Source organism: Rhinoraja longicauda, chromosome 25, assembly GCF_053455715.1.
Source record: "Rhinoraja longicauda isolate Sanriku21f chromosome 25, sRhiLon1.1, whole genome shotgun sequence".
Taxonomy (NCBI): domain Eukaryota; kingdom Metazoa; phylum Chordata; class Chondrichthyes; order Rajiformes; family Arhynchobatidae; genus Rhinoraja; species Rhinoraja longicauda.
In genome coordinates, this window is record NC_135977.1 from 28,188,942 (window position 1) to 28,333,120 (window position 144,179).

At 42.5% G+C, this 144,179-nt stretch overlaps 1 protein-coding gene across 3 annotated transcripts; it reads right to left on the minus strand.

The window, feature by feature from the left end:
- Positions 1-28,816: 28,816 nt before the first annotated feature.
- LOC144605721 (T-box transcription factor TBX5-like) lies at positions 28,817-82,592 on the minus strand. 3 transcript variants are annotated; one of them, XM_078421230.1, is made up of 9 exons: positions 82,489-82,592; positions 43,604-43,769; positions 43,181-43,275; positions 41,636-41,755; positions 41,013-41,160; positions 38,734-38,886; positions 34,812-34,903; positions 33,480-33,703; positions 28,817-29,623 (listed from the first exon to the last, which is right to left on the minus strand). In XM_078421230.1, the coding sequence occupies exons 2-9, from the start codon at positions 43,751-43,753 to the stop codon at positions 29,037-29,039; spliced, it is 1,569 nt and encodes a 522-aa protein (XP_078277356.1). In that variant the 5' UTR covers positions 43,754-43,769; positions 82,489-82,592; the 3' UTR covers positions 28,817-29,036. The 3 variants fall into 3 exon arrangements, with proteins under 3 accessions (XP_078277356.1, XP_078277357.1, XP_078277358.1); XM_078421231.1 differs by lacking the exon at positions 82,489-82,592 and adding an exon at positions 46,228-46,277; XM_078421232.1 differs by lacking the exon at positions 82,489-82,592 and having other exon boundaries at positions 28,817-29,620; positions 43,604-44,066.
- Positions 82,593-144,179: the final 61,587 nt, after the last annotated feature.

Genomic DNA, 144,179 nt, shown 5'->3' on the forward strand with positions numbered 1-144,179 from the left:
GACATAATAGTTCACGTTGTAAAAACAGCCATTTCCTTTGTTTCAGTTTTCTCATGTTGCTCTCATGTAATGCCCTAAATACTTCCCCTCCATTCAGAAATTTCTTTCATCTGGTCCTCACAGATTAGTGCTTGTTTGAGTTTATCCATCAGCTCCACAGGGTGGCCATGTATTTTGGTGGACCTTTTTGTGTGTGCTGATAGTTTGGCACTTCTATCTTAGAGTCAAACAGCACGGAACCAGGGTATTCCAAATTGCTTTTAAATGTTGTGATGGTACTTGTCTCAACTACATTCTCTGGAAGCTCGTTATATACACCCACCGTCCTTTGTGTGAAAATGTTGCCCCTTCCTATTAAATCTATCTCCACTCAACTTAATCCTATGTCTCTTGGTTCTTGATTCCCCTCACCTGGGTGAAAAACTCTGTGCATTTTCCGTATCTATTACCCTCAAGATCTTTGTCAGCTTCGATTAGTAACTGAAGAGATTTAATTTTGTGAATACCTACACAATGATCGGTAGGGCTCTGGGGAGTGTTGTAGAGCAGAGTGATTTTGGAGTGCAGGTACATAGTTTCTTCAAGGTGGAGTCGCAGGTAGATAGGGTGATCAAAAAGGCTTTTGGCACATTGACCTTCATCTGCCAGAGTATTGAGTATAGACGTTGGAAGGTCATGTTGCAGTTACAGTATTTAAAACGTTGGTGAGGCCGCATTTAGAGTAATGTGTTCGGTTCTGAGCACCATGTTATGGGAAAGATGTTATCAAGCTGGAAAGGGTACAGAGAAGATCTACGAGAATTTTGCCAGGACATGTGTGTCTGAGCTATAGGGAGAGGTTGAGTAGGCTGGAACTCTATTCGTAGGAGCGCAGGAGGATGAGGGGTGGCCTTATAGAGGTGTACAAAATCATGAAGGGAATAGATCGGGTAGATGCACAGAGTCTCTTGCCCAGAGTAGGGGAATCGAGGACCAGAGGACATAGATTTAAGTTGAAGGGAAAAGATTTAATAGGAATCTGATGGGTAACTTTTTCACACAGAGGGTGGTGGGTGTTTGGAATGAGCTGCCGGAGGAGGTAGTTGAGGCAATACTATCTCAACATTTAAGAAACAATTGGACAGGTACACGGATAGGACAGGTTTGGAGGGATATGGGCCAAATGCTAGCAGGTGGGACTGGTGTAGCTGGGACATGTTGGCTGGTCTGGGCAAGTTGGGCCGAAGGGCCTGTTTCCACACTGTTTGACTATGAATCGATGACTATGGCCTTTGATCTTACTAATTCTCTAAGCAATTCTTGAAAGATAGTTAGTGATTATTATTTAGGCAGAAGAGACTCCAGATACTGATTTAGAGAAAATGACACAAAAGAGCTGAAGTAACTCAGCGGGTCAGGCAGCATCTCTCGAGGACGTGAATAGGCAAAGTTATGGGTCGGGTCTCTTCTTGAGACTGATTGTAGTAGAGGGGGGAAAGGTGGAAGAGAAGTGGGGGCGGACAAAGCCAGGCAAGTGTTCGGTAGATATTTGTGATGGGGGTTAGAATCACAGAGTCATAGAGTGATACAGTGTGGAAACAGGCCCTTCCACCCAACTTGCCCACACCGGCCAACATGTCCCAACTACACTAGTTCCACCTGCCTGTGTTTGGTCCATATCTCTCCAAACCTGTCCTGTCCATGTACCTATCTAACTGCTACTTAAACATTGGGATGGACCCAGCCTCAACTACCTCCTCTGGCAGCTTGTTCCATTCGCCCACCACCCTTGGTGTGAAAAAGTTACCCTTCAGATTCCTATTAAATCTTTTCCCCTTCACCTTAAGAGAGGAGAGTGAAAAAGGAGAGGAGGGTGGTGTTTGTTGGCACTGTTTTCTCTGCCTTGGGTACAATCAATTTTTGGCCCCTCACTCTGGTCAAACTTTCACCAACTTTACATTTTGTTCTCCTTTATCCAATTCCTTATAAACGTGACTCTTTCAAGCAGACAGGACTAGTTTTGCAATACTTTACATCTGGCCTGATACAAATGTCTGCCCATTTTACACTCGTGTAACTGCCTTCAATTATTTCATCTTTCCATTTCAGCATTGCAACTTTGCAGCATCAATCATGCTTTTAATTCTTCCAACATATCTTGGGTTTGTCCTCGTCATTATAGTCGGGTCTGTTTTCAAAGCTTCCGAAAATAATGCCAATCTTTGTTGTGTTGCATTATGTATTCCATATGCCTCAGTCTCCGTAAATCATTACCAGAATAGGTTTACGGCCTGACAGAACGCTCTGTCAATGGTTTCTCGCCAAGCATACCAGAGATCTAACTCATTATCTAGCAGTCAATGGCAGTTCAATTGCCCTTGGCAAAGCAAATGTTTGCTAATCAACACCATCATTGGGCGGTTTGTCTACTCAATGTCATTCCTGCTTGGCACCAATGCTACATAATTCCATTTTTCTAATTGTTTGAATGAAGCTACAAGCTATGACTTCTTCCTTTCTGCTGTTGTTTTAAGTTGCCACTAAACTTGCCTTTTGTTGCTTGTAACAACCTTGCACCTCCAGGCTGTTAAAATATGATCATTCTTTTGGCAACCGAAACACTCGACTGTTCCACACTGACAAGATTGATAGCCCAAGTAATGAAACAAATTGACTAAACTGGTCTATCCAATATGGTTTACCAAACTGCAATCGGTTCTTTAATAAAATAAAGTCCAGCTGGTTGGTTCCTCGTATCAAAAAGGTAAGATTTGTTTATTGCCATTTATTGCGAACGGCTTCTAACTATAATTATCATCCAATCTCTGCACAATAACATTTACAAAGACATATTTCGCCTTACAATACGTGAGAAGATTTAACAGTGCGCCGTCGGTTTTGGCTCAATCTTTGTGAAAGCATTTTTTTTTTTAATGTTGCATATTGCATCATTTCAGCTCTCTTGTTCTTCAGCCTCCATGCTATTGTTTGCTTTGAAGACATGCCCATCCACTCAATATAGAAAATGAATGTTGCCTGACCAGCTAAGTTACTCCAGCATTTTGTGTCCATCTTTGGTATAAACGAGCATTTGTAGTTCCTTTTTATTACACAGAAAATGAATGGTCTCGAGTTTGGTCTGCAATGCTAAGGCCATTTCATCTCGTTCTTACTCAACTGTAACTCAGCTAACCTCGGCGTATTTGATGCCAATGCTACTATTTCTTGCCATTGTGATGTGCTAAGCTTCACACTCCTGTCAATACATGGGGCAGCACGGTGGCGCAGTGGGTAGAGCTGCTTCCTCACAGTGCCAGAGAATCAGGTTCGATCCTGGCCTGAGGTGCTGTCTGTGTGGAGTCTGCACGTTCTCTTCGCGACCGCGAGGGTTTCTTCGCACATTCCTAAGACACACGTATCGTGTAGATTAATTGGTCCCTGTAAATTGCCCTGGTCTGTGGAAGAAACTAAGGGGGGGGGGGGGGGGGGGTAACATTGAAGAGAGGAGGGAAAGAATAAAAAATGCGATTAATGTAGGATTGGTGAAAATGGGTGGTTGGGCCGAAGGGCCTGTTTCCGTGCTGTATCTCTCAATGTGGCGGGATTAGGCAAACAAGATTCTGGGTCAGTGATTGCAGGATAACATGGTATAAAAACTTTGTTTTGTTGCTACAGGTTCATCTAGAATTTGACGAGCTGAAGCAATCAATGACCATTCTCTTCATCAATTTGCAATGCTTTCACTAATATATTAAGACTTTCAAGATAAACACTCAAATGGGTATTGATTTATTTTCAAGTCAGCACCCTTAATCCGTTTTGCATATTGAAACTTTATGATGGCAAACTGCGTTTCTGTGGGGCAATGTTACACCAAAAATACAATGCCAACAGTTTAAAGAGAGAAGACACTTTCTTTATGTGTTTGCCCGAGTGGTGGGGATGGAAAGAGGAATGGAGAAAGATAGCCCTGCTGAGGCAGTCCGTCCAGTATCTTTAAAGTGTGGCTAATAATTTCCCCCTAAACAAAGAAAACAACAAAGAAATTAATTTTAACTGTAAAGTAAACCTCATTGGTGAGAAAACAGAATCCACAGTACACTATGGAATAGTCCAAAACCAAAAAGCTGGAAATACCACATTGTGTAATATAAGCTTGAATTCCATTCAGTTTTCCAATTCATTCCAACTCTCCCCTCTATCTTTGTCCTCCTACACTGTTTCAATGAAACCCATTGCAAGTTCAAAAAACAACACTTTATCTTCTGACTGGGTGCATTGTAGTCTTTAGACAATATTGAGTTCAGGTAGTAAGAAATTCCAGCCATCGTAGCTTACATTTCCTATATTCATAGTTTTCTCTTTCCTTCTATTTTCTACTAGTAATACTAGCGCAACTCATTTGTCTTCTCCTATTTGCAACTCCCTGCTGATGCTCACAAACGCATTCACCATCCTCTTACTCAGGGTTCCATCATCCCTTATGTCATTTTATCTTCTCTGTCTTCAATCCTAACTCAAACTCTACTTTCCTTACCTCCTCCCCATCTCCGCCTTTCTTTGCATCTTCGTTAACTTCTGGAATTTCCCAGTTGTGAAGAAAGATTGGCAGGCTGAAATGTCCACTCTGTTTCTCCCTCCATGGTTACTGCTCGATTTCTGACAACTTCAAACTCATGAAGAAAATTGAAGCAAGTCACCTGATGGATGTTATTATTGATATGTTTTTTCACCAAGCACCTCTGACCACTCAGTTGGCATCAAAGTGCTTCTCAGTTTACACTATGGTCTTATACCCTGATGTGTGACAGTTTATTTATCACAGGATGTGAAACAACTCTTCAATTCTGTCTCACGCCTTCTGCTTTTATCTCTGGCCTTTGTACCAACCATCTGCCTATCAAATCCCCCCTTGTCTGTGTCTATCTATTGCCCGCCATGCATTGTCCTACCTCGACCCTCCACCAGCTTTCTTCTCTCCCCTACAATCAGGGTTGAAGAAGGGTCTTGACCCAAAACGTCACCTACCCATGTTCTAAAGTGCTGCTACCTGACCTGCTGAGTTACTCCAGCATTTTGTGTCCATTTGTGTATTAACCAGCATCTGCAGCTCCTTATTTCTACTACCTGATAGTTATTAACAATGTATTCCCGATCTCCCAACCTACCTCATTGCAACCCTTGCACTTTTTCTATATCTACTTTCTCTGTAGATGTAACATTCAATTCTGCACTCTGTTTCCTTTCTCTTTCTGCACTACCAGTTGTACTTATGTGTGGTGTGATTGTAATCATGTATGGATGATTTTCCCGAATAGCATGCAAAATAAGGTTTTTCACAGTGGCAAAAATAAACCAATACCAATACCAAATGGTAAATATACAAATGCACATAGATCAGCCATGATTGAATGTGGAGTACACTTGATGGGCTGAATGGCTTAATTCTATCTCTTATGATCTTATGATCTTATGTTGTGACACGTGAAAGTTGGCATGTTCCAGGGGCTCTGCAGATAACATTTGAAGAGCAGTCACTTTTATCATTCTTGGCAGTTCAAAAGCCAATGTGCACAAAGCAAAAGTGAACAACATATTTTTTTTATTAATTTGTTTTTCAGATCTGGCTCCCACTGTTAATTCCAATATTTATTGTCAAATCTTAATTGCTATTGAATCAGTGGTGGTGAGTGAGTGTCTTGTTTGTAATGAAAAGACTCCCACATTGCTATTGGGAAGTTGGGCCAAAGGGCCTGTTTCCATGCTGTATGTCTCTAAGAAAATTTTAGAGCTTAGACTAGTGACTAATGAGAGAACAATGATGTTTTCCAAGCCAGAATGCTGTGTGACTTGGAGAGGAATGTGCAGATGATGGTATTCCCAAGTACCTGGAGCCCTGTCTTGGTCATAGTAACTTTTAGTTGAGTTTAGTTGAGTTTAGTTGAGTTTAGTTTAGTTTAGTTTAGTTTAGTTTAGTTTAGTTTAGTTTAGTTTAGTTTAGTTTAGTTTAGTTTAGTTTAGCTTAGTTTAGCTTAGAGATATAACATGGAAACAAGCCCTTCAGACCACCGAGTCTGCCCGGTCCAACAATCCCTGTACACTAACACTATCCTATACATTAGGGACAATTTATATATTTTTACCAAAGACAATTAACCTACAAACTGTACGTCTTTGGAGTGGGAGGAAACCGGAGCTCCTGGAGAAAACCCATACGGTCACGGGACGAACATACAAACTCCACACAGATAGCACCCGTGATCAGGATTGAACCTAGGTCTCTGGTTGGGCAGCAACTCTACCACTGTGCCACCGTGCCACCCTAACTGAAGTGCATTATGTGGGTGGTGCAGACTACTGGTGATGAGGGAATCAATTGTTGGGGCAGCAGATGGATTATGTGTCAAGGGGGTTACTTTGTCCTGAATAGAGTGGAGTTCTGCAGTGTTGTTGGAGCCTCGCCACTCCAGCCAGGTGGGGAATATCCCATCATGCTGCAGATGCTGCATGGCATGCAGGTGGCAGAATAACCCTGGGGTATGGGGAGCTTAGTCATTCCCCACAGGGATCTCAGCCTTGCCCTGGTCTTTCAGTTGTGCCATACTTGTTGAGCTTCTAGTCAAAATTGTCTACAAGTATGTGGATAGCAGCAGACTTGGCAAGGAAAATACTATTGAACTCCAGAGTAGGGTTGTTGGACCTCACTTTAGTTTAGTTTAGAGTTACAGCGCGGAAGCAGGTCATTCGGCCCATCGAGTCTGCACCGACCAGCGATCCTCGCACACTAATGCTATCCTACACGCACTAGGGACAATTTATAATTTGGCTGTGACAATTAACCTACAAACCTGTACGTCTTTGGAGTGTGGGAGGAAACCGGAGATCCCGGAGAAAACCCACACAGTTCACGGGGAGAACGTACAACCTCCGTACAGACAGAACCTTAGTCAGGATCAAACCTGGGTCTCTGGCGCTGTAAGGCAGCAACTCTACCACTGCGCCACCGTGCACCATTCACTTAATGGAAAACGTCCATAACTTGCACTTCCGTGGTGTGAATATTACTTGTCTCTTCTCGGCACAAGCCTGGTTGCTGCCTGGGTCTTTCTACATGCGAGCAGCGACGGTTTTGTTGGTGAAACTGAATGTTGACCATTCAATAGGAACAGGTAGTTGGTGAGCAAGTGCCACGGCAGCATTGTAAACAGTACGTTTGATCATTTTGCTGATGGATCAATTGTACTGACTGGGCAGCCATTGGCAAGATTGGATTTTCTCTTTTTTTAAATAATGCAGCATACCTGAGCAGTTTCCACATTGTTGGGTAACTGCCAGAGCAGAACCCTCCTGGTGCCGTTAAGCAAATGTGCATTTAATTCTGCAATACATTTTTTAAATTTAGTTTTTAGTTTTTAGAGATACAGGTTGGAAACTGACCCTTCGGCCCACCGAGTCTGTGCTGGCTAACCATCACCCCGTACACTAGTTCTATCGCACACACCAGGGACAATTTACCGATGCCAATTAACCTACAAACCTGTACATCATTGGCATGTGGGAAGAAACCGGAGCACCCGGAGAAAACCCACATGGTCACTGGGAGAACTCACAAACTCCATACAGACAGCATCCGTAGCCGGGATCGAACTCAGGACTCTACTGTAAGGCAGCAGCTCTTCCTTTGCACCAATGTGCCGCCCCTAATTACTCAGTACTACACTGAGAAGTTGGCTGGGACTCAAACCCTTTCGCATTTCCAATTCTTTCAGGGCTTTTTTAATTATCTTCTTCTTTCGTATGTCAACTACAACAATCAAAAGTGGCAATTGGTGCGTCAGAGTACCGTAGTTGACGCATTGTTGCAAATTTTGCCAGTTCCGTAGAACTACCCAGGGTGGACGATGAGGACGTAAAACAGCTCCCACCCCTTTTTAATAATATATGGATTAAATCAAATTTCCTGAAGTCTGCATTTGGTGATGAACAGTCCTCAGGAGGAAACCAAGGTCATCAACTCATCATTTCTGGTTAAGCACCATTAGGTCTGCTTCATCCCTGTCTATACCAGTCACAGGCTGGACTCTACTATCATGTAGCCTCTTCTCACTTTACCTCTTTAATTGTCAACCAACTTTTGTGGTTAGATGTGCCAGGACTGCAGACCTTTGAGCAGATTCATCAGTTATGAAATTGCTTCTCTTTGGCCACTGTGTGCTGTTTTTGCTGCCTGCTGAACACATGTAGTCTTGTGTGCCAGCTTCACCTGCTTGACACTTCATGTTTGGGCATGTCTGGGATGCTCCCAGTAATTCATGCACCCCTCCATGAATCAGTGTTCGTTTCTGAGCTTGATAGCAATGGCAGGTTATAAGTTATACGTTATGGATTGTAGTGGTATGCGTTTCTGCTCCTCCTCATAGCCTACAGTTCCTTACAGTTGCCCAGTTTGTGAGTTACCAGATCTGTAATTAAGTTCATCCCAGTGAGCACCATTCTAGTGCCACCACAACACCAAGGAGGGTATGGAGTCAGGACGATACCCAACAAGTTCTGTGTGGTTAGACACAAAAAGCTGGAGTAACTCAGCGGGTCAGACAGAATCTCTGCAGAAAAGGAATAGGTGACGTTTCGGTTTCAGACTGAGTCCTTTTTCCAGAGATGCTGTCTGACCCGCTCAGTTACTCCAGCTTTTTGTTTCTATCTTCAGTTTAAACCGGCATCTGCAGTTGCTTCCGATACAGCCACTGTGTGGTGATCACTTCCACGCTATCATGTGTCACTGTTGGCTTGGTATGGAGGAGGTTTATCCCTCATGTTGGTTTTCTCTTTACCCGATGCAGCCCCAAACTGGCAGTATGCCCTTCACTTTTCAGATACTTGGACAGTGGTGATGTTCCCAAGCCACTCTCAAGCATGGACAAGAAGCTTCCCCCACAGTAACTTTGCTGCCCTTGCGACTTTCATTGCAACATATTGGAACTTACCATGATCAACATAGAGGCATACTGGTTCATCAGTGAAGGGGGGCTTACAGCTGGTAATCAGAGAAAGATGTCCTTCTCCTTGTTTAACCTGACACCAAGGGACTTCACAATGTCTGGATCATTGGTGAACACTCCCAGGACTGCATGCTTCCTCCTGGAGTAACTCAGCGGGTCAGGCAGCATCTCTGGAGGCGGACATTTCAGCTCAGGTCCCTTCTTCACCAACCAGTCTGACCGAAAACGTCACCCATCCTTTTCCTGCTGAGATGCTGCCTGACCTGTTGAGATACTCCAGCACCTTGTGTCTGTCTTTGGTATAAACCAGCATCAGTAGTTCCTTGTTTCTATTGCTTCCTCCTGCAGGTCACAGTATCACGCCGACTGATGAACAGGTCCTGCCAATGGAACAGTACACGCCCAGAGCTTGTGATAGAGCAAGCTGGCACATTTGTGTAGAAGCAAGGATTAAGTGAGGCTAGCTGAGGGAGGCACAGAGGCACAGCTAGTAGAGCTGCTGCCTTACAGCACCAGAGACATGGGTGCTGACTGTGTGGACTCTCCCTGTAGCTCACACCCTCTAGTCCTGGCAACATCCTCGTAATTCTTTTCTGAACCCTTTCAAGCTTGACAATATCTTTCCTATAACATGATGCCCAGAACTTGCAGCTGCTCGGCACAGACTCAATGGGCTGAAGGGCCTGTTTTCACACTGTCTCTAAACTAAACCTGTGCATGCCCTATCTCTGAGCATTTGCTATTCCGACGTATAATTGGCACCAAGTTAATGACTAAAATTCACGCTTCAAAGAATGACTGTAATATTCTTCCATCGGTCACAATGCCTTTCAATAAGCCCTGTATGGGTTGTGTTGTGCATTTTGTAACACAGTTCAGTGAGAGTGTGATGTAATTCTAATGCCCCTTACTTTACACAGCAAAACTGTTTAGTCTACAACCACTCTTATGCATATGTCAACTTATTTTTTATTATAATTTATATCTCAAGGAAAAAGGAAATCACTTGAATGTTGGGAATTAAGTCGCAAAGTTCACCTATCGGCTGCCTACATTGTCCATTGACTGCATTCAATCTTGGCAATCTCTGTCGAACTTCTACAAAAGTTTGTAGGTTATTCACAAAATTGTAATTCTGTCTTCGATCAGCATCACTACAGCGAGCAGTAAAAGTATGAGCCTGGAAATTACTTTCTGTGATATTATTGCACAAATGTTCATCTGGCTGGCACAGTGTTCTTCCATCTGCTTTTTGGCCTGGGAAGCAAACTGCTCTCCAACTTTGAGACTTGCACAAAAGAATTTGTGTAATGTTATTCCATTTCTTTCCTGCCAGGCTGCGGTGTACATAATGTTTGACATTTAATCGAGTGCAAAGAACGCGCTATATTCTAACTGAAAGCAGTAATCTTCCGCAGAATATAGTTATAATATTTCCCTCAATAATTCTCAAATCAAAGACTTGCACTTAAGAGGTTAAATGTTAATGGCTCTAATCTAATTTTGATTTCAAAGTCTCATTTGTGAGGTATAATGTCAGCCTTGCTGCGAGAAACTACTCTGACAGTTTCTGTTTTTACTGGAAAAGTCCACTCTGAAAACTCAATCAGCAAGGTTTCTGAAAGCTTTCTGTCTGAGATCAAAGCAACATTTTCTGGTGAAGATCCGTGAGACTGGGAGCATTTGAGACAGTACTGCTAAGGAAGCTGATCGTGTATCAAAGGCACAGACAGAGATCATCTGCAGGATTTAAACCATCACCTAACGTCTTGCACTTTGCCAACCAACATTGCTTGTTTACTGGATGGCTGAAACACATCGTCACGAGGGACAATGTCAATTTCTCACATGCACAGTTAACCATTATTCCGCAGGGCGTTCAACATGCAGAATTGTGCGCAGGTGTAACTTGGAACAGGTGTAATTTAGAACTGAGATGAGGAAAACCTTTTCAGTCAGAGAGTTGTGAATCTGTGGAATTCTCTGCCTCAGAAGGCAGTGGAGGCCAATTCTCTGAATGCATTCAAGAGAGAGCTGGATAGAGCTCTTAAGGATAGCGGAGTCAGGGGGTATGGGGAGAAGGCAGGAACGGGGTACTGATTGAGAATGATCAGCCATGATCACATTGAATGGTGGTGCTGGCTCGAAGGGCCGAATGGCCTCCTCCTGCACCTATTGTCTATTGTCTATTGGCAATGTTCTGCATACCAGCATTGTCAAATAAACAATGTAATTATATGCACTTGAATCTGCCTTGCATAATATTCACCCAGCATTGTTTACTTTAGTTGAGAGATACAGCATGGAAACAGGCCCTTCGGCCCACCGAGTCCACACTGACCAGCGATCCCCGCACATTAACACTACCCTACCCACCCGAGGGGCAATTTACACTTATACCAAGCCAATTTACCTACAAACCTGTACATCTTTAGAGTGTGGGAGGAAACCGAAGATCTCAGAGAAAACCCAAGCGGTCATGGGGAGAACGTACAAACTCCGCACAGACAAGCACCCGTAGTCGGGATCGAACCCGGGTCTCTGGCGCCACAAGTGCTGTAAGGCAACATCTCTACCGCTGTGCCACCGTGACGCCCAATGTAATACAATAGTTACTGCACCTTGTGAATAATCACTCCTGTTTAGACATGAGGGAAACATAATTTAAAAGACCTATCAAAATACACTCAGGTTAGGTTGAACCGTATGAGAGATTTATGATGCAGCAGAGATTCAGAATAAGCACCCACTTAACTAAATTCTGTTGCAACTAAAATGCTGTAATGAATAACATTCCAAAACATGCACACTCAATGGCAGAAAAATCATTTCCTTGTGTTCAGTATTTACGGGAAGCCTGTGATTTGTGGGATTTCACTATTACCATGGAAACTTCTTGCACAGTTGTACACTTGGACAAGATGAAGTATGGGTACAAGGGAGAGTGTTTCTCCATTTTTTCATTTACTTAAAGGCATTAAAATCTGATTAACCAATCTCTGTAATCAAGAGTAGTGCCTCAGTGCGCAGTCTGCTGAAGTAACGAGGAAAAGTGCTGGAACCAACAGTAGCACACAGCCAATAATAACTCCAAGCCACAATTATTTTTCCACCTGTTTTCATTCAAATTGCCTAGTAAAATTCAGACACCTGTTTTGCCAACTTACCAGAGCGTAATTAAGAGACTGCAGGGGTAATTTAGATATTGGACAAGAAAATAAAAAGCCGCTTTTGATTTAACCCGTTGAATGCAAACAAAAAAACAATATCCAGAGAGATACACAAAGCACATTGCATCTGTTTTCCACAGCAGCTCAAAATTAACATTGCTACCACTGGTCTTCAGATCGCAGATTCGTTCCGATTATGTGGACCTCTTCTTCACATGATATACCTTACGGTTTTGTTCAATGATTAATGAATACAACTTTGATTCAATAAATGTGGGATTTTGTTGGGGGAAACAGAGTATTTCCGAGCTTTCATGCTTCAATGAGAGTTGCAGAAGTACAGTCAAAGGGATGGCTGGACACACTCATTGAGACCAGCTGCAAAGGTGATGCTCCGTGTAGCACCAGTTCAAACAAAGTAATTGCTTTGCAAACAGCAAATACGAAACCATATAAATTTTAAATAAAATGCAGGGACCTTTATTTAATGAGCTTGTAACAGTTGGAGACAATTTCACTTGTTACCTTATTATTAAGCCTCCAAATACTTTAATCACACACACTTGATTAGATAGATTTGCTACGTTTTACAAATCAACTAATTTCCTATACTGTTTAAATGCTCATACAATAAAGGTAGTTTGAAAAGTGATTTTCTCATAGTTTTCCTTTATATTTGAAGTATTTATTTCTATTTATATTTCAGTCATATTAGCTCATGCACCAAGTAACTAACTATTTCCTTGTTCAGTTTAGAGAAACTGCATGGAAAATGGCCCTTTGCCCAACTGAATCCATACTGACCACAGGTCACTCGTTCACACTAGTTCTTTGTTATCCCACTTTTGCACACATGAGTGGCAATTTTACACAAGCCAATTAAACTATAAACCCGCATGACTTTGGCATGTGGGATAAAACTGGAGCATCCAGAGGAAGACGATACAGTCATAGGGAGAACATGCAAACTCCACACGGAGAGCGTCTAAGGACAGGTTTAAACCTGGATCTCTGGTGCTGGTAGGCAGCAGCTCTACGAGATGCACCACTGTCCCGCTGAATTAAAGCGAGGTTTAATAAAAATCACGAAAAAAGCTGAATCACTATCTGCTAGCAATGAAATCAGCCAAAATGTTCCACAGCTGATTGCCAGGCATTAGCTGGTGAACCCCAAGAATTTGTCCATGTCTAAGACCTTCGGAATCAGTGTGATATACATTTATCAGCTGTGACGCAGATGGAAGTTGAACAGAAATTAAGTTTCGCAAAAGGAATAGGCTATATTTTGTTTTCAAACCTTGTTCAATCCTGGGCGGCACAATGATGCAATGGTAGAGTTGCTGCCTTATGGTGCCCTATACCCAGGTTCAATCCTGACTATGGGTGCGAGCTGTAAGGAGTTTGTACTTTCTCTCCGTGACCTGCTTGAGTTTTCTCCGGGTGCTCCGGTTTCCTCCCACACTCCAAAGATGCACAGGTTTGTAGGTTAATTGGCTGGGTAAAATTGTAAAATTTCCCCCTGTGTGTGTCGGGTAGTATTAATGTGCGGGGATCGCTGCTCGGCACCCATTCGGTGGGCCGAAGGGCCTGTTTCCACGCTGTATCTCTAAACTAAACTAAACTAAGAATTAACACCATAGATAATGAAGATAAGTAGTGTATATTTGAGCCCTGACAGAAATCATTTTAAAGTTCTGCAGTCTTTAAAGTAAAGTGACAGATCTGATTAAGCATTCACAGGGTATTATATTTACATTGGCTGCCATTGCATTACTCTATAATTAGCAATGGACACTGTAGGGTTCCTCAGATGACAAGCTCTACAAACGTGCCTGATTATATCTTCCTTTAAAAGATATTAGCTTTTAGGGATATAGGTAATGCCAACATTTATTTGGCCTTGAGAAGGTGGTGTTGAGCCACATTTTTGAACCACTGCATGTATTGAGCGCACTCCCAAAATGCTGCTGGCTAGGGGGTTTTGGGACTTGGATCGGTGATGGTGAAGGAATGGCATCGTCCAAGTCAGGAAGGTTAGTGACTGAAAGGGAACTTGTCATTCCTGGTGGTGGAGGCCATGGAATGGGAGGTTCTGTTGGAGTAGTCATTGTGAATAACTGCAGCCCATGCGTAGAAGATGCACACTGCACCGCCACCGTTCACCAGGGACCTTGGCACTGCCCGGACGACATCTATCGGTGATGTCAAAGACTTGTTATGATTGACTTCCAACGTTCACCTGCATTTTTCTTTGTATGAGGTATGACTTCAACCATTAGAGTACCTTCCCCTTGATGCCCATTGACTTCAGTTTTAGTAGGGCTCCCGAAGCCACTCTTAGTCAAACGTTGTATTGATGCCAAGAGCAGGTATTCGTACCTTGCCTCAGCAATTCAACTGTTTTGTCCATGTTGGAGACAAGGCCATCTTGAGTTATGGTGACGAGTGGTGAAACTGAAAGTGATTGGATTAATCCTGTCTTTATTAAACATACAATACCTCTTTGGTGACCCTCGGACTACCCTTGATCGGACTTTGCTGGCTTTGCCTTGCCCTAAACATTATTCCCTTATCGTGTATCTGTACATTGTAAATGGATCAATTATAATCATGCATTGTCTTTCTGCTGACTGGTTAGCCTGCAACAAAAGCTTTTAACTGTACCTCGGTGACACATGACAATAAACTAAACTGAACTGAAAGTGAAACAGAACACTTTGGGAAGCTTGTCATATTGTCCAAGAAGGAACAGCAGATGCTCGTTTGAACCAAAGATAGACACAAGAAGCTGGAGTAATTCAGTGGGTCAGCAGCATCTCTGGAGAGAAGGAAGAGGTAACATGTTGGGTTTTCATTTTGTCAGGTGAAGGGCAATGTTGCAGCAGTTGTGGAATAGTAGTACAGATAATTCTGAAGCACAAGCCTTAACTACTACAGCCAGGATGTTGCCAGCTCCCAGCGGCGTTGCAACATCTAATGTTCTCAGTTGGTTATTTCTTTGAAAGGAAGTGAAATGAAGACTCTGCTCTGTGATGATGGGGATCTCATGGGCGATGCCAAAATGAATCACCCAAGCACTTCCGACATCACAACAAGTACTAGTCCGTTTCCCGCAGACATAATGATCAAAGGGATCATCTGTGGATGATTTTCAAAAGACAGAAGGCAAATCGTTCTCATCTTTTCCTTGGTGGCCATCTGATCCAATAGATTGCTCACGACACAAAAGATGTAAAAAGGCTTCAGGAGGAAAGCAGAATAAAGGGGCAATAAGTACAACGCGGAAAAATCCAAGTGAATCCATTTGGTAGAAATAAAACAGATATGCTGAGTTTTTTTTCAATGTGGCAAGATTGGAAATGATGAAGGTGTCTGGGTGGCCTTGCGTTTCCAGATGTAGAAGAACGTTTGAAATATCATTGATATTTGTTCTGGGTTTCATTTCTTATTACACTCTTTTCCGATCTATTCTCGCCTTCTATAGCCTTGTAGGTCATAGCCAGGGGCGGCACAGTGGCGCAGGGGCGCAGCAGTAGATTTGCTGCCTTACAGCGCCAGGGACTGAGGTTTGATCCTGACTATTGGTACTGTCTATACGGAGTTTGTACGTTCTCCCATGACCTGCATGGGTGCTCCTGTTTCCTCCCACACTCCAAAGACATACAGGTTGCTAGGTTAATTGGCTTTGATAAAGATTGTAAATTGTCCCTGGTGTGTAGGATAGTGATGGTGTGCAGGGATGGCTGATCAGCACGGGCCCGGTGGGCCGAAGGGCCTGCTTCCACACTGTATCTCTAAACTAAACTAAACTAAACTAAACTAAACTAGTCGGTAGAGTTGCTGCTTTACAGCGAATGCAGCGCCGGAGACTCAGGTTCGATCCTGACTACGGGTGCTGTACTGTAAGGAGTTTGTACGTTCTCCCCGTGACCTGCGTGGGTTTTCTCTGAGATCTTCGGTTTCCTCCCACACTCCAAAGACGTACAGGTATGTAGGTTAATTGACTGGGTAAATGTAAAAATTGTTCCTAAAATTGTCCCTAGTGTGTGTAGGATAGTGTTAATGTGCGGGGATCGCTGGGCGGCGCGGACTTGGTGGGCCGAAAAGGCCTGTTTCCGCGCTGTATCTGAAATATGAAAATATAAAAAATAAACTAAACTAAACTAAACTAAACTAAAGTGTTCAGGTGCACATCTAGGCACCTTTAAAATGAGCCAAAGATTTCTGCCTCTGCTACCCTTTGATGTGGTGACATCAAACCTTGGCCACCCAGCAGATCAAACAAAATCCCTAACCTCCTCTCTAAATTGATAAATTGGTTAACTATTTATCTATATTAGATTTTTGTTCATGCAATGCAAATCCATTTAATTTTGCACCACTGGATATGGTTACTTCCAAGTTTTGTTTTCTTAGGACAAATTTACTAGTTTATTTTTTATATAATTATTCTTGATCTGCGGATAAAGTTCGTGAGCACTTTCTTCTCCAACTATGTTGAATTTCTGACTTCACAAAATCCCAACAACTATTTGGTTTAGTGGTTAGACGTTTCATTTATCTAAGTTCTATTATCTTTTGTTGTGCCCCATTTCATGCTATTTGGTTTCAGTATTTCCTGTATTATAATAAGAATTACACTGAGAAGTTAGATACATTTAGGAAGTATTTCATTGGGAGTCGTGCATGCTGGAATACCTTGAGATTAGGAAAGGTGTTGTAGAAGTGCAAGTTCCTCGTATTAAAATTAAAACAAGTGTATCACATTTAAGTTTTAGTGTTAACTATAAAAAAACATTAATTGCATCGAAGAACATGCTGTTGCATATAACGGTTGGCTTATAATGTTTCAATAATAGAAAAGTAATGAAAAGTGAATGGAGCCAAAGATAGCAAGAATATTTTGAAACAAAGTGTGTTTTATTCAGTTCCTGCATGTTTTACATTCTGGCAGGGTCAGATGGACTGGGAATGAAGAAGTCCATCGCAAAGTAAATACATTGGCTTGATTTTGTGAGGCAATGTTGGCAGATCTGCCATGAACTACTGATCATTTCACCTCATAGTTGCCTCCAAGGTCTGGATTTGCCAGGTCAGAAACAATTATGGTACAGACTCAACTCCATGCCAGTTTCATGTGCATGCATACAAAACGCAGCATTTGTAAACTTGCTGCCAGCTCTTCTCAACCCTTTGCCCAACTTGGACTCTCTCCAGAGTCTGAAGGCAAAACACTTTACTGAATATACAGTATGCTGAAGAAGACATCAATAACTGTGCCAGAGTGAAATTGTGGCAAGATAAGTATTATGATATTTATTCATGTTTTTGAATTGATAGACCCCAGTAGCACATTTTAAGAGTTTTTGTTCATATTTTTCTTTACAACTTTTTAGGTTTATTTTTTCTCTAACTGAGTTTTAATCATTTTAACACATTTTTGAATATTCCTGCATATTAGGGTCATTTGTGATGTACAAAATGTATGCACCATTGAGTGTAGAGGTTGGGAGGTCACGTTACATTTGTAAGATGTTGGTGAGGCCACATTTAGAGCATTGTGTTCAGTTTTGGTCACTAGGATATAGGAAAGATGTTGTCAAGCTTGAAAGGGCTGAGAGAGGATTTACCAGGATGTTGCCAGGACTCGAGGGACTGAGCTATAGGGAGAGGCTGAGCAGGCTAGGGCTTTATTCCTTGGAGAGCAGAAGGATGAGGGGTAACCTTGTAGAGGTGTATAAAATCTTGGGAGGAATAGATCAAGTAAACACACAGAGTCTTTCGCCCAGAGTTGGGAAATCAAGAAACGGAGGACATTGGTTTAAGGTGAAGGGGAAATGATTTAATAGGAATCTGAGGGGTAACATTTTTACACAAATGGTGGTGGGTGTATGTAAATTAGCTGCCAGGGGAGATAGTTGAGGCAGGTATTATCGCAAAGTTTAAGAAACACTTAGGTACATGGATAGTATTTATTCACAAAATGCTGGAGTAACTCAGCAGGTCAGGCAGCATCTCAGGAGAGAAGGAGTGGGTGACGTTTCGGGTCGAGACCCTTCTTCAGACTGATGTCAGGGGGGTGGGACAAAGGAAGGATATAGGTGGAGACAGGAAGACAGAGGGAGATCTGGGAAGGGGGAGGGGAAGAGAGGGACAGAGGAACTATCTAAAGTTGGAGAAGTCAATGTTCATACCGCTGGGCTGCAAGCTGCCCAGGTGAAATATGAGGTGCTGTTCTTCCAATTTCCGGTGGGCCTCACTATGGCACTGGAGGAGGCCCATGACACAAAAAGATCAGACTAGGAGTGGGAGGGGGAGTTGAAGTGGTCAGCCACTGGGAGATCAGGTTGGTTAAGGTGGACTGAGCGAAGGTGTTGAGCGAAGGTTTAGTGGGATAATGGCCAAAAGCAGGCAGGTGGCACTAGTGTAGATGGGGCATGTGTGTCTGTATGACTAGGACTCTGAATCTAAATATTTTTATGAACTAAGTCAGAGACATAGGTGTTACAGGTTTCCCCAAATGTTTCATCAATGTGCCATTAAAGCATCTGCCAGCATCTTGCACTCCATTCCTAAATAACTGTGTTTTGTGCATACAGTATGATTCCCACACAGCTATATTGTAATGCGGCAATTCTGAGCCAAGAAATTAATTTCAAGTTAGGAAAAAGTAAGTAGTTGTCCCAAACATTTAAAAACATCTCAAATAAATGTGCAAAAGTGATGAATTCATAATTTTAAAAAAACAGGTGTTTACAAAGTCATAGAATGAACAATCCTAGCAATCATATCCAACACAACACAATAGTTCTGTTATTTAGCACAGTTCACTGTAAACAAGTAGAAACAAGTAAACTGCACATGTTGGTTTACAAAAATAAAAGACACAAAGACCTGGAGTAACTCAACAGGTCAGGCAGAATCTCTGAAGAACATAGATAGGTGACGTTTCTGGTTGGGACTGAAGTGTCTGCAGAAGGGTCCTGACCTGACAGGTCACCTACCCATGTTCTCCAGAGATGCGCCCTGACCCGCCTAGTTACTCCAGCATTTTGTGTCTTACAAGGTTTGTTTTTAAATACAAGATTACTGCAAGCATGAAATGGTAAACCTTATCAATTTAGATCTAATTAATACCACTGGACTTAATTAGTATAATGGATTAGCAGATATACATAAAATTATCCATTGATGGTCAATATTCAGTTATATCCTCTTCATCAGCAATGTATCTGAAACACTATTTGGTTTCTATTCTATAAAATTATGAAACAGGAAGGGTCGCAGTTGTAAATAATAGATTTTTAATCTGTGCTTAAATCAAACTAGTCCTTCAAAGAATGAAATATGGAAGGCATTCTTTGTCTGATCATGCCGCCCAAAGTGCTAATGTTGAACCCTTCTACATATCTCTGCTAACCGGTTACTCTTCAGGTCAACAAGAGCATTTTGAAAAAAGCATATCTGATTAGAATCAATTGTCCACTAGGGGTTGCAACCCTATTGAATATGCAGCTGAACTAATTTGTTCCTTTCACTTCTTGGGTGCTTTGCTTCCTGCACAGATTTGGCTAATCACTTTTTATCTTCTGACATTCAATATCTCATCAACTCTGGAGTTAAAGATTTCTTTCCGTTCACCAAAGAGGCCCCCATTTGGAATGCAATAAAATATTTAGTTGGGCCAACAAAGAAGCAGACATTGTCTTTTAATTGGCCAAATACATAATAGCCCAGATATAATTTATGTTCGTATTAGCGGCCTTTCCAAGATTCTACTGTCATTAAAATTCCTTTTAAATTCTTTTGTTCTTTTTGCGGGTTCTGTTGGCTCATGTCATGAAAAACAATATACCCAAATAGGGTCATAAATCCAGGTCCTTTTAATGTTAAAGTGGGTCACCAAAGTCACAGAATCGCAGGGCTGTACAGAACAGAAGGAGGTCCTTTGCCCCAACTCCTCCATCTCGACCATAATGCCTATCCATGCTAATCCCATTAGCCTGCATTAGTCCCATATCCCACCACTTCTTCCCCATCCAAGTACCTGTCAAAATGGCTTTTAACGGCTTTAAAATGTCTCAGTTTGACTTGGAACCCTGCCTGTCTTGGAAAAATACCTCGTTTCTACTGCTCTTCTCCCCTGTTGGTCCTGGATCAGGCCAGGAATTTAGCCTGAGGGCAGATTGTGAAAAACACATTACTGTATTGCACCAAAGCAATAAGGCAGCTAAGAGGAACATTTATTTTTCTCTTGGGATTGTGTGATTTTAGTTTGAGTGTGATTATTGTTGGTCTCAGATTCTGATATTGTGATATTTGTTTTTAAGGAACACTTCACTCCTCGTGTTTAAGGTATTGGAGGTGCAGAGCGATGTTGCAGATAGTGTTGCAGTTTCAACAACCCTACTTCAAACCCTTACCTTCAGTGTTGTGTAGGAAGGAACTGCAGATGCCGGTTTACACCGAAGATAGACACAAAATACTGGTGCAACTCAACAGGACAGGCAGCATCTCTGGAGAGGAATGGGTGACGTTCCGGGTCGAGACCCTTCTTCAGCCCATCAGTGTTGTTTCTCTAGAATACACACATTCTGCTTGTGATCATGAGGACTTCTTCCAGGTACTCCCATTTCCTCCTACATCAGAAAGATAGGCTAGTTGGCAAATTAATTGGCTGCTCTAAACTACCCCCGATATAGTTGGGTGGCAGGAGAGAATGTTGTTAGGCTGATGAGGGAGTGAGGATTGCAAGGAATCTTCTTACAGGGGTAGCGAGAAGATTACTCTGATACCTGGCATTTACTTATTTGGTTGAATTGCCTTCTTCCATGCTTCCTTGTAAGAATTCATAAATACAATATGAACGAAATCTTAAAAAGCATTAAACAACGCCAAGCTAATAAAAGAAGGGAACTTGCAAATGATTTCAGAATATTGCCTTTCTTGTTATTCTTGGTAGTGGTGAACATACTGTGGACATACTGTGTAGGAATGATCTGCAGATGCTGATTTATACCGAAGATAGACACAAAATGCTGGAGGAACTCAGCGGGTCAGGCAGCATCTCCGGAGAAAAGGAATAGGTGACATTCCAGGTAAGAACCCTTCCTCAGACTGAAAGATAGGGAAGGCCAGAACAAAACAGGGCCGGCAACAGGTGAGCTCAAGAAGGGTGGAGTCCATAATGGCACAATGTTGGCTGGGGAGGATGTGCTAATGACAGGGATGCGAGGATGCGGACCATGGAACTAGTAGGACAACTAGGGTGGGGGAAGGGGCAGTGGGGAAAGTAATGCAGAGGTATCTTGAAATTAGAGAGATCAATGTCATGCAGCTTCTCAAGCGAAATATGAGGTGCTGTTCCTCCAAATTGTATGTGTCCTCACTCTGACCGTGGAGGAGGGCCAGGACAGAGAGGTCAGTGTGGGAATGGGAAGGGGAGTTAAACTGTTTGTCAACCAGGAGGTACTACTTGGTGACATACTTCTTGTCAAAGTATTTCTGATGATTTATCATCTCGATTCCTTTGGTTCATCTATAATGCCATCGCAATGTTAAGAGGTGATGCCTAATTTGGTGGTGGTGTCAATTAAACAAATTATTTTATCGTGGGCTTGCTTGAGTTGCAGGTTTATTGTTTGTCTGCAGTGAATGCGAGAGCCAATCTGTATGAAATTGCCCTTCAATTCCCATGCAGTTGGAATTCTCTGCCTCAGAAGGCAGTGGAGGCCAATTCTCTGAACGCATTCAAGAGAGAGCTGGATAGAGCTCTTAAGGATAGCGGAGTCAGGGGGTATGGGGAGAAGGCAGGAACGGGGTACTGATTGAGAATGATCAGCCATGATCGCATTGAATGGCAGTGCTGGCTCGAAGGGCTGAATGGCCTCCTCCTGCACCTATTGTCTATTGTCTATTGTCTATTGTCTAAATTGCCCTTCAATTCCCATGCAGTTGGAATTCTCTGCCTCAGAAGGCAGTGGAGGCCAATTCTCTGATTGAGAGTGATCAGCCATGATCACATTGAATGGCAGTGCTGGCTCGAAGGGCCGAATGGCCTCCTCCTGCACCTATTGTCTATTGAAACATGACTTGTCACCATGTGTATAATACACCATGTTCTGGAGCTATCTCTGGATGAGTTTAGCAGATTCTTCTTTCAATTAGGTACTCTGAAAAGCTAAAAAAACAAGCTCAGGAATCTACAATCCAAAAATCACTGACACGGATAATGGTAAATAAAAGAGAAAATGCAGAAAATACACAACAGTTCAAACAACTTTTGTGGAGAAAGAATTGACTTTTCAGGCCAATACCTTTTTGTGGCAGGTCATAAATCTGATATGCTAACTCAACTCCACAGATGCTGCCTCAGTTGCTGAGTGTTTGCAGCATTTACTGAGTGATCCCAAGGAACACCATGTGTAGGAAAATAACTGCAGATGCTGGTACAAATCGAAGGTATCACAAAATGCTGCCTGACCTGCTGAGTTACTCCGGCATTTTGTGATACCTTCAAGGAACGCCATCTTATCTACGATAGACACAAAATACCGAACAGCGGGACTGCAGCATCTCTGGAGGGTAGGAATGAAGAGATGCTGCCTGTCCCGCTGAGTTACTCCAGCATTTTGTGTCTATCTTTGGTGTAAGCCATCATCCACAGTTCCTTCCTACGCGTCTCAGCTAATACTTTGAGTCTTCAAACTTTCAGATGCTTAGTATAGTTTAGTTACAGCGTGGAAACAGGGTCCCATGGCCCACCGAGTCCATGCCGACCAGCGATCATCCGTACAGTAGTTCTATCCTACACACTAGCGACAATTTACAGAAGCCAATTAACCTATAAACCTCCACGTCTTTGGAGTGTGAGAGAAAACCGGAGCACCCGGAGAAAACCCACGCAGTCACAGGGAGAATGTACAAACTCCATTACGACAGCACCTGTAGTCAGGATCGAACCCAGGACTCTGGCGCTGCAAGGCAGCAACTCTACCACTGCGCCCCTGTGCCACTGCTGAATGTTTGTAGAAATCTTTGTTTTTTTAGTATTTCCTGTAGTCAAGAAATGGCCCTTTTGTATAAAGAGCAATATTGTCGAATAGAAAGGTACAAGTGTGTGAAAGGAAACATTATTTCAATCGTGTGCCTTATTTTATGGACATTTTCTGTAAAATCATGGGATACAGGTAAATGTGATTTGCATTTGCTGAGTTACATAAAAGACATTTAGCATTGGCTAAACGTTAAAGGTAATAAAAGATAATAAAATCAAAACACTTGAATACTCTTCATTTAGTCTTACGGTTCCTGAACATTCATGATCCAACAACTGAATAAAGGGTCACCTATTCCTTTTCTCCAGAGATGCTGTCTGACCTGCTGAGCTACTCCAGCTTTTTGCATCTATAACGGGTCACAGAGTTTTTCTCTGTTTTCAAGATCAGATATGGAAAAGCTTGCAAAATATTCACTTCCATTTGTAACTTCTCAGTAAATGAAGGGTCCATGTCTGCCTATATTTGGACCTAGAATACATGCAGGTGTGGGCTGATAGGTTGAAAGAATATTTGTACCACAGAGTTTCCAGACAGTGATCATCTCCAGAGTCTAACCACCTGCACTTAATATTCAATACAGTTCATGCCACTGACATACAACACCCACCACCCCACCCACCCCCCTGCCCAACTGACACCACACGCCTCCTCTGCCAATCCCTCTATCAATATCTTGAAAGATATCATTGATCAGAAAGTGCACACTAGCCACATAACTATTAGGTTAGAGGCTGGAAATTCTATCGCAATTGTCTCATCTCCTCAGATTACCTGCAAGGCATGTCTGTGTTTTTATATTCTCCACACGTCTGGATGAATTAAAATCCAGTAGCAGTAAACAAAACAGGACTAAGCAGCCTGCTTCATTGGCATCTGTATTTTTTGTAAAGCCATGATAAACGTTTTGTTAAGATGTATATAGTTTATTAGTGAATATGGAGTTAGGTATTGTCCAATAGCATAAGTGTGTACAAGCAGTTTAGATACTACTTTGGCACTGGCTGGCATTCTTGGTCGAGCATTTATCCTGGTGTTATAGGACAAGTACTTTGTGTTTTAACAGTAATAATCATTTCTAATCATTTCTCCTCTCTCAGAGCATTGCAACTGCAATGCATGCAGTCCGCAAAACATACTGCTTTTATTTAACTAGGGTACTCCGACAGTGCACCCAAAAGTCTGCCAACAAGAAGGACAAGAACAGTAAGCACACAGAAATATCACCAAGTGCAGGTTCCCCTCAAAGTAGCATGCCCTCCTAACCTGCACGTAAATCACCTTTCCGCGAAATCATCTGAATCCTGCAACTTCCTATCCAACACCATTGCAAGGGAAGTCCACCAGACGGACTGCAGCAACTCAAGAAGATGGTTCAGCAGCATCTCCTCAGACCCTGTTGGCTTTGCCAGTGATGCCCACTGCCCAGCAAATGAATGGAGAACCTGGCTCAAAGTCAAAATCATGGGCTCAGCAATAGAGTATGTAACCGGGTTAAAGTACATGACAGGGAGTATGTTACTCGTTTTTATTTACTGTCCAACAAAGCAATTAGCTATGTCAAGAGTCAAGAGTGTTTTATTGTCATATGTCCCAGATAGAATTTCTGAATTCCCCAATTACCTGTAATTAGTTAGTTACCCTATATTTTATTTATATTTGGTTTGGGATTCAGCATAACTACAGAAAAAGCACAGTGCGAAGAAATGTGCCCATTTATATCATTTGAATCGCAATGCACTGATGTGAACATTCTTGGTCCTCACTGTGGAGTTTTTTCAAAAGAATATATAGTTGTTTTTCTTACAACAAACTCACATTTCCAAGAGTAAATTCATCACAGTTTCATATTTCAAAAATGTCCAAAATGTTGTACCCTTTAAAGGTTCAAGTGACTAACTGCTCCCTGGCTTGCAACAATATTTGTATAAAATTCCAGAAGAACTCTTTGGTAAACTGTACCTATCACGTCTGTGTTCTTTATGTCTAATGTACATTAGTCCATGTATGTACATTTTGCTATGGGCTTTATTAGAACTTACTGGAAACACACACCCTATAGAGTCACTCTGTTAGATTTTTTAAACACAGGAGAAGTCAATAATCTTTCACTTGAGCCTCTGCATACAAGTGAAATCAACCTTATTGCTCACAAGTAGCAGAGCACTCCTTGCCAGATGGCAAGGAGCTGTGAAGAATAAACCTTGTCGTTTTCTTGTCATTCAATACGTGTGAAATCCATGAGCAATCAATTCTTTGCCAAAGACTTACTGAAGTAAAAGGATGCAGAGCTTAACTTTTTCCATTTTAGGTAAAGCAGAGAGGTCGTTCAAGGTGGTCGACATAGGAGCACAGGGACTTACTGAGTGAAATTGGAAGCCAAAACCATTTTTAAATAGAGTCTTTTAAACACACTTTGCAGGAACAGGAAAACACAGTTTACACATAGAATCATAGAGTCATACAACATGGAAGCAGGCCCTGTGGCTCAACTCATCCATGTCGACCAAAATGCCTCATCTCAGCAAGTCCTATTTACCTGCAAATGGTCCATATCCCTCTAAACCTTTCCTATCCATATATCTGTCCGTGTCTTAAATGCTGTTATAGTATCTCCTTTGGTATCCCGTTCCATATACCCACCACCCTCTGTGTGAAAAGACGCCGTAGGTTCCTATTAAATCTTGCCCCTTTCATTTTAAACATGTCCTCTGGTTTTTGATTCCCTACCCATGGGAAAAGACTGCACATTCACCTTATCTATTACCCTCATGATTTTATACACCTGTATAAAATCACCTCTCATCCTCCTGCGCTCCAAGGAACATGTTTTGTCTTTAGTTTTGTGCAATTACTACATTTTGTAAATCAGTCATAACCTATATTTTTATTGTTGATTGATTGCCAAGGCTCAAAGATTCAAATGCTGGAAAATTCAAATCCACTTTTTTGAGCACAACTTGTACCCTTGAGGCAAAAGATTGTGGTTGGCACAATTAAATGATTAAATTGCTCCTTTCGTACAAGCCCAGAGTGCTTTACCAACATTATATAAAAATAACATGAACCACAGTTTTGCTTGCAGTTTCAAACTTTGCCAACAATTAGAAATGAATCCTTTACTGCACGGTTCTTTCTATAATTTAGGAAGAATTATCACCTTTAATTAAAGTGGAAATTACACATAAAAGTAAATTAACTGTAAAATAATAAGTTCTTAAGAATTAACTATTTTGATCGAAACTGGATGATGTAATATCATACAATGGCAATTTAAATGTAAAAATAAAATTCCTTCAGTTTAGTGTGCACAAAAGATGATTCTGTCGTTGAAAAAACACACAAAGTGCTGGAGTAACTCAGCGGACCAGACAGCATCTCTAGAGGGCATGAGTAGATGATGTTTCAGTTAGGGACTCTTCTTCAGAACTTTTGACCCACTCAAACTTTTGACCCACAAAGTTACTCCAGCACTTTGTGTTTTCTTTGTAAACCAGCATCTGCAGTTTCCTGTGTCTCTGACTTCATCATACCTGACCCAGATGTCACATACATATTATTTGAGTCACTGATTGTTTTTAAAGGACCACTGTTATAATTTATAAGAAAGCTTATTTATTTACTGCATGATATTTCCCATGGCCATGTTTACCATTGCAAAATACAGTTCAAAACTAATTACAACCTAAAGGGTAAAATCTGTGTAAGTGCCCTTCACGGAGAACAATTGCATTACACAAGCCAACACACTAGCCAATGCCACACATTGAATACATTAATATAAATACATAATGTTCAGTATTGAATTATGTTTAGTGCATTGCAGCAGAGTTGCAATGCTAATGATTGCTTAAAACAAAAATGTAAGGACCATGAATAGAGAGGTATTTTTAATGTAAAATATCGCCTTTTAACTGCAAAACATTTAGTTATTATTGAGTGTGCTGCAATCTGAACCCACAAACACAAAGGCAGATGGTCAAACCTGTGTGTGTTAACTGCCTTTAATGTAATGGAAGTGATCTTACTATATTTTCTTTACATGTTTGCAGTCGTGTGCTTCAGTCTTTACAATATGTTACAGGCGTGAGTATTTGACTACCATTCTATGGCAAATCCCTATTTTCTTGGATAGAGATTCATAACATGATGCCAGAGAAAAAGGTAAGTTACTCAGAGATAGTATTTGAAGTTATTTCATTTCAGTATATACATTGTGTTTTATTTACAATGAAGCATTATTGACTCATCTCTTTTATACACCAAAGAACTTTTAAGCACATTTCTTCAAACAACTTTTTTCTAACAATATATCATTCTTAATACTCCAAAACAAGCACTTTTAGGATTGTCCAACAATAAATACTATTGACCAGAAAGATACTAATAATTATTGCAAGCAAGTTCTGCACTTTTTTCATGTTGAATAAAGAGCTACTTATTGCTTGATACATAATTTAAGAATATTATTCTTTGCCTTATGATGTAAACACCTGTATTGCTCAAAACTGGGGACAATTAGAAGTTGATGTTGACTATCACAAGATCAAAATATAATACATATATAGCTGTAAATGGGTATCTGTATAAAATATTTACTATAAGTGAAACAAAGAATACCTATGTTCTCTGAATTATTTACATCCACTATTTTTTTCATGTACATATGTTGAATTGTCCCATTGTTATATATCTGGAAATAGTGCATTTTCCCCTATATTTTCCAATTTTTTCAATGAATCAAAGCAATTCACACTAAATTGCTTCTGAAGAAGGTATAGACTGAACCATAAAGTGTCTACTTGCCATCATTCAAGTTTTGGAAACTTCAATGAACATTTTATTGAACTTAGGAATTGACTTGTACTCTTGGTCATCATCCTACGAATGGGACAGATGAGATTTCTGAGGTGGAGGGTTAGGGAACAATATAAATTCTGGGGATATTTCTCAATATTCATAAAATCCATTTTTGTGAAACAAGTTTTGTGTTTAGTAATGGCCCTGATTTTACCTTGAATAAAAATGTACTTCAGTGAATGGTAATCATGTGTTATTCCTTGCTTATGCTTTCAGCTACTCAGTAACTACTTATTTTACAATGCCAACCAATGTGATTTCCCTTTCTCTCCCTCTCCTTCCACGCAAGCAATATCTGTTTAGGTTGTCTCCATTAGTATTTATTTTGGAAATATTAAAGCTAATTCTGGGCTACAATGTTTCACTTGCTACCTAAAAGGTGTATTTTATTAATCAATAGACCTGACTTGCTTGTTTCATTCCACTGCAAACTCTTCTAGTAATATTTTGAAATAATGATGCAAACAAAATTATAATTGCCTGGAGCAACAGAAATAAGGATCTCCTCCTTCCAATGACTCATGTAAGCATGTAGGTGTCCCATATTGCTCATGACACCCCACCATATTTCCTCATCTGTACCATATGAGATCATGGCAGCAATTAGTTCAAGGGGACTCTTTCTAGGATTTGTACAATGTCGCTAATGATTCTTCCATTTGATAATTACACAACTTTTTGACAAATTTTACAAATGAAACATTAACTATACATTGCAGAGAAACATCCACCAGATGGAACCCTTCACTTTTGTTTTTGGTGAATGACTTATTTAAATATCATTCAAATAAATAGAGTAGGAAGAAGGGAGGGGAAGAATGTCTCAATGATATGTCATTGTATAAAATGTCCTTTGAAAATTACAGCCATTTATGATTGATTTTCCAAAGAAAAGTATTGCTAGAAAACTGTGTTCAGTTTCATCAAATGCAAACATTCAGGTATGTCAGATCAATTAAGGGATCTTTGAATTAGCTGTTTTCAGTCCATTCTGGCACCATGCCAACTCCATGAACTGAGTGGTACTGATGTGGTGAAAGGGTTCTTGACATGCCATGTGGATACAAGTAGTCAGAAGGTTGAAGATTGTTTGCAGACTGAATGGCAGCTTGAGGAGCACACGGCCTGACTATGGGCTGGTGAGAAACTGAGGTCTGATGCTGAAACATGTGGGTATCCCCTATCTGTGGAGACCTGTGGTTGGCGACGCCACTGATGCGAGGCATTAATGGGCTCGATGTGAAATGCGCTGAGAAGTGTTGGTAGGGTATTCGGTCCATGGGCTGCATGGCAGTCACTGTGCAGCTGCTGTACGAAGGAACAGTGGCCCAAGTGTTACAACTTATCTCGTCAAGGCTGGAGCCAGGGTCCGTTCCCGATGTAGACCCAGCATACATGCACGCCTGCCGTTGTGCTGAGTCAGTCCGATAAGACGGAGCAAGATTTTGCTGTTGGGAGTAACTTGGGGACCTATAGAAAGGGTCATCTTCTTGAGGTGGGCTTTCCATATATGACTTCTTGAATGGATGCTCGGTTGAGTTGCAGTCTTCTTCTACTGCTTATGGAAATAAATCAGAATGGAATCAAACTTCAGTTAATGAGCAATCTATGTATGAAAAAGTACAGATATCATTTAATTATTAAAGACTTTGCTTTTGTCAGTAAATTTTATGAAAATGATCTTATAAACAGCATAGTCCTTCTGCAGTTGTACAGGGCCCTAGTGAGACCGCACCTGGAGTGCTGTGTGCAGTTTTGGTCTCCAAATTTGAGGAAGGATATTCTTGCTATTGAGGGCGTGCAGCGTAGGTTTACTAGGTTAATTCCCGGAATGGCGGGACTGCCGTATGTTGAAAGACTGGATCGACTAGGCTTGCATACACTGGAATTTAGAAGGATGAGAGGAGATCTTATCGAAACATATAAGATTATTAAGGGGTTGGACACGTTAGAGGCAGGAAACATGTTCCCAATGTTGGGGGAGTCCAGAGCAAGGGCCCACAGTTTAAGAATAAGGGGTAGGCCATTTAGAACTGAGATGAGGAAAAACCTTTTCAGTAAGAGAGTTGTAAATCTGTGGAATTCTCTGCCTCAGAAGGCAGTGGAGGCCAATTCTCTGAATGCATTCAAGAGAGAGCTAGATAGAGCTCTTAAGGATAGCGGAGTCAGGGGGTATGGGGAGAAAGCAGGAACGGGGTACTGATTGAGAATGATCAGCCATGATCACATTGAATGGCCGAATGGCCTCCTCCTGCACCTATTGTCTATTGTCTATTGTCTATAGTCGTAATGTTGAAGATAGACACAATATGCTGGAGTAACTCAACGAGTCAGGCAGCATCTCGGGAGAGAAGGAATGAGTGACGTAACATGTCTGAAGAAGGGTCTCGACCGGAGACGTCACCCATTCCTTCTCTCCCGAGATGCTACCTGACCTGCTGAGTTACCGGCATTTTGTGTCAACTTTCATATCACAGGGTTGTAACCTGCCCAAACGAAATATGAGAATGCACCATTGTAGATTGCTGTGTGGCCAGCTCTGATTTGTTCTGTACCTTTTCATACCTCTAGTTTCCCCCTCCCCTGAGTCTCTGTCTGAAGAAGGGTCTTGAGCCGAATCGTCACCTATTTTATTTCTCCATGGATGCTGCCTGACCCGCTGAGCTACTCCAGTACACTGTGAAACGTCACCTATCCGTGCTCTCCAGAGATGCTGCCTGACCCACTGAGTTACTCCAGCATTTTGTGTCTGTCTTCGGTGTATACCAGCATCTGAAGTTCCTTCCTACACACATAGTACACTGTGTACATATAGCATTACGACTAAGTGTCTTATATCTCTGGGCCACTTCAAATCAGTATGCTCAAGTTTCATTTCACAGGCGTGAATGCAATGTCTTGGCTCACATTCCATGTCAGAGCAAAGAGAGGAAGCAATCCCAGAGGTGCCATACTTTGGGAAGAAACACTGAACTGAAGCATTTTGCCCTTGCTGATGAATATTATAGAGTCTGTGACAGTACCTAAAGAACAACAATGGAGTTCTTCCCCAACATCATGGCAAACATTTAAGCCTTAATCAATGTTACCAAATGCATTAACTATCTGGTCACACCCACATGTTGGTCTATAATAGTGGGAAGGAACTGCAGATGCTGGTTTACACCAAAGATAGTCACAAAATGCTGGAGTAACTCAGCAGATCAGGCTCAAGTCTCGATCCGAAACCTCACGCATTCCTTCTATCCGGAGATGCTGCCTGTTGTTGGTATATGTTACCCAGGTTACAGTGGTTACCATACTTCATTAGCTGCAATGAGTTTGAGAATGTAATGAAGTTATAAATAATCCAGTTCTATGCAAATCTTTTATGGATTGAAAGATAGTGTGAAACAGGTACTTCAGCCCACACCCACATTTGATCCCCCGTTGACACGAGTTCTATGTTGTCCCACTTTCGCATGCACTCCCTACACACTTGGGGCAATTACAGAGGCCAATTGACATACCAACCCACATGTCTTTAGGATATAGGAGGAAACCATAACACCTGGAGGAAACCTTTGCGGTCACAGGAAGAACATGCAAACTCCACACCGACTCCACACCTGAAGGCAGGATTGGGCCAATGTCTCTGGTGTTGATGAGGCAGCAGCTCTACCTGCTGCACCACTGTGCTACCCTTCATCTTGGAAGACACAAAATGCTGGAGTAACTCAGCGGGGCAGGCAGCATCTGTGCAGAGAAGGAATGGATGACATTTTGGGTGAAGAACATATGTCTCCCTTTCCCCTGACTTTCAGTCTGCAGAAGGGTCCTGACCTGAAACGTCACCCATTCCTTCTCTCCAGATATGCTACCTGTCCCGCTGAGTTACTCCAGCATCATTGTGGTTATCTTCAGTGTAAACCAGCATCTGCATTTCCTTCTTACACATACCTTCAACTTGGTAGTCTGGGGCTATCAAGCCAATCCCATGTCTTTCACTTCTCGCATGCTCGAAAAGGTTCAGAAAAGATTTACGAGGATGTTGCCAGGACTAGAGGGTGTTACCTATAGGGAGAGGTTGAGTAGGGTGGGTCTCTATTCCAAGGAGCATAGGAGGATGTGGGGAGATCTTATAGAGGTATACAAAATCATGAGAGGAATAGATCGGGTGGATGCACAGTCTTTTACACAGAATAGGGGAATTGAGGACCAGAGGACATAGTTTCAAGGAGAAGGGGAAAAGATTTAATAGGAATCTGAGGATTCACTTTTTCACACAGAGGGTGGCGGGTGTATGGAACAAGGTAGTTGAGGCTGGGACTATCCCATCATTTAAGAAACAGTTGGACAGGTTTAGACACGTTATGGACCAAGCACAGGCAAGTGGAACTACGGTAGCTGGGACATTGTTGGCCAGTGTGGGCGAGTTGGGCCGAAGGGCCAGTTTCCACATTGTATCACTCTATGACTTTATGACTCTAAATCACAACGTGTGAACATATCAGTGGTGAAATAACAATTCCCACTTCCTTACTTCAATGGGTTTATACGCCAAGGAAATATTCTTGCACCCTTTACATCTGCGTTGTCAAAGGATCTGTGTTAATCAGCCTTGGGCGGTATATTTTGCGAAAGGGTTGCCTGCAGAAGATATATCTCCACAAAAGCTATCTCTTGCCTTCAGCTTCCATCCGGCATAGTATTGCTACAATGCACTTAGGAAGAACCCGTGGTGACCAGCCCAGCCTGTGCGAGGTTGAGATGGGATTTGCAAGGTCACATGTTCCCTTCACATCACAGCATTCCATCTCGCCACTGTAGCTCCAAGAGTTGTTTATTTTTTGACACTCAAGCAGAACAGATAACTAGTTATTTAGAGAAGCCACCCACAGGATAGTCAGTTCAGATTTCTCAGTGGGAACACTTGAGGCGCATTGCTACTTGTCAGTTTATTTTCTGCATCTGTTCATCCTCGATAGTCCGACGCTTACCGGAAAAGAGTTTCAGTTTCAGTTTAGTTTATTGTCACGTGTAGCGAGGTACAGTGAAAAGCTTTTGTTGCGCGCTAACCGGTCAGCAGAAAGACAATGCGTGATTGCAATCGAGCCATTTGCAGTGCACCGACACTTGATAAGGGAATAACGTTGAGTGCAAGGTAAAGCCAGCAAAATCCAATCAAGGGTAATGCGAGGGTCACCAAAGAGGTAGATTCACCAAAGAAGGGGAAAACATTACATTTCCCATTCTAACGTGCGCTACCTATAAACCTTTTTCGCCGTACAACATTTCAAGCTGATATACTCCAGCATTTTGTGAATAAAAACCTTCGATTTGTACCAGCATCTGCAGTTATCTTCTTATAATATCTGACAGGTTGTGTGTTGGGTGCACAATGAAACGCGCCGCGGCCACGCAACATGCCTTACCTTTCCTTTTGCTGCAGTGATAAAGCGGACTCTGTTCCTGGGACAGTGTGTACGGGTTGGGAGTGAGCAGCTCCTGCGATGTACTCGACACGCCGTTCTCACATTGGTACTGAGAATTCAGGTTGTTAGACACGGGCAACACTCGCACCTCCCCGCTGAACTGACTCGCAGCGGACCCCACACGTTGTCTCACTGTGCTCCGGGGAACCACCGGGTATTCTTTACTGTGGGCATATTGCAAAAGAAAACACGTTAATGTCCAAGATAGACACAACATGCCGCAGTAACTCAGCGGAACAGACAGCATCTCCAGATAGAAGGAATGGGTGACGTTTCGGGTCGAGACCTTTCTTCAGACCAAAGCGGGAAGATGCCATCAACACTACTCTAATCCACAACCAGTCTGAAGAAGGGTCTCGACCCGAAACGTCACCCATTCCTTCTCTCCTGAGATGCTGCCTGACCCGCTGAGTTACTCCAGCTTTTTGTGTCTATCTACCCTACTAATACTACGTCGTGGTTGCGGTTCTACCTCTTGATGAAAACTACATTCAGTCTGGTGCCTTGAAGAGTTACATTTCACATACCATTTTCAACATTTTTTGCATTGTTTGAAAATGATAACTAAACCTTTATTTTTAAATTATGTTTGATTCCCTCGTCGCTGCCTTTCGATCTGTCATTTCTAATTACATCGGGCCGAACGTCCAATGCAATTGTAAGTGTAATAGCCTTAGGAAAACCTTGTCTTCTTGTCTGGGGCCAACAAAGCTTACTTCATGGCTTTGTTTCAAGGTATGCATTCGTTGGCTAGTAATGATTTATTGTTTTGGCCAGGGTCATTCGACGCCTGATCTCAACCTTTTTAATAAAAATATTCTTGGACCAGGTCAGCGCTTGGAAAGTCTGACCCAACAGAGTGCTGTCTTAAGTCCAAATCTGACCCCTTTTGAAATGGTCTGCAACAACGATATCTTGTGATAGTCTCGCGTTCTACCAGGTCTCCGTGCGAAGCCGGGTTTTGATGAATTGATTGCATGGATGCAGGCCCTTCGGCCCGCCGAGTCCAGGCCGGCCATTGATCACGCGATCACTCTAGTTTTATGTTATCCCACTTTCGCATCCATTCAATACATTCTAGCAGATCGAGGGGGGGGGGGCAATAAATGTAAGAGGTATTTCATTAAATGACCGCCGAGAGTAGACCAGTGGAATACAAAAATGCAACGTGTTTTATGTATCATCCCGGACAGCTTGCATTCTGTCAATATCACTATCAATATCAATATCACAGTCTATCACATACAATGCAGGGTTGTGCAAGCAAATTACCTTTGCATTCGTGACATTCTGTGCAACTCCATATCATCGCTCCCGCGAAATCCCTTTGCAAAAGGATTGTTTTCTATTTTGAGTTGGGTAATCTAAATTGGAAATCAAAATCTGCTTTAAATTCCTTACAAAATGTTAACATAAAATAACTTAAAACAGCATCCCCTGTGAACATAATGACAATTGAAAGGGAAAAAAAGGCTTGACGTTAAGATGGACTTTAAGTGCATATCTGACCCATTATTTTTTTCAAAGATAGACACAAAGTGCTGGAGTAACTCAACGGGTCAGGTAGCATTTCTGGAGAGAAAAGATGGTTGACGTTTCGGGTCGGGAACCTTCTTCAGACTCTCGAGAGTAAAAGGATGGATGAAGAAGGGTCCCGACCCGAATCGCCACTCATCCTTTTTTTCTCCAAAGATGCTGCCTGACCCGGTGAGTTACTCCAGCCATTGGTGTCTATATTTGGTATAAACTAGCATCTGCAGTTCTTTGTCTGATCACCTTAATGTTTTCTTATTTCACCGTGTGATTTTTTCGTCTTTAAAGAAAGTAACTGTTTTCACTTCCGAACATTTTAAATCACATTAGAGGCTCAAGTGACTGAGGATGCAAGAAAATGCGAAGTGCTGGAGGAACTCAAAAGGTCAGGCAGCATCTGTGGAGGGAATGGACGGGCGACGTTTTGGGTCGGTACATTTATTCAGACTGACGGTATTTTTAAAGATATTGTAGGTCTGAAACGGGATGTAACACATGTCGGTGTAATTTGTAGCAATGTTCTGCAACGTTAATCTGGCACTGAATTGTGTAAAACTAAGCGTGTGACATAAACCTTTGCGTCTGCTTGCGAGGTAGCTGGTCATGCTGATTTGGAAGTTTCATTATCGCCTAGAAATCCAATGGGCACAAAAAAAACAGTGGTCGAAAAGGGAATCTCAAAGCCTTTGAATTGGATTTGGATGCTGAATAATTGCTAACCCGGTTCAAAGAGGCGGTATAAAAGTGCCCATGCTGTCCAGGAAACTTCCTGGGGACTTCATATGTCTCAAGTAATTTACTGTTGTTTTCCAAACACACGTGTTCGCCGCTGCTTTGTCTGAATTGATCGGACGTTTGGTATGTTGACCACTATAGCTGAGATCCGCCAAGCTATCAAGAGCCGACTCCGGCCACGTCCGTTCCAGGTATTGATGGTGTAACAGTAGCCCTTGCTAGCATTTAATGAATTAGCCAGGTCGGATTGAAAATGAAGACACATAGAACCTAGTTTGTGTAGGAAAGAACTGCAGATGCTGGTTTACACCGAAGATAGACACAACATGCTGGAGTAACTCAGCGGGACAGGCAGCATCTCTCGACCCGAAACGTCACCCATTCCTTCTATCCAGAGATGCTGCCTGTCCCACTGAGTTTATTATAGTTTAGTTTACAGTTACTCCAGCATTTTGTGTCTATCTTCGGTAGAATCTAGTTTTTATGATTTCTGTAACAAATTGAGAAGACCCATACGATTAAAGTTAATACCTTCGTGTATAATCATCCCACTGCTAGGAAAAATGTACGGCCAATATTTTGCACAACTAAATATCCTGCAGTGTATATTTTGGACAAGTTTAAAGGGCCAATTCTAACACGAAAACGTTCGGTATTTTCAGTGAGCAACTTGTGTTGGCGATTTTGAAAAGTCCTTTTCCAAAGTTCGTTGCTTTTAAGGTGAGAAAATATTGTCCCGCGCGGATCCCGCCAACGGCTCAACGAGGTGCAATTAGTTGACAAGTGATACTCAACAGCGTAACTTTGGGAGCTGGCGTTATAATCAATTGGGTTTTCGTAAAGCGTTATAATCAATTGGGTTTTCGTCAGGGCGCCGTGGCATTATAGACATTCAAGGCGATACACCAACGAGGCACAATATATCAGATGGGGAAACATGCGGGCGTTACTTTAAGTAATATGAGCTGAACAACTAACTTTCATTTTTATAAAATATCTTTGAGTTATTTGAGTTTAAAATATTCATAATTCTGTTATTTTATAAAGTATCTTATTGATTGAAAATAGCCAACTTCGATTTCATGTGTCAAATACTGCACGCATGGATTTCTTGCTTTCAGAGTTAGACATTAGACAAGTATTTAATAGTATTTATCTAATAACACGTCATTATTTTATATTTTTATAACAGCTTTTTAAAAAATATTTTCGATGAACATACGATTAATCTCAGCATGAAAATATTAGTGAGTTATTTTGTGCGTGCTGTGTTTCATTTGTATTGCAAGCTCGAGGCAGTATTTTTGTGTCTCAAAGTGATGTGGAATACAATCATTCAGCAGAGAGAGAGAGAAGTTGGGGAACGATAATGACGCGTTACAAACTCATTGATGATTAAATATTATTTTCGCAACAAATCACAGGTTACCTTACAAAAAGCCTCAAAGGCACACGGCAGAACCAAAACGGCTTTATACTTAACATTTATTCACAAAATGCTGAGTTACTCCAGCATTTTGTGAATAAATCGATTTGTACCAGCATCTGCAGTTATTTTCTTATATATTTATACTTAACATGCCTATTTTAATAAAATGGATATCAGAATTCAATTGTGCTAAGCGCAAAACCTTGGGGAGTAAATGTCCCTATGTGCATTTCTAATTAATTGTCCGGCCGTATACTTGTAAAGAGTTTTAAATTATTTGCTTCTCGGCCAAATAATTTATCCTGTTACTAACTTTCAACCTGTCCCGTTTTGAATTAATTTGATATTTGTTCCCAAGAAGCTTTCTCTTTCTAAGAAGCAGGCATTGATGGGCACGGCTCGTTTACACGAAAGTTCCCTTGCTGTTAAAATTGGTAAAATCCTCGAATCCCAAGGATCACATTTCATAGGTGATTTTTTTTTAAAAGGACGTCTGATTGAAATATTTTACAATCTCGTGAAGAATATTAATATCTTAAGTTCAAACCCCAATCTAATGCCTCAAAGCCTTGGGCTTGGTAGAATTTCAAGGGAAACACAATCTTTTTTTCATTAAAAGTGATAAATGTCAGGTCCGTGTTGCAATTGGTGAACTGCAGGTGAGGCTCTTGCTTTGATTGTGGTTGGAAAGTTAAATGAATTCCAATTCCAAGCCTCGACCTTTTACTGGAATAAACGGTGCTAGAGAACGTGTTTGCCCGTCAATTGTTTAACCCGACGGCGAGGCATTTGAACAGAACTATAAAATATGCTGTTTTCCCCTCCTCAGGTCGTTCAATGACGCCCGCCAGAATGATTGTTGATCTTTGAAACTTTAATCCTCAACTAATTCCCCAAATGGCGTTATTTCACTAAAGGCGGAAATTAAAAATTAGTCTAAAGTTTTCATTTGTGGTGAGTTATTAAAGTATCCTCGGATAGTGCAACCCACACTCAAAATCCCTGGCGGAAAAAAAAATAAGCGACCTTAATCGCAAACGGTAAACCTCTGGAATAAAGGCAGAAATATTCAAATTATACCGCGACCCATCAGCATCTAAGAATAAAATGAAGACAGTTTGGGGCGTGTAACTGTACACACATCTTCCCAATCTTAACTATTTTATGTTCTTAGAATCTGAGCAACTACATCAATTTCCGTGTAATATAAATAAACAACATTTAAATCTGTAATGTGTGTCCATGAAATTAATAATTAAAGTATAGAACTAAAGTGGCGCGTTCGTTCGCAATGTACCGCAGTCAAAACATCCCCTTATCGATTGCCACCTGTCTATGTTTTGCTCAATTTCACGCCGGGCCGGTGATCGATAAAACCACAAGACTGAATGCTGCTTCTCTTTACAAACAATATGTTGGAAGTGATATTTGGGGTTACATGGGTGTGAGTGGGCGAATGGATTCGAGGTAGTTCGAACTCACTCAGTACGTTCTTACCTTGTGGTTTTGATACGATGTCACCGCTATAAAGGCAGTTTCAACGAAAACATGGGTACAGAAAGCTGTGTTTTTCGACCCAAATCCGTTATTTTCGTCGGCCTTTACAATATGCAACCTGGGCTGGTATTTGTGCATCGAATTTAGAATAATCTAACAAAGGAAAACATGGAAAGTAAATATTCGGATCAAAATCAAGGATTTAGATTTAGCTTTTTTTTTATCAGCTTTGTGTTGGGTATTTGCATAAACGAGAACGAGAGAAGGATGTGTGTGGGGTTCCTCCTTGTGTAGGAAGGAACTGCAGATCGAAGGTATTTATTCACAAAGTGCTGGAGTAACTCAGCAGGTCGGGCAGCATCTCGGGTGAGAAGGAATGGGTGACGTTTCAGACTGATGTCTGAAGAAGGGTCTCGACCCGAAACGTCACCCATTCCTTCTCTCCCGAGATGCTGCCCGACCTGCTGAGTTACTCTAGTACTTTGTGAATAAATACCTTCGATTTGTACCAGCATCTGCAGTTATTTTCTTAAGGAACTGCAGATGCCGGTTTAAACCGAAGACAGGCACAGAAAGTTGGAGTAAGTCAGCGGGTCAGGCAGCATCTCTGGAGAGAAGGAATGGGTAGTCGAGACCCTTCCTCAGACCTTTTTTTGGTTTAAAATGCTCGGGGAAAGATCGTCACACAGATCGTCTTTTTCAATCCCCCCGCTTCTGTAATTTTCCTCAACCAAATGGCAATTTGCCGGCGACGACGGGGCCAGTTCTCATTCCGGGGGGTTTCGCCCAGAGTGGCGGTGATTTTTTTATTTTGGAAAGCACCCAACTACCTAAGGCCCCTTCCACTAGCAGCCAACCTCTTGTGAGGACACACTGCCTTTCTTTTTTTTCCCCCTCTAAAATGCGATTTAAAACGTTACAAGCATCCGGTAAAGCCAAAGTGACTTTTCGAAGGACTCATTGTGCAATTACTCCAAGATCGCCAAGATTGTTGGTAGGGAGGGGGTAGGATTGGGAGCGGTTCTGGCGACAGTAAGACGCTTCTTGTCCCGCAATGGCAAACCCTCCAAGTCATCTCTTCTTGCAGTCTCTCTCATCCCCCAGGCTTAGTTAAATTGTGTTGACAGTCCCGTAAGCCCTAGACATCACTGGTGAACGATCTAATGATTTTTAATTTCATTACATCCCGTTTAATTGAGAGGCTACCAGTACTGGTTACATCCAGCAATTTGTTCAATGAATTTCTCATTGTTGCCTCTCAATCCGTTTGTTTAGAGAGATTTTTGCAATCGCCGCCTTTTCACAGTAGGGAAGGCTGTCTTCATCGGCCTTCCATCTATTGCCCGGCAGTCTCCAAGGCTACCGTTACCTAACGAAGTGCTTAATGTCCGGAAAACAGAGCTCTCTGTTCTGCTGGACGAATGTGTAAGGAAATTCAGCGCCACTGTTAAAGTTGACATTTCCAATTTGTGTTTTGGTTCTGTTTTTCTAACGTCGATTCTTATCTCGCAGATACTACAGGCGGGGGAGATGTGTTCGATGTCAGTACTTTTACACATCAACTGGAATAACTGAACTCATTAAAAAAAATAGCTAAAGGATTTCACTGGCGCCCCCGAACTTAAAGGAGGATGTTTGGTCCACTCTTTATAATACAACGATATTTCGCATCGAATGGATTGGAAAGTTAGGCCGGGCAATGGAAGGGAAATGAACACGTGTGCTTTTCTCATAATACTGGTATTGTTTATGTTAAGGCAGGCCTCTCCGTGTCCCATCGTGCATCGCAGCAGAATGAGGCAATTTGTGTTCAAGGCCATTAATTTCAGGTAGAGTGAAAGGTTCCATTCTCAACCGGTGCTTGCAAATTATTGCATTCCTGATGCGCCGCTTTTTATCAAAAAACCCCAACATAATTTGGCCCAATTCCGCAGTTGAAATAGCAACCTTGTTAATGTTCACTTCTTAGATGTACAGCAACGCGAGAAAACCAACAATAATTATTCATGTTAAGCCGAATGTTCTACTCAGTCCCACCACTCTACAATTTCCCCGTTAACCCTTCGCCGACCATCGAGCCGGTTACGTTTCTTTGCATTCCTCGCCAGGGTCAATGGCTAAAAGCTTCAACTTTCGAGACACCCGCGTGTCGAACAGTCAGCCCAACGTTAATTGGTCCTCTTCTGTTAAGATTGGGCAGGTTTCGATGATCATTGGAGTTCAGGTACTTTTGATGGAAGGAGGTGGAATGCAAATAATAAAAATAGCGAAGCACTTACATGTCCGAAGGGGTCCAGGTGGTTATTGGTAAGTTTGAGTTTTTGGAAGGAGACCAACTGCCTCATCCAATGTGCCCCAGTGGCAGGTGAATCTGGGTGAACGTACAGCCTCCCCGGCATCGCAGGTTCCGCCTTGCCCGTCACAGACCTTGGGAAAATAAAGCGTGGAAAATGTTCAGGGTAATCGAAGCTAAACTCCTACATCAGTCCAGTCTAGACACGGAACACACAAAGAGCATTTGCCAACGATAAAACAGGTGTCGCCCTCAATGAATATTTTATACACGTTGAAACCAAACTCTGAATCTACATCACAGAATCGCTGCTAGGAAGTGAAATGCTCCAAATAACAGGGGGAAATTTCCATTTTAGAAAAAAAAGGCCGCGCGTTTGTCTGAAGTAAACCTTATAACCCCACTTAGGGAGTCGCTCATTTCTCCACACACGGCCTTCTTTATACACAATATACATGTCAGTTTCCACTCGTGTTACAGCAAGTGGCGCTTATAAAAAGACTCATCATTGTCGTCTTCCCACAACACCATTACCACAACATTCCGAAATCTACTTTTTAAAAAATCTGGTAAGTGTGACCGAGCAGACAAATACTACACAGCACTTGCCATTTATTGTCGGCGAACTTATAACGGTGATCGTCTGCCGGTACGATGTCCATTAGAAGGATGTATTTTGTCTTCGGATTTAACCCGGTCACCTTCACTTTGTAACTAGGAAACATGCGCCTGAATTAAAACGAGAAGCGTTTTTTTAATGCAGGGGCGATAGATACATTGCGTAAAACACTCTCCATAGAAAATATGAATTCCCACCACTGTAAACAATGATACGTGCCGCTGGAGACCTCGCCTGGTGTTTACTGATACATGACTTTGTTTTGTACAAGCAAACGGATGGAAAAAAGGTTGATTGTTCAACCTGCACAAACAAACACGATGTGTAATTCATGTACACAGTAGACACGAGTTATAAAAGCCGCGGGTAAACAGGCAGCATTAATGCAGCAAAGTAATGTACACAACATGGCTTCGATCGTGGCCTAATTTGTACCCCGCGTACAAAGCCTGATGTCCCATCGCTTTGTATCAAAGTGGCTGTTAGTTTGTGAATGCGAAATGTGTTTACAGAATACTTTGGCAATATAATCTAAAGGTGGCTTCATTCATTAAGACATTGCATTTTAAAAAAGGAGGGGGGTGGGGGAGAGAGTAAAAAGCTTTTAACTGGAAACGCTATATTTATTGTCTCGCCATATTACCGAATAACAGCTTGACTATATGCAGATCTTTATAAATATTTATTACTTGTTCAGCGTAAGTGGGGTGAAATTGAAAGCCCACGAGGAAACATATTGTCTGCATGCAAATAAAACAAATCTTGACGGGGCAGAATAATAAGAAATCATTGTTTTAATCCGAAATTAAGATGCTATGTCCTTTGCCTTAGCTCTTTCAAGGGATCGCAATTTTAATGTCCTGAATTTCTGCCTCATCCCACAAGTTTGTGAATTATTTAGAATCTTATTGCAATTATCATTTAACAAAATAAAATAAACAAAAGATGTTGGGGTGGGGGGGGGGGGGGTTAAATGAATGAAATGCGAATGTAGCGGGGAACAGATGTAATTAGTATAATTTATTAATTCGCGTCTGTATGTTAAATAAAGTACCTTACCGCTTCAGCTTATAAAAGCTCCAGCAGTTTAGCTAAACATTCGAACTATAGTTGCTACAAATAATTCGAGGACAAAGTTTAAAATCTGTGCATTCATGGAAGCTTTCAGATATGTATTCTATAAACTCAGTCTTTTTTTGAATATCACTTCAAGGCTGACTGGATTTGCGGTCCGCAGTCACTTTAAATATTTCTTATTAAAAATTGATTAATCTGAGCCTGTTTAACGCTGAGCACTGGAGTTATTAACTATCTATTATATTCGACTCTTTAGAAACACTTAAGAATTTCCCTTTGAGACAGATTTTGTGTAACAGTGAATGTTCTGCCATTGCGAACTTTGGTTGATCAGAAAGCATATTCACAACTGCATTTAAGTATCAGTCGAGCTATGAGCACGAACACAATAAATTGTAATGGTAAGAACAACGGCCATTAAGGCAGCATTTCGTTTGGGTTAATTAGCACTCCCTTACCTTCCTGCTTTCGTAATGATCATCTCTGTCCCGACTTCGTGAAATTTTAACCATAACTCCCGTTCATGTAAATAAACTTTAATTCCCTCCATACCCTAGAAGTGGGAAATATAATTAATAAATACCCATGCCTAGAATTACATTATCAAGCAAAATAAATACAATCTAACTAATCAATGCAATGGCTCCCCGTTATAATTTCCCCCCTCAGTTACAAAATCGGTACTTAATCAGTACCTCGGTCTTAAAGTACGTAACGAGGAACGAGATTGACCAATCAAGCATCTGCGGGCACTAGCGCCGAGAAAGGTGTCAGAGATACATTTACAGACATTTACATGTACCACCCAGTTGTTACCGGTGTTAAGCAATAAGATGCACTTATTGTGCTGCGCTGTTAGTGCAGGGGTGTCTGAGACCAACCTGTTGACTGTATGTAGCTTGCTGTGGGGAATGGGGTTTGTTGGCCGCACCGAGCAAGCTGTCCTGCTTATTTTCAGAAGAATGTTCATTCGGCTCGGGGTCGCTGCGTGTTGTGGCCGGCAGCCCGAAGCCTTCTTCAGTCTCCGCCATGTTCCGCCGCACGATTCTTGCGAGAGAGGCAGGGAAACCCAAGCATTGAGACTTAATTGTAAGCAACGCAAAACGACCATCACACGGCACAGTCCCTTCTTGACAAATATGCAGTCAAAAACATAGCAAACAGTGAATGGGTTAAGGGAACAAAGGGGGAATCGAAACTCTCTCAAAAATAACGATGTTACCAGACCGAGATGCCGCACTGTTACATAATGCAGGCCTTTTATATGAAGTTATAGGAAAGTAGGGATAAAACCATAATGCCAATCTTAGCTGACTCCAAATGACAAATGAGGTATTCACGAAATTCGTCTGGACTTCTGGAAAGAGTAATAAAGATAAGGTTCCAGGCTGTTTTTGGGCAACTGTTTGATTGGAGTCTAAGCAGCAATTACAATCCCTCCACTTTGTAGACCAGCGTTTCTGCATTTGACCCAACTTCTTCCGTTGGTTTCATGGCCCTGTGAAAGTGTCGGCAGCCTTCGACATCAGCCCGAGGTTTCACCGTGTTATTACGATGGCTACTGTTTAATTGATGCCGGTGAACGCTTTTAATCACTCGCCGTACACTCCGAGTTAGTAAACGGTGGGGCATGTGATCGTGTTGATAATGAGTAAATCTCTGAAGCGTGTGACTGAAAATTAAATATTCAGCATTTGATCATAGCTTTCCAAATGGGCAGAGTTCTAACATTTGAAAGGCCAAACCCTTCCCACCTCCCCGCCTCCAAAACCTGTCACCAGAGCGCCCCGCATTTTAGTTAAACTATCTTAGGGTGTTATTTCATCTCTGATGTGGCGCAAATGTTTTGAGTCGGTTACTGAATTACCGAAATACTACAAGCTACATTCATTTGACAGTCCAGTTAACTTAATCGTTTCCCATCTTCTCTCTCTCTCTGCTTAATGATTATATTCCTCATCACTTTGAGACACAAAATACCGACCCGAGTTTGCAATACAAATGAAATACAAAGCACGCACAAAATAATTCACTAAGGTTTTCATCATCTGGATATAAAACCATGATGAAAAATAAAAATCACAATTTGAATAGCGTTTAGTAGGTCTATATCGTCTCCAATTAAACTAGGCCTCTGCTTATAATGCGCAAACGATTAGCGACGAAGGGGATTATAATGTAAAAATAATTTAGGTCGCACTTATCCCAGTTGTGCGTCTACTAATGGGTTCATGATATTTATGTGCATTAAAATTATAGTTGCCGGCTCGTTGCCCTGTTTAATATTTTATTGATCAATTGTTTACACAAAGGACATTGTCTAAACCAGATTTAACTGAGAAGATCTTATGCAACTTTAATTGTTCTTATTATTGAGATGCTAAATTGCCATACCCTCTTATTTTTAACTACATATCTGTGTTTTACTTTCATTTAGAAATCATATCTTTCACGGGTCTTTTGACCGCACATTTGATGACCCGTGCGTTTTATTATTGCTCTGCGTTACGGTTATGAATAATTCACACAATCGTGAAACATAGCGTGTGTACCTAGCGTAATCGGCAGAATTAACTTAAAAAATGTATCTAGATGAAGATAAGGCATAATTTCAGGACGTTATTAATGGATCATACGATTGAATGAGAATGCATTGGGTATTTAGGAGCAAGTCCCGTGTGTTGTAAATAGATTTGCCTTTTCGGGACGGCGGATGGGAATTACTCTGTGTACCTTGCTGGCTATTTTACAACAATCTTATTCGGACAGTGAATATAAGAAGCCTGCTCCGTATAAGATGAACAGCACTGGCACATTGCACTTTCTGCCAAGTTCAACTAATGTGGATGTTTTATAATGTGACAATATCTACACGAACATGTCATCATGAACATGCTTCCTAGCTTGAGTTCCGGCAAAAAGAGTAACTGATTTCGGGAATATCTATCGCTTGCAGAGTTTCCCAATCGAGAGGAAAGCGACAAGAACGTGCTTCCGGCAATATTAGGCGGTTTTACCAAATAAAATCGCCAGAAATATTAAATCCTCCGCAAACTGCGAGGAACCACTTTTTCGATGTTAAACTCTTCCATTTCTATTATGATTGGTAATATTAAAATTTGACGTATAAACTGAAGAGTATCGGAGGGTCAGAAGAAAGCGATGTGTCTGTACAGATAGGCCTCGACACTGTGCTTGAATATGTAAACATACACTCATAGTCGACAGTGTCCATCGTTGGTTAGAAATACATTTTTTGACATTTCACTAATTACTAGACGCCCAGCTCCGTGCATTTCCTAAAGACTTGCCCACAGTAATCTGGACCAATCCGAAATGCTTCCTTTTGTTTCAATTTCCGTGCAGGCCCCGTTATTCAGTGATAAGATACTTGAAAGAAATCGCGATCGCTGCTCACATATAGACAATGCACACAACATGCACGTAAACTGAAAGGAAGAACACAAAGAATGAAACTTCACCCGAGGGAGAAATGGCAATGTACCTTCACGTCTATCCACAATGGAAGAGGATTGATACAATCCTTCTCAATCGCTGTCTTCCCTGGTTAGACACAGAACACATCCCAGGCTGAACAATCCAGAGATCGCCAGGGGTATTGCACTTTTCCAAATACTTCCAGGTTGCCGGGCGCGCAAAGAGTGATTTTGAGGGTGGAAAAAACAAGGCCTTGTCGTAGGATCTGTGGTAGCTATGCACAAGAAACTTGGCGTGCAGAGTACGAGTGGGAAAGCAGTTCACCCATTAGGTGGATTTGGTGGGCGCTGTGTGTGTAATATAGGAAATGCGTCCACATCCAGTGGAGCGCGCTGACTGGAGTGACGTGGGGAACCTTCCGTGCGCTCGAAGTGCTGAACGTCTGTCCAACCAGCGCTGATCCACACACAGCGACTCATCACAGACCCCCCAGCATCCTGGCAGCTCAAACGCAGCACAAAGACACGATGAAACTTGAGCACCTCACCATCCATCTTGGTCCTTTTTTAACCAAAAGCCCCCCCCCCCCCCTCACTTTCTCTCTCTCTCTCTCTCTCTCTCTCTCTCTCTCTCTCTCTCTCTCTCTCTCTCTCTCTCTCTCTCTCTCTCTCTCTCTCTCTCTCTCTCTCTCTCTCTCTCTCTCTCTCTCACACACACACACACACACACACACACACCAACTGACACACATACACACATACACACACACACACACACACACAACCAAGAAGCCTTTCTCCACTGACAGGACCTAGAGATTTCACCGGGCGAAAACAAAATTCCACTGAGTGCTGTGAAATGCAAATCCGATTCCCCTTTTAGGCTGTAGATAACTCCGGAGCTCGCCATGACGTTATCCAGATGGGAGAAGCAGGATTCAAGAAAGTCACAAGCCTGTCTGAAGAAGCAAGTATTGAGATACAGGATTGCATTTTTTCTCTTTGTATTTATCAGCGGAGGGGGAAGAATAGTAAATTATCTTTGTATTTTATCAGAATTGAGCAAATTGAGGCTTAAGACCTAGATTCAGACTGCATTAACGGTACTGTGTAAATTAGTGCCTGCGACAATAAATTCAAATACGTCGAGTGAAACCAGCAACATTTAAGGATTTAAATTCGCAATACTTATTTCAACTTATTTCAATAGATATATATATATATATATATATATATATATATATATATATATATATATATATATATATATATCATTCGAACGTCGTTGAATGGGTCATGTTTGCGATACACGATGCTCTCGCCTTCCAAATCAACCAGTGTCGGAACTGTATTATCGATAAGGAAAGGGTCTGATATCAGCGTTCTCGTGTCTCTTAATAATCCTGTACGCAACACCAACATACATTTTACATTTCAATCAAATACACATCCAGTTGTGGCGACCTGAGTTACATACTGTTTAATAAACTTTCTGCTAACGCACTTCGTATTGGTTTGCAAGATGCACTGACAAGCACAGCTTTCGCTTCTAGATCTGAACTTTCCACAGAGGAAACTAATATAAAACAGTATCCCTCTGTCATTACAGCACACGTTACACCGTCAGTAATGTCGAGTAGTCACGACTGCGAAACTCACTGAAGGCAAAGGTGTAATATATTTCTTCATATCCAATAAAACCGAATTCGCCCTTTATTTTGAATTTGGCAGTGCTCTGGCCCAAATCGCCATTATTTCTACTGTGTAAATCTCGATGCATGTAGTCTAAACCTCAGACATTAGACTTAATGGTGAGATGCGGCTAATGTCTCCAATTCCCTTCCCCAATACCTTGACATCGTTATTTGAACTGACTTTTTGGGATCTTAATGCTATAGAATGAATATGTTCAATGTTAAGGCGATGGCAAGTATTACTTTAGATGATGGAATTAATTTCGTTCAGATATTGAATGTTTGTATATTGTTTAGGCACTGTGCGCTTCGGCGGCATTGCCGGGATATTTGGTGAAGGATACAAATGAAATGTTATTTTAATCTCTCCATCTGATTATTGTGTCTTTACAAACTAATACAGATAGCTCGTTGCCACATGCAGATTTAAAAACAGTGACAATGGATCTGCAAGTTCTATAGAACAAACGATGGTAAAGCCCACGTTACGCACATTGAATAATACATTCCACCCATCTCCAATGTAATACATCATCACATCAGAAGTTTTGTAACTAAGATATGTTTTACCTACCGACGATATTTATTTCCGCGACCAATGGACAAAACCACAGCTCCCCGTTATGTTGGGACCATGCTTGCAGGCTTTTGTTTCCTGTCTTTTTTTAAAAAGTTTGATTCGGCACCAGGAACACTTCGGCCCAGTGTCAGCACACTTTCGTATTCAGCCACTCCAGCGACTTGACCGAATTTAATATTAGAGATTTTACTAGTCATACGCCAATAGATAAAGAATGCCGCGAGAACATCAGCCATTCACCTATAGAAGTCGCTAACGTCACCAATACGCAAATGGGCTTTTTGTGTCGGATGACTGAAACTCCGATGGAGTCTTAACCTGAATCAGGATCATTCTCGGCAAGTGCGTTGCAATTTGCGTAGAACGGACGATGCTCGATGTAGGGTTTAAAATCCAGCAAGGCAAATACGTTGAATGTCTTTTCTTTATCGGTTTGCAATGATTAGATGTTGGAGTCGGTTTAACGTTCGTTCATGCGCCACAGTCCTCTGTTCCGAGTTTAATTCGCCACTCGGTTGACGGAATTGCATTATTAACTCAAATCTTGTCAAATGAATGTACAGGCACTTCGGTGACAAGGACTGCGCTATATATAGTCATTGATAACTTGCTGATTCACAGTATCAGAAGATAGCGCTTGGGAAGCAATTATTACCGTTGTTCATTTTAAAATCTTCCCCACTAACGCACCTAACAGAAACTGGGGATAAAATCGTTAGTGGCCTCCATTTCTTAATTGCAAAAAAAACCCCAAAATGCTAAGACTTTCTTCCGATGACGTTCTGCAGCTGGCACATGCAACGCCAATTAAATAAGTGTGAAGGTTACTTTGAGCCGAGCGGAGTTGAGGGTTGTTAAGAATACCAGTGGCCTAAGGGTTTTGTATTTAGGAAACGATATTGGCAGTCATGATTGACAAGCACTTGCGGTGAGTGAAGTCCGAGCGATCTCCAATGTTTATTAGAAGCTATTTATAACGTGCACTAACATATATATGTTTATTTCCTATTTAAACAAACATCATGTTTGGGATGCAAATTTTAACATAGAATGCATTTTAGCTGTAATGGTTAAACCTCTCACTTGCTTAATGTATGAGGGGAGGGAATGGCCGCGTTCGCCGTTCGGAATGAAACAATAATAGGCCTCTGCAGTAGAATAATACCTTTTGTGGCTCAAACAACATGAAAACAATTGCATTCCCGCTATGTAACCAAATAATGCTTGCCGCATGCATGGTTCATTTGATCACATATGTCAGATAAATGCTATGGTCTCTTAAAGTGTGAAAGATTAAACTAAGTTAAATCCGTAGTTACAAGACTTTGCACTGCAAAACGTCACTGCAACCATTTTTTTTACCACATGAAATTATTTACTTCAGTTTTTCTAAACAGGCGGGGTCCTGGGTTACTACTCCGTTGTTTTGACTGCAAACAGCATCATGGGAATCTGTCTGGTTATTACATACAACAACGGGCAGGCTCCCAATTCAATTTAATACGTGCCGAGGCCCAATTTCAGTTCTAAGTCTGCACTGCTCCGATTGTCTTCGTAGAAGTTCCACAGATGGAGAAAGTCGATATAGAAATAGATACTTACATAGATTCCTTATATACTCGGAAGGCTTTTACCACATCTTTCCCTCAACTCTAAAATAATTATTTGACTTTGCTTTGAAACAGCATTCGTTATAAAAACCTTGCCTCGAAGCTGGATACAATATAGAATGGATTAGAATGGAATTCCATGTAATATACCATGAATCGGCCCGGATAAATAATTACACATCCCATTTAGCACAATGGTCTCAAGATACTTATCCATTATTGTATATTTCAGTAGTTTTATCCTTTAAGGGCTTCGCCGCGATGAATAATGCCGAGCTACCAATTGCACATTTGCACATTGACTCTGGGACCATTTGTCTCAATGATATGGGTCAATATGAGGTGGAGTTGAGATCTGAAAAAGATCACTCACGTGATTATTTTTTAATGCCTGCAGAATCTCCTTACATGTACGGTTTAAAAAATAATAATTTTACAGTAATCCAATTATCAAAAGAGGAACTGAATTCAGCGAGTGTTGGATTTGATTTTTAGCATTATTTTGTTTTCAGGAGGTCGTCATTGTTTAAATTTCGAATTTTCCAAATAAAGCGCAATTCAAAACTCTTTAAATTGGCAACCGTAAATGAGACAATATTTTACTTTATTAGTCGTAGCAATTAGTTATCTAAAACATTAACCGATTTGATTCATATATTGGCGGTTGTTGGGATTTAACAAACGTTTCATTAAACCAGTCTTGTCATCCAGATCCTTAATTTGAATCCCTGCCTACACATAACAAACAGGGCACTGCATTTAACTTTCCACATGCGTTAAACATGTAAGAGGTTGGCGTACAAATGCTTATGCAAGCTTGAAGCTCTGTTTATTTTAAATAAGATGAATTTATCTTTAGAATAAATGGTGCATTCTATGCCGTCAGCTCAAATCTATAACGTGATGTGTTAGCAATCAAACATTAAAATGATACCATAAATTAAGTTGTTTTCAAGTTAAGGTCCTTCTTACTATAAAATTCGAGAGTAAAGTTTTAATGTGTACTGAAATGTTATCCACTTATTTTGCCGGGTTTTCAATACATTTATTGCCGTTCTTAAATATTAAATGTTAAATATTACACATGGTAGCCATGACCGAATTTGGCACACGTAAAATGTGCACATTTGGAATGGCATGAGTATGGGGATGTGTAATTAATTGAAATACATTAAAAAAAATACGGAAACGTCATACTGACTTTGTTAATTCGATGGAAGTAATCTATATTGCTAGTAAACAGGTGTAAATTAGACAACCCTAACAACGCAAAGTTTTGGGGGTGGGGGGGGGGGGGGAAGGGTGGGGAGAAGCCATCTCCAAATTGGAAAGCGAGAATCGAACCAGAAACCCATGAGTTCCAATCACAGTGCCAACCTGGAATCGCCCACATCAACAACTCTAACAAAAAAACTTGACTCAACCTGTAAGGTGTTCAGATTCAGGTCCCGAAGCCTCCCTTCCAAAGACTCGGCTTGTACTCGCTGGAATTTAGAAGATTGAGGGGGTATCTTATAGAAACGTACAAAATTCTTAAGGGGTTGGACAGGCTAGATGCAGGAAGATTGTTTCCGATGTTGGGGAAGTCCAGAACAAGGGGTCACAGTTTAAGGATAAGGGGGAAGTCTTTTAGGACCGAGATGAGAAAGTTTTTTTTCACACAGAGTGGTGAATCTGTGGAATTCTCTGCCACAGAAGGTAGTTGAGGCCAGTTCATTGGCTATATTTAAGAGGGAGTTAGATGTGGCCCTTGTGGCTAAAGGGATCAGGGGGTATGGAGAGAAGGCGGGTACGGGATACTGAGTTGGATGATCAGCCATGATCATATTGAATGGCGGTGCAGGCTCGAAGGGCCGAATGGCCTACTCCTGCACCTATTTTCTATGTTTCTATCAACGGGGACCATGCCACTTGCAACTTCAGCCACGTTGAAGAAGTTCCAGATGAAACCAAATGCTTCACCGGCACCCAATTCACCATAATTCCATCAAGATGAATGGACGCTGCCCGATCTGTGCACCACCTACAAATTCTTGTTCAAACCTCGGTGACAGTGCCTTAAAACCCAACCATCCCCAACGTTTAGAAGGACAAGGCCAACTACCACATGGGAACACCGCCATCTCCAATTTTCTTTCCATGATGTACATCACCCCTATGGAAGAAATATACAGTATTGCATTCCTCAATTCTTGGGCCAAAATACTTTGGCGTCCCAGCTAACACAATCGCCACTTGCAGGACATTTACCCATTCGCAAAAGATGCTCAGCCCTACCTTCTCAGAAGCGACTAGGATGAGCATCAAATGTGGCCATGAAGGAAATCAAAGGAGCAGCTAAGAAATAATGTGCTTACGTTACTTCGATTTTGAGTACATTAGTACAAAAAGGGGAAATGTAACTTTTGGACACATTTTGGGGGCGGGGGGTTGCAGAACGATAAATATGCAAAAGTTTAAGTTAATTTATGAATGGGTTTCTAACAATTAACAGCATAATATTATTGTCCGAGAATTAGAAGACAAACTTCATTAATTTGGCAGGAGTTACTGATAATAATCCCCATACTTCAGAATTCTGTTACTATTAACTCGTCTCCAGGGGATAACTTTGCCCAACGAGGGTAATTTAGAGAAAACGAAAAATATCATAAAGTCAATATAACAATTAAGCAGAAAAATAACACCCGTGTTTTCTACATTAAAGAGAAGGTTTCCAATTAAAATGAGTGGATGTGGAAAACACTGCACGACCAAAGAATGCAAACAAACACTGTTTAATACTACAGACCACCGAATAAAGTCTGGAAGTTCATTTCCTTCAGTAAATTATGGAACGTTTCAAATTAGGAATGATCTAGGATTATTAGTCCCTCAAGATCTGACGAACAGTCAATATATTCGAATTCCCGAAAATCACTGCAATTTTAGAAAGTGCGATCGTGTGCGTTTTTCTATACATAGGAAACCACCAATGGAAGCTACAAACATCCTGATGGAACCGTACTCGGTTTTTATAGATCACTTGTACAGCGAATATACATGTGTAACCCCGGCCAGGTTAATCAGTTTCCTATCAATCAAAAGTTTACGAGTTAACAGGAAATGCTGCAAAGATGAAAAGTACTGCAAAACTGCTGAAGACATCAGCCGAAGGAGCATGTCGTTTAGCCTGGGCGATCTCTGTTCTCTCTCAGTAGAGGATTAAAGGCATGTATCTTTAACGCGGCCTGTTGTTGGCGCCAAGTGGTGTGTTATTAATCATGACTTTTAGCTCCATTTTACGGAAAGCCTGTGCGGCTACATCTCTTCACCGCCGAGTTAAGATGGAGAAGTAAAAACATTTTTTAGCTGTTCTGTCCATATTTGTATTTTAACGAAATCATGTCGCTAATGTCAGGGGTGCTTCTAATAATCAGGCTATTGCTAGTCTACGGATCAAACTGACGGAGCGATTACACCGGTTACTGAATGCAAGTCCTCTCCGGCGAGGTTAATCTGTTCGCGCAGAAGACAAATATATCACGCAGTTTCAGATCTAAATTCAATAGAGGCCTCGAATATATTGCCGCATTCTTTGGAGGAATGAGAAAGGATGCGCTCCATGACTCAACATAACCTGTTAAACCTCATTTCAGTTTAAAGATGATCAAACGCAACTTGCATCTTGAGGTTTAACTGATTTTCAGCAAGGAATGTTTGCAATGGATTCTCTCCCCAATACAGAAAGTTTATCACAATGATACAAAATACCAATACATAAGTGTAAAGGGTTAGTTTAGTTTGCTAACATCGTTATCATAATGCCTGAAATATTCGCAGCGTTGTGTACGCTCCAGTGGTTTTTAGCTGGCCTTTCATTTCGAATCTGACTCAGTTGTATTCACATTAATAGCATTATTTCAAAAAAGGGCTAATTTTTAGTTTGTTCTCTCCCTCCAAAACTACAGATGGAAATAGTCATACCTGTCCATACCTAAACATTTTAGCAGGTAAAAGCCATACTGTATTAAATAATAATATGCCATTTATGTGTTACTTTAAGACCGACCTACTTTAAAGTTCACTTGAACGCAATCAGTTTCCTTTAATTAGTGCCTTTAAATTCTAACCTTGTTAAACCACTAGTAAATTGTGTGTCGTTTGAATTTCTTTGTCCCGTCTCGGCCTTGAACGAAATATGTTCTTTAGGATATGATGCGCAAACATTTGCTAAGTTTGCGACAGTTTGTCGACTTTATGCGCACGTCTTTTAAAGCTGAAGAATCAATAATCAACACACATTTTCACTTCGAAGGAACGTGTTCTGACGGTGTGTCGTTTGTGCGTTATTGCATTCAATTAGTGCCGGGTATGGTCAAAATACACAGGCAAACAATGCGCACATTTAGAAGCACAATCATGGATATGAATCCATAAGACCCCACCGACACCACTATGCACAAGTGGGAAATGCGTGTTCTTTTTTATAACGCACATTTTAAACCATCTGCAACCAAGTTTTTTTTCTGAGGGGGTGATACAATTTATCATTTAATAGACAGTTTTCCTTGAGCTTCAAAAATGCAAATGTAAGTTGCGGATACGAAAATAAAATAAATGTATTTAGAATCGAATGGAAATTATAACAACCATGACATTTCTACTAAATCGGAATAGTTTTGAGCGATGTTTGAAATATATTTTATCATACTTTTCAAAATCTTATTACATGCTCGATTATAGTTCAGATTTAGAAGTTGTATCCGCGTTTTAGGCTTTATCCTGCATGGTAATGCTCTAAAAAGTCGAAAAAATGCCACTTACGTTTTTAAAGGAAATTATATATCCTTTATTCGTTGTAAGTGCTAACATTGATAGCTACCAACATTACAACAGCATTAAAATCAGCCAACGTGATAATAGTACTTTAAGCCTTCGCCTATCGCATTTCCTTCCTCTCCCAAGGGCACCTTTCCTCCTACGCATGTCAATTCAACAATCTGGCGATTCAACCATATTCTAACAATTATTAATGGTCGGACACCTAAGTTAACGCAACGAGGGCCCTTCTCCTGAAAAATTTAGTAAACCAGCGGTGCCACAGTAACATGATGAATTCGTCTGATGGGGCCTCGTGTGACAATTGATTATCGTGTTTGCCATGTTATAATAGTGGCTACATTTCAAAACAAAATATTGTATTGATTATAGTAGCGATCTGGGACTTCCTGGGGACTGTTAAAGGAAGTCCCTTTTCCTCGGGATTTATATTCTAACGAGACACCGTCACTTTCTGAGAACGGTTATTAGACTTGGCGATTTTACCAATGAAACGGATGCGCTGCCTCCACGCCATTCTTTGCCAATATTTGTTTCAAGGAGATTAATTTCACTCCGTCTGAGACATTCAACTGATTCAAAGATTTTTTTTTTTAAAACACCAAATTTCGTGTAGTTTGAGAGACTTGATGAATGACAAAACAAGGCAGCTCAGCAAGGACCATTTGCATATTCTATCACTACATTTGATAATCTATTTTACCCTGCACAAGTTATCCGTTTGGCGACAGCGGATGTAGACAATCTGGAGCTGTCTAAATATTTGCTTATATTTATATAGGGTGGAACTGTAAGCTTTAACGATTTCATAAATACCGGGAAAATAACTCAATGACGAATTCATACCCATCCCATACACAGTTGAATCTTTACTCTTGTACACACAATGGGATCGCGACCTTCGAGAGTTTAAATGGTGCTGGTGGATGCTCTAGTTTAACATTGCTTCGGTTTGAAAAACCATCCTTTTACTTCCGTTTCAGCGTCATGGCCAATAATTGAGCATGTTTGGTTTTCATTCCAGGAGTGCTACCACTTAGTTTTAGAAATGATCGAAACAAGGTTTTTTTTAAATCATGTGTATTGAATTTGGTCCCCATTACATGGATAACGGTGAACACGACATGTGTGCGGGAGAATGGAATGCACTGAAGCCATATTAAATGTTAGCTTCACGTCAGTGTACTACAATCTCTCTAGTTTCCATTTACATACATTAATAATGTGATAACGTTGTGAAGGATTCCAACATTAAATAATCCGGGATCGTATTTTAAAAAAAAAAATCTTAATTGAGTAACAAGTTTACAGCCAGGTTAATCATTACGTATCGGATGTTAAGACCAGCGCCTGAAGCCGTCTTGTTTCGAAACCAGAGGTATGAACCCAGAATTTTCTCCCACAAATGTAATGATCCAGTAAGTTCACAATGCTTTTGGGGTCTACGTTTACTGAGATAAACGACACTTTATCATAAACTAAAAAAGAAAGGTATTCCTATCGTTTTCATGTTTGAAATTGAGGCACAATCTTTCGTTTCATTCCAGAAGTGCTAACACCTAGTTTTCACTACATAAATAAATTATCAGTTAATTCGCTGGGTTTTTGCGTATAGGAGCTACAACTCGACTTGCTTTGAATTTCAGTGGTAAGTTCTGAATTGCCTCCAAACCGACAGTTTGCAAAATTCGAGGGATAAGCGCTAACCAGCCATTAGGAGTGACTGTTTTTATAACATCACGGAGAGAAACGCCCTATTAGCCAAACTAAAATATTCACAGTTATTCAGAAATATTTACGTTCTACCAGAGTTAGCAGATTGAAAATCTAAATTGGAAAATTTACAATAATGGGAAGGATAAAATTTGGCGAGTACAACAGTAAAAGTTCTATCGAGGTGTCTGAAAAAAAAAATCACCTCTCTTGTTTTTACTATTCCATGCTTCACAAGAAGTAAAACGAAGTCAACGGTCGATGTTGTGTAGATGTGTCAAGTTCGTAACAAGGCTCAAACTTGGAAACTTTAAACAAATGGTTATTAAGATATTGTTTTGTTTTAATAAATCAACTTTCTGCCCGACCTACCCATTTACTATGAACTTCGCCGCGATCAGTACATCGCAAAGAAAATAGAACTTACCTTTTGGAAAGGGTAAGTGGAAAGTTAGTCGACGGTGAGAATTAAAATCGCCGCATGAGTAACAGCGGAGGCAGAGAATGAAGTGGAGATAACCGATATCATTTGTGAACAACTCAGTTTTGTTCTTGTTCCTCAGATGCCAAGTGTGGAATGTAATCCCCCCCGCCCCTTCTCATTCACCCATGCCCAGCACATGCGCACCCCTCCTCACCGGCAAGCGGAATATTCGAGCGCACAACCTAGTTAGCCGAGTCAAATGCACACATTCATGTAAATATTCATAAGATATCCGGCAGGAGAGACTGAGCGATAGGTACGTTAGCAATGATTTCAGACCTGAACTTGACTGGGTTTGAATAATGGAACAATTCTGATGTATCCACTATTAATCGTACAGAAACAGATTACTTAGACATACCTGGTTAAACATGTTATTTACACCACTGCATCTTCCACTCAGTCAATCAACCCACTAAATAAAGGTTAATTCCGTTTCGTGCTCGTTGCTGGATAGCGCATTGGGGTCACAGGATCAGCTGGAGTTGACACTAAAGTGGGTGGAATATTAGATAGCCAAGATGATTATCAAAATTGAACAGTTGGGCAAGTGGGCTAAAGAATGGTGAACGGAGATTAATGCAGATATGTGCAAGGGGTTGTATTTTGGGAAGTGAAACCAGGGCAGCACCAACATCGTGGATGACAGGGCCCTGGTGACTGTTATAGAGCAGGGGGGTCCAGGAGTGTAGGTGCATTCGTCCTTGAAAGTGGAGTCAGGGTGTTCAGTACGTTGGCCTTCATCAGTCAGGGTATTATCGAAGTTGGGATGTTATGTTGCAGTGTGTAGGAAGGAACTGCGGGTTTAAACCGAATTTAGACACAAAATGCTGGAGCAAATCAGCGGGATAGGCAGCATCTCTGGAAAGAAGGAATGGGTGACATTTTGGGTCGAGACCCTTCTTGTACAAGACATTGGTAAAGTATTTCAAGTATTGTGTTCATTTTGATCACTACTGTTGGAAGGGTGTTGTTAAACTGGGCAGCCTAGGAGGTTGTACCTTGGAACATAGGAGGATGAGGGGTGATCTTATACATCTGTATAAGATCATGGAGAACGAAGGGGGGGATCTCATAGAAACTTACCATATAATGAAAGGCCTGGATAGAGTAGATGGGCAGAGAATGTTTCCACTAGTGGGAGAGTTCAGGACCAGAGACAATAGCCTCTGAAATAAAGGACATATCTTTAGAAAGATTAGGAGGAATTTCTTTAGCCAGAGGGTGGTGAATCTGTTGAATTTGTTGCTACAGATAGCTGTGGAGGTCATCCTTGGGTATTTTTAATGGAGAGATTGACAGGTACTTGATTAGTAAATGTTTTAATGGTTAGCAGGAGAAGGCAGGAGAATGGGGTTGAGAGAGAATGATGGAGGAGACTTGATAGGCTGAATGGCTCAATGTTGCTCCTCTGACTTATGAACTTGTGAATACACAGTTTTTTCACCCAGACTAGGGGAATCAAAAACCTGAGGATACAGGTTTAGGGTGACAGGGGAAAGATGCAAGGGAACCTGAGGGGCAACTTTTTCACACAGAAGGTGGTTGGTATATGGAATGTGCTGCCAGCTGACCTAGTTATGGAAGGTACCATCACAACATTTACAAGACATTTGGACAAGTACAAGGATAGGAAAGATTTAGAGGGATGTGTACCAAACCATGGGTGGGTTGGACAAATGTGGATGGGGCACCTTGGTTGGCATGGGAAAATTGGGCTGAAGGGCCTGTTTCTGTGCTGTATGACTTTATGAGTTTGAATTCAGGCTGAACTAGACTGGTCATAGCTTCTTCTGTTTGCCTGCTGCAATAATGTGACATGAATTGGAGCTGTAGCAACCCAATTTCTAAAGTAAAGCACATTGTGGCAAAGAGTTGGAAAAAAAACTGCACATGGTAGGAACCTGAAATATGAATTGAAAATGCTGGAAATGTGCAGTAAGTCAGGCAGCCTCCGTGGGAAGAGAAACAGGTCAACGCTTCACATTTAAGACCCTTCAACAGAACCTAGACTGGAACAGGAAATTGTAGAGGAAGAAACCCCATCATGTTCTGGATGAAGATCTGAGGACTGAGAGTCGAGAAGAAGTAGCTACACAAATACCTCAACTTCTATGTTGAATGGGTTGAATGGCCTGCTACACTTCATTGGATTTCTAAGATTTCATTTTTTCTTTTCTCACCTTGTAAAATAGGCTGTGTTATAACTAGACTTTGTTTTCTGTTCAATAGGTTGCATACTGCACCTATTGCCTTTGGACACATCAGCTGATACAAAGCGCTGGAGTAACTTAGCAGGTCAGGTAGCATCACTGGAGGACACAGATAGGTGGCTTTTCAGCTCGAGACCCTTCTGCATACCTCTTCTCCCCCCATCTACAACCAGTCTGAGAAGGGTCTCAACCCAAAACACCACATCTTTTCTTCAGTGATGCTGTCTGACCTGTTGAATTACTCTGGCACTTTGTGTTCTTTTATGTATTAACCAGCATGTGCAGTTTTTTGTTTCTACATCATGTGATACAGTATTATCAATGTATGCTTTCAAAAAGCTGGAGTCTGTTAAAAAAGAACCATCTGTATTGTACTTCAGGAGCTACATTTTTGATTGTGTTAATTCTATATCCAAGCTGAATTGCAGAACCCAGAAAAAAAATGGTATTTCTCCACTTCTATAGGATTATTGGATGCAATGGGTTTTTAATGCAAAATTAATAATGAAAGAAGTACTGAGTGGAGTGTGCAGGTATTTATGTTGCAACACCTTTGGTGCTTTCATTTAAAATCCCAGAACTGTAATTTGCATGTATTGGTAATATTCCCAAAGTGAAGCAAACTGGGTAGTGACAGTTAGCTATGCATACATATCTAAGAGCCATACCTTATTTTAAATAACATGTGCAAGTATCCACAACTGCAATTGATGTGATTTTTAAAAATAACGATAAAACATTGTACATTGCAATAAAAATCAGGCTTTGATCAGGTGTGGGAATGAAATAACCAAACGTTAATTCGTTTGCAATGTGGCATTGTTTGCTCATAGAGTACTTGATGTGTCCGAAGACAATGGAAAACCATTTATCAAATGGGAAGCTATGTACCTAAACAAATATGGAGTAGGTCAGAAAGTATTGTCCTGAAATAATAAAAGTAGCCCTATTCACAATCTCACTTGAAAACTGTGTTGATTTTTGATCACAAAGACTCTGGAGGCATTGGTGTTCTACAGCTGATTCCTAGCATCAGATAGTTAACTGGGAGGAAGAACTGGGATTCAGAAGTTTGGCAAAGATGACTGAGTGGGTAGGACTGAAATTAGCATGGGACAAATAAATTGGAGAGCACTATTTTTTGGCGTGACTAAATAAATCAAAGCTGCTCTCAGATAAATTTAGTATGGATATGAAGCTCTTCGCAGATGTAGCAGACAACAATTTAGCAATGGAATAATAAACTTGATATTAATTAAGGAATACTTGGGTAGTGCAACTCAGGAACCACATGTTTGGTCTCAGTGGAAGGATTAATTTTCTTCCTGAAAGTGCTTCCATGGCATGGTTTTCTACTAGTTATGTTTGTTTGGTTTTGGAATGTGGAAAGATTAGTGAGGATGCACTTATATCTTCTTGCAGTGAGAAGTTGATAGAAATCGTCCTTGAACCCTGTGGCATTGGTTCTCGCAAATGGTGTTACATATGAAATTCAGGGATGCTGATCAAAAGCGCAGAAGAGACCCACGACATGAAAGTTCCACCAACCTGAAGTTCCTCTCTAACCCACGAAACTCTCTGACACACTGATTCTTGTTTATATACCAGCACTGTGTCAAAATACTGAAACTCCCATTTAACAGCATTGGGTCATCACCACACAGATTGTAGGGGAAAAAACTGCAGATGCTGGTTTAAATCAAAGGCAGACACAAAATCCTGGAGTAACTCAGCGGGCCAGGCAGCATCTTGAGAGAGAAGGAATAGGTGGCGTCTCGGGTCGAGACCCTTCTCTGAAGAAGGGTCTCGACCTCACCCATTCCTTCTCTCCCAAGATGCTGCCTGACCCGCTGAGTTACTCCAGCATTTTGTGTCTACACAGATTGTAGGAATCATTTTGATAGATTGCAAGATTATAAGAAGGCAGGCCACCACCAGATAGGGATGTTGCCTCTTCAGTGCCCAGCCAACCAAGTCTCCACCAAGTATCACTGCACCCTTGCAGCAGAAAGTATGAGCAGAGCAGTCATTATGGATTTATTTGAACGTCAGGATAGTATATGACTCAGAGGGACATCAACTGTAGTGACATTATCAAACTATCTTACTGAGGGACATCCCAGAGGAGGGAAATGCTACTGAAGTAATCTTGATGTACTGCAATTGTACAATATACAGTATATATTGTATGGTTGTATATTGAATGGTTTGCAGTCACAGCAATCTAGTAATAGAATGGTACAGGGTGAGAACTATCAAAGCCAATGAAGTAAACGTTTCAATCCCAATGGTGTTTTGCTGCTGTGTGTTTTTCTTAAATACATCTTTCCAAATTAATTATATTTTTATCTATAAATATTGTGTACATTGCTGCCAAAGTCTGCATTTATTGCCTTCCTAATTGTGTTTTGTGTAAGCAGTCTTCCTTCTTCTAATTTTCCAATCTTTCACATCAATTCTTATTATTTGTGAAGGAGGGTTAAGTACTCACACTGTTAAGTACGAGTTCCAGCATTTTGACGCAACACCAGTGTAGAAACAATGATGAGTAGCTGTGTCAATGTGTTGTGTGCCTGGTGTATGGCTTAGAGAGGAACTATGAGTAGGTGGAATTCTCATCTGTTTGTCTCATTGTCTACTTAAGTAGAAGTTTTTGTTTTGGGAAGAGTTGTCAAGGAACCTTTGCCAAGTTGAAGAAAATATAAAAACAGAAGGGAAATGACTCCTCAAGTCTGCTCCATAACTAAATAAGATATTGTCCGATCATCTGAATGAATGAATGAATGAATGAATGAATGAATGAATGAATGAATGAATGAACGAATGAATGAATGAATACTTTATTGTCACATGTGACAAGTCACAGTGAAATTCTTCGCTTGCATAACCAAGGTATGCAAAGAGTCACCACATAAAGGGCGCTTACAAAGTTACAAAATGGCCGCACCAGGTCCCCCTTTGGTCCCAAGGGGGGACCCAACTTCCCAACTTTTTGATCCCAACTTCCCTTTCCTCCTTTCTTTGTGTACCTGTTGATCCCTTTGTGCTTCAAATATCTGTTAGTCTCCTCCTTGAATATGTCCAATGACTCCACCACCACAGCACTCTAGGGTACAGAATTCTGAAGAACCACAAAGCTCTGAGAACAGAACCTCCCCCTCTTCCAGTGATGCATCTTGTAGTTGTCATTCACTGCAGTCATGGTGAGCCATTGGTGGAGAGAGTGAATATTGAACATGAAGAATGGGATATCAAGCAGGCAAATTGCTTCCTGTTGGATGTTGATGATTGTCCTCAGCTATGTAGAAGCTGCACTCAAGTCAGGTGCATTCCACCCTGACATGTCTTAGGAAGTCAAAAGGTGAGCTATGGTATTTATGTGAGTCGTCAAGTTAATTTTTAATCACCATTCAACCCCCCTCTACTGAACCCTACACCCTATTCCCACTCCACCTGAAGGACCTTGATGGTTAGAACTTGACAATTGTAATGTTGAATGTCAAAGGGAGTTGGAAATTACTATTGCCTGGCACCTGTCAGAGGCGAATGCTAAGCTGAAAGCTATTCAGGACCTGTTGCATATAAACAGACCTAGGGTTGCATTAGGTACTGAGGAATTATGAATGAGATCGAGTTGCATAGTTCTCACCATTGATCCCCATTTCTAACCGAATTATAAAAGCAGGCTAACTGTTGATGAAGCAACTGAAGACAATTAAGTCTTGAACCTCTATCATCTGGTCTGCTGCCGAGATAATTGCCTTCAGGAACCTGTGTGAACCTTCAGGAACTGAATACAACCAGGAAACAGTATCCTCCCATTTCTCATTGACTTCTATTTAACTAAGGCACTTTCATCTGATCAAATACAAGATGAACTCTGTGCAGATGCAAATCTTTGAGTGTTGCATAGAAGAATCACATTGCAGTATATCCAGAGTCTTGAAATGAGGCTTTTTGTGCATCTGATCCAATTCAGTTTTTGCTAAATAGGAATCATCCGTATTGTTGATACCAGGAGAATTGATGTGGTGATGCAATTGATGATATAGAGTCAGTTCCCTAGCGAGACCGGAGATGAGGAACGGTCTCCGAGCAACGGAGATGAGGAAGAACTTTTTCAGTCAGAGAGTGGTGAAGGTGTGGAATTCTCTGCCTCAGAAGGCAGTGGAGGCCAGTTCGTTGGATGCTTTCAAGAGAGAGCTGGATAGAGCTCTTAAGGATAGCGGAGTGAGGGGGTATGGGGAGAAGGCAGGAACGGGGTACTGATTGAGAGTGATCAGCCATGATCGCATTGAATGGCGGTGCTGGCATGAAGGGCTGAATGGCCTACTCCTGCACCTATTGTCTATTGTCTATTGTCTCAAAACTTTCAGCCCAATCTTGTGGGTTATCCAAGTCATGCTGTAGGTTTTAATGACACCCTTTGGAAGGAGGATTTCCGAAGTGGGCTGAATGCAAATAAATTGTCAGTGAACAACTTAATTCCTAGCAAAGAATGTATTGATGAGAGATTTCTATATGGTTGGGCTGAAACATATTACTTAAAAATTCCACCAAGGCGGTCTTAGGCTTCACTAGGTTACATCCTATCATTGTAACCAACCTCATTCATATTGGATATAATTCTAATCACGAGAGTGTATTCTATTTGACTCAAACACTCGGTTCTGCTAGGAATTTAGGTTATCATGGTGATTAAATGCTCCCTGAATATTGAAAACAACTACTTCTCGTGCTTTTAGCTCTTGATTCCAATTTTGGATAGCTACTGTGGTACGTGTAGGTGCCACTCATTTGGTGGAATCAAATTGATCAACTAGTTTTATTCAATGGCATTATTGATAACTCTATCCATAATTTTATAGACTTCTACTTGGAGGCTGATGAAGCAATAACTGGCGAGGCTATATTTATCCTATTTATCTGTGGCTGGACAATGCTGTTGAATAAATGTAAGCTCTTATACTTAGGTCTTCAATGTGATAGCCAGGATGGTTTAACCCAAGAATCTATGATGATAGGGATTTCACTAGGAGAGTGAAAAGGATAATTTTGCATTCTCTTTTGCAATTGCACTTATGATTTGTGCTTCATTAAGGTGGTGAATACGAATGCTGATAGAGCCTGCATTTCCTATTGAGTGCTTTTTTGTCTCATTTTATATAAAAGTTGAATTATGGTGAGTATTGGTATTTCTAAGTAACCTAACTCTCACTAAATTCTGTTGCTGTTATGACCTTTTATAAATGAAGTGTAAGTTTATTTTGCCCATCGGTAGTTTACTATAAGGTTCCCACTGGTATTGCTACACTTTATAAGTTAACTATCCCCCACTGTCTTGAGCAGTGGTACAACATAAGCTACTTCCATTAAATCAACCTTCAATGCAGCTAATAAGTTCAGTATGTCTTTTCTTTCTGTTCTAATTCTGTGCTTGTCTGTATCCGCTCAATGTAAGCTTCATATCATCCATTTCTATGGTCACTAATATTCTTTTTTTTTCAAATCCCTCCTGCACTTCCCGTAGTTTTCCATATTGTTTACTCAATTTTGCTCCTATTCTTTGTCATGTCTCCTCTTATTTCCTTTCATTTTAACTTTAATTTCCTTTGTCATCAAGGGTGCATTACAGTTTGATGTTTTGTCAGTGTCCTTCAATGGAATATTTCTAGCGTATGTCTGAACAATCTCTTCCTTGTTAGCCTTCCATCGCCCAAAGCTAGTTTCTCCTGCAATCAACATCACTATTTTATCTGTGAAAGATTACTTCCAAAGGCATTGAAATTAACTCTCAGCCAGTTCAGTAGTTTATCTTTAGTATTTCCATAATTATTTTAAATCAAGTCATCTTTTTTTTTCAATGAAAATGCACCCCAAACATTTACATCCATTGTTTCAACTAACAATCCACCCCATTCATTCCTACCATGCACACGTGTGGTATTTTCCCATGCAGTCACATCTCTTATATGTCTTCTTGTACCTGTTCCCTTCCCATCACCCATTGACTCAAGTAGTCCTCCCAATTGATGCAATAATTCATTTGCACTTCTTCTGTTCTACGTTCATTGTTCACAATGCTGTCTCTTCTCTGAATAAACCAAACTCACATTGGGTGACTGCTTTGCAGAGACTGACCTGTGCTCATTCTGCAATGGCAACTCTGAGCTCCCTGCCACTTTAATTTTCCATCTGACTCCACCTTTAGTCTATCTGTCAGTGATGTCAGGCATTCTAGAAGCAATGCCCAATGTAAGTTTGAGGAAGAGCACCATATCTTCAATCTGGGAACATTACAGTCTTCCAGATTCAATGTCAAATCTCCGACATTAGCCGAACTGCTTCTCTGCCTGTACAAAAACTGTCCATTTCTGCCATTCATCAACAATGTTGGGTCAGTTTTTCCTTCTCATTATCACAGCATGACCTGCCGGACATGTCCTACAGCCCTGCATTTTACACCATTACATTGGTAATGGTTTATTATTGTCACAGGTACCAAGTTGCAGGAGATTCACATTCTCTAACTGCCCTCATCTCATGGTTTACCGTCCTCGCGTCAACGTTTTTGACCAACAACCTGTCTGAAGAAGGGTCTCAACCCATTCCTTCCCTCCAGAGATGCTGCCTGTCCCGCTGAGTTACTCCAGCATTTTGTATCCATCCCCACAGCAACCCTGGCTTCACATTGTAAATTATATCCCCTTTATCCCATCCATTCATTCCCCAACTTCGCAGTAACTTAAAAGTTGTTGTTTTCTGTCCCACTGCTAACAAAGTTTGACCAATCTCAAGTGCCCTGTTGAAATATTCAGGTGGTGTTTTTCATGACTGAATAATCATGTGTCCATTTTGAGTCTATCCCCACAGCAGTTTACCTTTAGTATTTCCATAATTATTTTAGATTTAGATTTTTTTTAGATTTAGAGGTACAGCGCGGAAACAGGCCCTTCGGCCCACCGGGTCCGCGCCGCCCAGAGATCCCCGCACACTAACACTATCCTACACACACTAGGGACAATTTTTTACATTTGTCCAGCCCATTAACCTACATACCTGTACATCTTTGGAGTGTGGGAGAAAACTGAAGATCTCGGAGAAAACCCACGCAGGTCACGGGGAGAATGTACAAACTCCGTACAGACGGCGCCCGTAGTCAGGATCGAACCTGAGTCTCTGGCGCTGCATTCGCTGTAAGGCAGCAACTCTACCGCTGCGCCACCGTGATTTTAAATCAATCCTCTTTTTTTTCAATGAAAATGCACTCCAAGCATTTACATCCATTCTTTCAACTAACAATCCACCCCATTCATTCCTATCATGCACCCGTGTGCTATTTTCCCATGTAGTCAGTTTCCTCAGTTTAATGATAGCCAGCTCTGAAGGAGTGGCAGGGGTCTGAAATGTTAGCTCTGTTTCTCTTTCCACAGCGATCATAAGATTATAAGGTCAAAAGTGATAGGAGTAGAATTAGGCCATTCGGCCCATCAAGTCTACTCCGCCATTTAATCATGGCTGATCTATCTCTCCCTCCTAACCCCATTCTCCTGCCTTTTCCCCATAACCTCTGACAACCTACTAATCATGAAATTGATGCCAGACTTCCTTATTTTCTATTTTTATCTTGTTCTTGTAGTCAGCTAGCTGATTTGCTCCTGTAATAATATTCCACCTACACTACTTCATTCTCAACAATTAGGTCCATACTGCTTCCTATCATGTTGTATTGTTGGCTAATTGATAGAGAAAGTCTGAACATTTTTAGAAAATCCCCCTCTCTCTCTCCTTTAAATTACATTTTCCCAACCAGCATTTGTGTAATTAAAATCGCCTCGTATTGCTCTATTTTGTTACATCTTTGAAATTTGTCTGCACATATGTTCACCTCTTTTATTTACACTTTAATGCTCCATAACAAACATTTCTTGCAATATGCGGCTCCTGTTCTGCTCGACTGAATAGATTACTCTCGGACCATCCACTAAATGCATTATATTTCAAACACTGCCTTTAAACAATGCTAACACACTTCCTTTTATCCCCACCTCTATCATTCTGGAATACTTGTAGCTGGGAATATTACGGATCACTCCTGAGCTTGTTTGAGACATGTTACTATTAATCTAATCATGTTATGATCCTATATGTGGTTTGTTTTCTATGTTTTCACACTGCAGGCGATGATTGCATACAAACTGATACACACATATTTACTATTGAGGTTTTTTTTCAATTCTCCCTCCAATGTTTCGGCTAGTTCTAATTATACTCCATATCTTTCAGACCTCTGATTTTCCTTGTACTCTTCTTATTTTTTCTAGGTTCACTCACTTTGCCAAATTAAGTTAAATCCATCCGAACAGCGAGATCTAATTTCTTTGACAGAAGATGGGTCCTGGCTGATTCAGATGCAACCAGCCTAGCAGCTTGGTTTGGGAACAGCTCCATGCAAGACCGCATGAAATTGCAACGAATTGTGGGCACAGCCCAGACTATCACACAAACCAACCTCCCATCCATTCACTCCATTTACACCTCACGCTCCCTCGGCAAGGCCAGCAGCATAAGCAAGGAGAAGTCGCACCCTGGCCACTCCCTCTTCTCCCCTCTCCCATTAGGTAAAAGGTATAGAAGTGTGAAAACGCACACCTCCAGATTCAGGGACAGTTTCTTCCCAGCTGTTATCAGGCAACTGGATCATCCTACCACAACTAGAGAGCAGCCCGAAACAACTATTCACCTCATTGATGAAAGTGGTGCAGTAAATGTTATCTATTTGGGCTTTCAAAAGGCAGATGATTAAGTATCTTACATCATATTTGGTGAAAAATGTTATGAGAACTCAAGGGGAAAGTGATCGCTTGGATGGGTGATCATTAAAAAAATAGGAAGTGTGCAGAACAGATTTGAACAGCCTGGAAATAAATATGTTGTCCCCGGAAATTATTACTGTGGCTGCAGTTTTTGTTGTTCTCTCGAAGCACCTAAAGTTAAGCTTCCTCAGAGCACAAAATAATAATAACAAATTCTCTAACTTCAAGTAACCCTTGCTTTCCCTCTCTCTCCATCCCATCCCCTTCCCAGTTCTCCGACCAGTCTTGCGGTCTCCATCTACATTATCTCTGTTTGCTTTGTTGTTACCTTCTCCCAGCTAACAATGATCTATTCTACATTTTCCTTGATCTCCATTCCCTTTGCCTTGCTTTCACCCCTTCACACTTCCTTATCTATCACCCTCTCCCTTAACATATTTCGCTTTGGCAGCCTGCAGCCCAGCGGTATGAACATTGACTTCTCCAACTTTAGATAGTTCCTCTGTCCCTCTCTTCCCCTCCCCTTCCCAGTTCTCCCTCTATCTTCCTGTCTCCACCTATATCCTTCCTTTGTCCCGCCCCCCTGACATCAGTCTGAAGAAGGGTCTCGACCCGAAACGTCACCCATTCCTTCTCTCCTGAGATGCTGCCTGTCCTGCTGAGTTACTCCAGCATTTTGTGAATAAATACCCTCTCCCTTGACGTCAGTCTGAAGAAGGGTCTCGACCCGGAACAACACCCATTCCTCCTACCCAGAGATGCTGCCTGTCCCGCTGAGTTACGCCTGCATTTTGTGTCTATCTTTGGTTTAAACCAGCATCTGCAGTTCCTTCATACACAATAATAACAACAATCTCTCAGCTACATGAAGAATTTAGTGAGGCAAAATATAATAAGATATTTAACATGAATGTTAGTAACAAAATAAAAAACTTTTACTACTGCGGGATAAATCAAATACGTTTTAAGATACAAATGAATTACCTTTAACACTATACTTTGCAAATCCACCTACAAAACATCTCGACTTTTATTAATCTTGTCTAATTATCAACAAGTTGCATGTGGATGGTGCTGCATCCACACATGGCATTTTCAATTGTATGGCTGCCCATTTGTATGTTGCAAGGATTTAATAACATTTGCAAACAGGTGTCTGTGTATTCAGATTAGTTCTGGGGCAGCCTTGGTGAAGTCACAACTGGAATAGTGAAGGCTGGGAATGAATAGAGCAGGGAAAGTTTTGTATTGACTTTAAAAAAAATTTACTTGGAAGTAATTAAACCAGATAGGATGTCACCAAATTCAAAATGGTGCAAAAAAGATTTACAAGGATGCTACTGGATCTGGAAGGTTTGATGCTGTATAAACTGTGTCTGTTTTACCTGCAGCATGGGAGGCTGAGGTTTAACCTCACTGAAGTTCATAAAATCATGAGGGACTTAGATAAGTTGAAGTCTTAATATAAAGATAAGTTACGTCTGTTCCCCAGGGTAGGGGAATCGTAAAGTGGAGGGCATAGGTTTATGTTTGGGGGGGGGGGGGGGGAGAGGGAACATAGGGGCAACATCTTCACAACATCTTCACAAACGATGCCTCAGAAAAGCCACCAGCATTCACAAAGACTCCTCACACCCCTGCAATAGTCTGTTCGAAATTCTACCATCGGGCAGATGCCACATGGCCTTGTATGCCCGCACCTCCAGACCCAGGAACAGCTTCATCCCCAGGGCCATAGCTGCTATGAACCGGTCCTGCTGAGCCGGATGGTCACATCGCACAGTGAACCGGCACTGACCTACTTGAACTTTATACTGTTTTAAAACTGTTTCTAATTTTGCTTCACTGGGTAGTATAAATTTATACTGATTAGCTAATTAAATTATTGCATCGTATGGGAGGCGCATTCCCAATCTCGTTGTACCCCTGTACAATGACAATATAGATATATTGTATTGTATTGTATTGTATTGTATTGTATTGTGCATTCATGGGATGAACTGCCTGTGGATATGGTCACGACAGGTACAGTTGCAACATTAAAAACGCACTCAGACAGGTAGATGGATAGGAAGGGTTTGGACGGATATGGGGCAGGTGCAGAAAAGTGGGACAGGTCGGTTCAGCAATTTAGTTGACATGGGCAGGTCAGGCTGAAGGGACTGTTTCCATGCTGCATAGCTCTATGATGTTATGATACTGCTTCTACCCTGTTCAATAAAGTGAATGAAATTTGAAGTCATTGAACTAAAAATATATACAGCGTAAGTCAATGATTTTCATGTATGATTTTCTGGAAGCCACTTTGTTAAATATTCATTGTCACAGAGATGACATCCAAGGTCATAATGAACACACCCAAGGTAAAATGTAACTAGATACTTTATATGATGGGAGATGTCCAACTTTCTATCCTAGTGATTGTAGCCTGTTCCATACATTAATTCATACCTAAATATACTAATCACTGGTATTTGACGAAGTCTGTTCTTTTTATTTCAACAGGATCAGAGTGGAGTTAAATTCATGGAAACATTTTAGATGAAGTTTAAATAGTATCAAGGTCATAGCGTCATAGAGTCTCAGCGTGGAAACAGACCCTTCGGCCCAACTTGCCCACAACAGCCAACGTGTCCCATCTACACTTGTCTCACCTGCCTGCGTTTGGCCCATTTGGCTCTAAACCTGTGCTATTCATGTACCTGTCAAATTGTTTCTTAAACCTTGTGATAATACCTGCCTCAACTACCTCCTCCGGCAGCTCGTTCCATACACCCACCGCCCTTTGTGTGAAAACGTTACCCCTCAGGTTCCTATTAAATCTCCCCCCCCCCCCCGCTCTCCTTAAAGTTGAGGCTTAAACCTATGTCCTCTGATTCTCGATTCTCCTATTCTGGGGAAGAGCCTCTGTGCGCTTATCCGATTATAAGGTATAATGTTGAAACTTTTTTTTTTAAACGGTTGAAGAAATCTACTGATTTTTTTAACTGAAATATTCTCTCCTGATGTAACCTCTCACCTGTTCAGATTATCCAAATGAGTTTCACACCTCATGGCATTACACAATGGCTGACAATAGCGTGACGCTAATCTCAGAAGGAAAAATTGCTTCAACAAAAGGCATAATTTCATCTCAATCTACCCACATTACTCATCCATGGCTTCTCACTTCCAGTGTTATTATGGACAAACATGAGGAGTAAAAAAGCTCTCTGGCTCCCTTCCCTTTAACCAGAAGATCGTAAGGCCAATTGTATTTTGTCATCACCATTCTGGCTTTCAGTAGCGAACTCATCAAATTCCTGGCAAACACATCCTCCTAACCTATTTGCATCACATACTCACAAGATAAACAAAATGGACTTCAGTGGAACAGATGGATTAAAAGAACAATTTAATACATGCTTTAACCATTTAACAACCAAATGGGTTTCGTTTTACTACATATGAAACTAAATTCCTGTGAAATTCCATCATTTCTGTCAACCCAAAACTATACAACAGTATACCCAAGTGGCCTCTGTTTCTCAGTATTGTAAGATTCTTTAAAGATAACACATGTTTCCACTCTGACCATTAAAAATGTGATGAGAATAGCAGCCAGCTGAAAGACCACGTGAAGATAGACACAAAATGCTGGAGTAACTCAGCGGCTCAGGCAGCATCTCTGGAGAAAAAGAATGGATGACGTTTCGGGTCGGGAGCCTTGTTCAGACTGAAAGTAAGGGGGAAGGAACTGGAGGTAAGAAAAGGCCAGAAGATCATGTGATATTTATATCATTATTTCTGATTTTAAAATGGCTGTGTATTAAATAATCTGTGTATTAAAAGCTCAGATGTTTGCTCAGATAATTAATTTTGAGCAAACTTGCTTGGCTCCAATTGTATTAATCAAAACATTATTTCAGGTGAATAAATAATGTTGTAGTCAGTAACTTTGGTTATTAATATTAGGAAGGAAGCATGAATATATCTTGATATTACAGGATTTTTCCTTGGATTGTCATTTCTAATATTTTCCAATGCAGTCTGGCTGGATGTGAGAGTGGGAGAAAAAATTACACCCCAAAAACCCCCCAAATAATCCAATATCAAGAACAATCAACAAAGGTTATAGCTAATAATCGTTAATTCACCCGCTTGTCAAGAATCTCTCTGTTTCTGCCTTTAAAATATAAAATTATGTTTCTATTGCTCTTTGAAGAATATTTGGTGTTAAATCTTGGAGTAGGTGATTATGACCTGTTACAATGAATAAAATCTTGTTTAGAGTTTAAAGGAATTTCAGTCACATAAGCATGTGAATTTGCTCAAAATGATTTAAGTCGGTGTAGCATTTACAGAATAGAAAAAGTATTGAGATCATTTTTTTAATGTATTTTTTATTGATTTTTAAAACAGATTTTAACATGCAGCAGCTTACACATTTATAGCTCTGAAAATGTGGTAAACCCCGCCAAAGCACCACAAGATCACATTGAATCCACTTGAGGAGGTATGGGGGAAAAAGAGGGATAAAAAGCTTGCAGAACACAAAGAGGAAAAAAGCAAAAGTGAAGGGGAAATGAAAGACTTGTGTCAAGAGCAGTAAAAAAAAATGCACATCCAAATTGATGTTGGAAAATTGAAAGTTTAGCTGAATTCATAAAAGAATATTGTGATTTTTTGTAGTTGGAGTATTGTGTACAGTTCTGATCCCCCATTACAGGAAGGAAGTGGAGGCTTTGAATGGGGGAACAGAGGAGGTTTACTAGAATGGTACCCACTTTTCAGTGGGTAGTCCATAGAGCTCAGAGGACCATCGGAACACAGCTACCAGCCTTGGAGTGCATCGACAACACACGATGCCTCAGAAAAGCCACCAGCATCCACAAAGACTCTTCACACCCCTGCGACAGTCTGTTCGAACTTCTACCATCGGGCAGACGATACAAGGCCTTCTACGCCCGCACCTCCAGACTCAGGACCAGCTTCATCCCCAGGGCCATAGTTGCTATGAACCGGTCCTGCTGAGCCGGATGGTCACATCGCACAGTGATCCGGCACAGATCTACTTGCACTTTATTCTGTTTTAAAACTGTTCTAATTTGTTTCATTGGGTTGTTTAAATTAATACTGACTAGCTAATTAATTTATTGCATTGTGTGGGAGGTGCATTCCCAATCTCGTTGTACCCCTGTACAATGACAATAAAGATGTATTGTATTGTATTGTATTAGGGAGTATTAGCTGCAGGCAGCGGTTGGATAGACTTGGATTGTTTTCTCTGGAATTCCAGAGGCTGTGGGGATACCTGATAGAAGTATAGACATTTATGCGAGGCATAGATAGGGTAGACAGTCAAAATCTTTTTCCCAGGATGGAAAAAAAATCAAATACCAGATAGAATAGCTTCAAGGTGAGAGGGGCAAAGTTTTGAGGAGGTGATGGTTGAAACAGATACATTACTGGCATTTAAAACATGCATATACGGATGTGCAGGGAATGGAGGGATATGGGTTATGTGCAGGTAGTTGTGATAGTCTTGGCATCATGTTTGGCAAAGATATTGAGGGCAAATGGGCCCGTTCTGGTGCTGCACAGTTCAATGTTTAAAATAATACCAATTAACAATAGATGTGGAAGATCAAATACCGCGGCACGGTAGCGCAGCGGTAGAGTTGCTGCTTTACAGCGAATGCAGCGCCGGAGACTCAGGTTCGATCCTGACTACGGGTGCTGCACTGTAAGGAGTTTGTACGTTCTCCCCGTGACCTGCGTGGGTTTTCTCCGAGATCTTCGGTTTCCTCCCACACTCCAAAGACGTACAGGTATGTAGGTTAATTGGCTGGGTAAATGTAAAAATTGTCCCTAGTGGGTGTAGGATAGTGTTAATGTACGGGGATCACTGGGCGGCACGGACTTGGAGGGCCGAAAAGGCCTGTTTCCGGCTGTATATATATGATATGATGATGATATGATGATTTTAATTTTAGCTCATGCAATTAGGCCGAAGGATTTGCTGCCGCTTATGACATCCAACATGTTTGTTAATACGCTTTCTCCTTGATACAGGTAGAGTCATAGAGTCGTAGAGTCACACAGCACGGAATCATCCCCCTCGGCCCATTTCATCCATGGCAATCATAGAAACATAGAAAATAGATGCAGGAGGAGGCCATTCGGCCCTTCGAGCCAGCACCGCCATTCATTGTGATCATGGCTGATCGTCCCCAATCAATACCCCGAGTCTGCCTTCTCCCCATATCCCTTAATTCCACTGGCCCCGAGCTCTATCTAACTCTTTCTTAAATCCATCCAGTGATTTGGCTTCCACTGCCGTCTGTGGCAGAGAATTCCACAAATTCACAACTCTTTGGGTGAAAAAGTTTTTTCCCACCTCAGTTTTAAATGGCCTCCCCTTTATTCTAAGACTGTGGCCCCTGGTTCTGGACTCGCCCAACATTAGGAACATTTTTCCTGCATCTAGCTTGTCCAGTCCTTTTACAATTTTATATGTTTCTATAACATCCCCTCTCATCCTTCTAAACTCCAGTGAATATAAGCCTAGTCTTTTCAATCTTTCCTCATATGTCAGTCCCACCATCCCAGGGATCAATCTCGTGAACCTAAGCTGCATTGTCTCAATTACAAGGATGTCCTTCCTCAAATTAGGAGACCAAAACTGTACACAATACTCCAGATGTGGTCTTACCAGGGCCCTATACAACTGCAGAAGAACCTCTTTACTCCTATACTGAAATCCTCTTGTTATGAAGGCCAACATTCCATTAGCTTTCTTCACTGCCTGCTGTACCTGCACGCCAACTTTCAGTGACTGGTGTACAAGGACACCCAGGTCTCGCTGCACCTCCCCCTTACCTAACCTAACTCCATTGAGATAATAATCTGCCTCCTTGTTTCTGCCGTCAAAGTAGATAACCTCACATTTATCTATATTGTACTGCATCTGCCACGCATCTGCCCACTCACTCAACCTGTCCAGGTCACCCTGAAAGCTCCTAACATCCTCCTCACAGTTTACACTGCCACCCAGCTTTGTGTCATCCGCAAACCTGCTAGTGTTGCTTCTAATTCCCTCTTCCAGATCATTAATATTTATGGTAAACAGTTTTGCCCCAACACCGAGCCTTGCGGCACTCCACTCGCCACTGCCTGCCATTCTGAAAAGGACCCGAATGGCCTACTCCTGCACCTATTGTCTATTGTCTATTGACCCATTTACTCCAACTCTTTGCTTCCTGTCTGCCAACCAATTTTCTATCCATGTTAACACCCTAACCCCTATACCATGTGCTCTAATTTTAGTCACCAATCTCCCGTGTGGGACCTTATCAAAGGCTTTCTGAAAGTCTAGGTACACTACATCCACTGGCTCACCTTCATCCATTTTACTTGTCAAGGCCTCAAAAAATTCCAGAAGATTAGTCAAGCATGATTTCCCTTTCATAAATCCATGCTGACTTGGACTTATCCTTTTACTGCTATCCAAATGCACCGTTATTACCTCTTTAATAATTGACTCCAGCATCTTCTCCACAACCAAAGTCAGGCTAACTGGTCTGTAATTCCCCGTTTGCTCTCTCGCTCCTTTCTTGAAAAGTGGGATAACATTAGCTATCCTCCAATCCACAGGAACTGATCCTGAATCTATTGAACATTGGAAAATGATCACCAATGCGTCCACTATTTCAAGAGCCACCTCCCTGAGGACCCTGGGATGCAGACCATCAGGCCCAGGGGATTTATCATCCTTCAGTCCCATTAGTCTACCCAATACTATTTCTCGCCTAATGCAAATTTCTTTCAGTTCCTCTACCCCCCCTAGATCCTCTGTGCTTCAGTACATCTGGGAGATTGTTTGTGTCTTCCTTAGTGAAGACAGATCTGAAGTACCTGTTCAACTCTTCTGCCATTTCCTTGTTACCCATAATAATTTCGCCCGTGTCTGCCTTCAAGGGACCCACATTTGACTTTACTATTATTTTTCTCTTAGCATATCTAAAGAAGCTCAAGATACCCCACCAAAGATAGTCACATTGGCGTTCATTTTGCCCATATCACTCAACACCGTTCTTATCCATGTACCTGTCCAAGTGTCTTTTAAGTGCTGTTATAATACCTCCCTCAACCACCTCCTCCAGCAGCTCGTTCCACATACCAATTAAAATGTTGTTCCTCTGGTTCCTATTAAATCTTATCCCTCTTACCTTAAATTCATGTCCTCTGGAATATTGATTCCCCTACCCTGGGTAATTAAAATCATCATCGTTGCATGAAAAAATATTCATGCCTTCAGTCCGACACTCAACTTTGAAGAGTTTATTCAATACTAGACCAAGTGGACCCGTTGGGCCCAAACCTCTCCTGGATTGGTGCAGCACCCTGTCCTCTCCCCCTCCCCTCTCTCCTCAAGCCCCCCACTCCCCCCTTCCCCACTCCCCCCTCCTCCCTCCTCCCCTCCCCCTCCCCTCCTTTTAAACTTTAAAATCTGAATAACTAAAAATATAACACCGATTTCAATAAAACTACTTGCATTATCACTGAAGTGATTATGGTGAGTAAGGTGGGCCTAAAATTGTCACGTTATCGTGTAACGTTTTGGCTGAAGTTCGATCACAAACAAACAAACAAACGAGAGTTTTAGTATATAGATGTCTCTTGTTATATTTAATCACTTTTATTGCAGCTGTTTACACCCATGGAGTTCTAAATTCTGAACAGCCATTTGTTCAAGAACCCCAGTTTCTCCAGCTGGTGATGAAACTGGAATTCACCGCTTGGATTTTTTGGAAGCAATGTAACCGAACCTTGTTGCTTGGTTTATTTAATGCTCAATTCTGGGCTCAATATTACACGCAGCATGAGATTTTCCAAAATAGCAGGAGAAACAGATATTGGGGAAACTGGTCAACTAACAAGCTACATGGATCAATCCGGGCATCTGTCCAAAAGAGCAACCACGCACTCCTCAGTCTCCCTACATCATTCCCCCCCACACACACACACACTTGGAAGTTTTGGTGCGGTGCGGACTGGGGGGGGGGGGGGGGGGGGGGGAGGGGGGAGGAGGTTGAGGGTGGAGGGGAGAGGAGACCACATCTGAGGGAAGATTAGCCAGCCTCATCCTCTCCTCACAAATAACCCGACAAATCAGGACAGGGGGTTAGCCCCCCGGGCCCCTCGGGTCTGTGCTGCCAGTCAGTAACATTTTGGACGCATCCCAGGCCATCACACAAAGCAACCTCCTTTCCATTGACTCCATTTACACCTCACGCTGCCTCGGCAAGGCCATCAGCATAATCAAGGACAAGTCGCACCCCGGCTCTTTGTGAAAATGTGCACCTCCAGATTCAGGGACCGTTTCTTCCCAGCTGCTATCAGGCAACTGAACCATCTTACTAACAACTTCAGAGTAGTCCTGGGTGACTCGTTGGAGACCCCCGGACTTTCTTCAATCGGACTTTACCCTGCACTAAACGCTATTCCCTTTACTCTGTTTCATCTGTGCACTGTGGATAGCTCGATTGTAATAGACAATAGACAATAGGTGCAGGAGGAGGCCATTCAGCCCTTCGAGCCAGCACCGCCATTCAATGTGATCATGGCTGATCATTCGCAATCAGTACCCCGTTCCTGCCTTCTCCCCATACCCCCGGACTCCGCTATCCTTAAGAGCTCTATCTAGCTCTCCCTTGAATGCATTCAGAGAATTGGCATCCACTGCCTTCTGAGGCAGAGAACTCCACAGATTCACAACTCTCTGACTGAAAACGTTTTTCCTCATCTCCGTTCTAAATGGCCTACCCCTTATTCTTAAACTGTGGCCCCTGGTTCTGGACTCCCCCAACATTGGGAACATGTTTCCTGCCTCTAACGTGTCCAACCCTTATTAATCTTATACGTTTCGATATCATGTATTGAATCATGCATTGTCTTTCCGCTTACTGGCTAGCACGCAACAAAAGCTTTTCACTGTACTTCGGTACACGTGACAATAAACTAAGCTAAACTCAATTAAACTTAAAATGTTAGATTCTGCTTCTACTGCCATTTGAAGACGAGTTCCAAAGCATTGGGACAGAAAGAAAGCACGCCCCAATTCTGCCTTAATCGGGAGTTCCTCGGTTTTAAAATTAACCCCTGCTTCCTCATGATGCTATATGTTTCAATTAAGTCGCCCTCCTCTGAACCGCCAGCGGATATAATCCTAGCCTGTCCAGCTTTTCATTTTTAAACACGAACGTTCCGGGTACCAGCCCAGTTAACCTTCTCTGAACCGTCTCACTTCATAAATGGAGTAAAAAAAAAAAAGCGCTTCAGACTACCCATTAGTTTGCGTTTGGCGTGGACGGAAGATGAGAATCGACTTTTCAGAATTCCATTAATTTCTTAGATGTGAATTGGTTCCACTTTTGAACCGTTAGTAATAATGTTGCAGCTCGAAATGAAGGTCTACCAACACTATCCCAGGAAGATGGCTGAATTGAAACGCACTTAGCTGAATTATCATGTTTCGGCTGAACCCAGGCACCGCAGTGATTCCTTAAACATGTCCTTTGCTGCCATTAGCAATTCCATGTATGACAAAGTCGTCTATCCTGATTTACATTTGCAGTCTGCTCTTTTGACTTGACGAGGAATTAAGGTTGGATACTCCTCGTATGCCATAAATACAGGTTGGATCGACACCTTAGTTCGGTGCCTGGTGCCGTATTTTCTCGATAGACCCATGCATCGTCCTCCGAATCTTCGACTGAGAAACCAACTTGAAGAAATTCCCCATCAGAAAAAGAATGTCACCAATTCAGAGAAAAAAATACGTGGAAAACAACAAAATCCCCAAACCCTCAGCATTGATGTTATGCGAACAGTCATCCTTTTCACCCCTACCCCCAAACAAAAACTAAATGTTTGGATTGGAACATGATATTGAATTTCCAGTGACCCGGACACAAAAAATTGAGAGTGAACCATTCAGTAGATTAGCAACGTTTTCCGGCCGTGGGCAGTTTGAGAATTTGCTCGGCTGCAGGTATTATGCACAGTAGTATTTTAGCTGTTTGCACCTCTAGAATGCCCGATAATCGATAAAATGAAACGGGTTATATGGAACCAAATTATGGAGCCGTCTGTGTTGAAATAAACGCAAAGGCACCCTGGCAGTAGCAAATGATGGGACCATATCTGGCATATGCCTCCATTCCCCATCCTTGTCCTCGTTTGTGTGAAATCAACGTTTGCAAAACGGACACATAGGGCCGCTGGAAATCCCGTGCCAATCCCGTCAAAGAAACAAGCACGTTAGAGAAAGAACGTAAAAAAGAACTGCAGACGCTGGTTTACACCGAGGATAGACCCCAAAATGCTGGAGTAACTCATCGGGACAGGCAGCATCTCTGGAGAGAGGGAGATGCTTGCTGCCTGTCCCGCTGAGTTACTCCAGCATTTTGTGTCTTGTCTTTGGAGAAAAAACCTCATTGCGTTCAATTTTTCGTGGGAACACAAAATAAACGGTGCAACATTGCAGCTCCTAGCTGTTACTCAACAGGCCCAGTTAAACATGCCACCCAAAAGTCTGCACCTATTTCTGTCAATGTGACAGGTTGATACATTTGAGACGCAGTACAGTGAAATTTGACACTGAACACATAAAACTACAAGTGTTGCACGCTCACACCTGTCCAATACACTTGCATTTATGAAGACGCGTTTAACTTGATTTTGAAAGTTCAGCTAAAAGGTCATCAATCTGAAACGTTATTTATTCACAAAATGCTGGAGTAACTCAGCCTGACCTGCTGAGTTACTCCAGCATTTTGTGAATAAATTCCTTCGATTTGTACCAGCATCTGCAGTTATTTTCTTATACAATCTGAAACGTTAGCTCCGTTCCTCTCTCCACAGATGCTGTCAGGCGCGCTGAGCACCTCTATCCTATATTTGTTTTTTTTACTTGCCTTTGTAATGTGTGCAGGAAGGAACTGCAGGTGCTGGTTTACACCGAAGATGGACACAAAATGCTGGAATAACTCAGCGGGACAGGCAGCATCTCTGGAGTGAAGGAGTGGGTGACGTTTCGGGTCGAGACCTTTCTTTATACACATGTGGCACATTTAAAGTCCAGAGTTGTGATCGGATTGAGATTCGTCTTGTTTCCCCCCGTTTATGTCTAGCTAACGGCGAACATGGGTCACGTAGACAGGTCCAATACAAAGATTTCATCAAATATCGTATATGGGAAAGGACCCTGGCTTTAAAATGGTGCCGCGATTAACCAGTCAGATGAACAAATAGATTGGGCTCACGTGTGAAACTTTGCAGAGTCCAATGAATTATGTATTTCTTTATCCTAACTGGACACACTCGACCCCGTCTACCGGTCAGTTTTCATCCCAACTCAAACACTATTCAATGGGGCTTTACCCACTTTTCTGAATTTTTATAAGGAGTTTCCAATTCTCTTTTTGTTTGGAATTTGCCCCAAGGAACGCCGTTGTTCGGAGCGTTAAATTAAAAATGAATTTATTGGATCAAGTCCCTGCGATTTAGTTGTTAGCGGGCGACGGGCAAAACATCCTGCCAGGAAGAAATGGCATAAGATTTTGCGACACTGAACGGGAACATTTCTCCGAGAAAGCTGCCAATCGAAAGCAATTGGTTTGGCCAGAATTTAAATCTAATTTCAACAACCTCGTGGCAACCCGGACAGTCCGTTTGAATCGATTCTCGCTTCTGCTGACTGCTTGGGGCGAACGAATAATGAGTTGCTTCAACCGGCCAACATTTTGTTATAAGGTTAATTAATATGCAAGGCGCTGTTTCACATTTTTGAAGCGAATACAATGTTTTCAAATCGTAACATTGAAATAGACTGCGTGTGTAATTAAATTATTTCCCCCCCCCCTAACAGCGCTCAACGATTGTACCCAGAACAGCACATATGTGAGATAAACATGACGATCTAAAGCTATGGGATCGTCCCCAGTTCCCGAATAAAGCATATTATTTCTGTGTTTGCATACGGTTCGTTGTGTTCAATTTGACAAGCAAAATTAATCACGGCGCACAACATCTGGTTTGCAGTTTATTTTCAATGGAAAGAATGTGTATTTTGTTGAAAGAAGCCCGGGATTAGAATTATATTCACAGCGCTTACCCACTAGATGTGGAGAATTAGCACCACTTAATTAATTTTGCGATTTAGCATCGTCCCATTTTTGCACCGTTCGCAGCTCAGACAAGGTAGAGACCATGAAAATAAATGAGTGCAAGAAAATAACTGCAGATGCTGGTACAAATCGAAGGTATTTATTCACAAAATGCTGGAGTAACTCAGCAGGTCAGGCAGCATCTCAGGAGAAAAGGAATGGGTGACGTTTAGGGTCGAGACCCTTCTTCAAGATCCGAAATGTCACCCATTCCTTCTCTCCTGAGATGCTGCCTGACCTGCTGAGTTACTCCAGCATTTTGTGAATGAAAATAAATGAGCTACCTTCAAATAAATATCTCCGGAGGAGCCCTGGAGAGTGAAAGGATGGTGTTTGCTGAGAGCCAGGGGCAAAGAAGTAAACATCTGGAACAGAGGCTGGCTTAGAGGGTGGTCATTGTCCAATATCCCACATCATCAAGCAAGATAACAAAATTCATCCTCCAGAGTGCCCTGGAAACTTTACCAATCGTTGCCGATGTATTTTGCGCGACAGTACATCACCCCCCCCCCCCCCCCCCCCCCCCCATCAGCATGACATCTTTGGACCAGGCAGGTTTGCCACCATCCGACCGCACAAAATCCCTACACTTTAACGACTCAGTATAAAAACAAAGCTTCAAAATGTACTCGTGTAAAGGACCAACAACGGTAGAAGGTTGATCCGGGTGCGAATGTGATTTAAAATATTGTTTTTCAATCCAGCATCTACAATAACGGTTATGAATGTTTAGGAATGGATGTTGGAGCATCAGACGCATATTCATATCTGAGAGTTATGTAATTTCTGTGAAGCAATGTGTTATTACCTATTTCTCTCCTTATGTATTATTTCTCTTGCCGAACCCGTGCATTACAGACAGAGGATTCCCTAACCCCAACACAGACGAACATAATACACCACCCCTCCCCCAATCCTCGCCTCTCTGGTATTGAGTTAAGCTGACGCCCGTTTTGGAAGCTTACCTGTAGCTGCTGTGATCACCTTCCCCTCTGTACACGAAAACCACGGGGAATCAAGCTTACATTTAACAAGGTTGAAGAGAACGAGACTGGTGCGATATTGGTGGGAGATATTAAATCAAGACATGCCACACTATCTTCCCCCCCCCCCCCCCCCCTACGAGGTGCGACAAGGGCAGGAGAATTTACACCATGACATTCCCTTCCATAGTAGCGTCCGCTTACCGACCTTGCTTCCCAATTGCAAAATGACGTTTGCGGATATCAGCTCCGGGGACGACGTACGCGGAGAGTTACCGGGGAGTCAACCCGTTCATCTTCAACGAGGAAGACAACGATGGAGCTTCATCGTAGCGAGTTCGGCTCTCCAATCCCGCGGATGTTCCCACTCGCCCAACAAAACAATGTTGATCAAAACGTCCAAGTAGTCTACCTCGGGACGTTTCTGATTACATGCTAGTCTATGATTTTTTGAGCGCGGGACAGCTGGATTCTGGAGGAAACTGGACTCTGCAACCCTCTGGCAGCGCTCCACATCCCCCACTCCGAACCCCTCACAGGCAGTCTACGAATTAGAACTCTCTCAATTACTCTACCACAGTTTGGATGGGTGTCAAGCGCGATAACATCGGGCCCGATCAGCCTGGCATACGGCTGCTCACCGTAGTGTTGATGGGTGGGTTGATGGAATGTCGCCAAGGTGTCAGAGGAACCGCTCAAAGCGAATCACTTTGTTGCAAAGTTCCCAATGCCAGACAAGTTGTGGCAGAATCCGTTCTCCCTCCGTTAGCGACCTTCAATTCCCCCCCCCCCCCCCCCCCCGATGACAGGAAGATTCCCGCTTGGAGCATTTGCCAACAGAACTGTTGAGCATAGCAGCAGAATTACGAGGAAGTATTAAGTGTAGGAATATGCAACTTCCAGTTTCCTGCACCATTTGCACTAAAGTCTAATTGGCACTAATTTTGCACTTACTGATTCGCACTAATAAGAAGAGGCCGGAAGTAAACTTAAAGGAACAACAATTATTATTTGCCAACAATAAATTTGGATTTTTTTTTAAATTTGGAAAGAGACAAGAATGTGATTACAATTAGAGCGAGCTGACGGCCCAGATTTAACCAATTGCTTTGCAACGTGCGCCCATTTAGTTGATAAACTCAAGGAATGCGATTTAGTTGTAAAACGAAAAGTGTAGGAAGGAACCGCAGATGCGGGTTTAAACCAAAGATAGACACAAAAAGCTGGAGTAACTCAGCGGGGCAGGCAGCATCTCTGGAGAAAAGGAGGAGGTGACTTTTTGGGTCGAGACTCTTCTTCAGTCCAGTCTGAAGAAGGGTCTCGACCCGAAACGTCACCCATTCCTTCTCTCCCGAGATGCTGTCAGACCCGCTGAGTTACTCCAGCTTTTTGTGTCTATGTTTTGCAAAACGAAAATCTCGTTTTCTTTACTACAAAATAATCGAATGTTTGATATTCTTGAGATCATCGGGAAAAAATGAGAATATTTCTGAATATGAAGGACTGGCCACTGTCCGATAGTAGGCAAAAATAATGGGTAGATAAAAAAGCTGCAGGTGCTGGTTTAAATCGAAGGTGGACACAAAATGCTGGAGTAACTCAGCGGGTCAGGCAGCATCTCTGGAGAGAAGGAATGGGTGATGTTTCGGGTCGAGACCCTTCTTCAGACTGATTTAGTTTTGCGATTTATTTGTAAAACGAAAAGTGTAGGAAGGAATAATCAGTCTGAAGAAGGGTCTCGACCCGAAACGTCACCCATTCTCCAGAGATGCTGCCTGACCCGCTGAGTTACTTCAGTACTTTGTGTCTACCAAAAATAATGGGAAGGTGAGTTCTGAAAACGACATAGGATGGGGCCGAGAAAGACCCCCCCTCTCCCCTCCCCGCCCCCCACCTCCTCTCCAGCCTCGCCAAAACTAGCTACATCACCTAAATGATTAGGGGATTCCTTCATTTTTATTGTTTCCTCTGTTAAGGTGAGCAAGAATGTAGTTTCCCCCCCTTTCAATTTCCGCCATCTGCACCACAGAAACTCTGCTGCGGCCATTAGGGATCTTTAAGTTACTGCACGACACCCTCCAGAGTTGAAACACGACTAGCGCGATGCTTGCAGAAGCTCCGCGCGGCCTCACTGATGTACGTACAGATGTCGTGTACACAACCACATCGGTGCTCGGATGGTAAACAGTAGAAATTACCATTTCATTATGATTCTCCCACCCCCAGCCCGCAATTGACCAGTGGAGTTTCTCAACAAGTTAACGACAACAAAATGTTATCACACTTGCCAATAGGGATTAAAGGGAATTTAAACTCCTCCTTTGCAAATTCCACGCTTTATTTTCCAATTATACTCTTACTGCTTATTTTACATCAATCTAATTATGGTCATGTCTTTTATAAGGTTGAATCTGTGCTTTGGACGATTTATCTGTACATTCGGTCACCATAATTTCGAACCGTGTGTGAACGTGGCTACTTGTCTTTATTTTTTTCCCCCACTGGCCTTTCTCCGGGCAAATCAGCGCAAATAACTTTACATTAATCCCCGCCTCCTGCGCTTTCTTAGCCATTGCGCCCGTTCTCATTTAAAAAAAATAGAAACAGTTCTCACTTACAAAACAGATCTGAAAAAATTAACAGTATAATTACCACTCCCTTAAGCTCACGCAACAGTCCAATAGATGCAATAAACAAAACGCAACCAGTCATTTAGCTTCCAACTCTGCCAGCGCTAACAGAATCACGCGAGACACGGTTAATTATTCATATAACCTGCACATTTTGTCGATAATTAGGAGCGAAGAACGACACAAGAGAACGATTTGAACTGCATAGGGGAACTCAGGCAATATCTAACGTTGAGACTATTTACGGGTAGATCCGTCTGGAAAGTTCAGAGCCACACATTCATGGAATTATATCTGGATAGAGATTTGTCCTGAATTGGACTTCGATGTGGCAATTTGGTTTAGTTTTAGTTTTAGTGATACAATGCCAATGTTTAAGAAAATAACTGCAGATGCTGGTACAAATCGAAGGTATTTATTCGCAAAATGCTGGAGTAACTCAGCAGGTCAAGTAGCATCTCAGGAGAGAAGGAATGGGCGACGTTTCGGGTCGAGACCCTTCTTCAGTCTGAAGAAGGGTCTCGACCCGAAACGTCGCCCATTCCTTCTCTCCTGAGATGCTGCCTGACCTGCTGAGTTACTCCAGCATTTTGTGAATAAATACCTTCAATGCCAATGTTTAAGCATTTTAAAGTCATCATTAATCTCATTCCGTTTCTGTGTTGTTCGTAATGGAGAAATCTTACCTGGAAGCTGGACCTTTCAAACTTTGCTGCTGAATACCATAAACCAAGAGTTGTGTAGGTAGGAACTGCAGATGCTGGTGCAAGAGTAACTCGGCGGGACAGGCAGCATCTCTGGAGAGAAGGAATGGGTGACGTTTTGGGTCGAGACCCTTCTTCAGACTGGAGTTATTAAATTAAAGTATTGGGAGATGATGTATCTCCAGCGGTTCAATCGCAGGCATCGGCCGATTGATTACTGAGGAAAAGACCCCATTATCTCTTGCAGTGCAGCACACACATTCGAAACAAGGCATCATTAAAAGCCAACATGTTAAACCCGACTTATAATTTATTTGAAAACAAATGCCTACCGCAACCCGTGTTTAAAAGTCTTTACTTTGGTGAATTTAAGTATCTAGAATTTGAAACTCCTTGGTTTTTTTGTTTGGAGGTGCAACTTTTTGCCTCCATTGTTTCCGGAGCGCACCAATGCTGAAATGGCCACACACACTCGACCCGAAATGACACCAATTCCATCTCTACAAGAGATGCTGCCTGGCCCGCTGAGTTGCTCCGGCATTTATAGACAATAGACAATAGGTGCAGGAGTAGGCTATTCAATGTGATCATGGCTGATCATTCACAATCAGTACCCCGTTCCTGCCTTCTCCCCATACCCCCTGATTCCGCTATCCTTAAGAGCTCTATCTATCTCTCTCTTGAAAGCATTCAGAGAATTGGCATCCACTGCCTTCTGAGGCAGAGAATTCCACAGATTCACAACTCTCTGACTGAAAAAGTTTTTCCTCATTTCCGTTCTAAATGGCCTACCCCTTATTCTTCAACTGTGGCCCCTTGTTCTGGACACCCCCAACATTGGGAACATGTTTCCTGCTTCTGACGTGTCCAACCCCTTAATAATCTTATACGTTTCGTTAAGATTTTGTGTCGGAAGGAACTCTGATACCTGCCTTCATCGCACCGTCTCCATCACAGCAGATAGACTATCGACTGGCATCTATTATAAACCCACTGGCTCAACAGCTACGTATCTACACTGTAATTCTGCCCATCCTGTCTCCTGCAAAGACTCAGTTCCCTACTCCCAATTTGTCCATCTGCGTCCAAGACCAGTTATTCCATACGGGAACATCTGAGACGTCCTCATTCTTTAGGAAACTGGGGTTCCCGCTTCCATCGTAGATGAGGCCCTCACACGCGTCTCCTGGGTAACCCGCAGCTCCACCCTGGCTCCCCCTCTTCCCAGTCACAACAGGGACAGACTCCCCCTCGTCCTCACCTTTCATCCCATCAGCTGTCGCATACAGCACCTCCAACCTCCACCTCCAATGGGATCCCACTGGCCACATCTTCCAATCACCACCCCTTTCTGCTTTCTGCAGAGACCGTTCCCTCTGCAACTCTCTGATCACCTCATCCCATCCCACCCAAACCACTCCCTCCCCAGGTACCTTCCCTTGCAACTGCAGGAGATGCAGCACGTCCCTGTCCCTCCTTCCTCGGCTCCATCCAAGGACCCCAATAGTCCTTTCAGGTGCGGTAGTTCGTCTGCTCCTTCTCCAACCTCATCTACTGTATCTGCTGTTCTAGATGTGGACTCCTATATAATCGACAAGATCATGGGCAATCGCTTTGCTGAACACTTTTGCACAGTCCACCTGGGCCTATGCCATCTCCCAGTTGCTAAACACTTCAACTCCCCTCGCATTCCCACACTGACCTTTCTGTCCTGGGCCTCCTCCATTGTTAGAGTGAGATCAAATGCAATTTGGAGGAACAGCACCTCATATTTCTCTTGGGCAGCTTACAACCCAGCGGTATGAAATTGATTTCACTGACTTCAAGTAACCCTTGCTTTCCCTCTTACTCCATCCCCCCCCCCCCCACCCTAGTTCTCTGGACTAATTTCACTGTCTTCCTGATTAATTGTACTGTTTGTATGCCTCATTGTCTCATTGCCATCATCCAACAATGAACCATTCTACATTTCCTTGAGCATCGTCTGCTTTGATCTGTCCTTTTCACACCTTACATCTTCTTTGCACTCTTCCATTTCTCTAGTTTTCCTCCCCCCAACTCTCAGTCTGAAGATGGGTCTCGACCTGAAATGTCCCCCTTTCCTCTCCAGATATGCTGCCTGTCCTGCTGAGTTACTCCAGCATTTTGTGTCTATCTTTCCTCTGTGCCTATCCTATCCATGTACCTGTCCAAATGCTTTTTTAAGGGCTGTGATAGAACCTGCCTCAACTCCTCCAGCAGCTCGTTCCATATCAGGTTCCTATTAATTCTTACCCCCCCCCCCCCCGCCATAAACCTCTATCCTCTGGTTCCTGATTCGCCAACTCTGTGCTTTTACCCTATCGATTACACTCATGATTCTGTGCATATACCCTATCTATTACACTCATGGTCTTATTCACCTCTATAAGATCACCCCTCATTCTCCTGCGCTTCAAGGAAATATGTCCTAGCTTGCTCAACCTCTCCCTCCAGGTGTGGATCTCAAGTCCTGGCAACATCCTCAAAAATCTTCTCTGCACTCATTCCAGCTCATCAACATCTTTCTTATAATGGGGTGACCAAAGATGAACACGGTACTCTAAATGTGGACTCACCAATGCCTTGTACAACTGTAATATGATGTCCCAACCTCTATGCTCGATACGCTGACTGATGAAGGCCAATGTGTAGAAAGCTGTGTGCTGCTGAATTTTTTTAGCAGTTCCATCAAAAGCTTTCCCATGTTACTTCAGTAAATCTACTCATAAATTTGCAATAAATTCCTAATTCCCTTGCAATAGAAGTATTTTGTTATTCTAGCAGATAGAGCCCCAGTTAAACGTAACAATTTGCATAGGAATGCAATTGTATTGTTTTAATTTTTTTTTACTATTTTCAATTTTAGAAAAATAACTATGATCACAGTGTATTTCTATCCACATTAAATTTTAATATTTATAAAGTGACTTTGCACTCTATTCAAACAATAACCAAAACTTTCCATTCGTAAGTGGTTTCTGATGAAGCTAAACCCTTGAATATCCACAGGTACATGTGTCGAATTAAATATCGCAGTCATGGAACCGAGCAAAACTGTATCACAAAAAAGGCAGGAACGTTCTCTGATACATACCTGGCACACAACGTATGGACATCTCTTGCCAAAACTGAGCACACTGAGCTCATTCAGATCATACACTCCTCTGCCAAAGGAACCAACAGTGCAGGATCAACTTGGAAAAGAAAATCAATCCCAGTTTTTCATTATTACCAACCACATCCTCCGATTATTTTCCCCGGATCCTTCCTCCCACAGCATTAAGAGCAAGTGTAAGTGGTTCATTGTTTTCTTCTCGGTTGAGATTAACACAAGGTGTCCCACTTGCTCTTTTACCCTAAGTTAAACCCTCCTATCTTAATTTACCCCCGTCTCTCAATCTCTTTCACTAATTCCTTACCCTCTCTTCTCCCTGGGCTCATATTATCCACGTGATTTACCTTCTGCCCCAAGTTTCTATTCCCATTAAACACTACACCACCCAAATGTTATTCTTTTATTTTTTGGCTCCATCACTCCATTTCCATCATAATTACATTTAAAATATTTTTTCCTTCTTCCTGACTTTCCCCCTCACTATTAAATTAATGCTAAATCTGCTTCAAAATGTTCTCATCTTCTCAGTCTTTCTTTATGATAATTTCAGTCCTCCTTCTGGCTTGACTTTGTAAGAATGCATGGCTGTCATCTGACCCTACATCCCTCTATCCTCAATTTGCACATTGGAGTTTCTTTAACCCAGGTTTCCTGTCCACTCACAACCCCAAGAAAAGTTGTAAACATGGTCTTTAGCCAAAACTATGATCTATTTTGCCTCGACATCTGTTTGAGGCAGACGAGTCTAGAATGCAGTTGTGCCCACATCTTTGTCCTCTGCTTCTGAAATCTAGTTCAATTGAGATTAATGTGCAAATCGTGGAGCTGGAGGCCTTGCCTGGGACTGACTTTGAGCAGCGGGGCATGGACTTACCATCTGAGCGTGCGATTCCTTGCCTGGATCGATGCTCCAACCTTGGCCTGCGGACTTTAACATCAAGCAGCTCGCAGTCTCAGGTTGAGACCGAAGTCGGGAGCTCCAAAAGCCACACAAGGTTCGCCTGGTCCTGACCCGGGGTAGATCGCCCGGCGCGGGGGAGCTAAGAGTCCCCCCGTCCCCCCCTGATGCAGGAGCTTGATCGCCCCGACGAGGAAGGCCCACCGCCGGCTACGTTGTCAAGATCGTCCCATCAACGGAAGGTTAGAGGCCCCCGACCGCTGGAGGACAAAGAAGGGAGAGATTGAACTTTTTTTCGCCTTCCATCATCACAGTGAGGAATATGGAGGAGTCACTGTGGTGGATATTCATATTAAAATGTATTTTGTGTGTTCTTTTTATTGTTATTGTTTTTTATTGTTATGACTGTATGGCAAATGAAATTCCTCATATGTTGCAAAACACACTTGGCTAATAAAGTATGATTGTGATTGTGATTGTGATTGAAATCAATATTGTACATTGAGAGGTAGCAGTGGGAGATGAAGAATTGCTACATGGACTGTATGAACTCAGTATGGTATTTTTGTTCCTGAATATGTACAGCTTAAACTACAGAGGTATATCAAAGACGTGATGACTCCTCACGAGAAATGGATCGTGTTCAGAATGGAAGGCTGTTTGGAGGCTTTGGTTCATCTGTAATTTTATGACAATGTAATGATAACATAATTCCGGGATCTAGTTTCAATATATTTCCAGAGTTGTATGGTATACTATATTGAGTGTATCTTGAAATTTCCCTTTTCATATTGGTATTATTCAATGTTGATATACTTTTATGGTATCTTGAGAATGTGGTCAACATAGTCTACAAATATTTAATATTCACTCTCCAGGACAAAGTCTGCATGTGAGCTGTGTCTTTTAAACCTCAGAGTTTGAATTGAAGCCAGTCAATGTAAATAATTTACTGCACAGCTGGATTCACTTCTGTAGTGAGTGACTTCAGTGGTAGCCATATCATAAGTCATTTATTATTAATGTTTGGATGTTTGAAAAACTTATGTCATGCTCTTTAGAGCAAGATGGTAACGGCAAAACCTGCTTCCAAACCCCTCTGGAGAGTTTATGCTGGCATTAAACTATGACCCTTGCAAACATGGAGTACGGTTTCAGCTAAACATCAGTGTAAAATTAACAGGGCAGTTCCAGTGTTTATCTGACAGTTCATCACAACTGAATCAAAATATAAGACCAATAACCGTCCCACTGAGCTAGTTACTAAATCTCTCAACAGCAGTTAGGTTGCAGTTGTAATACAAACAATCTTTATAAATTTTGAAATGGTCCAATACGACTCTCAAACGACATCCATAATTTTTTTAAATCAAGAGAGAAAATAAATAATTACATCCTATAACTCTACTTGATTGCCTCAACTCTGGTTATTTTGCGATTAAGTAAATGATTTACCTCAGAAGATTGAACTCGAACGTCATGCTAGGAAACATGGGCAATTTGTGTTCAAATAATCGTACTTTGCACTGAGAAGTGGTTTCAAATGCACAACAAATGAACTGTTCCGAGAAAAGATTTCAAACTACCTGCGATTCACACCAAATACATTAATGTTTCCATCCAGGGGGAAGGTAAATGGTTAAAATGTATTGTGAAGTTATAGCCATCACGTGTTTTTATAGTTCAACCTTTCTCATAACCTCGAGGCTGCAAGAGACAGATTTTATGCACTGAATTTGATGCTTTTCTTATGTGCCTAAATGAAGGCTAAAATCCCAATTGTAGTTAGTTGAATGTGGGCTGACCAGTATATTGGGCTACGAGTCATATATATATGAAAGGGAAAAAAGTCAAAGAAAAATGCTAAAATGTAAGCATAAGAAAAATAATTCTAATTTAATTTGATGTGCTGTTTCTTTGTATTCATCCTTTGGGATGTGGACATTGCTGGCGTGGCCAGCATTTATTGCTCTTCCCTAATTGCCTGAGAGAAATTGGTGGTAAGCCACCTCTTTGAACTGAAATATTTCAATATTTATTTCAGTCTCTATAAAAGGTTTAAGAAGTTAGTTAAATACTGGGACATTTTTCTCCCTGGTTTCCTGAATGTAAAAATTCTTTAATGTTCTGGCTTCCCCACTGCCTTAATAATATCCTTATTGACGGACGCCAGAAATTCATAATTGCGGAGGCCAGAATGAAAGGGAAAATCCATGCAAGAGAAATCGTTGGATATGCACAGACCGCATTCTTCCACATTAGTTAATGTATAGAGTGTTAATGTACCGTGGAAAAGAAAGAAATCCTAAATTTTACCTTGTCTGAAATCTCCAAAAGCAAGATTCTTTTTATGTTTTTTTCTGAAAGGCTGTAGGTAATTAAAAATTTCCAAAGTGGTTGCCTGATCTCATGCCATAACTATGGCCAAAGACTGCCAAAAACCCCGGAGAAATGGTGTAAGTAACTATTCTCACGTAATTTTACCAACCTATCACACACCGTGTTATTTTGGAGGTTAAATATCTTCAGGAACTTGATGGGCCATGTTGTAAAAATTATGTGTAAATCCTATGAAGAACAAATAAATTAATATTAATATTAGCAGTGACACCATTTATATTCCATTCACAGAGAGACTTGGAAAAACCTACTCCTAAGAACCAATTGGCCACTGGAACGGGTGATTAGCATGGGTATCAGGGGTTATGGGGAAAAGGCAGGAGAATGGGGTTAGGAGGGAGAGATAGATCAGCCATGATTGAATGACTGAGTACACTTGATGGGCCGAATGACCTAATTCTGCTCCTATCACTTATGACCTTATGGAACCTGCCGTCAATAGTGCGACACGGTGGCACAGCTGGTGGAACTGCTGCCTCACAGTGCCCGAGACACAATGTTTGATCCTGACCTCGGGTACTGTCTGTGTGGAGTTTGCGCGTTCTCCCGGTGACCACATGGATTTCCTCTGGATGCTCCAGTTTCCACCCATATCCCAAAGACGTGCAAGCTTGTAGGTTAATTGGCCTCTGTGAAATTGCCCCTAATGTGTAGGGTTTGGATGTCAAAGTTAGAACTGGGATTTCTTGACAAACGGATAGTGGATTGTCAGAGTGTTACTGTACTTCATATCAATCCAGAAACCAAATCTGAATGAGAAAATTGGACACAGTAATTTACAGTGCCAAATGATAACACAAGGTATGGCATAAAATTGTGAATAGAGGTAGAATGCTTGTGCCCCCTGACACACTGGGTCTACAATCTTTCTAATTATTTTGTTTTTACTGTAAATTCAGACCTACAGCCATAAGACCATAAGACCACAAGGCATAGGAACAGAATTAGGCCGAAGGTAGACACAAAATGCTGGAGTTACTCAGCGGGACATGCAACATTTCTGGAGGGAAGGAATGGGTGACATATCGGGTCGAGACCCTTCTTCGGACTGATATCAGGGGAGTCGGTGGGACAGAGAGAGAATGTAGTTGGAGACAATAAGACTGATGAATAAGACTTGGAAAGGGGAGGGGATAGAAGGGGAAAGCAAGGGCTATTTGAAGTTAGAGAAGTCAATGTTCATACCACTGGGGTGTGAGCTACCCAAGCGAAATATGAGGTGATGTTCCTCCAATTTGTGCTGGGCCTCACTCTGACAATGGAGGAGGCCCAGGACAAAAAGGTCAGATTGAGAGGGGGAGTTAAAGTGCTGAGCAACCGGGAGATCAGGTAGGTTAAGGCGGACTGAGCGGAGGTGTTTAGCGAAACGATCACCGAGCCTGCGCTTGGTCTCGCCGAGACACCTGGACAAGCGTATACAGTAGTCAAGTCAATTTATTTATTTGTATAGCACATTTAAAAACAACCCACGTTGACCAAAGTGCTGCACATCTGACTAGGAAAAAAAAAAAGAAACATACAGTGGCAGGCAGCCAAACACAACGGCGCGGCCATCTTGAACAAAATGTTAATTCAATCACCCACAGTCCAACAATAAAAGCACTAAACAGGCACCCAAATTACCCAACCCCAAAAACCCCCCAAAACACAGTCCAACAATAAAAGTATTAAATAGGCATTCAAATCACACACCCCAAAACCCCCAAAAACACAGTCCAACAATAAAAGCATTAAATAGGCACTCAAACCACCCAACCCCAAAAACACACAGTAGGTGAGGTTGGAGGAGGTGCAAGTGAACCTCTGCCTCACCTGAAAAGGCTGTCGGGGTCCTTGAATGGAGTCAAAGGGGGAGATAAAGGGACAGGTGTTACATCTCCTGCGGTTGCAGGGGAAAGTACCTGGGGAGGGCGTGGTTTGGGTGGGAAGCAATGAGTTGACCAGGGAGTTTAGGAGGGAATGGTCTATGCGGAAAGCAGAAAGGGGTGGAGATGGAAAGATGTGGCCAGTGGTGGGATCCCGTTGGTGGTGGCAAAAATGTTGGAGGTTTATATGCTGTATGCGACGGTTGATGAGGTGGAAGGTGAGGACAAGGGGGACTCTGTCCTTGTTGTGAACGGAGGGAGGGGGAGCAAGGGCTGAGCTGTGGGATATTGAGGAGACCTGAATGAGAGCCTCATCTACAATAGAAGGGGATAGCCCCCGTTCCCTAAAGAATGAAGACATCTCTGATGACCTGGTGTGGAAAACTTCATCCTAGGCGCAGATGCGGCGTAGACGGAGGAATTGGGAGTAGGGGATAGAACCTTTACAGGAAGCTGGGTAGGAAGAAGTGTAGTCCAGATAGCTATGGGAGTCAGTGGGTTTGTAATAAATGTCAGTCTACAGTCTGTATCCTGTGATGGAGATGGTGAGATCTAGAAATGGTAGGGAGATGTCAGAGATGGTCCGTGAATTTGAGTGCAGGATGGAAATTAGTGGTGAAGTTGATGGTCAGTGTGTTCTGCATGGGTGCAGGAGGCAGCACCGATGCAGTTGTCAATGTAATGGAGATAGAGTTCGGGGATCGGGCCAGTGTTTGCCTGGAACAGTGATTGTTCAACGTACCTTACAAAGGGGCAGGCTTAGCTGGGGCCCATGCGAGTGCCCATAGCTATGCCTTGGATTTGGAGGAAGTGGGAGGAGTCGAAGGAGATGTTATTGAGGGTAAGGATCAGTTCTGCTAGGCAGAGGAGTGTATTGGTAGATGGAAATTGGCTGGTTCCGCAGTCGAGGAAGAAACGGAGGACTTTAAGACCTTCCTGGTGGGGGGTGGACATGTAGAGTGACTGGACATCCAATGTAAAGGGTGGGGACTTAGAAAATGGATGTAATTGAAGAGATGAAGGGCATGTGAGGTGTCTTGGACATAGGTAGGGAGGGATTGGACCAGGAGGGATAGGATGGAATCGAGGTATGTGGAAATTAATTCAGTGGCACATGAACAAGCAGAAACAAGGGGTCTGCCAGGACAGTTCTGTTTGTGGATTTTAGGGAGAAGATAAAATCGGGCCGTGCGGGGCTGGGGGATGATAAGGTTGGAGGCTTTAGAGGCCAGAGAGCCGGAAGTAATGAAATCAGGAATGGTAGCGCAGCGGTAGAGTTGCTGCTTTACAGCGAATGCAGCGCCGGAGACTCAGGTTCGATCCTGACTACGGGTGCTGCACTGTAAGGAGTTTGTACGTTCTCCCCGTGACCTGCGTGGGTTTTCTCCGAGATCTTCGGTTTCCTCCCACACTCCAAAGACGTACAGGTATGTAGGTTAATTGGCTGGGCAAATGTAAAAATTGTCCCTAGTGGGTGTAGGATAGTGTTAATGTACGGGGATCACTGGGCGGCACGGACTTGGTGGGCCGAAAAGGCCTGTTTCCGGCTGTATATATATGATATGATGATATGATGATGAAAGTGATATTAAGGTCTGGTGCTCGTCGGTGGGGGTCATGGTCCAAGGATAAGTAGGAGGAGGTGTCTGAGAGTTGTCGCCTGGCCTCGGTCTGGGATAGGTCAGCGCGCCAGACTACCATGGCACCTCCCTTGTCGGCGGGTTTGATTATCAAGTCGGGATTGCTGCAGAGTGACCAGAGGGCTGCACGTTCAGACAGGGGAGAGGTTAGATTAAGTAAGGGGAGTGGAAAAGTTGAGACTGTTGATGTCTCGCCGGCAGTTGGAAATAAAAAGGTCTAAAGAAGCTAGAGGGCCATCCGGGGGAGTCCAGGAGGAGGGGGACCGGTGGAGAGGGGAGAAGGGGTCGTCACTGGGTGGTGCGGACTCATTCCCATAGGAGAAGGCTCGGAGGCGGAGGCGATGGAAGAAGAGCTCTACATCGCGGCGGACCCGGAACTCTGTAAATTGCTCATAGCGTGGAGGGAGTGGATGAGAAGGTGGGATAACATAAAACTGGGTGTATCTTCAGAATGGAGATGTGGAGAAATTTCTTTGGCCAGAGGGTGGTGAATCTGTGGAATCCATTGCCAAAAATGGCTGTGGATTCCAGGTCATTGGGGATTTTTAAAGCAGAGATTGATAGGTTCTTGATTAGAAAATACATCAAAGGTTATGGGGAGAAGGCACAATAATGGGGTTTTGAGGAAAAATTAGATCAGCCATGACTGAAACGTGCAGACCCTTGGGGCCATATATCCTAATTCTATTTCTTTGATCTTGTGATAATATGGGCCGGTGGGAATGGGTGATCAATGGTCAGCGTTGGACTCAGCGGGCCAGTTGCCATGCTGTAGGTCTAAACTAAGCTAAACCTGGAGCCTTCCCCACTTTTATGTTGTCTTTTCCTTTCTGCTCCAAAGAGACTATGCTCAGTTTCATCCCTTCCTCCTTTTTAAAGAGTGATGCACAGAGGAGTGATGCATGATCATTCCCCTTTCTCCTTCTGGCTCTTGTAAGAGTCCTGGGTCTGAAGAAGGGTCTGGAATCAAAATGTCGCCTACTCCCTTTCTCCAGAGATGCTGTCTGACTTGCTGAGTTACTCCAGTTTCTTGTGTCTGTCCAGTAAGATAGATCTGCACAGCATTGACAATAGACAATAGACAATAGGTGCAGGAGTAGGCCATTCGGCCCTTTGAGCCAGCACCGCCATTCAATGTGATCATGGCTGATCATTCTTAATCAGTACCCCGTTCCTGCCTTCTCCCCATAACCCCTGACTCCGCTATCCTTAAGAGCTCTATCTAGCTCTCTCTTGAATGTATTCAGAGAATTGGCCTCCACTGCCCTCTGAGGCAGAGAATTCCACAGATTCACAACTCTCTGACTGAAAAAGTTTTTCCTCATCTCTGTTCTAAATGGCCTACCCCTTATTCTTAAACTGTGGCCCCTGGTTCTGGACTCCCCCAACATTGGGAACATGTTTCCTGCCTCTAATGTGTCCAACCCCTTAATAATCTTATACGTTTCGATAAGATCCCCTCTCATCCTTCTAAACTCCAGTGTATACAAGCCTAGTCGCTCCAGTCTTTCAACATATGACAGTCCCGCCATTCCGGGAATTAACCTAGTAATTGACACTCTGTGAGACAATTATTTGTGGAATAAAATTTCACAACATTTTGAAGAAGTCTCATCAAAGTTGCCTGTGCACAGAACAACTACAGATTTGTATCATAACTCATTTTTGGTGATGCTTCTATCTCCAGCAGCAAGTCAACAGTTGAAGCAAAATTAGGACCTTCAGACTTCAGTAATGATTTACTTTATCCAGATATGATGCTTGAATTTAGGAGACACTATTAATTAGCACTTGCCAACAAATGAAATGCACCCTCTTTAATTGGCTGCTAGGCATCAGTTTAGTTAATAATCAGAATCCCAACCATTATCTAGACTTTGGTCTTGAGCGTGCACCTAATGTCCTTTACCAAGATGGCGACATACATCAAAGGCAACCTAACTTGCCATTTCAGCTCAAGAGCCCACCATATTGCAAATTAGATCCAAGTTATATTTTAAAATATAGACAACATTCCAAGATGACAAGTGCCAGATTTTACAAACAAGACTGTCTGCCCCTAAATACTTACACATCCGTGAATCCTAACGAAGATACTATTGGTGTTTTCCATGGAACCACATTGCATTTTAACTTTGCTACTCTTTACTGAATATGCTTCGACCCAGCTCAGTATTACCAGCGTCTAAAAAAGAAAAGATAATGATCCAAAGTCCAGAACAACAAAACAGCACCAAAATACTGAATATCAACCAGTGAGGTTTTACAGCAATTCATTCCACAGTTCCTGCATTATTGGAATTCACAGACACTGTCCATCAATCGCTGATAAAGGTCACCCTGAGACAGTTGTATTTTGAGATAACAAGGTTGATGAGTGAATCCTCTCAGGTCTGTGGCTGGCTTAGTTGTCATGACTTCAACTATATATTTTCCTCATAGCCAACCAAAGAGAATCAAATACTCAGATTCACGAGACTCAATGAGATTGCCATGTTAATTCTTTAAGCTCACAAATTTGTTGATGAACAGAATAGTAATGGGAACATCTGTACTGCACTTTCAAAACACTCGTCTGGATCCTGAACAGAATTCTGGAATTAATAATTCTACATCCATTTAAAGTTTATTCTGCCCTCTTTTAAACATATTTCCAGTCGCTTCGATAACAAAGTAAAAAAATCAATGCACAAAATTTGCACCCAGATTCACTATTAGGGTTAATTATTGTGGCTCTACTGCTTCTTTGCACCCAGAACCACTTCAGTCTTAACAAAAGACCCTTAACAGGGCAGCCATGGTGGCACAGCGGTAGAGTTGCTGCCTTACAGCGCTTGCAGCGCCGAAGACCTGGGTTCGATCCCGACTATGGGCGCTGTCTGTATGGAGTTTGTATGTTCTCCCCGTGACCGCGTGGATTTTCTCCGAGATCTTCGGTTTCCTCCCACACTCCAAAGATGTACAGGTATGTACAGTTAATTGGCTTGGTATAAGTGTAAATTGTCCCTCGTGTGTGTAGGATAGTGTTAGTGTGTGGGGATCGCTGGTCGGTGTGGACTCGGTGGGCCTAAGGGCCTGTTTCCACGCTGTATCTCTACACTAAACTAAACTACCCTAGTTATTCCTCTGCTGAAGGCAATAAATATTCTTCACTAAAAATGATGGTGCTCAATTCCACAAGAGAGCAGATTGATGTCTGTATTCCACCATATTTGTCCAACCAGAAGTCAAGGGATATAGCAATCCTATCCAGGGGTGGCAAGGTAACATACGTAGGAAGGAACTCCAGATGCTTGCTTAAACCGAAGATTGATACAAAAAGCTGGAGTAACTCAGAGGGACAGGCAGCATCTCTGGAGAGAAGGAATGGGTGACGTTTTAAAGAGACAAAGAGCATGTGAGGTATCTTGGACATAGGTCGGGAGAGATTGGGCCAGGGGGGATAGGATGGAGTCAAGGTACATGGCAATCGTTTCAATGGGACAGGTGCAGGCAGAAATTTGCCTCAAGAAGGATCTCGACCCGAAGCGTCATCCATTCCTTCTCTCCAGAGATGCTGCCTGTCCCACTGAGTTACTCCAGCGTTTTGTGTCCATCTACAGTGTTTAATACTGCCATTTGAGTGTTGCAGGTCCAAACCCCTCCTGAATTGGTGCAGCACCCTCTCCTCCCCCCTCCTCCCTCCTCCCCACTCCCCTCTCCCCCCCTCCTTGCCCTCCCCTCTCCCCTCCCCTCTCCCCCCTTGCTTCCCCCTAACCTCCCCTTCCCTCCCCTCCCCACTCCCCTCCCCTCCCCCTCCCCTCCCTCCCCCTCTCCCTCCCCCTCCCCTCCCCCTCCCCTCTCCCCCTCTCCTTCCTCCTCCCACCCCCTCCCCCCTTCCCCCCTTCCCCCACTCCAACCCCCTCAACCCCCCTTCCTCCTCCCCCTCTCTCCCTGCCCCCCCTCCCTCCACCCCCCTCTCTCCATCCCCCTCTCCATCCCCAGGAGATAGAGTTAAACTTTTAAAATGTGAATAACTTAAAAAATATATCACTGATTTCAATGAAACTTCTTCCATTAGCACCAAAGGGACGACGGTGAGTAAGGTGGGCCTAAAATTGCCGCGCTATCGTGTACCGTTTTGGCTGAAGTTCAGGAACAAACAAACGAGAGTTTTAGTATATAGATACTGAAGAGATATTATGGAGTTTCCAACATATCCCATCAAGTCCTGGTCTATTATTAACCCTTGTTAATACAGTATAGAATACTGAGAAGAAACTTTGAATAACAGTCTGGAACTAAATATGTAGAACTATTTCTGTACTCATCCTCTTGGCCTTCACACTAAAATGAATTGACAGAGTGAAGGGCAGTCTTGACAAAGAATCCTAGGACCACCCTCCTGGTATGGAAGCAACAGCCAAGAAAGCACACCAACGCCTCTATTCCCTTAGAAAGCTTGCAAAGTTCGGTATCTTCCCAACAACTCTCACCAACTTCTACAGATGTGCTGTAGAAAGCCTTTTATCGGGTTACACAGAGCATGGTTTGGGAACAGCTCCATCCAAGACAGCAAGAGATTGCAGAGAATTGTGGACGCAGCCCAGACCATCATACAAACCAACCTCCATTCCATTGACACCATTTATATCTCACGCTGCCTCAGCTAGGCCAGCTGCATAATCAAGGATGAGTCGCACCCTGGCCACTCCCTGTTCTCCCCTCTCCCATGAGCAGGAGGTATAGAAGTGTGAAAATGCACACCTCCAAATTCAGGGACAGTTTCTTTCCAGCTGTTATCATGCAACTGAACCATCCTGCCACAGACAGAGGGCAGTCCTGAACTGCTCTCTACCTCATTGGAGATCCTCAGACTATCTTTGATCAGACTTTACTGGCTTTATCTTGCACTAAATGTTATTCGCGTTATTCCCTCTGTCATGTATCTGTATGCTGTGATGGCTCGATTGTAATCATGTGTTGTCTTTCTGCTGACTGGTTAGCACGCAACAAAAGTTTTTCACTGTACCTCGGTGCATGTCAGAGGGTCTCCAATGTGGTCGGCGTGGACTTGGTGGGTTGAAGGGCTTGCTACCGTGCTATATCTCCAAACTAATCTAAACTAAACTAGACTAAACTAAACTAAATTAAACTAAACTGAATATTTCTGCATTAAATGCTAGAATTATATTCTACTCTTTTTTCATCTTCTACTTCTATTTAATATGATACACTTGTCCTACTTGTCCACTTCTTTCTCATTAAATCTCAAGCATGTAATTAAACATGTGTTACACATTGTGTTGTGTTACACATTGTTCCAGACTCAGCGGAAGTCAACAATATGAAAGACATATCAGCTGAGAATGATGTGCAGCTATGTAGCAAGTGGACAAGCAGGACAAGTGTATCATATTAAATAGAAGTAAAAGATGAAAAAAGAGTAGAATATAATTCTAGCATTTAATGCAGAAATATTTAGTTTTGTTTAATTACATGCTTTGTACACAACAGCCTTGGCCCCATAGCAGAAGCGTCCATGTCGTGGGGCTAGAAACTGGAAGTGCCCTGAGCCTGTAACAAGTGATGGCTCCCACTGATTGTCGCCGGAAGCTTGAGTCCTTTTCAGTTCGGACATTGACAGTGAAACATAGATGACATTTGAAACATAGATGATGGACGTGAAAGAAGAAGAAGAAGACAAACTGCAGCCTTTATCAGATTTTTGATAATTAAAGGTATGAGAAGCAGTTAATAGAAAAGTATAAATACCTTGGGAGCACCGTGTTAACAACTGAGTCACTCTGTTCAGAGCCTGCAGCAGTTTGTTCTACGGCAGGCAGAAATGATCATCAATAAACCACTTCCAAGATATGAAATTCTGTCGCTTTGATCTCAACATCCTCCTTCAGATATTTTCTTTGATTCCTTTCTTTGGACTGATCTTATTCTTTGATGCAAACAATGGTTTTGCGTTTTCGCATCCTGAGAGGGATCCTATTTAACTAAATCACCGTTAAACATGTAGAAAATGTTTTTCTGAAACTTCTCTTTCTCCCTCTTTGCAATAATGATTCTATCTCTGCAGTCCATTCTTGGCTGCTTTGTCCCCTTCTCTCTTGCTTTTGATCTGTGCTCAAGAGATCTTTGGCTATCATTTGTCAGTGTTGGTCAAGAATCCTGCCCTAACCATTAACCTGCTTTGTTTCTCTTCAAATATTGCCAGACTTGCCACATTCTTCCAAGCCTTTCTTTTTTTTTTCATTTCACAGACACAGCATAAGACACAGACTTAATAATGACACAGCAGACTAACGAGGGTCTAAATCACTTTACCACTGGAAAATCAAAGGTCATGAAAGTCCAAAAATATTAATATAATATGTGAAACTATGAGCAGAGAGTAACATTAGACGTTTGGAAAACAGTAATATAAGACCTTTGGAAAGTGGAGAGATATTAAGAGAAATATATATATTTCCTATAAATTGTTTACATAGTAGTTATTGATCGGGGATAAAACATCTTCTGGCATTTTGAAAACCAAACACTTGGTTTCATTGAATCTATTCACTGATAAATTAAAGTAACCTGAATTATTGGAGGTCACCTTGTCAGAATTTGCTTACCGTAATGGAAAATTTTGCCATGCAATATTGTTCCAGGAATTGAAACAGAACATGTTGGAAGCACTGTGCAGGTCAGACAGCATCCATGGAAGAGAAACAGTTAATGTTGAAGTTCCAGGATCCATTCAGATGAAGTGTTCCAAACCTGAAATGTTAACTGTTTCTATTTCCACAATTGCTGCCTGACGTGGTGTATCCAATATAGTATAAGAAAATAACTGCAGATGCTGGTACAAATCGAAGGTATTTATTCACAAAATGCTGGAGTAACTCAGCAGGTCAGGCAGCGTCTCAGGAGAGAAGGAATGGGTGACGTTTCGGGTCGAGACCCGTCTTCAGACTGATCCGTTTTGGGTCGAGACCCTTCTTCACCCATTCCTTCTCTCTTGAGATGCTGCCTGACCTGCTGAGGTGTTTCCAATATTGTCTGTTTGGAGCATAGAACCTAGTACAGCATAGAAAATGGCCCCACTGCCCACAATGTCTGCATTGAACTTGATGCCATGCTAAACTAATCTCATCTGGCTGCATGAGAGGCCTTAATTCCCTGCATATCCATGATTATATTTCAGATTTACAGCATTTTTTAATATCTTCCCAGGTTGTTGCTATTGCTTAATGCATATATAAAGGCCTTGTCCCAGTTAGGCGTGTTTTAAGGTGACTTCCGGTGACTGTCATAGTCATAGCAGGCCGCCGAAAAAACGGTGACTGGACCCCCCCTACAGTAATGTCTACGACAAGCTACAACAACCTACCACCTAATCGACGTCAAGCTATGTCAAGCTACCGACAACCGGCGACCCAATCGTCGCAAGTAGAACGTCCACCTACGACCGCACCTACGACAACCTACGATGACGCCTACGACAACCTACGTCCACAGAGGCAACAACCTACGACAACCGAAGTCAACCTACGTCCACCCGCGACAAGCTACGACCCTGAAGACTGAAGACAACTGAAGCCAATTGATGTTTCACCCACTTTCCCTATAAACGGGGGTGTACAGTAGGGTTTCCAATCATTCTGCATCATGACTATTTAAAAGTGATGCCATGAGAAACTACTTTGAAATACAATAACCATACATCAATTTTCCATCAAAATGTCAAGAATTTCCTTTATTAATATTCAAACAATTTTTTTTTAAAAGGTTGATAAGAACATACAACAGTGCACGCACAAAATATTGTAATAAACTTCAATAAATTTCAATAAACTTCAAACTTCAAACTTTAAAATTCAAACTTTAAACAGAACACAAGTGCAAAAACATACAAAGCCTAACATCATTTATGGACACGTTACACTGATGGGTGATCAGAGCAAGTCCACACTTGGAATTCGCCAAAGTCAGCACCGGCGACAACCTACGTCACCTGGCGACAACCTGGCGACAACCTACGACAGCGCCCCCGTCTGGAGACGTCAAGCTACGCTCATTGGTGTCAAACCAACAGTCGCCCCAATTTTTAAGCCTTCGCAAAATCCAGCGGCGACCAGCAAAACGCTACGATTCATTGGAGACGACTCACGACCATGACCGCGACACCCCGGTAACTGTCTGGCAACAGTCTAGTCACCTAAATAATCGCTAAACTGGAACAGGGGCTTAAAGGAGCTGGGAAAAGCCAAAGTATGATTTTCTCTGCTCAAAACATTGGTGCACTATTAGAAACAAGGAACTGCAGGTGCTGGTTTAAAAAAAAAAGACTGATAGTGCTGCAGTAACTCAGCGGGTCAGGCAGCATCCCTGGAGAACGCGGATAGGTGACGTTTTGGATCGGGGCCCTTCTTCAGACTGATTCGAATCAGTCTGAAGAAGTGTCCCCTCCAGAATCGCTGAGTTACTCCAGCACATTAAGTCCTTTTCTGGTGCATGTTACTTTTGTATGATAGGTATGAAACAAAAGGCACACGTATTCTCTCTCTGTGGTAATATCGCAAACCAGGAAAAATATCCTCAAGTGGTTTATCAGCTGTGTCCAAACTAAAGTTTTGAATTGTTCCCATAAACTGACTGCCGCATGTCTGTTATCATCATATAGACTAATCCCTATTTTAAATAACATAAGAGTAACCATTATCTTTTTCCGCATTTAGATTTTTGATTGGTTTCCAGGCACACTGCAAGACAGAGTCAATACTGCATGTTAAATGTGAAAAAGGAATGGTGATAAATAATTGTAAGGAATACCTGGCACTAAAATTTTGCTAGAATGTTGGACTGTCTTCAACTAAAGTTCCTGGGAACAATATAAAATAAGATTAACATAAAAATCATTTTTAATGTTGCTTTTTTATCAATGATTAAATATAGATTATGGGCACTATATATTCATAGTCCAAAGTTTGGCTGAAACATACATTCTTCAGACAATTTTATTATTGAGATGCCTTTTTCCATTATGCCATGCAACCAAAATAGTCCGCAGTTTCACATCCTTCTTGCGTGGGGTCGGCAATGACTGGTCAATATGGTGAAGTGTGGTGGGGTTCACCTATAGCCACCACAGTATCTGCGGAGGTTAGACACAAGCCTTGAAACGGTTCAGCAAGTGAAGCTGTAGTGAAGACAAGATCCTCAACTGAGGGCCACAGTCAAGGGTGCTGGACAGGGGGGGCAGGGTGTGGTGGAAACGCCCCTCAAAATAAGGGAAGGGATTCCACGCCAGTGGGCCACATGAGTGGCAAGGGTGGGGGTGATTTTGTGTAATTGGTGTATTGAATATATGTATTGAATAGCCTCCGAGAATGTCGGATGGAGTTTTGGAAGGAACATGTTTTGTATATATTTATTACACCAATAAAGTATATTTTGAATATACATAAAAAGAAGACAAGATCCTCAACAGTGAATCAGGTAGAAGAGGATCTTTGGATACCATTGGCTGTGAAAGTCTCAACTAGAACGGTGGCGCAGCGGTAGAGTTGCTGCCTTACAGCGCCGGCAGCGCTGGAGGCCCGGGTTCGATCCCGACTATGGGTGCTGTCTGAACAGAGTTTGTACGTTCTCTCCGTGACCGTGTGGGTTTTCTCCGAGATCTTCCGTTTCCTCCCACACTCAAAAGACGCACAGGTATGTAGGTAAATTGGCTTGGTATAATTGTAAAGTGTCCCGGGTGTGTAGGATAGTGTTAATGTGCGGGGATCGTTGGTCGGTGTGGACTCGGTGGGCCGAAGGGCCTGTTTCCGCGCTGTATCTCTAAACTACGCTAAGTTAAACTAGAACAAGATGTGGGCCTTCATCTGCTACTGGTGTCTCGAATCACTCGCATGTCCAACTTAAGTGATCACTGTATGAGCATCAGCTTCACTGCTGTTGCACATTTAAGTGTAAGGATGACTTTAACCATTCAGTGTATCATGTGGTATGTCTTTGATATATTTCTGCATCAGATCCTGCCATTGATTGAGATCTAATCCCTTCAGTAATTTTACTTATAGCTCTACCTCTGCTTGTTTGCCGAGGCAAACAGTAACAAAAGTAAACCTCGATTCATATTGTGTTTATATGGTGCTGTTTGTGTGTGTGAGAGAGAGAGAGAGAGAGAGAGTGGATGGAGGGAGAGAAAGAGGGAGGGAGTGAAAGGGAGGGAGGGAGAGAGGGAGGGAGGGAGGGAGGGAGGGAGGGAGGGAGGGAGGGAGGGAGGGAGGGAGGGAGGGAGGGAGGGAGGGAGGGAGGGAGGGAGGGAGGGAGGGAGGGAGGGAGGGAGGGAGGGAGGGAGGGAGGGAGGGAGGGAGGGAGGGAGGGAGGGAGGGAGGGAGGGAGGGAGTGGAAGGGAGAAAGGGAGAGAGAGAAAGAGTGGAAGGGAGAAAGGGAGAGAGAGAGAGAGAGAGGGAACAGCTCGTCGAGCTGCTCGCGGACGATGGCTCCTCGGTCACAGACCCAGAGGGGATTAGTGCGTTAGTTCGGTCCTTTTATGGAACGCTGTTCTCCGCGGATGGTGTCAGCGGGGAGGCTCAGCGGGTTCTGTGGGAGGGGCTGCCGACTATAGATAGAGGGGTGTTTGAACAGCTTGATGACCCCTTATCATTGGAGAAGTTGACTGGTGCCCTGCACCAGCTCAGGAGGGGCAAGTCCCCTGGGCTGGATGGGTTGACGGTAGAATTTGTTAGAGCCTTCTGGGATGTCCTGGGGGGCGACTACATGAAGGTTCTGGGGGAGAGCCTGGCGACCGGGGAGATGCCCCTCTCGTGGCGCAGGCGCAGTCGTTGTCCTGCTGCCCAAGAAGGGCGAACTCCGCCTGTTGAAGAACTGGCGCCTGGTCTCTCTCCTCTGTACAGAGTATAAAGTCTTTGCACGGGCGATGGCAAATCGCCAGGGCTCCGTGCTGTCTCAACTGATCCACCCGGACCAGTCCTATACAGTCCCTGGCCGGTCCATCCAAGATAACATCCACTTGGTTAGGGACCTGATCCATCTGTCCCAGGGCACTGGTCAGTCAGCTGCTTTTCTATCCCTGGATCAGGAGAAGGCTTTTGACAGGTTGGACCATGATTACCTCTTCGGGACACTGCAAGCGTTTGGATTTGGACCGCACTTTGTGGCCCGGGTCCGGCTTTTGTACACCGCAGGGGTGTGTCTCGTGAAGGTTAACGGTGCATTGTTGGCTCCCATTCGCTTTGGGAGGGGGGTACGCCAGGTGTGCCCCATGTCCGGTCAGTTGTACATTCCTGTGTCTGCTTCGGAGGCGGTTGGCAGGCCTGGTTCTACCAGGACCGGGGGTGGAGGTGGTTCACTGATCCTGTTGACCTGCGGAGGATGCACGAATGCCAGCAGGTGTTCTCAGCTGCTTCGTCCGCTAGGATCAACTGGAGTAAGTGCTCCGGACTTCTAGTGGGCCAGTGGCAGGTGGACTCCCTGCCGGGGGAGACGAAAGATTATGCGTGGAGCACCACGCACCTCCTCTACCTGGGGGATCTACCTGAGTCCCACTGAAGACGCTTGGCCGGCGAACTGGCAGGAGTTAGAGACGAAAGTTGTCGCCCGGCTGGGACGCTGGTCAGGCTTGCTTAGGGTTCTTTCTTTCCAAGGTAGGGTGCTGGTCATAAACCAGCTGGTGGCCTCCATGTTATTGTACCGGCTGGCAACTCCTGTCCCGCCCTCTACCTTTGTAACTGCTGTACAGAAGAGGCTAGTGGATTTCTTTTGGGGAGAGAGGAAGCACTGGGTCTCAACAGCAGTCCTGAGTCTCCCATTGGAGGAGGGTGGCCAGTCCTTGGTGTGCGTGTGTACCCAGGTGGCGGCTCTCCGTCTCAGGACTCTGCGGAGGTACGTGTACACGGAGCACCCTCCCAGGTGGCACGCTCTGGCCACGTATTTTTTTCGCCAGGGCCATTGCCTAAGGGGGGTTTGGCTGCTCCTGGTGGCGGGCATCAGTCGACCCGCCACACGGGACATGCCAAGTTTTTACCGCAATGTGTTAAGAGTGAGGAATTTGGTCATCTTCAGTCTGCGCGTTGCTCCTCAGGGGGAGGGGGGTGTTGTGGCTGTGAGGGGGGCCGGTCCTCACCCTGTCCCGGTGGGTGTCGGAGAGCGGCGTGTGCTTGGAGTGATTCCGGCCGAGCTTACTCCCGCTCCGCCGGAACTGCTCACCGGGCCCAGGCTCCGGAATATTTCCCGGGAGCCGGCCCCGCACAACTTGAGGCGTCTCTCCCAGATGCCCAGCGTGCCGTTCCGTGATGCAGGCAGACGTTTACTGTATAGGATGCTCCTGCACACTCTGCACCTCCTCGCCTTTGTCTTTCATCCGGATACGCCTTGGCGGTTCGTGTTGCCACCTGATGGCGGGGGTGGTCCCCAGTGGAGGTCTCTCCACAAGGGAGTCCTCCCCCTTTCCATCGGGGACCTGGGCTGGAGAGTGTTGCACAGAGCCCTGGTTTGTAATAACTTTTTGAATCGGTTCACGGACTCGCCGGCCACTTGTAATTTTCTGCAGCGAGGAAGAGTCCGTGTTCCACATGTACATGGAGTGTGTGAGGTTGCTGCCCCTGTATGAGTATCTGAAGGGGTTGCTCCTCAAGTTTTGGCTGCATTTCAGTCCAAACGATCGTGGTGTTTGGACTCGGGGCTGGGAGTGGGGAGGGACGGTCGGGAGGGTAGGATTTCCCTGTCGGTTTGCTCCTGGGCCTGGCCAAGATGGCCATTCGTGGGTCTAGGCAGCGGGCGGTCGATGGACACACCAGAGTCGGCTGCCTGCCCCTCATCCGGGCCTATGTCCGTGCTCGCGTGACCCTGGAGAGGGAACACGCGGCGTACATGGGGACACTGGGGGCCTTCGGTGAACGCTGGTCGCCGCGGGGGGGGGGGGGGTCGAGGCTATTGTAAATAGAGTTTGCACCATTGCACTGTAACGATTGATTGATGTATTGTGACCATTGAGTGTTTATTTACTTTTTGGCACACTGTATTATGTATTTGTTGAATGAAGTCCTTGGAATGGAAAAAATAGCATAGACATTCACTCTGCACACAGAATACATGGAGCTTTGGTTTTGTTTAAGGTGAATGGCTTTATCAATGGTCGAGCAGGGGAAGGAGCAAAGGGAAACATGGCGATATGCAGGAAGAGGAAGACAACATTTATCGACTCAGGACATGTGCTAACACTTCCCACATCCTTGCCTAAACAGCCAGTAAATCAATGTAAATTGTAAAAGCAGCTATTGCCTCTGTTCTTTTTTTTTTGGGGGGGGGGGGGTTACAATTCCAGATGTTTCTGTTTGGCAGGTATTTCACTTTAGACATGGATCATAAAATGTCATATACTGTACCTGTGTTAATCATGAATTCTGCCAGGAGACCAAAGAATATGGTTGGCAAATAGGCTGCACATATGGCAACATCTTCTCAGATTGGGCACAGCACTGAGCCTAGCTAGTCCGGGTAATGACTAGCCGGAATTCAGGCAAAACTATTTAATGGAGCTGACTTGATGTCCAATCGAGTATTTGGGATAGACATCCCAATGAAAGTGATGCTTAAGAAGATGGCATTGTGAGTCGTGAAGATTTTTTCAGTCAGTAAAAGGCAAAATGTTACTTACACAAACTACCAAAATGTTTATAAAATGCTGCAGAACTGAGCAGCAGCACTTGATAATGCAGGCCAAAGTTACAGAATAGAAACGTGCATATAAACTGGTGAGCCCAAATGCAAATTGGAGGAACAGCACCTCATATTTTGCTTGGGCAGCTTACAACCCAGTGGTATGAATATTGATTTCTCTAACACCAGGTAACCCTTGCATTCCCTCTCTCTCCGTCCCTCCCCGCCTAAGTCGTACTAGCTTCAATGTCGTCGTGTTGAGTCTCATTGTCTGTAAAGCGGCACGGTGGCGCAGTGGTAGAATTGCACCAAGAGCCTCAGGTCCCTGGTTCAATCCCGACCACGGGTGCTTGTCTGTACTGAGTTTGTACATTCTCCCCATGACCTGTGTGAGTTTTCTCCGAGATCGGTTTCCTCCCACACTCCAAAGACACAGATTAATTGGCTTGGTATAAATATAAATTGTCCTTAGTGTGTGCAGAATGAAGCATGGAGAAAGTGTGGAAATATAGATGGGGAACATGGGGAACAAATGTTAAAAGCTTCACAAAGAACAAATCAGACTGGCAGATAGCTGGTCAAAACATGGTCAAAACATGAAAACCAGAATGAGCATGGATTTCAGTTGCAGCATGGTTTCCATGATACACCCATCACTAGACTAAGCATGGGTCAGGAGTCACATGAGACCTGCAGGATAAATCACAAGCAAGTCAAGTCAAGTCAAGTCAAGTTTATTTGTCACATACACATACACGATGTGCAGTGAAATGAAAGTGGCAATGCCTGCGGATTGTGCACAAAAAGGAATTACAGTTACAGCATGTAAATAAAGTTAATAAAGTTACTATAGTGTAATAATAATAATAATAATAATATATTTATTTTATATAGCGCCTTAACACATGCACAAAGCGCTTTACAAATACAATTAACATAGAAACAAACAGACAAACAGACAAACTATCCTGACGGAAAAGCGGCGAATAATCAACGCCAGCGTCCTCTCACGTCAGGGTCCAGCAGTAGACATTAAAGAACACAAGACACACAGATACAATTTTTTACACAAAACAGCCATCACAGTGATTGCTCTAGGCATACCCTCACTGTGATGGAAGGCAAAGTCTTATCTCCTCCTCGTTCTTCTCCCGTGGCGCCACGAGGCGATCGAGGCTCCCAACCCCTTGAAGCCCCCAGTCTCTGGAGTTGTAAAAGTTGACAGTCCTGATGACATGATGGCCTGTGAGAAGAAACTCTGTCTCATCCTCTCCGTTTTCACAGCGTGACAGTGGAGACGTTTGCCTGACCGTAGCATCTGGAACAGGAGAGATCCACAGGCATTATGGGTGCCTGGGGTGGACATTTCAGTGATGATCTCACCCTCTAGATAAGGAGATCTTAGAGCTTACAAAGACTAATAAAATGATTCAATTTGAAATATTCAAGATTTAACCTACACTGGTTCCTCACTCAGAACTCAGGAAGCTTTCCTGCTTATGAGAGTGCAAAAGGAGTCAGCTCGAAACAGGCTCATTACGTAACGTGCTCTCACTGGCGGGGCATCAGTGAAACGTATATTGTATCATCGAATAGACAATAGACAATAGGTGCAGGAGGAGGCCATTCGGCCCTTCGAGCCAGCACCACCATTCAATGTGATCATGGCTGATCATTCTCAATCAGCACCCCGTTCCTGCCTTCTCCCCATACCCCCTGACTCCTCTATCCTTAAGAGCTCTATCCAGCTCTCTCTTGAATGCATTCAGAGACGTGGCCTCCACTGCCTTCTGAGGCAGTGAATTCCTCAGATTTCCAACTCTCTGACTGAAAAAGTTTTTTCTCATCTCCGCTCTAAATGGCCTCCCCCTTATTCTTAAACTCTGGCCCCTGGTTCTAGACTCCCCCAACATTGGGAACATGTTTCCTGCCTCTAACGTGTCCAACCCCTTAATAATTCTATATGTTTCGATAAGATCCCCTCTCATCCTTCTAAATTCCAGTGTATACAAGCCTAACTGGTCTTTCAACATATGACGGTCCCGCCATTCCGGGAATTAACCTAGTAAACCTATGCTGCACGCCCTCAATGGCAAGAATAGCCTTCCTCAAATTTGGATATTCCAGATTTGGAATCAAGGAACTGCAGGTGCTGGCTTACACAAAAGAACACAAAGTGCTGGAGTAACTCAGCAGGCCAAGCAGCATCTCTGGAGAACATGGATAGATGATATTTCGGGTCGGGACCCTTCCTCAGAATGAAGAAAGATCGCAATCCGAAACATCACCTATCCATGTTCTCCAGAGATGCTGCTTGACCCGCCGAGCTACTCCGGCGCATTGTGTCCTTTTATATATTAAATTGTGATTAACTGAGTAAAGGTGGCCAAATGACCATATTCTGCAAGCTGGCAAACGCATGAATTGGCAATGTTTGACATTTCTATTCGGTTATGAATCTTCCAAAATGTTTAGGAATGTTTAGAAAATGTTTAGGAAATGTTTAGTTCCCAATGTCAGGTGTACCGCAAGGGATCGATGCTCTGTGAGCAGGTGTAACTCTACACGCCAGTCATTAATGGTTGTTCCAAATTTGTTTCCTTTTCAGAAGGGAAGGAGTGCAATGCTTGTAAGTGTAAGATTTCTTTAAGAACCAAGGGTGCCACGAATGTGGTTCTTTGTTGTACCATACACTGTTGTCAGTTAGGTGGTATTATCATCAATAAGGGATGTTCTGTTTATAAATATGCCTCTTTATATTTGATTATACCAGCAGTAGCACAGGGGAACTTACACACTCACTGCAACCACATTAAATGAATTATGCTCAGGTTTCTGCTATAAATAAAACAGCGTGTTTACCATTTGGTATCTAATTAGAATTCATATGAATTGTTTACAGATTGCAATGAATTATCTAATCCCATCTGGCTCAGCAGGTTATTTGTTTCCTGATATATTTAAACCATGGTTGCAATAATGACACTTTGAATTTAAAATATTAAATTAATTAACATAAATACTCTATTTAAAATATCCATTGACTGAGCATTTCATATGATCTTGTAAGCACTTTGCAACATTTTAAGGTATTTATTCACAAAATGCTGGAGTAACTCAGCAGGTCAGGCAGCATCTCAGGAGAGAAGGAATGGGTGACGTTTCGGGTCGGTCGAGACCGTCTGAAGAAGAGTCTCGACCCGAAACATCACCCATTCCTTCTTGTGAATAAATACCATCGATTTGTACCAGCATCTGCAGTTATTTTCTTGCAACATTTTAAGATTATTTATAAAGCACATATATAATAGATTTTACATATTTATGATACTGGTAACAAATGCTAACTAGTTTTCTGCTGATTGATTCACTGTAAATCAGGCATTTAATGTGTGTTACGCAGAGCTCTTGGTTAATCAAATAAGCCTGCTTATAATACTTAAACATTTCTAATTTCTAGTTTAAGAAAGAGTTAGACGGGTACATGGATAGGACAGGTTGGGAGGGATATGGACCAAGCATAGGTAGGTGGGACTAGTGTAGCTGGGACATGTTGGCCTGTGTGGGCAAGATGGGCCGAAGGGCCTGTTTCCATGCTGTATCACCCAATGATTATTATTCTAATTATGTCACAATGTTGACAAAATGTATAATGTACTATGCTCCATAAGCAACCAAAATTCTGATGTTGTCTGAGAGGATTATTGTAAATTTACACACAGAATTAAACAATGGACCTTAGACAATAGACAATAGGTGCAGGAGTAGGCCATTCAGCCCTTCAAGTCTGCCAATTCAATGTGATCATGGCTGATCATCCACAATCAGTACCCCGTGAACGGGCACAAAACTCCGCCCGCCAATGGCTCTTACCAGTATAATAATTTGGGCCAGAGGTTTGTGGTTTATTCCATGTAAAGATGGTGAATTGCCTCGTAAACCCTCAAAAGGAAAGAGTGTTAGTTGGAAGGTAACACCACTCCCTTGAAGTAGTATAAGAAAATATAAGAAAATAACTGCAGATGCTGGTACAAATCGATTTATTCACAAAATGCTGGAGTAACTCAGCAGGTCAGGCAGCATCTCGGGAGAGAAGGAATGGGTGACGTTTCGGGTCGAGACCCTTCTTCAGACTCTGAAGAAGGGTCTCGACCCGAAACGTCACCCATTCCTTCTCTCCCGAGATGCTGCCTGACCTGCTGAGTTACTCCAGCATTTTGTGAATAAAACCACTCCCTTGAAGCTTATTTTCCAAATCACACTGGATATAGAAGTGTATCGGTTTTGCTCCTAAACAATATATTGTGGGAGTAGATTCCCTACATATACTGCAGTAGTTCAAGAAGAATTGCCACCGTCATTAGTCTGCGGGCAACTAGACAGATTAATAAATGCCAACCTTGACCAGGATACCTAATCAAAATACCCCCAAATACATACTGTACGTTGAATAGATCATATAATCCCAAGAATGCCCCTCTTCATTTATGCAATGCTCAATGTGCATGCAAAACTTACATTCAGTTTAGTTTAGAGATAGCATGGAAACGGGCCCTCCAGTCCACCGGGTCCACGCCGACCATCGATCACAATCCCACTTTCACAACTCACCAGGGGCAATTTTACAGGGGCCAATTAACCTACAAACGTGCAAGTCTTTGGGATGTGGGAGCAGTGTTGCTGTGCTAATTTTTTAGCTGTCACTAGTGCCGGAGCGGTTGCTGTTAAATTCCCCACTAGTTAAAACTCCCCGCTGTTTATATTGGGGTTATTTTTACAGAGTTGCCGGAGCGGCGCTCCGATGAGCTCAGGCAGCACCGCACCCCTGTGTGGCAACAAACCTGTGCACCTGGAGAAAACCTACCTGGTCACAAGAAGACCATGCAAACTCCACACAGACAGCACCTGAGGTCAGGATCAAACCCAGACCTCAGGCGCTGTGAGGCAGCAGCTCTGCCAGCTGCGCCAATGTGGAGTGAGTGTCCATTTCACAGTTTTAGTGACCAAAGAAATTGAATCTTATGGGCTTGGATTTCAACATGTGAAGAAAGTTCACCTGCTCCCCCAATGATAGTAAAATACCAGCGTTTATATTCACAATGTGGGTTCAACTGTCAGAGTTTGCAAATTGCATATTTCCATGAGGCCAAACAAACAACAGAAATTTTTGAGGCTTGTAAAACATTAACACAATAATAACATGCATTGGCTTTTACATATTAAACCACTTCAGGATGCTTCACAGAAGCATTGTTAAATAATCGTTGACACCTGTCCATTTGTTAAAATAGAGGAATTGATATATTTGAAAAAGATAAAAAAATAAACCATCGACATTCAATTGAGAAGTGGAGCCAAAAATGTCAATATTTTGCTTCTCAAACAAGGAGTAACATCATCTGTAACTAATTTGTTTCTAACCTCCAGCCAAGGAAACTCACTAAACTATCGGACTATATTGACTTTACATCAGTAAGTCTCTTTACTTAGTACTTTGATGTGAAAATTCGATGTGTAGTTCATCCGACAGTTGTAATGTAAGGGTTAAACTGACAATTTCAGCTTAAATGTGAGATGGAGTTATCAGCGAAATTAGCAGCCATATATTCCAGGGTCTACGAAATCAAAGTTTGTCTCCTCGCACCTGCAATCAGTGCATGGGAAAAGCTCCATTGGCGAACAAAACACAGCAATGTTTGAGTAGACGTTCCCAAACCATGTCTAACAATGTTGGGGTGAGCTGAGCAAAACAACAGTAATAGTTGGGTAGACCACCCTTCCGCATGCAGCGCAGAAACGTTGCAGACAAGGGGGGCTTGGCAAGGGGCAGTGGCGCGGTCTGCTCTGATAAGATATGCCGTAAAGATTGGTGTTGGGCGCCCTTTCGGTGAGAGAACTTCAGCCTTGGACCGTGTCACGAACGGTGTCAGGTGATCTTGAACATAACACCCTGCGGCGTGCTCTGCTGTGTACTTGTGGTTTGCGAGTGCTTTGAGGGATATTCGGGGATACGTGAGTGTATGTGCCTTATTCAGTAGTGTCATCAATTACTGGGTGAATCAAGACTGTTATCTGAATCCAGTGATTTATCGAACACAACAAAGGCTCAGTGAATTCAAGAGTGGTTGTCCAAGAGAGTTTATTCATCAAATACCCCGGATATGAACCACACAGTGAAAGTGCAACTTTACAGACATATTAGATGCAACAACGACAACAATGTACGACAATAAATAATAATAATAATAATAATAATCCATTTATTTTATATAGCGCCTTATCACATGCTCAAAGCGCTTTACAAAAACAATTAACATAGAAACAAACAGACAAACTATCCTGACTAATTATTCTCGGTAAACCAGGCTGTGATAGTGCAAAAAAAAAGCAAAATTGGCAAAGCAACCATAGTGGAGCAAAGTCCATAGTGGGTCAGGGCTGAGGGAGGTTTGTGGTTAGGGTTGCACAGGATGTTTCAAGAACCTGATGGGAAGAAGCTGTTCTTGAACCTGGAAGTAACAGTTCTCAAGTTTCTGCACTTTCTTCCTGATTGTCACCGTGAGAAGGGAGCATGGCCAGGGTGGTATGTTTTTAATGATATTAGTTGCCTACTAGAGGCAGGAGATCCTGTAGATCTCTTTGATGGTGGAGAGAGTATTAATACCCATGATGGACCGGGCAATGTCCACCAATTTATTTATCCTCCTTCGTTCTTGAGTATTTGCTTTACCCAACCTGGCTGTAATACAAACAGTCAATACATTCTCATCTGTACACCTATAAGTGTTCAATGGAGTATTTGAAGCTCCTCTAACTTCTAAGAAAGAAGAGGCGTTGGTGAGCTTTCTTTGTGATTGTATCAATGTGGCCATGTGATTGCATCAATCGGAACAGATCGTCAGAGATGTGTACATCCAAGAACTTGAAGCTGTTGGCTCTCTCCATCTAGACATCTGTTGACTCTCTCCATCTCTCCATCCTGCTAATGAAGATAGGTGTATAGTCCCTTAGCTTTCCCTGCCTGAAGTCAACAATGAGCTCCTTGATCTAGCTGACGTGACAAGAACGTTTGTCATTCTAGCATTACTCAACTAGATTATCAATCTCCCTCTTGTATCTCCCCCTCCACAGTTAGTGATTATTCGCCCAACGATGGTCGTATTGCTAACAAATCTAAAGATGGTGTTGGTGCTGTGCCCGGTTACCCAATCAGAGGGATAGAGGAAGTAAACGGTGGCGCAGCGGTAGAGTTGCTGCCTTACAGCAAATGCAGCGCTGGAGACTCAGGTTCGATCCTGACTACGGGCGCCGTCTGTACGGAGTTTGTACGTTCTCCCCTTGACCTGCGTGGGTTTTCTCCGAGATCTTCGGTTTCCTCCCACACACCAAAGACGTACAGGTATGTAGGTTAATTGACTGGGTAAATGTTTAAAAAAATTGTCCCTAAGTGTGTGTAGGATAGTGTTAATGTGCGAGGATCGCTGGGCAGCGCGGACTCGGTGGGCCGAAGGGCCTGTTTCCGCGCTGTATCTCTAAAGCAGGGGAGTGAGCAGCATCCCTCAGGTCTCCTGAGCTGATGGCCAACAATTTAGTTTCTCTTTTAGAGATACAGCATGGAAACAGGTACCTCCGGCCCACCGAGTCCATGCCAACCATTCGTGCTAGTTGTCCCACTGCACACGCAGGCCAATTTACAAAGGGCAATTAACCTACAAATGCACATTTCTTTGGGATGTAGGAGGAAACCAGAACACCCGGAGGAAACCCATGCAGTCACAGGGAGAAAGTGCAAACTCCACACAAGCAGCACCCAAGTTCAAGATTGAACCTGGGTCTCTGGCACTGTGAGGGAGCAGCTCTACCACTGTGCCACTGTGCCAACCAAACACTTGAAGCACTTCAAATGGATGTGAATGCCATGGGTCTGCCAGTGGTGGAGGCATGTCACCTTGCTCTTCTTGGGCATTATGGATATCCTTTTACAACCTAAAATGGTTAATCTAGAATGGAGATGAGGAGGAATTTATTTAGCCAGCAGGTGGTGAATCTATAAAATTAATTGTGGAGGCCAAAGTATTTTTAAAGTGAAGATTGATAGGTTCTTGATTAGTAAAGCCATCAAAGATTACAGGGAGAAGATAAGAGAATGGGGTTGAGAGGGAAAATGGATCAGTCATGTTTGAATGGTGGAGCAGATTGGATGTACCTAGTTCTATTCCTGCGTCTCATGGTCTTAAAAACAGGTAGATCTCCATGATAATAGTGAGGTTGAAAATGTCCACCAAAGCTCTAGCCAATTGGTCCAGGCAGGGTTTGAGAACGTTTCTAAGTACACCATAAGGGTGGAATGTTTACGGAGCGTTCACCTTGGGTGAATTATCTGCAGACGTCGTCCTCGGGCACTGAGATCGCAGGATGGTCGGGGTCAATGGGGAATGTTGAATGAACATAAATGACCTGAGGTGACAAACAAACAAATCCCTTGCAAGGTAACATGCGCGCTGCAGTGGACTTCCTGCGCCCAGTTTGTAGGCCAACTTAAAGTGCATCTAAAGTGTTCGGCAAAGGCAGGAATGATGGAGAGTGGAATTTATCCTCGGCCTCCGCCTTCGGACAATCCAATGCGCCTTCTGCGCCGGTCCACAGCAGTACGGAAACCAACATTCTCGCCTCCCTTCTTTACAAATAGAAATAAAGGGTTACTCCAAGATTTGTGAAAGTGACATTTTATTGCTTTTAGGCGAAATATTCCAGAGTTTAGAAACACACAACACTGATTCTGCTGCGATTTTGGAAGCGTGTGATGCTAACTATATATATATATATATATATATGTATATAGATAACTATATATCCCGTGTAAATAATCCCATTTTGAGAGGGAATTCTACTGGAATGAATATGTAGCCTCTGCCTTCTCGTCTTCACTTTCCGGTTTCCTCTCCCCCCCCCCCCCCCCCCCCCCGCTCCCACGAACACCAACACCCCTCTCCACAAAACAAATACCTAAAGCATCATTTTTAACTCCATAGAGACGCAGAAGTTTCCTAACATCGCAGAAGCGCACATCTGGATTTCAAATTAACGGGCAAGATTATTATAAAACAGTCCCCACAGAGATTTGCAGCCGTGTGTAATTGCAGTCTCCAAGCAGTCAAGAAGACACGGTCTCAAGATTGCTTGAAATTTTTTCTTTTAAACTGAGCCAAGAAAAAATTACGCAAGGGCGAAAAAATGACAGGATTAAACAGGAGTACTTCGATCAGACTGCGTCCGAGATGTCTACCACACGGGTGGAAAACTTGCCTTCCAACAGACGAGGGAGAGATGCGTTGATTAAATAAGGAAACATCTTTACAACAGGAAAGGCTCGGTGTAAACCGCAGAGAGAGACCTGCTGTGGAATGCAGCGGGATAAAGGCGCGATTATATGCAATGGTCACGCTGAATAATAAGGAACAACGCACAGAACGTAACATTGTTCGGCATACAAATGTAATTAAAAAGAAATGAAAATGTGTTTAAAAAAAAGAGGCTGGTAGCCGTCTAACGATTCCGAAGCACATCTAGTCACACTTACTCATTCGCTTGGTCACCTTCTTAATATGGACATAAAATTCGATAATATCAACAATTTCAACTGCGCAAAACAAGTTTAAGAATCTTGTAGTTTTTTTTTAAAGGGCTGTAATATTAGGATTCTTGGCCGCGAAAAACAACCCAGTTCTTGTTCCCAAGAGTAGGTCGCTGTGAATGTTCTGGTCTGTGCTGAATTTGCAATCATTCAGCATCTGCAGTCTCTTGTGTCTTTGTGAACAACTTGCTCCGGTAGCTCACTCGGTGAGTACTTTCTCCTTGATGAAGCGGCAGATACCGAATCTCCGTCAGCTCTTTGTGTCTTGGCTGAAGCTGCCTCGCTTAGCTTCCTCCAGAGAGGAAGGAACACGTTGATAATTCCGTGAAAATCTGTCCACAACTGCCCAGGCCCCAATTACCGCTTGAAATGTCATTTCAATGGACAAATCCAACTTTTCGCAATGCATCGAAAAGAACGAGAACATTTTTCAATTGTTGAATAAAATGCTCTCAGAAATATCCCGGCCTCAGTCACATTTAGCCAAACTTTTATTTCGGGACTGTGTGAGTTCGATTCAGACATCAACTGTGGCAGACGCGGCCAAATAAACAGTATCATTTCATAATGAATGTTTGTGCAGTGGTACATCGTATTCGGTGTTTACCGTGGGGGTCTCTGTTTAATTCGAGTTTTTAAAAAAAATGCAGTCTTATTAGTCAGAAAACAAATGGACTGAGTTGTGAACCTTCGACTTTCCGAATTTCAAAGCATCAATTTATTTTCACGAGTATAAGCAGATGCAATCGTGCGTCTAATCCTCAGTGCAGTCGTTTACCTTGTGTTGTGATGGGTTGTTGTTAAGCAACACGAAGAGACATCCACACACAGACACACATATACATTTAGTGTACAGGGCTCACAATATAAATAATGCACAGAAAATCGCATTGATACCTCGGTGCACATGACAATAAACTAAGCTGAAAACTAAACTAAACCTGCGATCACATCAGTTACTTCCCCTCTACCGATAAACACTACTAATCCTTAAATAAATGAATAATTCCATGCTACCAACAAGTGGCAGCATTAAACAATTACTGGAAACGTGACAAGCTATGTTTCCCATTAGTGCTTATTTATTTTTACATAATTCCACGAACGTTAGTTTTCTTTCCCGGAGGACATTAATGTTTAAAATTGAATTTAAATTCTCGGACTACCACATAGATTACGAATTTAGTAGCAGGGCTGTTATATTACAGTACGCCTTCGTATATAAATGATTCCACATTATGTGAACAGTGGAGAGAATTAAAAGAAGCGAGACGCAAAATGCTGGTGTAACTCAGCGGGTCAGGCAGCATCTCTGGAGAGAATGAACGGGTGACGTTTCGGGTCGAGACCCTTCTTCAGAAAAGGTTCTATGCATGTTTTCTGATGCAATATATATATATTTCTGCACAGAAACGGTATGTGCTCTTTTCGAATTAAGCAAACGAAAAACATATCGGGTATATATTTAAAACGGCATTAAGCTACTTGTCCCAGTTTATCAGCACGCTACACTATTTATAGATATACTCTCCAAATGACCCCGAGATATTCCACTATTTGTACAGCGCCAAAATACTGAAATGTTGGAGAATTTAATTCGTGGGAGCAGGGGAGTACTGCGAGCGATTTCATTCCCATTCTGTCGCCTGCGCTTGTTGAACGTACGACGATTTACCGGCCCCCGATACATTTTTTTCCTCTCATTTTACACAACAATCTAATGAGCGCCTTCCTCTTATTATTCAAATTCTAATCGTAGTTCGTAATTTTTTTTTAAAAAGCAATAATCTCAGCCTATCAGTCAAACCGAGTTTGTCACCCAATCTGCTTTTATTTAAAAAGGATAGGCGTGGCTAGTAATATGTCTTCCCGTACAAAGGCTCTTGGATTAATAAATGGTAGTCACAGGAACCATCACTCTTTCTTATATCTTTAAACCAGTATCTATTCTTGGCGTAACTGACACGCCATTTCCTTCGGTTGAACAAGGGCGACTCCTCTTTAAATTATATTTGTCTCCAACCTTACAAAATCCAAATGTTCAGATGCAGACGCGGTTCAGATTCCGCCCAGAGAATGTGCAGACATATTTTGTGCAGTGATATATTATCGAATCGACGCACATTACTGCAGGCTGAAGGAAAGCAATCACCAGAGGAGTATTAACTAATGACATGGGAAGCCCTTGCTTTATCTAATCACTTCTAATGTTCAGATAGAAGCACAACTAACAGATAAGTACTTGGAATCATTAACTGCTTTCTTGAGCCGTCCATTATCAAACTGCGAACCACATTATCTAACAAGGGTTTAAAAAAAAATTAAAACATGCGCATGCAGCATATTTCCATGAACAGATCCATCACCTGTTCTCTGAGACTGTTGTTTTGCAAGGCAATTCGTTTCAACGTGTATGACCAGTTAAAGTCGACTGTATACAATTATTATTTTTTCACTCTGAGGGCCTGCAAACGGCACCCTCTGCTCTCCCACAACAGTTCAGCTTAAATCCTACACAAAAATTAAATTGGTATTAACATCGGTGTGACTGCTTTGGCTTAGCTCTGAAGTAGTGACATTTAAGAGCGATTTAAAGGCGCGACGGTCCAACGTTGTCAGTTGTTGGAGTTTCGCTTTATGTGGCCGTCGGTGCAATGTTAGGCTGCTGCATTCTAAACAGTGGCGATCTGAATGGGACTGGAGATTAAAGGACAGGTCTTCCAGTTTAAATAGTTTGAATTGAACCGGTAATATTTCCGGAGACCGGGAGAGCAGGGCTCCCCAGTGTGAGATCGCCCCCGGGCGGCAGGCATCAAACTGGACGAGGATGTCATCATTAGTGAGGATTGAGCGGGATCACAACAACAAACAGCTCCGAGTTTTAGACAAGCACATTCCACCTACATACATGTGGAGGGAGGAACTGCAGACGCTGCTTCACACCGAGGACAGACACAAAATGCTGGAGTAACTCAGACGAGTGGAGTAAATGCTGGAGTGACACCAGATGCTGCCTGTCCCGCTGACTTACTCCAGCATTTTGTGTTCATGGTGTTTTAGATCCGTGGAAATATCACTTTGTATATGAATTAGCATTGCTTTAGGATTGCAAGGTTAACACATACTTGGCGCTTTGTTTTTGCTGCAAGTGTGCTACGGGTTTTCAACAAGTGTGCTGCATGCCAGCTGCACGCCTGCTGCAGGTTTACTGCATGCCTGCTGCAAGTGAATTGCAGGTTTGCTGCAGTTCTGCTGTAAGTGCGCTATATGTTTTCAACAACTGTGCTGCAACCTGCGGTACAGTTCTGCCGCAAGTGTGCTACAGGCTTGTTGCAAATCTGCTGCAGGCTTGCTGCAAGTGTACTGCACGTCTGCTGCAAGTGTACTGCACGTCTGTTGCCAGCCTGCAGACCAGTGTTGGGCGAAGCTGAGCAAACCCCTCCCCCTCCCCAAGCCGCGCATGCGCCTCCACCATTCGAACAGGGGGGATTCCGATGACGTTTCGCGTGACGCGGCCAGATTGCAACAACAAACACACAACCTGTGCCTGGAGTCTGACGGGGCGACGCCCCTCACTGCCCCCTCGCCTGCCCTGCAACCCCACCCCCACTCCCACCCTCACCCCCACCCTCACCCCACCTCCCTCACCCCACCTCCCTCACCCCACCTCCCTCACCCCACCTCCCTCACCCCCAGCCCCACCCCCACCCCACCCTCACCCCCACCACCACCCCCTCACCCTCACCCCCTCCCCCACCTCCACCCTCACCCCCACCACCACCCCCCTCACCCCATCAACGGCTCCACCCCCTCAGAAGATTGAGGAGATTCGCTATGTCAACAAATACTCTCTTGAACTTCTACAGGTGCATATCAGCCCACAATGCCACCTGGTTTTGTATCATCAATAAACTTTGATGCATGGTTTCTTTAGCCAAACCATTGAGATAGAGATGATGATCAATAATTGAGACACCTGTACTGCTTCCTGTTATATTTACTCTTACTCTTTTCATTCTTTTTAGTTCAGTTTAGTTTAGAGATACAGCAAAGAAACAGGCCCTTCGGCCCACAGAGTCTGCACCGACCAACGATCGCCGCACACTAACACTATCCTACACACTTTAGGGACAATTTACAATTATACTGAACCAATGAAACCTGTAGGTCTTTGGAGTGTGGGAAGAAACAGGAGATTCGGGAGGAAATTCATGGGAGAATGTACAAGCTCTGTGTTAACCATTTCTCAATCTATATCAGTATGGATCCCCCAATTCAGTCTGCTCGAATCCTGTTGGTAAACCTTTGTTGAGCTTTGTCGAAAGCCTTCTGACATTCCAAAGAGACGACAATCACTGGTTCCTCTTATTTTTTCCACTCCTCATAAGCCAACCAAAGAATGATGTCATCCTGTTATAACCAAACTCTATGATAATATCTTACAGGACATCATGTTGATTTCTTGCCGATATAGACCAGGTGCACGTTGATCTTATTGAGTACATGAGCTGGATCAGACAATGATGCTACTTAATGAACTCATACTGCACATGAGTTAGATCAATGATGAACTCTCCATTCTTGATGAACAAACAAGGAATTGCAGATGCCGGTTTACAAAATAAAGACAATGTGCTGGAGTAATTCAGCGGGTCAAACGGCATCGCTGGAGAACATGGAGAAGTGACATTTCAAGTTGGGACTCTTTTTCAGATAGATTGCCGTGGGTGGGGTGAAGAAGAAAAATGGGAGAGAGTTGGGGCAAGACAAAGCCTGGCGAGTGAAAGGTGGACACATGTGAGGGGGGCTTTTTATAGGCAGATGGCTGGACAAAGTCCAGAGATGGAAAGACAAAAGGTGAGATAAGGATTGAGTAGTTGCGAATTATGAAGCTAGAGGAAGGAATGTAGGTAGGATGGGATGCCACCTGTACAGTGATCTAATGCTGCACATGAACCATGCTCCACAATCATGTCATGTGAGTTGAGCCCATGATGATGTAATCTTAAATATGAGCCAGGCACCATGATCATGTCATCCTGAACACAAAATGGGCCTGTCAGTGTGAGACGATGGCCCACTAAGTCCTTCTCCATATGAGTCTTGCTCCACTATAACACCATCTGCAGACGCAAAGATTTCACACATAGTCTGGGGCTCACCTTCAGAACAAATTCTCTTTATTGTAAGGTGGCCAACTTGGCAGCCACCTGTCCAAGGGCGGATGCTCTCCGATCCAAATGATGCATTATTTGGTCCGCGTTAACCAATCTGATCACCCGGTGGCTGAGCACTTCAACTCCCCCTCCCATTCCCAGTCTGACCTTTCTGTCATGGGCCTCCTCCAGTGCCATAGTGAGGCCCACCGGAAATTGGAGGAACAGCACCTCATATTTCGCCTGGGCAGCTTGCAGCCCTGTGGTATGAACATTGACTTCTCCAACTTTAGATAGTTCCTCTGTCCCTCTCTTCCCCTCCCCCTTCCCAGATCTCCATCTTCCTGTCTTCTCCTATATCCTTCCTTTGTCACGCCCCCCTGACATCAGTCTGAAGAAGGGTCTCGACCCGAAACGTTGCCCATTCCTTCTCTCCTGAGATGCTGCCTGACCTGCTGAGTTACTCCAGCATTTTGTGAATAAATACCTTTGATTTGTACCAGCATCTGCAGTTATTTGCTTATACACATTATTTTGTAACTATTATTTATCTCTTTTCCCCCCCATTAGCTCTATCCTGCGTGCGTTGTGAGTACGTAGGATGAGGTAAATGTTTCCACTGCTGTGCTGTAGCGTGCTGTGTGCTACGAGGGCTCTGTGTGCCGTTCTGTTTTTTCCATGGATGTACAGATAAAGTCACGCCCAGGAGTCTGTGTAATGGTGACTATTCAGTATGCAGGCACGGGTTTACTTTAGTTCACTTTTACATTGTAACTGGTGGCTGAGACTGCTATTAATGAGTTTTCAGTCAGCCTATGGCTCAGCCTTGAGGATCATCCCACTGTCTGCCTTATCCCACATTGTCCCTTTATATCACTCAGTGCATGAGCTGGGCCACACAATGATGCCATTCTCAATATGTGCTAGTAACCTTTTGGTTTCACCAGTTAGTTTACTGTATTTCTCGTCACCCATTCTGGTTGAATGAATGCGTTTCATGGAATGGCCCATTTCACTCAATACTAGTGATTTGTCAAAATCAACATCTGAAAAATGAAAATCATTCAACATCGGAAACATATTTTGGCATCCTGCATGATCCGATACTGGCCCACAAGTCAACTCAAACTCAGTAGGAGTGAAAGCTTGTACACAGTAATAATGGTGGACGGGCGAAGTGAGTTGACGTCAGTTCGCAGGTTGACCTGCATGTCTAAGGGACAGTGGCTGCTGAAGACATGCAGTCACCTGGGGCTTGTCTGGAATGGACACCGCTCATAATTCCTGGAGCACGGACTGTCAAAACATTCCGCCTCTTACACCTGGGATCAGTAGAATATTTCTGTACAATTTGTGCTTAGGTATGGGAATACTCTACTGGACTGTTTGTAAGAAAATAATTTCACTGTTTCACTGTACACTGTGCACTTTGTACATGTCACACCAAAAGCACCATTGAAACTCAGTGACATACAAGCATTGTGTGTTAACTGAATTCAGGATTCCTATTTTCATGCTGCTAATTCAAATCAAAACCTGTGCTTATACAGGGGATTTGACACAACTGATGCAACACTCAGCAAATAAGACAGCACCTTCAGGAAGAAAAGCAGAAAGCAAGATCATCGATCTGAATCAACTTCGTTTTGGTTCTCAGAAATGCTGCTTAACTTGTTGAGCACTTTCAACAGTTTCTGTTAAAACACTCTTCTGTGAATTATGAGGAAGTTAACGTGGCAAGCGGTATAACAGTCACATTAGGGTTCCTTGTTTTTCCCAGAATATTTATAAGTAGAAATCTCAGTCACAGTTGCAATGGAACAGCTATGTTCGCAGAGCTGTCGGCTCTAAGGCACAGGTCTTCTGTGTCTTACTTAAAGTACCTGCAATACCTGCTGCACGGTAGCGCAGCGGTAGAGTTGCTGCTTTACAGCGAATGCAGCGCCGGAGACTCAGGTTCGATCCTGACTACGGGTGCTGCACTGTAAGGAGTTTGTACGTTCTCCCCGTGACCTGCGTGGGTTTTCTCCGAGATCTTCGGTTTCCTCCCACACTCCAAAGACGTACAGGTATGTAGGTTAATTGGCTGGGTAAATGTAAAAAAAAAAAAAAAAAAAAAAAAAATTGTCCCTAGTGGGTGTAGGATAGTGTTAATGTACGGGGATCGCTGGGCGGCACAGACTTGGAGGGCCGAAAAGGCCTGTTTCCGGCTGTATATATATGATATGATATGATAATATAATTGGAGCGTAGTGTGTAATAAAGCTATTGAAGCAATTGTTTGCTGTGATAAGCCACACCATCATGAGCTATGTCAGTGCTTTGGCATGTTGGGGAAACCTCTAGGACGAATAGTTTGGGACATGATTATTAATATTTCTGAAAATAGTGGATAATATTTGAAAATGAGATCAGATATCTGGTAAAAGAGTTGGGTTCTTCATTGAAGGAATAGAAGGGATTAACAAATTTGGTTGAGAAAGATCAGCATTTCAAACAAGATTGGATAAACTATGACATAATGAAATTCTTAGCAAAGTTAAAATCCATAAAATTAAGCAGCGATTTGCATACAGAACTGGGTTAGAGTCAAAGTGCGAACTTTTGTTCTCAGGTGAGTCAAAAGTATACAAGGATGTTCACATGGTCTGTGCTCAGAACGATGAATTTTTCTGCCTTTTTTGTGAGGAAAGGCAATACAAACTAAGCGTGTAATTTTAAAGCTGTTGAGAAAACAGAGACATCTGGAAGCTTAAGGCCACAAGCGCAGAAGAGATTTATTAAATATTCCAGGGATATGTGAGTTCAGTTGCTTCGATGCCCTGGCAAAGATGGAACTTGAAAGAAAACATGACGAGAAGGGATCCAATACAGAAACTGATAGTCAAGTGAAAAAAGATCTGGATAGAGTCAATAGAGAGAATATCTTTTGCTATCGGCAAAAGGAGCCAAAACCTGAAGGCACAGAATGAAGGTGAGCAAACATTAAGTGAAACTTCTTTTGTGCAATTAGTGGCAGGGATTGGAGTGCATTGCCATGGAGTCCTAAAGAAAATTGGAGAAATGACTGATACAAAAACTTCCACATTACGTAGAGAGGGCAAGAGGGTGAGATTAGCTGGATTTCTCTTCTCTGAAGCTAACGCACACCTTCTGTGTGGTGACCTTTCTGTGACTTTGTTTCATCATCGAAGATGGCAGCAGAAGTAGAGAAGATTACTTAGAAAGGTTAATACAACTTAACAAAACGTATGAGATCTTGAGATCCTAAAGCAAGTTGGTAATTGGAAATTCATCTCTGTTTGATGGTGTTAAACGGTTTATATAGTTGTACTGTTCCTCCGAAATACTGATAGCTCACCATACTTGTGCATATGACAATACAAATGTGGATGAACCTATTAATATTCAGATAATTCCCCAACAATGTTGATGGTCATGTATTTGGTGGTGGTAAATGTTAAATGCAGGTTTGACTCTCACCTGTTTGGAGATGGCCATTGCAGATATATTTTGCTTGTCATCTGTCAGCTCAAGCCTGAATGTTGTCCAAACTTTATTCCACATAGGCATGGGTGGCTTCTTTATCTGAGAAGCTGCAGATGAAAATGATACTACATTAGTGAGCAGAGACTCCCTCTCGCGATAGAAGGAAGGTCACTCAGGACATTGCTGTGAGACACTGCGGGTCTTCAGCAAGAGCAGATTGTATTTCACCACAATCCTTAATAACGTATTGGTATTGGTTTATTATGATGTGTACTGAGATACAGCGAAATGCTTCCTTTGTGTGCTATGCAGTCAAATTATACCATACCCGAGTACAATCAAGCCACATCACTCTGTACCTCGGTACATGTGACAATAAACTAAACTATAAACTATAAACATCAAGTATAGTCATGGCCAAAATATACCTCCCAGCTATATCTTTAGACCAAACAACTGATCCTTGTGTGTGAGGTATATTGAAGAGATCATGTTTGGGTATTTTTAATGTGGAGTTTGATAGATACTTGATTGGTGAGGGTGTCAAGGGTTACGGGGATAAGGCAAGAGAATGGGTTTGGGAAGGGAACATAGATCAGCCATGATTGAATGCAGAGTAGACTCGATGGGCCAACTGGGCTGCTTCTGCTCCTATGACTTACAAACTTATTATCATCTGGATCAAGAACAGACGTACCTGAAAATAAAATGCCAACCCAGTAAAAATATGGCACATTTACCCTGCCAAAACCCCCTTGGGCTCTAATATGTTTCAATGAAGTCCCTTCTCACTCTCCTATACCTTGGCACCAATAAACTTAGGCTCTCCAACTTTTCCCATTAAGAAAACCTGCCTATTTTAAGTATTATATAGAAACAAACAACCACAGATGCTGGTTTATACACAAATTGCTGGAGTAACTTAATTAGTCAGGCAGTATCTCTTTAGAAAAAGGATGGGTGACATTTCGGAACAGGACCCTTCAAACCCTCTGGAGAATAATGTCGGTGTTGTTTCAGGTCGGGACCCTTCAGTCTGAAGAAGAGGCTCGACCTGAAATGTCACCCATCCTTTTTCTCCAGTGATCCTGCCTGACCCGTTGAGTTACTCCAGCGCTTTGTGTTACCATTACTCTTGGTATTAGTCTGATAAACTTCCTCTGAGCTTCTTCTAGTGCATTAATATGCTTCCTTAAACAGTATTTTACTTGAAGTATGAGCAGTGCTATATGTAGCTGAAAGAACTGTCCTTTAGTATTCAATTTCATTCACAATAAATAATAATATTCTGAATTTTTTTAGAGAACTGCAAATGCTGGAAATCTGAAATTAAAACAAAATGATGGAAATATTCAAAGGGTCAGGCAGTGATGTGGAAAGAGAACCAGTTAATGGTTTGATGGTTCGGACTTAACGTTTTGACCTGAAATTTTAATTCTTTCTCTTTCCATAGTTGCCAACTGAGTGTTTCCAAGAGTGACATTCCATTGGTTTTCTTAACCAAATAACTTGTCTTACCTGCAGATTAGCTACAGTGAACACGACTAGGAAACTGAATTTGTAATGCAAGAATCACTTATGACAAATGCTCTGAATTAAGTCTACACTAACTGAATAGAGAGTGGATGAGAACGTAGGATAACATTGATCTAGTGTGAACAGGTGATTGAGGGTCGGTGTAGAATGAATGGGCCAAACGGCCTGTTTCCATGTTTCTCTGAACTAAACTAAGTTAAATTAAAATTAAGATTGTGATTTATATGTGAGATATTGTCAGAGGTCATTACTTTATAGAAAACCCTGCACACAGATGTGCGTAGAGTTTACCTGATTTGCTCTAATATTTGCTCCATTTATAGCATTTTGTGCTTGATTTTGCTTGGTAAATACTAACAGCAAAAGATTCAAGAAACAGACTTGAACAACAAATTTGGGGATTTGTAATTAGACCAATAAAACCAGGATCAGCACTAATCAGCAACAGTGAGTTAAAAAAAAGCATTGCAAGAAGTTGTTTCTTTTCATTTAAAGTGTCATCAATCAATGGACCTGCCACAGGAATTGCCCAGTGCCTTAGATAGGTTGATTGGAGTCTGTATTGTAAGTTATAGCTGGGCCTGCAATGCCCCGTAAATTAAGAGCAGATACTACTTCAGTCATAGAATTACACGAGTTCAGTTTGGCACATCTTTTACACTGCTCGGATTCTTTCCAGCTACCTGCATTTCTTATCAAGGACATGCTTTATATCCAAATGAGTCATACAGATTCTCCTCGGTAACAGAGCAAGTTTCTGGGATCTGTACAATGCCGCAATGATCGATCTGTAGGTTATTGCAGGAGTCCAATGCATCTTTGTATGATGACATGACATGAAGGCATCTCAACTAATTTAGATGTCTTTGATCAGCGGGATCAAAGCAATCTGGTTTTTTTTTGCTTTACAGTAGACGGTCTTTATATTGCTTTGCACAAAAAAAAGTTACTTCATAAGGTTGGGATTTTGGAGCAGTTTTAAAAATCTGCCACATTTTAAATCAATCAGTAACTGCAAATCACTCAATGGAGATAAAATGTTAGTAGTGAGCCATATTCATGATAACATTCTGAATGTCAGAGATCACTTTGTAAAAATAATTTTAACATTAGGGCAGTCGTATTCTTTTCAACAAGTGAGTACTGAGAAGCAACGTAACCAAATCTTGGTCAACACTTGTGTATGGTCTTTCAAGGCCGACTGAATCTCCTGGTTGCTAACCATTTTCACTCCCTGTCCCATTCCTGTACTAACCTTTCTGTGCTGGGCCTCCTTCATTGCCACGGTGTGGCTACGTGCAAACTGGAGGAACAGTACCTCATATTCCACTTGGTTAGCATACAATCCATTGGTATACCAATCTCGTTGTACCCCTGTACAATGACAATAAAGATATATTGTATTGTTGTATTGTGGGTGGCACAGTGGGGCTGCGGTAAAGTTGGTGCCTTACAGCACCTGAGACCCGGGTTCGATCCTGACTACAGGTGCTGTCTGCATGGAGCTTGTACGTTCTCCATGTGGATTTTCTCCAGGTGCTCCGTTTTCCTCCCACACTCCAACGACAGACAGGTTAGTCAGTTAATTGGCTCTGATACAGTGTAAATTGTCCCTACAGTGTAGGATAGTGTTAGTGTACAGGGTGATCGCTGGTCGGAGCGGACTCGGTGGGACATAGAGCAGGTTTTCGCACTGTATTTCTTAAGTCTAAAGTAAAGTATGAACATTAGATTCTCCAATTTAGGTAACTACAAACCCCTCCTCCTGCCCCCCTCTTCCCCACCATACCCCCACTACTTCCCCACCCCTCCCTGTGTCCCGACTGGACCAACGCCCAGAGTCACAGTGTGGAAACAGACCCTTCGGCCCAACTTTCCCATGCTGACCAACATGTCCCAGCAACTCCAATCCCACCTGCCTGCTTTTGGTCCATATCCCTCGAACCCTGTCCTATCCATGTATCTGTCGAGCTGTTTCTTAAACCTCTTTCTCCCTTTTCCCTACCTGCCGGGCTTTGTCTTGCCCCTAATCTTTGCCAGCTACTCTTCACTTCCCCCCAATGTCTGACGAAGGGTCCTAAATCGTAACACCACCTATCCATGTTCTCCGGAGATGCTGATTGACTCCAGCCCTTTGCACCTTTTTTGTAAATCAACACCTGCAGTTCCCAGTTTCTACGTTCTTCTTTATAATCAAATGTGTGCTGTTTTCAACGGAGAAGAGGGAAATTTATACTTTTTGTGATTTGTTTGATGGCATACCCAAAATTAGTATAAACAAAGCAGAGACATTTGCCTCTCTTTTAATATATAACAAGAAATATTTAAGAGGCTTTTAACTAGCCCTTTGAATAGCCACATGTATGTGCAGGAAATGGAGTAGCAGTGATCACACGCAGGCGGTGGAGATTAGTTTAACTTGCCATCATGTTTGGCACAGACATTGCGGGCCAAAGGGCCTATTCTTGTGCTGTACTGTTCTATGTTCTATATTTTTCTTTAATTACTTTTCTTTACGCTCTACTTTATATCTACACAGTTGATTAGATTGTCAATTGAGATGGATTTGGGACACTGAATAGTTAACATTATGTTAAAATCGGCGACTTCATACCACTCAATAACGTTTTAGTTGCACCAGTCGCCAAGTGCCACATTTAAATGGGTCAAAGAGGTGTAGTTAAAGTCTGTGACTTATTAACCCTGTGTTCTGGACTATCCCTTCCCCTGATAACAAATACTAATACATAAATGACCGAATGACCCAAATGTTCCATGAATGGCTTTCAGAGGACAGTTAAGTGTTAACGACATTGATAGCTCAGGGTTTACATGTGTAAACTGGATAAAGACATTTGTAAATAAAGTGTATAGGAAGCATGCTGGTTTATACCGAAGATGGACATAACATGCTGGAGTTACTCAGCGGGTCAGGCAGCATCTTTGGAGAAAAGGGATAAGTGACATTTCAGGTTGAAACCCTTCTTCAGACACACCAGGTTGACTTTTGCAACAAATCAATGGTTTTATGATCACTATTATTAATTAACTTTTATTCCATCTTATTTAAATACAAAATTATATTTCTCTGCTTCTATGGGGGCTTAAAGCACCTAGGATCTCGACCCAAAGCGTCACCTATCCATGCTCTCCAGAGATGTTGCCTGACCTGCTGAGTTACTCAAGCACTTTGTGTCCTTTTGTGTATTAACCAGCAGGTGCAGTTCCTTGTTTCTACAACATGGATCAATAGTCTAGAACTGGATCTATTAATCTGCTAGGTTAATCATGATGCCTATTGAGGCTCAATCAATACCATTTTCTATGAGTTTTACCCAGCTCCATTTACTTTGCATGGGATCTCATGTTATGCACTGCAGAGGAGAGAAGAAAGCTTGAGGGTCCAGTTTCAGTCATCACATAATGAGTCTCTTCCCAAGCGCATGTACACAACCAATGGGACTGTGGACAAGAAGTCCTTCGCAGACCTCTTTGACTATACGTGTACTCAACGTTATTCAGGATTATGAGGAAAATATCTCAGCGGTTGAAGGTTAACATTGGAGATCATTTTCACGAGGACAGCATTTGCACCCGTCAAGATAATGACTGGATTGAATATTTGGAACTTTGATCTTGCCAAGCACAGCCAGATGAAATATCGACTTTTAATCTACTGCATCAAGACCTGGATCAGTTTTGTTTCATTGTGATTATCATCCTCTAAACTCTAGCTTCTTCAGAGAAGGCCTTACAGCAGCAGGACCAATGACATCCTCCAAAGAGACAGTGGACTACATTTTTGCAGTCAAGTGATCCAAGGAATTGGCTTCATGTCTCTATTCATATGCAACTAATGGTGTATAAATTGCCTGTAGTTAAACTGGAAGTTCTGTAAAACATACTTTTGTAGTTCTTACGGCAACATTATTAGCTTCCCTCCAAAAGTAAGTGTGCTGGGTTGTTTCTGACAGCCCCAGGCTGCTGCTGTCACCAGATCTTCCTCCAGCAATTTCTGACGTGTGCACCAGATGCCCATAGGAACCAGGTCTAGTGGCTTCACTCAATGGCAATGCGTTTTGTTTTGTTTTTGGTTCTTTGGGATATGCGGGTTGCTGAGGAAAATGGCATTGAGGTAAAAGGTCAGCCAACTGAATGGTGGAAGAAAGATCCAAACCATTGTCCCTACTTTTTAATGTTCTTACGTTAGGCCCAAAGCTCCTCTAACAATGTTGGTTCACATCTCACCTTCCAAAGAAGAAGGGTCTTCTCCCTTTTCTAACTTACAGGTCCACATTCATAGTATTGTCTCGTCATTCATTCAGCATCAGCTTAGTGCCAGTAAGTAATCAAGAAAGTACCTGATTGTTGTAAAAATCCATCTTGTGGAATAATATCTATCGAGGAAGGAACCTTCCATCCTTACGCAGTCTGGCCTATACATAACTTCAATGTGGTTTGCTCTTATCTTCATTCTCAGATCAGACCTTTCGGAAGAACAATAAATACAGGCTTTGCCACATTCCATAAATGAATAATTTAAAATAATATTTGCTCATATTGATAGGCAGGAACATGCTTTGAGGATGTACGCGTTTTTTTCTTTTTGCAATGTACCTTTCTCCCTGACATTACACACTGCATGACACAAAAAAACAGATACATTAAAACAATGTGAGCAATATCTAAAATCTCGAGCAATGGGTCTTTGTGTAACCCAATAGTTTTAGTTATTGAGTTTACTTAATAGCTTCACTGAAATCTTTAAAACAATAAATGTGAAGGTCTTTGCAGAAAATATCTCCTCCAACTACATTAAGCAATGCCAATGGGTTAATTCACAGAAGCAATCATTTAATCTTCCTTAATATATGCATGGGCCAAAATAATCTGTTATAATATTCAGCCTTGTTTGGAAATGCTACTCCACCACCTTATGGTAGAATTAAGAACTTCAGTCCACATCGAATCTGTAACATAAATGGGCCAAACCTTTTTCTTTTTCAAGTGCTCAAAGTATAACATAAAGTTGCATGTTAGCAAAGCTTTTAAAGTCACTTAACAAAAGAGGCAGACCTTAAGATTTATTCCTTGCACCCAGTTAGGACGGCATTGGTTAATTTCACCACCGTGGTTTTTATTTTTAATGTATTATATTATTTTAGTTTAATTTATTGTCATGAGTACCGAGGTACAGTGAAAAGCTGTTATTGCATGCTAACCAGTCAGCGGAAAGACTATACATGATTACAATCGTGCATTAAAATGTTTCCATGGTTTCTCTACATGCCTTACGGTTTAAAAGTAATGAAATCAAAGTATTTATTCATCCGGGTGCCAGAAATAGATGTGCAACAGCATCGACACTGATGTTCTAACATAGTCGAGCGCTCTGTCAATAGTTGGCATTGCATAGGGCAGGAACTGGTTGTTCCATTGACATCACATTTTGTGATCAGTGGACAGAGGCATCCGCAATATGAGCCTTTCCATTAATACTGGTGCAGTTGATTGGCCATATTCACAAGAAACTGAGATTAAGCGGTCAGTATCAGTTTATGGAAATTAAACAGAAGCAGATGTGAATTCCTGGATCTCAAGGACATCGAGGACTGATTAGCAACATCGGTAGCATTTTGTTGTGCTCAGAGTGCATCCAGACACAAATAATATATTGGCTCTTTCCACACTGAATCCTAAATAAAATGTTTACTTTTCGTTTCCTAATTACATGATAATTTTCTCAAAGTTATACAATGTTGCTTTTTGAAAATTAATCATTTGAAAACAACTTCCAAATGTTAATACAATTGCTGTATAAATATATTGCTCTGCTCTGATTTGGTTTTCATTGCTAATTTTGTAAATATTGTCTCTTCATTAATACTGTATGGATGTATTTTGTGGTCTCCGGAACATGTGTTCAGATCTAAGTTGCTAAAATATTCCAGATTGATAAATTTGGAGACAAACCACATTCTTTCAAGTATACCATATTTCATTGCGATCTAGCATCATTTGTATAAATTGCTGTTGCTCAACATGCATCAAATTCTTCTGCTGCTTCTGTTTGCTTGCTTTTAAATCCACGAGTTCAGCTTTACATTGATGCAATATAAATGTGGTAAAGCCTGAAAAAAAGGCTTTTCATTTCTCAGCAGTATTAACAAGTAACATCGTGAACAAGTTCTGAGGAAGAACCTCTGCTGGGATTTTCTGATTTCCAGCTGCGACTTTTGTGAAAATCTCAGAGCAAATAGGATCATTGGCCAGCTATAACTTTTCTTATTTGCTTCCCAGGGTGTTCTGCTGAAATTATGGCGGTAAATGGGGTGAAATCAATGGAAAGGTTTAATAATTGATGAAAAAAAATGGATGTTTATCAAAAAATGGCATACATATCAGATTAATATAGAAGAGGTGAAGTGAATCCTACACATTTGATGTCAATTGATTCTGTTATCAGTTAAAATTGGAAATGGTTTATATTTTGACAAACAATTATTTCTCTCACCACCAATGCTCCCTCACCTGTACAATTCTAGCTTTTTTACTTCTGATTTCCATAATGTACATTATTTTCCTTTTGCAATGGCAAAGGGCTAACTGCTATCTAGATTAAATGCTGACTCCTGAGTCGAAGGTAATGAGTTTACTTCAAGTTGCTTGCTGCTTAGTTCAAGTCAGAACACAGTGATTTGGTTGAGTGAAAGGATTCTTTCAATCTTCACCCACTGACCAAAAATGTTGCTTTCCTATTATTCCGAAGAAAATTCAAATATTTGAAAATGAAATAGAAAAGACCAGATTAACGTTCAGCTAGTTGATCCATAATGGTTTATTCCCATAAATTGTTTCTAAGTAGGTGTTCCAACTATAAGGTTGACATACAATGCTGGAGTAACTAGCGGGACAGGCAGCATTTCTGGATAGAAGGAATGGGTGATTTTGTGGGTTAGAAGGTCTGAAGAAGGGTCTCGACCCGAAACATCACTCATTCCTTCTATTCAGAGATGCTGCCTGTCCCGCTGAGTTACTCCAGCATTTTGTGTCTATCCAGCATCTGCAGTTCCTTTCAACACAAACCATCAGGTGAGATGTATAATAGAAGTGTTCTAGATCTTTTGGTATCTGGCAGCACATGACCAGTTCAGCAATGATGGCCCCTTACTGCTCGCTAGTGAACCACACATTCAACAGTGCAGCCAGAAATTCTCCAGTCACCAACAATCACACACTGAACATTACCTCCTATTTCTAATCAACAAGGGTGTCTGGATTTTGGCCATGTCTAAATTGGCAAAGGAGAAACAGGATGAGTGAGGTAAATGTGTAGCTCAAAACGTGGTGTGGTAGAAATGCTTTCTGTTTCATGGGGCACTGGGAGAGAACTCCTCCGCTATGATGTGCTTCACCTAAATCATGCTGGAACCAGTGTACTAGTGAATCATATAAATGAGGTTGTCAACAGGGCCTTGAACTAAATAGGAGGGGAGAGGGCCGTAAGAATGGGATGCTTAATAATATAAGATAAATGGGAGCAGTGGCACAAACGATGAGAGGGAAATGGGCAACCATGGTGTGGCAGGCTTGGGCAGAAAATGTAAGCAGAAGAAGGCAACACGGAGCAAATCCAGAGTCAGTAAATTTCCCAAAATAGTCAAAGCTCGTTATCTGAATGCAAGTAGGATTTTCAGTAAGATAGGAAGGAACTGCAGATGCTGTTCTACACTGAAGATAGACACAAAATACTGGAGTAACTAAGCAGGACCGGCAGCATCTCTGGAGAGAAGGAACGGGTGACGTTTCGGGTCGAGACCTTTCTTCAGACTGAAGAAGGGTCTCAACCCGACTGAAGAAAGGTCTCAACCCGAAAAGTCACCCATTCCTTCTCTCCAGAGCTGCTGCCTGTCCTGCTGAGTTACTCCAGCATTTTGTGCCCATTTGCCGTAAAATAAATGAGTTGATAGCTTAGATGGCAAAAAAAGAGAATCATCTAATAACTATTACAGAGATGTGGTGGCAGGGTGATCAGGACTGATTGTTCAATATTCCAGGTTATAAGATGTTCCAAAAGAACAGGCCAAAAGGCAGAGGATGTGGAGTAGCTTTGTTAATAAAGGAAGATATCATATCATCATATCATATATATACAGCCGGAAACAGGCCTTTTCGGCCCTCCAAGTCCGTGCCGCCCAGTGATCCCCGCACATTAACACTACACCCACTAGGGACAATTTTTACATTTACCCAGCCAATTAACCTACATACCTGTACGTCTTTGGAGTGTGGGAGGAAACCGAAGATCTCGGAGAAAACCCACGCAGGTCACGGGGAGAACGTACAAACTCCTTACAGTGCAGCACCCGTAGTCAGGATCGAACCTGAGTCTCTGGCGCTGCATTCGCTGTAAAGCAGCAACTCTACCGCTGCATGACACAAAATCAGTGGACAGTAATGTAGAATCATGTTAGGTTGAAATCATGAATCACTGGGAAAATAAATCATGGATGGGAAATATCTTTAGGCCCCCAAAATGTGATTTTTTTTAATGGGGTGGAACATAATTTTGGAAATATCGAAGGCATTTTGGAAGGGAACTGTGGAGATTTTAATTTATGTTTTGCTTATATGAAACAAACTGACAAGGACATTGTATGTGAAAATTTTGTTGTGTCAAGGATTGCTTCTTGGAACAGTACGCTATGAAATCTACTCAGTATCAGGTTAATTTAGATTTCATCATGAATAGTGTGGAAAGATTAGTAAGAGATCTTGTGGGTAAGAATCCCCAAGAAGGTAGTGACCACAATATGATGGAACTTTGGAAGGGAATGCAGAACACAACAGGAGCAAAACACGGTCTTCAACTTAAATAAGGATAATTATAATGGCATGACGGTAAAATTGGTTAAGGTGGACTGGGAAAATAAGTTAAATAAGCTAAGTTGATGAACAGTGGCAAATATTCAAACCGTTGGAACATAAGGGGTGGTACTGGGGGCAGCAGTAGGATTGCTGCTTTACAGCATCTGAGACCTGGGTTTGATCCTGATTACAGATTCTGTCTTTACGAAGTTTATATAGTTTATATAAACTATAAAATGCATTTATATAAACTATATACTGCGTAACAGTTTATATAAACTGCGTGGTTTCCTCCGGGTGTTCCTGTTTCCTCCCACATCAAAAGAGGTTAATTGGCTTCTGTAAATTGTCCACAGTGTGTAGGATAGAACTAGTGTACACGTGATCGTTGATTGGCAAGGACTCATAGAAACATAGAAACATAGAAAATAGGTGCAGGAGTAGGCCATTCGGCCCTTCGAGCCTGCACCGCCATTCAATATGATCATGGCTGATCATCCAATTCAGTATCCCGTACCTGCCTTCTCTCCATACCCCCTGATCCCTTTAGCCACAAGGGCCACATCTAACTCCCTCTTAAATATAGCCAATGAACTGGCCAGAGGGCCTGTTTCCATGATGTATCTCTAAACTTAAACCCAATGCACACAGATCAGAACATTCGGTAGGAACTCATTCCAATTCGAAAGAGGGATTCCGTGAGGAAGGGGCACAATTTGTGGTTAACAAAGAAGATCAAGGATGATGTTAAATTGAAAAGTAGGATGACCAAGTGACACTAGGCTGGAGGTCTGCAAGTTTTTTGAGAATTAACAAAGAATGCCTATCAAGGTCATAAGAAGGGAATATTGAGAGAAAACGTGGATAAAATTAAAACCAACAGTAAGAGTTTCTATAGACATATGAAAAGAAAGAAAACACGAGAAAAAGAAAACAAAGAAAGAAAGACAAAGTTGGTGCGGGACCTGTGGAGAAGGAAGATGGTGAATTAATAACAGAAAACAAAGAAATGACAGATACATTAAATCATTTTTTCCATTGTTCTTTACCATGGAGGACGTTACAAACATCCCTATGATAACAAATGGGCTAATTTCAGAGAGGAGCTTGTAAAAACCTAAATCACAAGGGATAAAATATTAGAGAAGCCCACTAGCTCAAAGTGGACCAATTACCAATACCCGATGACTTTATGATAAAGGAAATGATTCCAGGTGCAGTTTCAACACTCTCTACATTTTGGAAGGGCACCAGAAGAGTGGGAAACAGCCATTGTTCAAAATGGGATGGACAGAAGGTGGAGAACTAGTGGTCAGTTAGTTTAATGCCTATTGTTGACAAGTTGCTAGAGTCAATACTCAAAGAGGAAATAACTAATTGTGCAGGAATGAGAGGTTCGCTCATAACAAGAGGATTTGAGTACAGGAGCAAAGAAGTCCTTCTGCAGTTGTATAGAGCCCCGGTGAGGCCACATCTAGAGTAATGTGTGCAGTTTTGGTCTCCTAATTTGAGGAAGGACGTCCTTGCTATTGAGGCAGTGCAGCAGCGTAGGTTCACGGGGTTAATCCCTGGGGTGGAGGGACAGTCACATGAGGAAAGATTGGAAAGACTAGGCTTGTACTCACTGGAGTTTAGAAGAATGAGAGGGGATCTTATAGAGACATATAAAATTATAAAAGGACTAGACAAGCTAGATGCAGGAAAATGTTCCCAATGTTGGGGGAGTCCAGAGCCAGGGGAAACCGTCTAAGAATAAAGTGGAGGCCATTTAAAACTGAGGTGAGAAGAATTTTTTTCACCCAGAGAGTTGTGAATTTGTGGAATTCTCTGCCACAGAGGGCAGTGGAAGCCAATTCACTGGATGAATTTAAAAGAGAGTTAGATAGAGCTCTAGGTTCTAGTGGAATCAAGGGATATGGGGAGAAGGTAGGCACAGGTTACTGATTGTAGATGATCAGCCATGATTACAAAGAATGGCGGTTCTGGCTCGAAGGCCAAATGGCCTCCTCCTGCACCTATTTTCTATGTTTCTATGAAAATTGAACATGATCAAACTTAGTCAACTTGGTTTTCTGAAAGGTAAATCATGTTTGACAAATTTACACAAATTCCTTGAAAATGTAATGGGGAGAGTTCACCGAGTGGCGCCTCCAGTGTAGTTAGATTTCCAAAAGGCATTTGACAGGAGGTTGGTGCTTAAATTAAGTGCCCATGATGTTGGAAGAAGTGCCTTAGCCAGGATTGAAAACTGGCTGTCATATAGAAAACTAGGAGATGTTATGTCCTTTTCAGGATGAGGGATTGCAACTTGTGGAGTACCTCAGGGATTGTCTCTTGGCCCTTAATTGTTTACTACTTCCATTAATGACCTGGGGGAGGGGATGGAATGCAAGGTATCCAAGTTATTAAATATGGTGGAAGGACATGTTGTGATCAGGACATTGTGATCTGCAACAGGATAGAGTCAGAGAGAGTCTTAGAGTCATATATCGTGGAAATAGGCCCTTTGGCTCAACTTGCCCACACCGACCAACATGTCCCATCTGCATTAGTCCCACCTGCCTGCGTTTTTGCCCTTTTCCCTCTAAACCTGTCCTATCCATGTACCTATCGAAATGTTTCTTAAACATTGCGATTGTACCTGCCTCAACTACCTCCTGCAGCAGCTCATTTCATACACCCAGCACCCGTTGTGTAAAAAGAGTTACCCCTCGGGTTCCCATTAAATCTCCCTCCCCTCGTCACCTTAAACCTATGTACTCTAATTCTTAATTCCCCTATTCTGGGCAAGATACTCTGCGTTTACCTGATCTATTCCTCTCATGATTTTATAAATATCTGTAAGATCACCCCTCATCCTCCTGCACTCGAAGGAATAGAGTCCTTGCTTGCTCAACCTCTCCCTATAGCTCAGGCCCTCGAGTCCTGGCAACATTCTCATAAATCTTCTCTGCACCCTTTCCAGCTTGACAACATCTTTCCTGTAACATGGTGACCAAACCTGAGTACAATAGTTTCAGAGATTGGGTAAAAACTTTACCTTGCACTGAATGTATCCTGTATCTGTACATTGTGGATGTCTTGATTGTAATCATATATATTCTTTTATGCCAATTGGATAGCATACAGCATAAAAGCTTTCCACTGTACTTTGGAACTCGTGACATTAATAAACTAAACTAAACCTGGCAAATGGAGTTGAATGTACATCATCGACTACAGCTCTGCCTTTAACACGGTGCAGCTATGTACAAATCTAATTCAATTTACAAATTCGCAGATGACACCACCATCGCGGGTTGGATATCAAATAATGATGAGATGGAGTACAGGAAGGGAACTGAGAACCTCACGACCTGGTGCCAAGACACAACCTTTCTCCCAATGTCAGCAAGATAAAGGAGATAGTGATTGACTTCAGGTCCACATACCCTGATTTGCATAGACGGTGCCGAAGTAGAGATGGTTGAAAACGTCCAATTCCTGGGAGTCAATATCACCAACAACCTCTCCTGGACCACCCATATTGAAGCAATGGCCAAGAGAGCACACCAACACACCAGTGTTTCCTGAGAAGGCTTGTCCCCAACAACTCTCATCAACCTCTACAGATGCGCCGTAGAAAGTATTTTATCGGAATGCTTCACAACTTGGTTGGGAACATATCTATCCAAGACAGGAAGAAATTGCAGAGAATTGTGGAGGCAGCTCAGACCATCACACCAACCAACCTCCCCTCCATCGACTCCATTTATACCTCACGCTGCCTCACACTAGGCCAGCAGCGTAATCAAGGACAAGTCGCACCCCGGCCACTCCCTCCTCCCCTCTCCCATCGGGCAAAAAGCTACAGAAGTATAAATATGAACACTGCCAGATTCCGGGGCAATTTGTTTCCCCAGCTGTTATCAGGCAACTGAACCATCCTACCAACAACTAAAGAGCAGTCCTGAGATACTATCTACCCTCGGACTATCTTTGATCGGACTTTACTGGACTTTATCTTGCACTAAATGTTATTCATGTTATTCCCTTTATCGTATATCTGTACACTGTGGATTGCTCAATTGTAATCATGTATTGTCTTTCTGCTGACTGGTTAGCACGCAACAAAAGCTTTTCACTGTACCCCGGTACACGTGACAATAAACTAAACTCAAACATGTCAGGAAGTATGAGGTTATGCACTACAATAAAAAGAATCAAAAGACATGATATGGTGTGTAAAGTAGAGAGTCTGTGAAAGAGTGAAATTTCACAGCAATTGAGATTTTCTAATGCATGGATCACAAAAAAGTTAGTAGGCAGGCCCAGAGAGTAGATAAGAAGGCAAAAAACAGCATGTTGGCTTTATTGTGAAGGGGTTAGATTTTTTGGATAGGGAGGTTTTGTTACTGTGTACTCTGCGTTGGTGAGGCCACATCTGGAATAGGTACCTTACCTAAAAAAATATTTGGTAGCTCTTGGAAGCAGTCCACAGGAGATTCACCAGACTAATTCCTGGGATGACAAGATTGTTATATCAGGCGGTCCAGATAATTTTGGTCGCTGACATGGGGAGAACGTACAAACTCCATACCGACAGCACCGGTAGTCTGGATCAAACCCGGGTCTCCGGTGCTGCAAGTGCTGTAAGGCAGCAACTCTACCACTGCGCCACCATGCTACCCTCTCATTAGTGCAGTGCTACAGGAATACCCAGACAGGCATTGCCGCAGCACCAAGGGAGCCCACATTCTAACACAGGGGCTGTGCATTTTATTTATAGTACAGTGTTGCTTTCTTAAAAGTAGGCAAGAAGACAAAACAAAAATCTGGTGAATGTGACTTAAAAGTCAGAAGGAGTATCCAGATGGTTTTATGTCAGTTAAGATTATCATACAACCCATTAAAAATGTTAGGTGCTGCAACGGATCTCAAACATTGTCAAGTAGTGTAAGAAAATAACTGCAGATGCTGGTACAAATCAAAGGTATTTATTCACAAAATGCTGGAGTAACTCAGCAGGTCAGGCAGCATCTCAGGAGAGAAGGAATGGGTGACATTTTGGGTCGAGACCCTTCTTCAGACTGATGTCAGGGGGGCGGGACAAAGGAAAGATATAGGTGGAGACAGGAAGTTAGAGGGAGAACTGGGAAGGAGGAGGGGGGAGAGAAGAGAGGAACAGAGGAACTATCTAAAGTTGGAGAAGTCAATGTTCATACCGCTGGGCTGCAAGCTGCCCAAGCGAAATATGAGGTGCTGTTCCTCCAATTTCTGGTGGGCCTCACTATGGCACTGGAGGAGGCCCATGGCAGAAAGGTCAGACTGGGAGTGGGAGGGGGAGTTGAAGTGCTCAGCCACTGGGAGATCAGGTTGGTTAAGGTGGACTGAGCGAAGGTGTTGAGCGAAACGATCGCCGAGCCTGCATTTGGTTTCGCTGATGTAAAGAAGTTGACATCTAGAGCAGCGGATACAATAGATGAGGCTGGAGGAGGTGCAGGTGAACCTCTGTCTCACCTGGAAAGACTGTTTGGGTCCTTGGATGGAGTTGAGGGGGCAGGTAAAGGGACAGGTGTTACATCTCCTGCGGTTGCAGGGGAAAGTGCCCGGGGATGGGTGGTTTGGGTAGGAAGGGACGAGTGGACCAGGGAGTTATGGAAGGAACGGTCTCTGTGGAACGCAGAAAGGGGAGGGGATGGGAAGATGTGGCCAGTAGTGGGATCCCGTTGTAGGTGATGGAAATGTTGGAGGATGATTTGTTGGATACGCTGGCTGGTGGGGTGGAAGGTGAGAACGAGGGGGATTCTGTTCTTGTTACGAATGGGGGGAGGGGGAGCAAGTACGGAGCTGCGGGATGTAGAAGAGACCTTAGTGAGAGCCTCATCAATAATGGAAGAGGGGAAGCCCCGTTTCCTGAAGAATGAGGACATCTCTGACGCCCTAGTGTGAAACACCTCATCCCGGACGCAGATGCGGCATAGACGGAGGAATTGGGAGTAGGGGATAGACTTTTTGCAGGAGACAGGGTGGGAAGAAGTGTAGTCCAGATAGCTGTGCGAGTCAGCTCTCCCTCTCCCTCAAAGTCAGCAAAATGAAGGAACTAGTCATCAATGTCAGGAAGCAAGGCCAAGATCGACATCAATGGTGTTGAAGTGGAGATGGTCGAGAGCTTCAAGCTCTTAGATGTAAATAGCACCAAGAATGTGTCCTGTTCAACCACATTGATGCTATGGTCAGGCAAGCACACCTACCCCTGTACTTCTTCGGAAGGCTAAGGAAATTCAGCATGTCT

Coding starts and splice junctions, on each gene's coding strand:
- LOC144605721 (XM_078421230.1), bottom strand. CDS start 43,753: ATGGCGGAGACTGAAGAAGGCTTCGGGCTGCCGGCCACAACACGCAGC. Junction 41,161..41,635: donor AAGTTCGCCGACAATAAATG/GCAAGTGCTGTG, acceptor TATTTTCCCAAG/GTCTGTGACGGGCAAGGCGG. Junction 29,624..33,479: donor TCACTGCAGCAAAAGGAAAG/GTAAGGCATGTT, acceptor TATTTCCATAAG/CAGTAGAAGAAGACTGCAAC.